The sequence below is a fragment of the Anomaloglossus baeobatrachus genome, chromosome 2 (genome assembly GCF_048569485.1).
Source record: "Anomaloglossus baeobatrachus isolate aAnoBae1 chromosome 2, aAnoBae1.hap1, whole genome shotgun sequence".
Taxonomy (NCBI): domain Eukaryota; kingdom Metazoa; phylum Chordata; class Amphibia; order Anura; family Aromobatidae; genus Anomaloglossus; species Anomaloglossus baeobatrachus.
Window position 1 is genome coordinate 384309754 of NC_134354.1, and position 144179 is coordinate 384453932.

A 144179-nucleotide genomic window follows, 5' to 3' on the forward strand; every position below is an offset into this window, starting at 1 on the left:
CTGCAACTTTTTGCTCATCCAGAATCTGGTTGAGAAAAAAACTGACCATCTGCTCTTCCTCATTGACGAACATTGGTCCGAGTGCCATCCACAGAGTTAAACATTGTGATGAATTTGTATTCCCAGACAATTCCCTGACACAGGACTTAATCTCTCAGAAGGATTTATGACTCATTACAAAATCTGAGAGGTCAGCTTCAGAGACTAGGAGGGCACCAGACCTCTGATCCTACATAGATATTGGGACAATAAAACTCACACCACTAATCAAAGCTAATTAAGGATTCACTTTCCAAGCTCAGTGTTCATTTATTTAAATGTCCTTTTACTATGTATCCCTTTGCCCTGTTTTGTGTATCTATTTTGTTTCTTCAGATATTTTGTCATACCATGCCTGAGGAAAAGACCTGAGATGTCTCGAACGCTTGCTTTATAACATCATATTTTATTTTTATTTTAGTTAGCTATTAAAAGGTATCACAACTACAAAATTTTAATTTTGTTTCTCTCACTGAGAGCAAGCAATCAATCATTTTTAGACTGGCTAACACGGTACCAAAACCTTTTTCTTTTAACTAAAAATGAGCAATCATATTGAAATGGAAGGAGTATCATACCACTGCAAGATGCGTCTATCCAAACTTTCATTTCAAACAAAGAGAAGACTGATCAGGGATGTAGCCAAGAGGTCCATGATCACTCTGGATGAACTGCAGAGATCTACAGCTGAGATGGGAGAGTTTGTCCATAGGACAACAATCAGTTGTGCACTGCACAAATCTGGCCTTTTTGGATAGTGGCTAGGAGAAAGCCATTCCTCAAAGATATTCATAAAAAGTGTTGTTTAAAGTTTGCCACAAGCCACCTGGGAGACACACCAAACATGTGGAAGAAGGTGCTCTGGTCAGATGAAACCAAAATCGAACTTTTTGTGCACAATGCCCAACGATAAGTTTGGCGTAAAAGCAACACAGCTCATAACCCTGAACACACCATCCCCACTGTCAAACATGGTGGTGGCAGCATCATGGTTTGGGCCTGCTTTTCTTCACCATGGACAGGGAAGATGGATAAAATTGATGGGAAGATAGATGAAGCCAAATACAGGACCATTCTTGAAGAAAACCTGTTGGAGTCTGCAAAAGACCTGAGACTGGGGCGGAGATTTGTCTTCCAACAAGACAATGCTCCAAAACATAAAGCAAAATCTACAATAGAATGGTTCACAAATACACGTATCCAGGTGTTAGGCGGGCTTTACATGCTGCGACATCGCTAGCATCGGCTAGCAATGTTGAGCGCGATAGCACCCGCCCCCGTCGTAAGGCCGATATGTGGTGATTGCTGCCGTAGCGAACATTATCGCTACGGCAGCGTCACATGCACATACCTGCTCTGCGACGTTGCTGCGACTGGTGAACATCCTCCTTTCTAAGGCGGCGGTTCGTTCAGCGTCACAGCAACGTCATAGCAGCGTCACTGAACCGCCGTCCAATAGAAAAAAAGGGGCGGAAATGAGCGGCCAGAACATCCCGTCCTCCTCCTTCCTTCCTCCTTTCCGGTGGACGCAGGTAAGGAGATGTTTGTCGTTCCAGCGGTGTCACACATGGCGATGTGTGCTCCCGCAGGAACGACAAACAATGTACCGCCCCGTGCTCAGCTGCAGCCGAGCCGCTCGTATCCGGGCTCGCTGGTGGTTGGCTCGAGCGTCTCCGGACCCGGGGGCCCTGTGGTCACTCCGATCTGAAAGGAGCTGGCGGTTTAGGGAACGTAGGTGTACGACGGAGCCGTGTTAAGTTCGTGACGCCACCCACGGGTTGTGGTGAAGGTGGACACCACCGCTGCAGTTTACGGGGCACCCGGGGGAGATGTTGCGCAGCAAGTTGTTAACCCCTCCGAGGGTAGGGATGGTGGCCCCGGGACCCATTGGGAATAGTAGTTGGGCGGTGCAGGGAGATGGGCGGCCGGAGGGCACTGATGTACTCACGATTAGTAACACACTCAAGTCTCTGGTAAACCAAGGTGATGGTGGTCGGTGCCCGCAGCCGGCCGCAGTCTGGTCCCCCACTTGGTTGGTGGTCTCTGCCTTTCTCCTGCACCTGTTTGTGTGATGGTGGACTGCCTGAACTTGCAATACAGGAGTCCGCTCCCCGGTTTCTGATTGTCGGAGGAGCCCTTTACCAGCAGACGCTGGCCCGTGGGATCTCTCTGCCGTGGCAGTGGCTTTCTATCCCCCTCTTTGGGCGGTTGTCTTCAGTCGGGACTTTGGGTGGGAAAGAACCTATAGTCCTGGCCACAATCAATTAAGTAGCTAGCCCCCAGTAGCTTCTGGACCTAGCTTCAGGGTCTGAGTACCCCCCTTTGTGCTCCGGTTTCTAGTCGGTTCCCCGGGTCGGTACCGGCGGGCCACTACTCTGTCCCGGTCCACCACGGTTCCACCGAGCCGTATTCCCGGCTCCTGCAGGCAGAGGCCTCCGTATGCCTCCTAGCCAAAGGTGCCCAGGCTCCAACCCTGACACCTGTCAGTTAGTTGCAGACCTGATACACAGGCCTGCTTCCTCTCAACTCTCAAACTCAACTCCTCGACTCGACTGCTCTGTGTTTTCCTGCCTCAGGCTCTCTGAACTCCTCGGTGGGCGTGTCCAACCACCTGGCTCCGTCCCCTGGTGTGTCCATCAAGCACTGAGTGAGGTGACTAGGGTGTTATGTGGTTGGCTGGTGTTACCTAGTGAGGGGACTGGTGTTATGCAGGGGCTCTATCTGTGACTACCTGGCTTGTCCAGGGCATCACACTCCCCCTTGGTTAACAACAGACCGTCCGCGGGCTGTCCGACCACCACCGTTTATTTTTTTTCTTTGAACTGTAAAAGATAAAAGGAACATTTACAAGTATAATAACAGTATTTACAATCAAGCATATTTTTGTTCTCTTCCCTTGCGGGGGGCATATTACTTGAACGTTGCAAAGATTTTTATTAAACGGGAACGGGACGGGACCGGGTCCTTTCCATTTTGCCCACCCAAGCAAACCTAAACTTTGATGCTGCCTCTAAAAACAGGTCAGCACCCCTTTTACCCAGTTCAGGAATCGGGTGTTGCCCACACGAGCCGGGTACAAAGTTCCATACCCGGCAGTCTCCCAGAGCCCCAAAGTCCAGGGGACCCCTGACCCGGAGGGTTGTCACCGGTCTGCATGGTGACGGGACCTCGGCCTACTCCGCCGCAGGTCCTTCCTCCAACCAGCCTCTCTGGAGGCTGCAGGACAATGAAAAGGTGGTCCAGGGATTATTTACAAGGCTCAATAATGTTTTTTGGTGGCCTGCAAGTTCTCAACCTTGTCTCTATTTTTAACTCCTTACAACGGGAACTTTAACTTAGTCCCAACGGGGATGGGCAGTATGGTAGCCGGGAACCGCTACTTTTTTCAACATTTTTAATCTAGTGAGAATTCGAGTACTTGGCATTCATTCAAACAATCAACATATAACACCCCAAGATTGCGGTCTCCCTGTATCTGAGTGGGAGCTGACTGAAATTAGGGCGTGTGGACCTTCTGACCCCACTACTCTCATGTGGAACAGGTGGAGGAGAGGGGATGGCCGGTCCATCTTCCTGAGTGTCAGGTATGGCTGGCAGAGACCTGCAGGTGGTGTAGGTGCGTCCCTGGGCACTCGCTCTGGTGTTTCGCTGATGGACCTTTCCGGCTCTATTTCTTCCACTGGTTGTGGGAACATTATAACGGGAACAATCACCGCGCCATTCTGCATAGGCCTATCAGCTGGAAAATCACCCATCACTGTGTGGATCACCTCTTTCTTCTTCTCCACGCTCGGCGTGGGAACAGGAACCTCGTGCATCAGCTTCAGGGGTCCTGGGCATCTCTTCAGGTGGTCCCTGGAAACAGTGGCCGTGGTCTTTCCCTGGTCACGACTAATCATATAGGTCTTCTCGTCCTCCCATCCGGTTGGCTGTATGACGTAGGGGGTCCTCTCCCACTGATCTTCCACCTTGTGCGTCCTCCGTTTACGCTTCAGCACCACATCTCCGGGTCCAAAAGGGGCAGCCTGAGCCCGTTTGTTGAAGTGTTGTTCCTGCCTCTCTCGGCTTTGACGCAGATTCTTCTCCACATACTCCTGGATCTGTAGGTACTGCTTCTGTCGTTTAGCATCCCAGTTGGCAGTGGGAGGAAGAGTTTCGGGCACTTCTATGTCCAAGTCTAGGTCCACTGGCAGCCGTCCCGGCCGGGCTCTCATCAAGTGCGCAGGGGTACACTTGGTGGAGCTGCAAGGGATGTTATTATACATGTCCACCAAGTCGGGCAACTTTTCGGGCCACAAATTCCACTCTTCCAGGGGAAATGTCTTGAGGAGATTAAGGACCAGATGGTTCATTTTCTCGCACATCCCATTAGTTTGGGCATGGTAAGGCGTGGTCCGGATCTTCTTGCACCCGTACAAGTGGCAGAACTCCTGGAGCAACTCCGCTTCGAAGGCCGGGCCCTGATCCATGAGCACCTTTTCCGGGTAGCCATGTGGCCGGGAAAAGTAGGCTTGGAAGGCTCTGGCTGCAGTGCGGCCGGTTAAATCTTTAACGGGGACGACCACCATGAATCTTGAGTAGTGGTCCACAATGGTTAGGGCGTAGGTGTACCCGCTCCGACTGGGCGTGAGCTTGACATGGTCCAAAGTGACTAACTCTAGCGGATGGTGGGTGACAATCGGCTGTAGCGTGGCCTTCTGACTGGCTTCGTCCCGCCTTCTCAGCATACAGGGACCCCACTCCCAGCACCAGGCCTCCACAGACTCCCGTATTCCAATCCAGTAGAAGCGTTCCCTCAACAGCATCTCCAGCTTCTTCCAGCCGAAGTGCCCTGCACCGTCATGGTAGGCCTGCAGGACCTTGGGCACACATGCCGGAGGTACCACCAGCTGGCGAACTTTTTTCATGCGTTTTCGGGTTAATCAACCCCCTATACAGCTTGCCTTGATGCAGATAGAGGTGGTCCCTCTCTTTCCACAACCGCTGAGCCTCTGAGAGGGAGCGATAGGGTGCAGCCTGGATGCACCTTGGGTAATCATCATTTTGACGAGCTGGACTGCGGGCTCTTGATCCTGGGCTTCCTGCTACCCCCGGCTGGGCATTGGGTCGAGGTTCGCTTGCTGCTGGCCAACACAGGGTTTTTCGTACTTTGGCTGATGAAACGCGGGCAGCTCGATCTCCTCCAGACCATCTTCCCCTTTCTCAGGTAGGTGTGGCATTCGAGACAGGGCGTCTGCGTTGATATTCTTTCGGCCAGCCCTGTACTTAATGGTGAAGTCGTAGTTGGATAGGCGAGCCACCCACCGCTGCTCAAGGGCGCCTAGCTTGGCTGGCCGTGTCCAAATGTGTCAACGGGTTGATGTCCGTGTAAGCAGTGAACTTCGCCGCCGCTAGGTAATGTTTAAACCTCTCGGTTATTGCCCACGCGAGGGCCAGGAACTCCAGCTTGAAGGAGCTGTAATTCTCGGGGTTCCTTTCCGTCGGCCGAAGCTTTCTGCTGGCATAGGCGATTACCTTCTCCCTTCCATCTTGTACCTGGGACAGAACTGCACCCAGGCCCACATTGCTGGCATTAGTGTAAAGGATGAACGGGAGGACGTAGTCAGGATAAGCCAAGATTTCTTCTCCCGTCAGGGCCGACTTCAGCTGTTTGAAGAACACCTCGTGCTTCTCACCCCAGACAAACGGGGATCTGGGAGATCTACCATTCTTGGTCTGTCCCACAAGGAGGTCTTGCATGGGCGTGGCCATCTTTGTGTAGCTCTTGATAAAACGGCGGTAGTAGCCCACCAGGCCCAGGAACTGTCTCACCTCCTTTACCGTGGTCGGCTGCGGCCAGCTCTGGATATCGGTAGTCTTCTCGGGATCTGGGGCTACGCCCTCCGCACTCACCACATGCCCGTGGTACTGCACTTTGGGTTTCAACAGGTGGCACTTAGAGGGTTTTAATTTCCCCCCATACTTGGAGAGGGCCACGAACACTTCTGCCAGGTGCTCCAGGTGGGCTTCATACGTCTTGGAATACACAATCACGTTGTTCAGAAACAGCAGGACAGTCTCGAAGTTGAGATGTCCCAGACAGCATTCAATGAGCCTCTGGAAGGTCCCTGGGGCATTGCACAGCCAGAACAGTATACTGTTGAACTCGCAGAGTCCCATGGGAGTAGCGGACGCAGTCTTCTCGCGCTCTTCTTTTGCAACCGCCACCTGCCAGTAGCCACTAGTAAGGTCAAGGGTAGAGAAATAGTTAGCAGTCTTCAAGCACAGCCAGTGACTCTTCGATGCAGGGGAGAGGGTATACATCTTTATGCGTTATCTGAATGAGCTTCCGGTAATCCATGCACATTCGCATGGTACCATCTTTCTTCTTCACTAGAGATGAGCGATGTTCGAGGTTCGAGGATCGCCAATTTCATATTCAAGTGATTTTGGGGGGGTGCTCGAGATCGAACTCGAACGCGAGCTTTTTGCTAAAAGCTCGACAGCTCGAGTTACGTTTGAGAACGGTTCGATCAGCAAAAAGCCTAGCTAGTTACTAGCTGGCTTTTCACTGTAATAATGTGAGTCACTGTGATTCACACTATTATCAAATTTCAGCGTATATTGTGCGGGGGGGGGACGCGGTTTAGATCTGTGGTGCTGAGAGAATGCTGATCGCCATTTTTTTTTTCCCCTAAGCATGCGTGCAGTGGGGCGGGCTAGGATGTCAGCCAATCACAGACACACACACAGCTAAGTGGATTTTTGCCAGACTAGCAAGGGCATGTGTCATAGGCTGTGAATGTTACATGTCCTTGCCTTATAAATACGGCCATTTTCCCTCTCGCCGCCATTTTCTGCGTGTGGGTGACAGTCACCGCTCACGCTGCTGCTGCTGCCGATCCTGCTGTGTGCGCTATAGACATAGTGCAAGCTACACAGCGTTGTAGGGATTAGGGACTGCTGGCTATTTCAGCCTTTTTCAGGGCTGATTTCCAGGCGTTCATAGCCATAGCTGCTAGGCAGGTCCGTGCAAACGCAGTGTACAGCTTTAGATAACAGCATCTGTGTACCTCAGCTCAGGGAATTCCTTGCTGCATTTCATCATTAGGAGGGATAGAAAGTGAGGCTTCCTTTCCTGTCCTGGTGCCTACAGAACCCAGGCACTGTACCCACCTGCACACTTTTGCCATGCTATTTGATTTGCCCAAAGAGCTGATACTTTTTCTGCCATCCTAAAAGTGTCTGGAATACTAAGTTTTCCTTTCCTGCCCTGGTACCCACAGAACCCGGGCACTGTACCCACTGCCCAGTTTTGCCACGCTATTTTATTTGCCCAAAGACCTGACACTTTTTGAGCCATCCTAAAAGTGTCTGGAATACTAACTTAGTTTTCCTTTCCTGTCCTGATACCCACAGAACCCGGGCACTGTACCCACCTGCACACTTTTGCCACGCTATTTTATTTGCCCAAAGAGCTGACACTTTTTCTGCCATCCTAAAAGTGTCTGTAATACTAACTTAGTTTTCCTTTCCTGTCCTGGTACCCACAGAACTCGGGCACTGTACCCACCAGCACACTTTTGCCATGCTATTTTATTTGCCCAAAGAGCTGACACTTTTTCTGCCATCCTAAAAGTGTCTGGAATACTAAGTTAGTGTTCCTTTCCTGTCCACTGACCCACAGAACCCGGGCACTCTACCCAACTGCCTATTATTGCCATGCTATTTTTATAGCAAACAGTGCTGAAACTTAGTGGCATCCAAAAAGTGTCTCCTATACTAACTTAGTGTCCCACTGGTGCCAAGCAAGTTCCACCACCTCTGCATTCTACCCTCCTGCCCATTTTTGCTACGCTATTTTTATAGCAAACAATGCTGCCAGTTTTAGGGCCATAGTTGCATTGTCAGGGATAGTCAGTGTTGGTTCTTCAGCTGTCAATAAAGCTAGACCACCTCTGAAATCTACACCACCTCTCAATTTTTGCTACCACATATTAAGTGTCCAATCTTTTCGCTAACAAAATGAGTGGCAAAAGGACAGATGCTGGTGGAAAGGGGAACAGGTGTGTTGATAAAGGAAAAAAAGTTTGTGTTCGTGGGGAAGGTGGGAAAGCTACATTAACATCTGCTGAAGATAGGCCATCTTCCAGCAAAAGTAAGATGTCTACTACTTTCCGTGGACAATCCGATGTGCTCCCATTTTTACGGAAACAACCAACTGTAACAAAGGTAGATGATGCACAAAAAAAGCACATGCTTGAATGGATCTCAAGTGCTCCAACAAGTGGCCTCTCCTCCACCTCAACTTCAACATGCAAAAAACAACAGTCCTCTGAGTTGTCATCCCAATCGCACTTGCTTTTTCCCAGCTCTCAAGTCTCCACCCGCCCTGCATGGTTGCTCTGCATGGTGTAACAGAGATGGCTGAGTCTGCAGAGCTGTTCAGTCACACTATACCCTGGGAATCAGAGGTCTGCTCCCAAGCTACAGTGAGTACAGACCAGGAAATGGTCTGCAGTGATGCCCAGAAGCTTTGTGAGTCAGATTCAGGCCCTGATGACCAAGTTTCGGAGCATAATGTAGACCCTCATTCCCAAACTGTAACACCTGTTGGTGGAGACAATGAGGAACATACTGATGACGATGAGACGCAGATACCAGATTGGGATGACAACTTAACTATTCAGTCAGGGCAGGAAAAGGTTAGGTCTGAGGGCGAGGAGAATGCAAACACAATGCTTGATGATGAAGTTCTAGATCCCACTTACTGTCAACTAGAGATGAGCGAACCGGTCGCGGTTCGGCTCGAGGTTGGTTCGCCGAACGGACCTCCCGTTCGAGTTCGGTTCGTCGAACGTTCGACGAACCGAACTCGAACTGCATAGGAAACAATGGCAGGCAATCACAAACACAGAAAAACACCTAGAAAACACCCTCAAAGGTGTCCAAAAGGTCACAAACAACTCACAACACATGGGAAAGTGACAAGGACATATACTCATGCGAAAACAAAAGAGCTGGACAAGGAAAAAGAGGAGGACACACAGATATATGAGTATATGCAAGGAAACATCGATTCCATTAATGTGCAACTTGAGCCCTGCTCATTCTTGGCTTCCAATCTTGATAAATTGCCTGAGCTCGCCACGTACGTCTTGGGGATCTTGTCGTGTCCTGCAGCCAGCGTTCTCTCGGAACCTGTCTTCAGTGCTGCTGTGGGTCTGCTGGCAGATAAGCACACGTGTCTGTCCACTGACAATGTGGACATGGCTCTCAGAGGACTTTTCTTCCCCTGGGTCAGCCAGGGGACGGGAAAGGCACGCGTATTTTTGAGAGTGCTTCATGCAAAGCATCTTTTTCTTTTTCAAAAGGGAGCTCAACCGATGCCAGTCAAGTGGGGTGTGTGTGGCCCAGTGAGTGGCAACCAGGGAGACTGTGGTTGGAGTCCCCTCGCTGTGTCTCTAAAAGAACCAAGATGAACAAGTCATGGCTCTCAGAGGACTTTTCTTCCCCTGGGTCAGCCAGGGGACGGGAAAGGCACGCGTATTTTTGAGAGTGCTTCATGCAAAGCATCTTTTTCTTTTTCAAAAGGGGGCTCAACCGATGCCAGTCAAGTGGGGTGTGTGTGGCCCAGTTAGTGGAAACGAGGGAGACTGTGGTTGGAGTCCCCTCGCTGTGTCTCTAAAAGAACCAAGATGAACAAGTCATGGCTCTCAGAGGACTTTTCTTCCCCTGGGTCAGCCAGGGGACGGGAAAGGCACGCGTATTTTTGAGAGTGCTTCATGCAAAGCATCTTTTTCTTTTTCAAAAGGGAGCTCAACCGATGCCAGTCAAGTGGGGTGTGTGTGGCCCAGTGAGTGGAAACGAGGGAGACTGTGGTTGGAGTCCCCTCGCTGTGTCTCTAAAAGAACCAAGATGAACAAGTCATGGCTCTCAGAGGACTTTTCTTCCCCTGGGTCAGCCAGGGGACGGGAAAGGCACGCGTATTTTTGAGAGTGCTTCATGCAAAGCATCTTTTTCTTTTTCAAAAGGGAGCTCAACCGATGCCAGTCAAGTGGGGTGTGTGTGGCCCAGTGAGTGGCAACGAAGGAGACTGTGGTTGGAGTCCCCTCGCTGTGTTTCTAAAAGACCCAAAATGAACAAATCATGGCTCTCAGAGGACTTTTCTTCCCCTGGGTCAGCCAGGGGACGGGAAAGGCACGCGTATTTTTGAGAGTGCTTCATGCAAAGCATCTTTTTCTTTTTCAAAAGGGGGCTCAACCGATGCCAGTCAAGTGGGGTGTGTGTGGCCCAGTTAGTGGAAACGAGGGAGACTGTGGTTGGAGTCCCCTCGCTGTGTCTCTAAAAGAACCAAGATGAACAAGTCATGGCTCTCAGAGGACTTTTCTTCCCCTGGGTCAGCCAGGGGACGGGAAAGGCACGCGTATTTTTGAGAGTGCTTCATGCAAAGCATCTTTTTCTTTTTCAAAAGGGAGCTCAACCGATGCCAGTCAAGTGGGGTGTGTGTGGCCCAGTGAGTGGCAACCAGGGAGACTGTGGTTGGAGTCCCCTCGCTGTGTCTCTAAAAGAACCAAGATGAACAAGTCATGGCTCTCAGAGGACTTTTCTTCCCCTGGGTCAGCCAGGGGACGGGAAAGGCACGCGTATTTTTGAGAGTGCTTCATGCAAAGCATCTTTTTCTTTTTCAAAAGGGAGCTCAACCGATGCCAGTCAAGTGGGGTGTGTGTGGCCCAGTGAGTGGCAACCAGGGAGACTGGTTGGAGTCCCCTCGCTGTGTCTCTAAAAGAACCAAGATGAACAAGTCATGGCTCTCAGAGGACTTTTCTTCCCCTGGGTCAGCCAGGGGACGGGAAAGGCACGCGTATTTTTGAGAGTGCTTCATGCAAAGCATCTTTTTCTTTTTCAAAAGGGAGCTCAACCGATGCCAGTCAAGTGGGGTGTGTGTGGCCCAGTGAGTGGAAACGAGGGAGACTGTGGTTGGAGTCCCCTCGCTGTGTTATACATGCTTTTAGAAGGGCATGACATGGCTTGGAGGTTGACTTTCATAAAATGCAAACTGTTGGCTACCAAAATGCTGCCTTTCCAACAACTGTGGTTATAGGCAATGAGGAACATACTGATGAAGATGAGACGCAGATACCCGATTGGGATGACAACTTAAATATTCGGTCAGGGCAAGAAGAGGCTCGGTCTGAGGGGGAGGGGAGTGCAAACACAACAATTGATGATGAAGTTCTAGATCCCACCTACTGTCAACCCCCAGTCAGGCACTCGAGGAGGTCAACAGAGGCGGTGGAGGAGGATGCAACCGACGACGAAATTACCTTGCGCCTTCCTGGACAGAGTCGGAGCACTGGTAGCACGTCTACAACTGCATCCTCAGCCACCACTCTGCCTATGAGCATTATTCGGGGTGCATCAACAGGTCGCATGGCCTCTAAGCCTTGCCTAGCCTGTTCCTTTTTTGACATAGAAAAAGATCGCCCAAATCATGTGATATGTAAAATTTGTCATGATTCTCTTAGTAGAGGTCAAAACCTCAGCAGTTTGACAACTTCTTCCATGAATCGTCACATGAATAAATATCATAGGTCCCGGTGGGAAGCTCACTGTGCTGCAATGCGGCCTAGCGGAGCGAACCATCCACCGCCCGCCCCTTCCAGTGCATCCGCGCGCTCTTCATCTTCTAGGACTGTGGGGACAGCTGTCACACCTGTTTTTCCACGCAAAACTTCCACCACTGTAACCGCAACAGGCAGTTTGCTTGGTAGGTCGTCAGTTGGTTTGGAAGGGGAAACAAGTGAGTGTGTACAGCTCTCTCAGACATCGATAGCACCTACGTTGGATGAAGGCAACATCATGTCTCCGCCTGCACTTTCCTCACAAACCTGCATTTTTCCAGGGACACCCTACTCAACACCGTCTACAGACAGCAGCCAGATCTCTTTCCCTCAGATGTGGTCAAATAAAAGGCCACTTACTGCGACCCATGACAAAGCTAAGTGGTTGACTCTATCCCTCTGTAAGCTGTTGGCTACCGAAATGCTGCCTTTCCGCGTAGTGGACACACAGGATTTTACAGACCTTATGTCTGTCGCTGTGCCCCAGTACCACATGCCCAATCACCACTGCTTCTCCAAGAAAAGCATGCCCGCGCTACACCAGCATGTCGCACACAACATCACCACTTCCTTGAGAAAATCTGTGTGCGACAGGGTGCATTTCAACACAGATACTTGGACCAGTAAGCATAGACAGGGTCATTACATGTCACTGACTGGGCACTGGCAAACTATGGTGAGAGATGGAGAAGGGTCTGCTGTACAAGTCTTGCCGTCCCCACGAGTTGTTTCAATCCTTGTTCTGTATGTAGAAGTTAATACACTGCTTCTGCCTCTTCAACCTCGTGTGGGTCCTCTACCTTGGCGCAAACCCTGTGTGGTCAGGCCACCCTTCCTTGCAACTGCGCACAAGGACTACCACACACCTCCTTACTATGCTGGCAGCAGAGCTCAATGCCATCAGGCGGTCAAAGCTTTACTTTGAAATGTATGGGAAATGTGAGTCACACCGCTATTACAGAGAATAGTAGTCAGGCAGGGTCAAAACATTAATTGAGGAACAGGAACAGAATGGGACGGCCAGGAAAGAATCAGAAAACAAGCAGAGTTGAAATGCGTATCGGCCAACAAGGTACATAAACAGCAAGCAGGAAAAGTAGTCAGGTAACAAGCACACAAAATCATAAAACTGAACTGGGGGTAAAATTAACCAGAGGTTCATAGCTATGTCTGGCAGTGGTCTGCAGACAGGATGGGCATAAAAAAGGGTGTGGTGTCTTCCCATTGGTTGTAGCTGAATGATGGTATTTCATCTGTGAGATACCCACCAGCTACATTCAGCCAGAGATTCTGCATCTGTCAAGGTAATGCAGCCCAGTGGGTGAGCATAACCTGCGTCCACCTGCGCCGCTGGCATCGACTACTCTCACATCATCAGCACTATTCATGAAAGGAACACGTTGTCACCTGGCAACCGGAGTACAAATTGACGGAGCGGACTACGTTGGTGACTTAACAGCCGTGTGCGGCAATGATGCAAACCTGGCTGCGGGCCATCCTCAGGGCAATGTGACACACGTGCCTTTTAGGGCTCACGTGTTGAACCGAATTCGCCAGCAATTTTTAAAACACCATCACGGCCTACATGGCCTTGTGCAGTGGGCACGCTCGCTATGTGCTCACTTCCATCGTGCGCACACAGCAGCTCAACAACTTTCATCACTCCGGAAGTCTTAGGGTCTGGCAGTTAAACGCCGTAAATGCGATGTTTCGACACGCAGGAATTGGAATCTGCACATGTTGCAGCGTGTGTGGCAGCACCGCAGAGCCCTGCTGAAATACGGTAAGACATATAGCCTGGGATAACTTGATCCAGAGGTGGTGCAGATCACGCTGCTGGAGTGGTGTCAGATCAAGGACCTATGCACCCTGCTACACAGTTTTGAAATGTCGACGAAGATGTTTAGCACTGGCAATGTCATTCTCAGCGTGACAATTCTGGTCATCTACATGATGGAGCACACTGTAATTATTATTCTGAGTCAGGTGTTGGGACAAGAGGAAGGGGAGGAAGTACAGGAGGAGTCATATGCGGAAGGGATAACAAGATCTACGAGGTCCAGATGGTCAGCGGCACCTATGCGGCATTCATGGTGAGGGAGAGGGATTAACAAGGGCGCATAGTATCAGCAAAAAGTGTTGATGAAAGTGCAGGAGCCCATGAAGAAATGGAGGACGAACTGGCGATGGGCATGGAAGACTCAGCAGATGAGTGAGAGCTTGCTCACATTTCGGTTGTGCGAGGTTGTGGGTAGAGGGCAGAGGAAGGATGCACGATTCTCACCTCTCTGCCACCAACACACCAAGGACTTGGTCCTCCTGGATGCACAAGACACATGAGCGCCTTCTTGCTGCACTACCTACATGACCCTCGGATTGTATGAATTTGAACTAATCCTGAATACTGGGTTGCCACACTGTTAGATCCCCGGTACAAGACAAAATTTGGCGAACTAATTCCTGCCATAGAAATAGACGCACGTATACAGGAGTATCTGCAGAATGTGGTACGCAATCTTAGATCTACTTGTCCACTAAACACCAGTGCTGCACAGAGTGAATCTCAACGCTTTGTCATGGATAGGAGGAAATGGTCTTTTACTTGTCCACATCGGAGGGACCGAGGGATGGCTGCTGTGCTGAGATGGCGTTGAGTACGGTGTCCCTGCACAGTTGCACTTTTGGTCATATCCCAAAATGAGTTGAAAAAGGACAGATGCTGTTGGAAAGGGGAACAGGTGTGTTGGAAAGGGGAAAAAAGTTTTGGTCCGTGGATTTGGTGGTTAAGCAACTGTAACATTTGCTGAAGAAACAACATCTGTTACAGTGGGACTGGCAGATTTGGATAAAGTGGTATATAATCTGTGACCGCTATATAACGAAAATTAATAAGAAAAGAAAGAGAAAGGTATATATCCCCATCAGCAGTCAGTGTCCACCGTGCTCCCAGTTGGAAAAGGAGAGGTTGGCAACTTGAAGGTTTGGTGGAGGATACAGAGCTGTGTGGCTATGAAACTAATAGTAGCCTGAACCGAGTTAGACGCCATTCGGATCTGGAGACTGTGAGCCCTGTTAGCGTCACAGGGTCCACATGCCCACCCAGCCCAGGAACTCCCTGTTAACAACACAGGGGCCATTGAGTACGCTGACCGTGTGCGTAGGGGCCACACCTGTGGACAGCAGGCGCATCAGCAGCAGCAGGCCTGTTAATGCCACTGGGCTGCACAAGCAGGACTGTTAGGACAGGAGCTGGTCTTAACCGTTCTGCGTTACCAACTGTGGTGGTGGCCTGCATCCACCACCCGATCCCTGCCTACCTCTGGCCTAAAGCCGCAATGGGTTCAACACATGGAGGTGTGCTCTTTCGGAGCATAATAGAAGACTGCGCACCTCCTTGTTGGCTCCAGCCCCTTTTATAACCTGGGTCCGCCCCAAACCAGGGTGAACCACAATGCACCTCCTGGAGACAAAAGTAGAGTGACACGTCATGAGTGGCATAACTAGCGTCCTATTTGGAAACGCAACTTCAATGATGACCTCATGGCTGCCATGACCCAAACACCTCACCAGTCATCGTCTGAGCATCAATAATGCGGTGACAAGTCATAGGTGTGGGCCTCTGCAAGCCATTTGGGAGGACACCTGATGCCCTGTGGTCTATATGGGACCCCCACATCAGGGCCAGGGCCAAAGAGTTCATTACCGGACCTAGTCTCTGATGCAGGAAGTGCCTGAGCATGCTCAGTAGCATGAAATACAGTCTCTGAAAAAAGACTATCAGCTTTAGCATGGTGTCTATGCCCAAAACAGGACTTAGACCCGGCACGGAATGCAAGCACCTGTGCAAAGAGGCTTTTCACACTTAGTGTGGGAGCATGCGCTGTATCCCGAAATGAAAACTTAGCGTCAGGAATGGCACAGTCAGGCTGAGCATACTCACTAGGCGAAACACTGTAATTATGCTGCAGCTGGGGTACATCGGCACACGCATGCGCACTAGCTGCCTCTCCACACTTAGACGTGGAGGGGAAATTTGTCTTGGAGATGCTGTCTATGAACAGAAGGAAAAGCTAAAGGAAGCCTGACTTTCTATCCCTCCGAATTATGAAATGCAGCAATGAATTCCATGAGTTTGCTATAACATTAGCGTAGCAAAATGTGCATGAGGGTGTGATGTAGAGGTGCTAGAAATAGCTTGTCACCAGTGGGGCACTAATGGAATACAACAGCCAGTTCTATGATGCCACAAAATGGCAGTATTTTGTGCTATCATTATAGCTTATTAAAAACAGAGCACGAGGTTGTCATGCAGAGGTGCTGCACATAGATTTGCAGTAGTGTGAATTGACAAAAGTACAATAGCCACGTTTAGGATACAACTAGGTACAGTGAGTGTTTGCTAGTAAAATTGCTTAGTTTAAAAAAGTTGTAGTGTGCAATGCAGGCAGACGTGCTATGCAAATGTCTTTGCACTAGTGGGACTATAGCAAAGTCCAATAGCCACGTATAGGATGCCACTAGGTACACTGAGTGTGTGCTAGTATAATGGCTTCGTTATAATTTGTTGGAGTGTGCAACGCAGGCAGATGCGCTCTGCAAATGTCTTGGCACTAGTGGGACTATAGCAAAGTCCAATAGCCACGTATAGGATGCCACTAGGTACACTGACTGTTTGCTAGTATAATGGCTGAGTTTAAAAAAGTTAGAGTGTGCAATGCAGGCAGACGTGCTGCAAATAACGTTCCAATACTGTGAATTGACAAAAGTACAATAGCCACGTATAGGATGCCACTAGGTACACTGACTGTTTGCTAGTATAATGGCTGAGTTTAAAAAAGTTAGAGTGTGCAATGCAGGCAGACGTGCTGCAAATAACGTTCCAATACTGTGAATTGACAAAAGTACAATAGCCACGTATAGGATGCCACTAGGTACACTGACTGTTTGCTAGTATAATGGCTGAGTTTAAAAAAGTTAGAGTGTGCAATGCAGGCAGACGTGCTGCAAATAACGTTCCAATACTGTGAATTGACAAAAGTACAATAGCCACGTTTAGGATGCCACTAGGTACACTGACTGTTTGGTAGTATAATGGCTGAGTTTAAAAAAGTTAGAGTGTGCAATGCAGGCAGACGTGCTGCAAATAACGTTCCAATACTGTGAATTGACAAAAGTACAATAGCCACGTTTAGGATGCCACTAGGTACACTGACTGTTTGGTAGTATAATGGCTGAGTTTAAAAAAGTTAGAGTGTGCAATGCAGGCAGACGTGCTGCAAATAACGTTCCAATACTGTGAATTGACAAAAGTACAATAGCCACGTTTAGGATACAACTAGGTACAGTGAGTGTTTGCTAGTATAATGGCTGAGTTTAAAAAAGTTAGAGTGTGCAATGCAGGCAGACGTGCTGCAAATAACGTTCCAATACTGTGAATTGACAAAAGTACAATAGCCACGTTTAGGATACAACTAGGTACAGTGAGTGTTTGCTAGTATAATGGCTGAGTTTAAAAAAGTTAGAGTGTGCAATGCAGGCAGACGTGCTGCAAATAACGTTCCAATACTGTGAATTGACAAAAGTACAATAGCCACGTTTAGGATGCCACTAGGTACACTGACTGTTTGCTAGTATAATGGCTGAGTTTAAAAAAGTTAGAGTGTGCAATGCAGGCAGACGTGCTGCAAATAACGTTCCAATACTGTGAATTGACAAAAGTACAATAGCCACGTTTAGGATGCCACTAGGTACACTGACTGTTTGCTAGTATAATGGCTGAGTTTAAAAAACTTGGAGTGTGCAATGCAGGCAGATGTGCTCTGCAAATGTCTTAGCACTAGTGGGACTATAGCAAAGTCCAATAGCCACGTATAGGATGCCACTAGGTACACTGAGTGTGTGCTAGTATAATGGCTTCGTTATAATTAGTTGGAGTGTGCAACGCAGGCAGATGCGCTCTGCAAATGTCTTGGCACTAGTGGGACTATAGCAAAGTCCAATAGCCACGTATAGGATGCCACTAGGTACACTGAGTGTTTGCTAGTATAATGGCTTCGTTATAATTAGTTGGAGTGTGCAACGCAGGCAGATGCGCTCTGCAAATGTCTTGGCCCTAGTGGGACTATAGCAAAGTCCAATAGCCACGTATAGGATGCCACTAGGTACACTGAGTGTTTGCTAGTATAATGGCTTAGTTATAATGAGTTGGAGTGTGCAACGCAGGCAGATGCGCTCTGCAAATGTCTTGGCACTAGTGGGACTATAGCAAAGTCCAATAGCCACGTATAGGATGCCACTAGGTACACTGAGTGTTTGCTAGTATAATGGCTTAGTTATAATGAGTTGGAGTGTGCAACGCAGGCAGATGCGCTCTGCAAATGTCTTGGCACTAGTGGGACTATAGCAAAGTCCAATAGCCACGTATAGGATGCCACTAGGTACACTGAGTGTTTGCTAGTATAATGGCTTCGTTATAATTTGTTGGAGTGTGCAACGCAGGCAGATGCGCTCTGCAAATGTCTTGGCACTAGTGGGACTATAGCAAAGTCCAATAGCCACGTATAGGATGCCACTAGGTACACTGAGTGTTTGCTAGTATAATGGCTTCGTTATAATTAGTTGGAGTGTGCAACGCAGGCAGATGCGCTCTGCAAATGTCTTGGCACTAGTGGGACTATAGCAAAGTCCAATAGCCACGTATAGGATGCCACTAGGTACACTGAGTGTTTGCTAGTATAATGGCTTCGTTATAATTAGTTGGAGTGTGCAACGCAGGCAGATGCGCTCTGCAAATGTCTTGGCCCTAGTGGGACTATAGCAAAGTCCAATAGCCACGTATAGTATGCCACTAGGTACACTGAGTGTTTGCTAGTATAATGGCTTAGTTATAATGAGTTGGAGTGTGCAACGCAGGCAGATGCGCTCTGCAAATGTCTTGGCACTAGTGGGACTATAGCAAAGTCCAATAGCCACGTATAGGATGCCACTAGGTACACTGAGTGTTTGCTAGTATAATGGCTTAGTTATAATGAGTTGGAGTGTGCAACGCAGGCAGATGCGCTCTGCAAATGTCTTGGCACTAGTGGGACTATAGCAAAGTCCAATAGCCACGTATAGGATGCCACTAGGTACACTGAGTGTTTGCTAGTATAATGGCTTCGTTATAATTTGTTGGAGTGTGCAACGCAGGCAGATGCGCTCTGCAAATGTCTTGGCACTAGTGGGACTATAGCAAAGTCCAATAGCCACGTATAGGATGCCACTAGGTACACTGAGTGTTTGCTAGTATAATGGCTTCGTTATAATTAGTTGGAGTGTGCAACGCAGGCAGATGCGCTCTGCAAATGTCTTGGCACTAGTGGGACTATAGCAAAGTCCAATAGCCACGTATAGGATGCCACTAGGTACACTGAGTGTTTGCTAGTATAATGGCTTCGTTATAATTTGTTGGAGTGTGCAACGCAGGCAGATGCGCTCTGCAAATGTCTTGGCACTAGTGGGACTATAGCAAAGTCCAATAGCCACGTATAGGATGCCACTAGGTACACTGAGTGTTTGCTAGTATAATGGCTTCGTTATAATTTGTTGGAGTGTGCAACGCAGGCAGATGCGCTCTGCAAATGTCTTGGCACTAGTGGGACTATAGCAAAGTCCAATAGCCACGTATAGGATGCCACTAGGTACACTGAGTGTTTGCTAGTATAATGGCTGAGTTTAAAAAACTTGGAGTGTGCAATGCAGGCAGATGTGCTCTGCTAATGTCTTTGCACTAGTGGGACTATAGCAAAGTCCAATAGCCACGTATAGGATGCCACTAGGTACACTGAGTGTGTGCTAGTATAATGGCTTAGTTATAATTCGTTGGAGTGTGCAACGCAGGCAGACGTGCTGCAAATGTCTTGGCACTAGTGGGACTATAGCAAAGTCCAATAGCCACGTATAGGATGCCACTAGGTACACTGAGTGTTTGCTAGTATAATGGCTTCGTTATAATTTGTTGGAGTGTGCAACGCAGGCAGATGCGCTCTGCAAATGTCTTGGCCCTAGTGGGACTATAGCAAAGTCCAATAGCCACGTATAGGATGCCACTAGGTACACTGAGTGTTTGCTAGTATAATGGCTGAGTTTAAAAAACTTGGAGTGTGCAATGCAGGCAGATGTGCTCTGCTAATGTCTTTGCACTAGTGGGACTATAGCAAAGTCCAATAGCCACGTATAGGATGCCACTAGGTACACTGAGTGTTTGCTAGTAAAATTGCTTAGTTTAAAAAACTTGGAGTGTGCAATGCAGGCAGACGTGCTCTGCAAATGTCTTTGCACTAGTGGGACTATAGCAAAGTCCAATAGCCACAGATAGGATGCCACTAGGTACACTGAGTGTTTGCTAGTATAATGGCTTACTTAGAATGAGTTGGAGTGTGCAGAGGACAAGAGGGTACAGTGGCAGGATTGTGGTGCTCTGGGTAGAGGAATGGAAGCCTGCCTTTCTATTCCCTCCTAATGGTGAAATGCAGGGAGGAAATCCCTGACCTGGGCTACACAGACGCTGTTGCTGTTTGCAGGACCTGTCACCTATGGCTCTCTGACCCTGCCGGTACGAGCCCTTAAAAGGACTGCTAGAATGTGCTCTCCCTAAGCTGTCTAACGCTGTGTATGCAGCGCATACAGCTGTATCGGCGATAGGACAAAGGACGGAACTGCGACAGTGATGTCTGACACCAAAGACGCAGAAGGCAGATAATGGCGATCGTGAAGAAAATGTCCGGTTTTATAATGCAGGGACATGTGACATGCAGATCCTATCACACATGCCGTTGCTTCTCTGCCTCAAAGTCCACTTAGGTGTGTGTGTGTCTGTGATTGGCTGACATGCTGGCCAGCCCCACAAGACGCGCGCGCTTAGGGAAGGAAGACAAGAAAAAAAAAAAAAATGGCGATCGCCATTATAGAAACAGCAGTGATCTGAAGGCGCTGTTCACGCACACTATACACTGAAATGTGATAATAGTTTGATTCACAGAGTGACTTACACTATTACAGCAGAAACCAAGCTAAGATTTAGCTGTTTTTTGGCTGCTAGAACCTTTCTCGAACGTTTCTAGAACTATCGAGCTTTTGCAAAAAGCTCGAGTTCTAGTTCGATCTAGAACATGCCCCAAAATCACTCGAGCCTAGAACTGGAGAACCACGAACCACGAACCGCGCTCAACTCTACTGTCAACCCACAGTCAGGCACTCGAGGAGGTCACCAGAGGCGGTGGAGGAGGATGCAACTGACGACGAAGTTACCTTGCGCCTTTCTGGACAGAGTCGGAGTACAGGAAGCATGTCAACAAGTGCATCCTCAGCTACCACTCTGCCTCTGAGCACAAGTCGGGGTGGCTCTGCAAGTCACATGTCCTCTAAGCCTTGCCTAGCCTGGTCCTTTTTTGACCTTGCAAAGGATCTCCCAAATCATGTGATCTGTAAAATTTGTCAGCAATCTATAAGTAGAGGTCTAAACCTCACCAGTTTGACAACTTCTTCCATGAATCGTCACATGAATAACAAGCATAAGTCCCAGTGGGAAGCTCACTGTGCTGCAATGCGGCTTAGCGGAGTGGGCCAACCACCGCCTGCCCCTTCCAGTGCATCCGCGCGCTCTTCATCTTCTATGACTGTGGGGACAGCTGTCAGACCTGTTCTTCCATGCAGACCTTCCACCACTTTAACCGCAACAGGCAGTTTGCATGGTAGGTCGTCAGTTGGTTTGGAAGGGGAAACAAGTGCTGGTGTACAGCTCTCTCAGACATTGAGAGCACCAACTTTGGATGAAGGCAACATTATATCTCCACCTGCACTTTCCTCACAGACATGCAGTTTTCCAGGGACTCACCACCGTCTCCACACAGCAGCCAGATCTCGGTCCCTCAGATGTGGACAAATAAAAGCCATGTCCTCCGAGCCATGACAAAGCTAAGAGGTTGACTTTATCCCTCTGTAAGCTCTTGGCTACCGAAATGCTGCCTTTCTGTCTGGTGGACACAGAGGATTTTTGAGACCTTATGTCCATCGCAATGCCCCAGTACCAGATGCCTAGTCGCCACTACTTCTCCAAGAAAGGTGTGCCTGCAATACACCAGCATGTCGCACACAACACCAACGTTTCCTTGAGAAACTCTGTGTGTGACCGGGTGTATTTCACCACCGATTCTTGGACCAGTAAGCATGGATAGGGGCGTTACATGTCGCTGACTGGGCACTGGGTAACTATGGTGATAGATGGAGAAGGGACTGCTGCACAAGTCTTGCCGTCCCCACGACTTGTGCGTCAATCCTCTGTATGTCGAAGTTCCTCCACTGCTTCTGCCTCCTCAACCTCACCTAGGTCCTCCACCTCTGCCCAAGCCTGCCTGGTCAGGCCACCCGTGTTGCAACTGTGCACGAGGAATCCCGCACACCTCCTTACCATGCTGGCAGCAGAGCTCAACGGCATCAGGCGGTCTTTAGCTTGAAATGTCTTGGAAATAAGAGTCACACAGCGGAGGAGTTGTGGTCAGCTCTGCGGTCCGAGTTTCGTAAATGGTTGTCTCCACTCAACCTGCAGCCAGGGAAGGCTGTCTGCGACAATTCTGCAAACCTGGGTGCGGCCCTTCGCCTGGGCAAGGTGACACACGTGCCTTGTATGGCTCATGTGTTGAACCTTGTTGTCCAGCAATTTTTAACCCACTATCCCGTTCTAGATGGCCTTCTGCACAGGGCACGGTCACTCTCTGCTCACTTCCGCCATTCAAGCGCCGCAGCTGACAGGTTTGCATCGCTCCAGCAGTCTTTCAGCCTGCCGGTTCATCGCCTGAAATGCGATGTGCCGACACGCTGGAATTCGACTCTCCACATGTTACAGCGACTGTGGCAGCACCGGCGAGCCCTGGTGCAATACGTTATGACGTATAGCCTGGGCCAACGAGATGCAGAGGTGGGGCAGATCACGCTGATGGAGTGGTCTCAGATCAAGGACCTATGCACCCTTCTGCACAGTTTCGACATGGCGATGAATATGTTTAGCGCTGACAATGCCATTATCAGCATGACAATTCCAGTCATTTACATGCTGGAGCACACGCTAAACACTATTCGGAGTCAGGGGGTTGGACAAGAGGAAGGGGAGGAAGTATGCGCAAGGTATACCAACATTTACAAGGTCCAGACGTTCAGCATCACCAAGGCGGCAGGCATGGGACGGTGGGGGAGAGGGATTAACAAGGGCGCATGGTAGCAGCCAAAATGTTGAGGAAAGTGCAGGAGACCATGAAGAAATGGAGGACGAACTCTCGATGGACAGGGAAGACTCAGCAGATGAGGGAGACCTTGGTTAAATTTCGGTTGAACGAGGTTGGGGGGAGATGTCAGAGGAAGAAAGCACGGTTAGGACCTCTACGCCACAAACACAGCGAGGACTTGGTCCGCGTGGATGCGCAAGACACATGAGCGCCTTCTCGCTTCACTACCTACAACATGACCCTCGGATTGTCAAAATTAGAAGTAATGATGACTACTGGGTTGCCACACTATTAGATCCCCGGTAAAAGTCCAAATTTTGTGAAATAATTCCAGCCATAGAAAGTAACGCATGTATGCAGGAGTATCAGCAGAAGCTGTTACTCACTCTTAGCTCGGCTTTTCCACCAAACACCAGTGGTGCACAGAGTGAATCTCCCAGTTGTAACTTGACAAACATTGGACTGTCTCGTCATCAACAGTCAAACCGTACCAGCAGCACTGTATCTGTTGCTGATAACAGCAATTTTTTTGAATCGTTTCATAATTTTTTTAGACCATCCTTTGCAAGGCCACCAGAGACAACAAGTCTGACACATAGTCAACGGCTGCAGAGGATGATACAGGAGTATCTCCAATGGAACATCGATGCCATGACTTTGACACTGGAGCCTTGCTCCTTTTGGGCTTCAAATCTTGAAAAATGGCCTGAGCTCGCCACTTACGCCTTGGAAATCTTGTCATGTCCCACTGCTAGCGTTGTCTCTGAACATGTCTTCAGTGCTGCTGGGTGTGTACTGACAGATAAGCGCACGCGTCTGTCCAGTGACAATGTGGACAGACTAACGTTCATCAAATTGAACAAGTCATGGATCCACAAGGAATTTACTACCCCTGTGTCATCCTGGGGAGAGTAAATGCTTGTGGATATGGAATGTGCTTGATGCAAATCAAAACATCCTGTTTGCAACTAGGGCACAAGTGCTGCCACTGAAGGGGTATCTGTGGGGCCCAATTTTTGGAAAAAAGGGAGACTCTGCTTGGAGTCCCCTTGCTGTGTTTTTAAAAATGAGCCAAGATGACCAAGTCTTGGTTCAGCAAGGACTTTGTTACCTACCCCGGTGTCATCCTGGGGACAATTAAGGCTGATGTATTTTTGAATGTGCTTGATGCTAATCTACCTATCAAGTTTTCAAATGGGGCACAAGTGATGCCACTGAAGGGGTGTCTGTATGGCCCAATTTTTGGTAAAAAGGGAGACTCTGCTTGGAGTCTCCTTGCTGTGTTTTTAAAAATGAGCCAAGAAGAAAAAGTCATGGTTCTGCAAAGACTTTGCTACCTACCCCGGTGTCATTCTGGGGACAGTTAAGGCTGGCGTATTTTTGAATGTGCTTGATGCTAATCAACATGTCTAGTTTGCAACTGGGGCACAAGTGATGCCACTGAAGGGGTGTCTGTGTCAGAGTTCCGGGTTTTCCAGTTTTCTTTTGAAAGAGCTTGCCCTTTGTTAACATGGAGTTTTCTGTTCTGTTGCCCTATTTCCTGTCCATCTGCTTAAAAGCCGCCCCTAAAGCTTAGTCCAGTGCCTGAGTATACTGTTTCCTGTGTGCTCCTGCCCTGCTGCTCTTGGTGCCTGATTGTTATTTGGATCCCCTTGAAAAACAACCGACACCGACTCTGGACTTTATCTGGTCTCATCTAGCTGTGCCCGGACTCCGTTTGCCGTCTTTGGTCGGTACTTCTGCCTGGTTCCTTCCGTTTCTTAACCGCTCTGGACTCATACTGTACGGACATTTTTGGACTTACCTATTGCCCTTTTGTGTCCCGGCTGCTGCGCATTTAGGCGTTCTGGGGTGATTGCCGGACAGTCTCTGTATAGGGGTTCGCTCTTGGTGGTCTCCCTGGGGGAGTCCGGTGCGCGGTCCCGGGAATTCCCTTTCGCTCCGACCCTGGAAGGTATTTCCTGTGTGTATGTTCTACTGTGTTTTTGTTCTGTTTATGTACATATTGCTGGTTGCATATTATAAACATCTTGCACCAAGAACTCGTCTCTGGTTGTCATTGCCCTAACGCAATCGAAATCCTCAGTACATACAATAGTATTACATTATACTCAGGCCAATAAAAGGATTTCGCTGGGGCAATGACTGAGACACGAGTAGATCAGCTCTTCTCCATGATTAACTCATTGCAGCAGGAGATGGAGGCGGTGCAAACTAAGCTTAGAGATGTGGAGGTACAGCTGGGCCATGATCACCAGGTACTGGGTCCGGCTATTCAGGATTTGCAAACCCGAGTGGAGGCTCAGGAAGCTGCCCCCACTACGTCCGTATCAGCGGCCGGTATGCCTAGGTTACCCCCATTTCGTTTCAGTGGTGATCGTAGTCAGTTTCGTGGATTTGTTAACCAGTGTATACTGTTTTTTGATGTACATGCTGATTATTACCATTCTGACCGGTCAAAAGTGTTATGTATAATCATGTTGTTAACCTCCCGAGCACTGGCTTGGGCTAATCCTATGATAGAGAATCATGATATCCGTTTAAATCACCTGGATGACTTTTTAACAGCAATGGCGCAAATGTTTGATGATCCTAATCGCCGTGCTACCGCCGAATCAGCTCTCCTTTCCTTACGTCAGGGAAAGCGGTCTGTCGTCGAATACGCCACTGAGTTCAAAAGGTTAGTGGTAGACACCGACTGGGGAAACAATGCGTTATTGTCAGTTTTCAGAAAGGGTTTGTCCGGTACCATCAAGGACGAGTTAGTTCGTTCCGAATCTCCACGGGATTTTGAACTGTTTCTCCAACACTGTGTGCGTATCGATACCCGCTTGACGGAACGTAGACAGGAAAAATGGGCAGCTGTAAACCGGGTAACCAACTTTGCGTTTCCTTCTAGAGAACCCGCTCTCAAGACGCCACGGGAGGCCGAGGATGTTCCTATGCAAGTGGACTCTCTACAAAAGCGAGAGACCAACGAACGTCGTGAACACCGGCTCCGTGAGCGTTTGTGTTTCTATTGTGGTCAATCGGACCATTTTCTGATTGACTGCCCAAAACGTCCAAATCGCCCAAATAAGGTACTGGCAGCCATGGCAGAGTGTGACAACACGGACGCAGAGTCCGATATCTCCGAGGCAAGTGGACACCTGGATGCGGTATTTCCCTTGACTGTAATGTCTACTTCACCTAAGGACTCAGAAGGGAAATACACCCATTGCTTGCTTCCCTTTCAGATCCGGTGGGAGGGACAGTTAATTCCTACATCTGCTATGATAGACTCTGGGGCACGGGGAAATTTCATGGACTCTTCTTTTGCCAGGAAACACGGTATCCAGACTCAACGAAGATCCTCACCGGTTACCATGGAGACGGTAGACGGTTCTCCATTAGTTTCTGGACCAGTTGATCGGGAGACAGTACCCCTAGAATGTGTGATGAAACCAGGTCAGCAGGAGACCCTTGTTTTCATGTTAATTTCTTCTCCCCATTTTCCTATAATTTTAGGAATTCCTTGGCTGCGGTCTACAAATCCAGTCATCGATTGGGAGACTAAAGAAATATCCTTCCCACCGCAGAGTGGTCCGACCATTAGTCCAACTGTACCGGTTCCAGTAACACCGAATGCGGAGGGCACTGTACAGGTACCTGTTCTAGCCCCGGTTTATCATGACTTCGCTGATATATGCGACAAAAGAAAAGCAGATCGGCTTCCCCCGCATAGACCGTATGATTGTCCCATAGACTTACTCCCAGGGGCAGAGATCCCGTTTGGTCATGTCTACCCGTTGGCGGCACCTGAGTTACAAGCACTAAAATATTACATCGATGAAAGCCTAGCCAAGGGATTTATTCGCCCTTCTACCTCACCAGCAGGGGCACCCATCTTTTTTGTGAAAAAGAAAGAGGGGACTCTGAGACCTTGTATCGACTACCAGGAACTAAATAAGATAACCATCCGGAACCGGTATCCGTTACCATTGATTCCCGAACTATTGGAGAGAGTACAACAGGCAAAGATATTCACTAAATTGGATCTCCGTGGGGCATATAATCTACTCCGCATACGTCCCGGGGACGAGTGGAAAACAGCCTTCAGATGTCGGTATGGACATTATGAGTATCTAGTGATGCCCTTCGGACTCTGTAACGCTCCTGCGGCTTTCCAACACCTAGTCAACGATATTTTTAGGGATATAATGGACCAATTCATGGTGATTTACCTGGATGATATCTTGATCTTTTCTGATTCCCTACAGGAACACCAGGAGCACGTCAAGACAGTACTTACCCTTCTGAGGGATAACCACCTGTATATTAAACTGGAGAAGTGCGAATTCCATTGCTCACAAATACAATTTTTAGGATATGTCATCTCTCCTCAGGGACTGAACATGGAGTCTGGCAAGATACAAGCAATTCTAGACTGGCCGGAACCGGGAAACATCAAGGAGGTACAACGCTTTGTCGGTTTTGCCAACTTTTACAGACGCTTTATCCGTAACTTTTCAGAGATCGTCCGTCCTATCACTCTGTTAACCAAGAAAGGACAGAAGTTTGTGTGGTCTGCCCAGGCCCAGGAAGCTTTCAATTGTCTCAAGGTTTGTTTTACCTCAGCGCCAATACTATTACACCCGAATCCCGCACTCCCCTTTATTGTGGAAGTCGACGATTCCGATTATGCATTAGGGGCTATCCTTTCCCAAAGGACTGGGGACAAGAGTCTCTTGCATCCGTGTGCTTTCTTTTCTCGCCGGTTGTCCCCTGCAGAAAAGAACTATGACATTGCGGACAAGGAATTGTTGGCGATTATTTCAGCTTTTAAGGAATGGAGACACCACTTACAGGGAGCTGCGCAGCAAGTGATAGTTCTCACAGATCATCGTAACCTGGAATTTCTTAAGTCTGCCAGGTGCCTGTCTCCACGGCAAGCCCGTTGGAGCTTATTCCTTAACCAGTTCAATTTTATCGTTACATACCGTCCAGGTTCACGTAATGGGAAAGCTGATGCCTTGTCCCGAATCCACGCCATGGACTCCGTGCCTGGAACCCCGTCTCAGACCGTGTTATCAGATGCCAATTTCGTTGGAGTAATCCAGGACCAGGACTTGTGGAAGGACATCAAGCTGGCCTATGATGGTGACGTATTTCTTGCTGCCCCCCCCGAATGATGTGACTCTTGTCCTTCGGAATGGTGTGTGGTTGAGAGAGCGACGTATTTATGTCCCGGAGGCCGTAAGACTTCGGGTTCTCAAGTTGGTCCATGACTCCGTGTTGGCAGGTCATAGGGGAGTACAGAAGACGCAGGAATTTCTGAGTCGTTTTTTCTGGTGGCCAACCTGTTTAAAGGATGTGAAAGACTATGTCCACTCATGTGTGGTTTGTGCCCGGTGCAAGGTCCCGCGTGTGGCTCCTACGGGACTCCTTCAACCGTTACCCGTTCCATCTCGCCCTTGGGGATCCATCTCAATGGATTTTATTGTGGAGTTGCCAGTCTCAGGCGGTCACAATACCATTTTAGTGGTGGTGGATCGGTTGACAAAAGCTGCTCACTTTATTCCGTGTATCGGTCTTCCCTCAGCCGCAGAGACAGTGGATTTGGTTATCCAGAATATATTCCGATTGCATGGGGTACCAGATGAGATCATCTCTGACCGGGGCGTGCAGTTCACGTCTAAGTTCTGGAAGGGGTTTTGTTCGGCACTCCAGATTAATGTCTGTTTGTCTTCTGCATACCATCCTCAGACAAATGGGCAAACCGAACGGACTAATCAAACCCTGGAGCAGTACCTACGATGTTATGTCAGCCATCTGCAGGACGATTGGTTGAAGCTGCTTCCTTTGGCGGAGTTCTCGTATAACAACACTCAGAGCAGCTCCACTAAGGTAACGCCCTTTTTCGCTAACTTGGGTTACCATCCGAATGTTTTGCCTAGGTCACCGGTGGCGGTTTCGGTGCCAGCGGTGGAGGACAGATTGACGGAGCTACGACAGAATCTGGAGGTTTTAAAGGACACTATGGCTTCGGCTCAGGAGCGTTACAAGAAGTCGGCAGACACTCACCGGAAACAGGCACCCATGTATAAGGTAGGGGACTCGGTGTGGTTATCCACCAAAAACCTGAGATTGGGTGTTCCTTCACAGAAGCTGGGGCAGAAATTCATCGGTCCGTTTAAGATCACCGGAATCGTGAGCCCTGTGGCCTGTCGGCTGAGGTTGCCGCACCATTTAAAGGTACACCCGGTCTTTCATGTTTCTCTACTCAAACCCGTTTCCCCTAAAACGTTTCATGGTCGTATCGTGCCTCCTCCTCCGCCTGTGATGGTTGACGGCGAGGAGCAGTTCGTGGTTGAGGAGATTATTGACTCCCGGCTCCATCAGCATCGGCTTCAGTATCTGGTACGTTGGCAGGGGTACTCCCCCGAGGACGATTCCTGGGAACCTGTGGGTAACATTCGAGCGCCCCGGAAGGTTGCTCAGTTTCATCGGCGGTACCCAGACAAGCCGGGCCCTGATCCGTCCTGAAGCCGTTTCTTGGGGGGGGAGTACTGTCAGAGTTCCGGGTTTTCCAGTTTTCTTTTGAAAGAGCTTGCCCTTTGTTAACATGGAGTTTTCTGTTCTGTTGCCCTACTTCCTGTCCATCTGCTTAAAAGCCGCCCCTAAAGCTTAGTCAAGTGCCTGAGTATACTGTTTCCTGTGTGCTCCTGCCCTGCTGCTCTTGGTGCCTGATTGTTATTTGGATCCCCTTAAAAAACAACCGACACCGACTCTGGACTTCATCTGGTCTCATCTAGCTGTGCCCGGACTCTGTTTGCCGTCTTTGGTCGGTACTCGCCGAACCGAACTCGAACGCGGCCTTTGTTCGACGAACCAAACCAAACTCGAGCCTCTAGAGGCTCGCTCATCTCTGTTCTTCACCAGCACCAAGGGAGCTGGCCAGGGACTACAACTATCCCGGATGACCCCTGCCTCCTTTATGTTCCTCAACATGTCTTTGGCGCACTGGTAGTGTGCAGGTGGGATCAGCCTGTACCTTTCTTTAATGGGTGGATGTGTTCCCATGGGTATATGGGGCTGAACCCCTTTAACTCTCCCAGTTGCTTGGGAGAAAACAGTTGCTTTCTGAAAACCTGCTCATACTCCTGCACTACCCGGTATACCCCTTCCTTGTGGTGCATGGGTGTGGACTTGGTGCCGACATGCAACTCCCGGCACCACGCCTCTAACTGTTTGGGTGGAGATTCGCTGCCGAATATGATGTGGTGGTTGTGGGGGTTGTTTCGTGGATAGCGTGTGCGTCTGCAGTGAACAATTTGGCTATGGTGGCGTAGCGGGGTAGCCTGATCGCAATTCAGCACTCTCACAGGCACTCTCCCCTTTTTGACATCAATCACCCCTCTGGCTCCATTACTGTGGGCTAATGCTCTGAAGGCAAGGGCTCCACCATTGCCGGGTAATCCTGTCCCTGGGGACCTACTGCTGCCCTACACCAAATCATCATCTCACTCCGCAGCGGCACCACCAAAGGCGCTGCGTCCATCACTCGCACACGACCGATCTCTCCACCTGTCGTATTCACCTGTTGCCACTGCAGGAGAGCCCGGATTTCGCATTGCAGAGCCCTCTGCCGGCAGACTCCCGCAGTGGCAGACAATTGTTGCAACAGGCTCAACACCTCCTCCATGCAGTTTTCAATCACATTGGTCCCTAGGACCACTTTTGGGTTACGGTCACTGGAATCATTCAGTACCACAATCATCCCCTGATGTTTCAGCACTGTTCACCCTACGGTCAAAGTCACTTCCTTGAACCGCACTTGGGTCATAGGGAGTCCATTGGCCGCAATGATGGTTAGACTATCGTCCGGGGGGCAAGTTTGCTATCAGACCAATACCATTGGTACAACGTATAGGGTATACAGTAGGCGTTACCTGCTACCCGTTGTTGAGAAAAGCCATAGTCGGGACACCGTCCACTGCCAGGGAGATGATGGGGCGACCTCCAACGTATCAGTCCCACCAGTCAGCTGGGCCTTGAGAATCTACTCCTGAGGATTGGCCCTTGGTCTCAGGGGTTGCTCGTTTAACGGACACCGTCTGGAGTAGTGCCCGGTCTTGTTACACTTGTAGCAAACAGGTGGTCCATACCGGGGTCATTATTCCTCCTCCGCTGCCTCCAGGGGACGTCTTCCGGGCTGTCGGCGAGCTGTATCTTCTCTGCTGGCTTGATTTTCGCCGGTAGCTGCAGGGCGGCAAGGATCCTGATGACGTCCTAATTGAGGCGGCAAACTTGCGATGACAGATCTTCCAGAACTCCGGTGGCTGCAGCGGGGGCCGGCAGGGCCAACAAGGGGGGTACTACCGAGACGGGAGCAATGTCAGCCGGCCAAGTTGGCGGATCCGGGGCACCAACATCCGGTGCCTGCAGGGCTTTGATGGCCCGCTCTTTTAGTACTGCAAAGTCCAGATCGGCATGCTCTAGTGACCACAGCCGCAGTTGTTTGCGATCTTTGGCAGACCCCAGTCCCTGCAGGAACTGTTCTACCAGCATTTTGTTACTGTCAGTCTCGTTGATAGGGTCCACCCGCCTCAGTGTGCGCAAGGCCATCTGCAGCCGCAAGGCATAGTCTCGGATACTGTCCTTCGGTCGCTGTCGACAATGATAAAACTGCATCTGTAACTCCGCTTTAGTACGGGTTTCAAAGGCGACCTGTAGTTTATCGAAAATGGCGGTTACTGTGGCCCGGTCTGTGTCTGCCCAGGACTCCACCTCCTGCTCGGCGGCACCGGTCAGCTGCCCAAGTACTACCGCTGCATGCTACTTGCCAGTCATGGCATACAAGTCAAGGATTGTGCATATTTTCTTCCGGAACACCAGCAGCGCATCAGGCTTCCCATCGTACTGGGGTAGCCAAGCAGCACCGGGCACATAGGGCAAGGAGATTGGCATTACCTGGGCGACCACCGGCACCACGGCCTCCCCCGCTCCTGCGACCGGAGCGAGCGCCGCCACGTTCCCGTTGTCAGGCGCACCTCCGGGCGCCGCCGCTCCAGCGGCCGGCGCCGCTCCGCCATCTGGGTTAGGCATGGACATCTTCCCGCTTCTCCCCCTTGGTCTTTTCGAGGCCTTCCTCTCTCCGGCCGGTAAGTTTTGTTTTTCGACTTCCGGCCTTGCTTTACGGCCGTGTTCCTAGGGGAAGAAGACTCTGGTGGGAATCTTCGCGCCAAGAAATGGCAGCAAGATGGCGGACTTTGAAAATTTTGCAACGGATTACTGCTGACGGTCCATACAAGGCACACTTCACTAGGTAAGTGAATGGGTAAGTATCCGGTTTGTGACACCAGAAGAGTTGATGTGTACCACCCCGTGCTCGGCTGCAGCCGAGCCACTCGGATCCGGGCTCGCTGGTGGGTGGCTTGAGCGTCTCCGGACCCGGGGGCCCTGTGGTCACTCCGATCTGAAAGGGGCTTGCGGTTTAGGGGACGTAGGTGTACGGCCGGAGCCGTGTTAAGTTCGTGACGCCACCCACGGGTTGTGGTGAAGGTGGACACCACCGCTGCGGTTTATGGGGCACCCGAGGGAGATGTTGTGCAGCAAGTTGTTAACCCCTCTGTGGGTAAGGATGGTGGCCCCGGGACCTGTTGGGGAGAGTAGTTGGGCAGTGCAGGGAGATGGGTGGCCGGAGGGCACTGATGTACTCACGATTAGTAACACACTCAAGTCTCTGGTAAACCAAGGTGATGGTGGTCGGTGCCCGCAGCTGTCCGCGGCCTGGTCCCCCACCCGGTTGGTGGTATCTGCCTTTCTCCGGCACATGTTTGTGTGATGGTGGACTGCCTGAACTTGCAATACAGGAGTCCACTTGTTGTGATTGTTGGAGGTGCCCTTGTGCCCGCAGACGCTGGCCCGTGGGATCACTCCGCCGTGGCTTTTGCTTTCTATCCTCCTCGTTGGGCTGTTGTCTTCAGTCGGGACTTTGGGTGGGAAAGGACCTATAGTCCTGGCCACAATCAGTTAATTAGCTAGCCCCCAGTAGCTTCTGGACCTAGCTTCAGGGTCTGAGTACCCTTCTTTGTGCTCCGGTTTCCATTCGGTTCCCCGGGACGGTACCGGCAGGCCACTACTCTGTCCCGGTCCACCTCGGTTCCACCGAGCCATCTTCCCGGCTCCTTCAGGCAGAGGCCTTCGTACGCCTCCTAGCCAAAGGTGCCCGGGCTCCAACCCTGGCACCTGTCAGTTAGTTGCAGACCTTACACACAGGCCTGCTTCCGCTCAACTCTCAAACTCAACTCCTCGACTCGACTGCTCTGTGTTTTCCTGCCTCAGGCTCTCTGAACTCCTCGGTGGGTGTGTCCAACTGCCTGGCTCCGCCCCCTGGTGTGTCCATCAAGCACTGAGCGAGGTGACTAGGGTGTTATGTGGTTGGCTGGTGTTACCTAGTGAGGGGACTGGTGTTATGCAGGGGCTCTATCTGTGACTACCTGGCTTGTCCAGGGCATCACAAACAACATCGTACCTGCAGCAGCATCGATATTATGGAAATGAACGACGTGTCAACGAGTAACGATTTTGCACGTTTTTGCGCTCGTTCATCGTCGCACCTAGGATTTACACATTGCGTTGTCCCTACCGGTGCCAGATGTGCGTCACTTACGACGTGACCCCGACGATATATCGGTAGCGATGTCGCAGCGTGTAAAGTACCCCTTAGAATAGCCAAGTCAAAGTCCACACCTGAATCCAATTGAGAATCTGTGGAAAGAGCTGAAAACTGCTGTTCACAAACGCTCTCCATCCAACCTCACTCAGCTCCAGCTGTTTGCAATGGAAGAATGGGCAAGAATTTCAGTCTCTCGACACATACCCCAAACGACTTGCAGCTGTAATCACAGCAAATGGTGGTGTTACAAAGTATTAACCTAAAGGGGCAAATAATATTGCACTCTCCAATTTTCAGTTTTTTATTTTTTACAAAAATTTAAAATAAGCAATAAATTTCATTCACCTTCACAATTGTGTCCCACTTGTTGTTGATTCTTCACCATGACTTAAATTTTTTATCTTTATATTTGAACCCTGAAATGTGAGAAAAGGTTGAAAAAGGTTGAAAAATTCAATTGGGCCGAATACTTTCGCAAGGCACTTTATATGTCCCTGCTATGTACTGTGTAATGGCCGTGTCTGACTGTACAGAGACATTGTCTGATCAGACCACAGCTCCTGGGCTGAGGAGGAAGCAAAATACTATACAGACATTACAGGATGGAATCACAGATAATGTTTTGTGAGGTAAAACATTTCCCTGATTATTTTTAAAAAATGTTTAAAGTAAAAAAAAAAAAGAATTATTTGCAATCCTGTGCTATAACGTCTAAATACTCTTTTATGTCCTCCCAGGCCTAGGAGATGTGGTATTGTCGCGGGCGGAGGAGGGGACGCCGCGCCCTCCCTACTGCTCGGGTCCGGCTGCTGCGGCCCGCTGCTGCCGCTGCTCGGTGGCTCGAGCGATGGGCCGGATCCCGGGGGCTCGAGCGGCGTTCCTCGCCCGTGAGTGAAAGGGGAATTGGTGTTTTGGGATAGTTTATTGTCCGTGACGCCACCCACGGTTGTGGTGATTTGTTGACACCACCGCTGCTCTGTATGGGGATCCCGGGAGTGGTGGTATGGAGCAGCTAGATGTGAGTCGTCCCCTCCGTGGGTAGGGGGGTTGGTTGTCCCGGGGCCCAGTGATGAGGTGGGTGATGCAGGGCTTGGTGGGGTGCAGGGACGCGGGGGCAGCTCTGTGTCTTGCGGCACTGTGGTACTCACTCAGCCTGAGACGATGACACAGTTCTCGGTAAAACACACGGCTGGAAAGACGGTTCCCACGGACGGCTGCACTTGCTTTCCCCAGTAGGTGACGGTGACGGTCCCTTTTCCCTGCACCTAAGATGATGATGGTTGCGATGGGTTCCCACCGGTAACCTGCTCCCCGGCTTGGATATGGGCCGGAGGAGCCCTACTTTGCCCGCAGGCGCTGGCCCTGAGAAACTGGTGCCCTGGCGGTGGCGGTGTCTCTCCGTTACGGTTGGACTGTTGCCTTCAATCGGGACTTGGTTGTTAGGAGACAGACGTCCCCTTAACTGACGGATTTGGCAAATTATGGCGACTCCTAGCCTTGCCGGGATCCGAAAGGCCCCTGCCCTGGTGCTGACTGTTCTTCGTATACTGCTCCAGACCGCCGGGTCACCACCCGTCCGCGGTCCTTCCAGCAACCTCCAAGCAGTCACCCCTGCGGACTATCACCGCCGTCTGCTGACCTTGCTGTCACTGTCCGGGGCACACACCCGGAACAACTTCAGGCTTTACTACTCTCGCTTTTTATGTCACTTCAGCTTTTCTCCTTAGCTCCACTACTACTTCCTTCTACTTCACTCCCCTAGCTTGAACTCCTCCACAGACTCTAGTCTGGCTTCAACTGCCTGGTTTTCCCGCCTCCAGGGCTGTGAACTCCTCGGTGGGCGGAGCCAACCGCCTGGCCCACCCCCTGGTGTGGACATCAGCCCCTGGAGGAAGGCAACAAGGATTTTAGGTTAGCCTTGGTGTTCCTAACTGGGGTGTAGGGTGTGGTGGTGTTATGACCTGTGACCCCTGGCTTGCCCAGGGCGTCACATTATGATCAGACCATGTCTCTGTACGGTCAGACACAGCCATTACACAGTACATACCAAGGACACATATATTAGATTATCTCAATACAGGAACATTTTTTTTTATACATCCAATTGTGAAACTTATTTCTATTCCAATATATTTTGATTAAAATAAATTTTGTTTATTGGAGAACCCCTTTACACATTAAAGGAGTATTCTCATCTCCAAGATCCTATCCCAATATGTAGAAGGTGTAATGATAATAATTGTTCTGTCCGTTCAGGTTTGGAAGTAAATATAAAGTTCATAATTGCCACACATAATATCCAATAGTCTTTGTAGTGATGTTAAAAGTTGTTAAAGTACCATCTGGTGGTGGTTATCTGCAGTATTTATTATTTTCTCTGTCAGATGTGCATTGTGGCCGATACCTAGGCATTATGGGTAGTAGCAGCCATTTTAGGACAGTGTTCAGTTGCAGCACATGTATAATCGTGTTCTCTTCCATTGTTTCTTTGAACTCCATTATCCTTGTTTAAGCATATCTGGTAAGAGAAATACTTCTGTTTGTGACATCATAATGTTCAGAACTGTTATTAAGTTGCATAGCAGCCATTACATAGGGAGATTGTGTCTGTTAGGAACTCATGTGCTCATATGTATGTAGTGCCCCTGAATACATCAGGGTGCTACAGGAAACTGCCTTCTCTCCCCAGAGTGCAGGGCCTACCCCCCATGGTTCCAGGTACCTATGAAAACCGGTGTCACCTCCATCAGCACCACAAATCCCAATCAACACCTCACATCATGACCTGTCAGACACACCAGTGGGTTAATCTAGCTGGAACAGGGCCACCCACCTTGGGGTCAGGCAGACTGGTGGGAGGGAGGAAGTGAGAGTTCAGTGAGAGCCCTCAAAGTGTGAGGACCTGGAGTGGTATCTCCCGGGGAGCTAGAGAGGCGACAGGTTGGGTCGCAGACAGTGGTCCGGGACCAGAGGAGTTGGGGACCGGTTGCAGAGGCGTTGCACAGGGGTGTGATGGACGTAGTCTTGGAGGGACTGTCGGCACCAAGAAGGCCCAACAGAATGGACTGGTACCGAGCACGACGGGGTACGGGACCCTAAGTCTGGAGCCGATTAAACGTCCTGACAAATAACCTGCAGAGGGAGAGGATCTTCAGGACCTTCCCTGAGAGCTCAGAGATTGAGGGCATCAGCAGATTGAGGGCATCAGCATAACGTGAGGGACAGGGTTTTCCAAACAAAGCAACCCACTGAAGTGCCAGCCCTCAAGAGCACATCTACACTACACATAGTGAGCGAGGCCCCCCTACAGCTTCAAGCCAGGGGGACCACCAACAAACAACAAACTGTGCATTGAGGCAGGCTCCGGATCACTAAATGACACTGGTGGGACTGGGTACTTGGACAAGCTTCCCGCAGCGGCAGCGGCACTCAGAGACTTTGGTTTACCTACAACTTTATAAACCTACTTTATAAACCTCATCCAACACCACGACTACTGGCAGTAAGTACCCTGTCCTCCCAAAGCTGTCCTCCCAAATCATCTACCAAACCCCAGAGTCCAGGGCCTTCCCTACCTGCGGAGGGACTGTCACCTTGCTGCTCCACACCATCTGCCCCGGTACTCCCTCCAGCAGCAGCGGTACTCCCATTACCGCAACCCACAGGTGGTGTCACGAACTTCTCTCCTGTAAATAACCCCTTCTCAGGTTTTGAGTGCTCGCCGAGCCCAGGTCCGGACCCCTCGAGCTACGACCACCACGGTCGTCATCGGGGCGACACACCTCAATTCTTTCTGGCGTCACGAATAGGATAAGGACTGCACCCATTAACCCGTGTGACGTGCGCCTTACAGAACTGTCTAAATCTGAACTGTGACTGTTTATTTGCCTTGCCACCATTTTGCCCGCCATTTTTGGCGCCTACTGTAACAACAAGAATTGCACCATCATCCCTTTAAAAGAGCGCAAAGCCGTAGCTCCGCCCCCTGGGAGTAACAGGATGTGAGGGCGGAGATTGGCGCAGGGATACCAGGACTCTACACAAAAGTTCCTGGCTAACAAAGCAGCAACATGTCAGAGCCGAGAGACTGGTCACCTGTGTGTTCCATTCCCGGAACGGCTACCTGGATCGAGGAGGAGACAGAGCTGCTCTGCAGGAGGATGCAGACGCAGTTCCTGCTCATGTTGGACGACTGGAGGATCGAGATGAGGAATGCGGCCGAGGTGATGCGGGCCTTTGAAGTGGAAGCCCTGCGTGTGGAGCGGGTAAGCAGAAACCTAGTTGCGGTTGATACGGCCTACCCGGCCATGGAACCCGGTCTGTTCCCGGCCACCGCGACAGCCATGCCACCTGCTGCACCCTCGGCTGAAGCTATGGCCTAGCCACTGCCCCTGACACCGGCAGTGGAGCCTCCTGCCCCTGTGAAAGATGAGCAGGCCGCAACATCTCCGGCCCTACCACCGGCCAGACCAGACAAGGCCGCAACGCCTTCGGTGCCATCCCTGGCCAGACCAGGCCAGGCCGCGTCACCGGATCTGTACTCCGATATAGAGCACCCGGCCACATCTACCTCGGCTGTAGAACAGCCGATGCATCTTGTTGCTGCTGCAGGGGAGGAGCCCGACGAAATGCCGGTTCCACTCCATCGCGGCCTCCTGGTAGCTGCCGGGGCCGCAGAAATCCGAATGCATCCGGTTCCCTTGGAAGAGGCGGAACCTGAGGTCCGTGCCCCATACTGGGAAAGACACCAGCAGCAGCTGCTCACAGAGATGTCCACTAGAGATCAGCGTCGGATGGAGGTCACCGCCCGTACTCATCGTGAAAAGGAGCATCTGAGGAAGGCTACCTTCCGGGTCAGAGGGCCGCGGTACCGGGGCCTAGTGGAACATTTTGACCACATCAAAGGGTGGGTGTTTATTGCTGAGCCTGGCCTTGCTGCTGGGGTGTTTCCAGGAGGGATGTCGCGGAACACCTCCCAAAGGGGCACCCTGATCAGAACCTAAACCAGGGGACATGGTTTCGTATTGTCGGCATTGTGGGGAGCGGCGCTGGTATGCCTTGGAGGTTAATAAGTATGCCGTGGTGGGAGAGAAGATAATACCAGCTCCCCCAACAGCCCCAATGTGACGCCCTGGGCAATCCAGGGGTCATCACACCATCACACCACCACACCCTACACCCCAGTTAGGAACACCAAGGCTACCAAAATCCTTGTTGCCTTCCTCCAGGGGCTGATGTTCACACCAGGGGGTGGGCCAGGCGGTTGGCTCCACCCACCGAGGAGTTCACAGCCCTGGAGGTGGGAAGAACCAGGCGGTTAGAGTTTGGAGGGAGAAGTGGAAAGAACAGAGTTGAGCTCAGGCAGAGCTTGAGTGAAGGAGTAAAAGAACAGTTAAGGAAGTGAAAGTAGAAGGAAGTAGTAGTGGAGCTAAAGAGAAAAGCTGAAGTGACAGAAAAAGTGAGAGTAGTAAAGCCTGAAGTTGTTCCGGGTGTGTAACCCGGACAGTGTCAGCAAGGTCAGCAGACGGCGGTGATAGTCTGCAGGGGGACTGCTCGGAGGTTGCTGGAAGGACCGCGGACGGGTGGTGATCCGGCGGTCTGGAGCAGTATACGAAGAACAGTCAGCACCAGGGCAGGGACCTTTCGGATCCCGGCAAGGCTAGGAGTCGCCATAATTTGCCAAATCCGTCAGTGAAGGGGACGTCTGTCTCCCAACAACCAAGTCCCGATTGAAGGCAACAGTCCAACCGAAACGGAGAGACACCGCCACCGCCAGGGCACCAGTTTCTCAGGGCCAGCGCCTGCGGACAAAGTAGGGCTCCTCCGGCCCATATCCAAGCCGGGGAGCGGGTTACCGGTGGGAACCCATCGCAACCATTATCATCATAGGTGCAGGACAGAGGGACCGTCACCTACTGGGGAAAGCAAGTGCAGCCGTCCGTGGGAACCGTCTTTCCAGCCGTGTGTTTTACCGAGAACTGTGTCATCGTCTCAGGCTGAGTGAGTACCACAGTGCCGCAAGGCACAGCGCTGCCCCCGCGTCCCTGCGCCCACCAAGCCCTGCATCTCCCACTTCATCACTGGGCCCCAGGATCACCAACCCCTAACCACGGAGGGGCAACACAACAACTGGCTGCTCCGTACCATCACTCCCGGGCTCCCCAGACAGAGCAGCGGTGGTGTTCACTTAATCACCACAACCGTGGGTAGCGTCACGGACAATAAACAATCCCCACACCCAAAAACCCCCTTTCACTCACGGGCGAGGAGCGCCGCTCGAGTCCCCAGGATCCGGCCCATCGCTCGAGCCACCGAGCAGCGGCAGGCCGCAGCAGCCGCGGCAGCCGGACCCGAGCAGTAGGGAGGGCGCGGCGTCCCCTCCTCCGCCCGCGACAACTTGGCGTCACGAACAGGATCTTACCGCTCTGCCGTTGGGTAGAGGTGCGCCTTGTGACCGCCGGAGGTATCCGGCTGAAAAATTTCGGAAGTCGCCATCTTTGGCGCGAAAAGTTCCCGCTCAAGCGTCTTCTCGAGTAGCAGAGGCGCGAAGGCCAAAACCCCGCCCCAATAGAGGAGGGGCCGGAAAAGAAGCTAAGGGGGACGCGATGGCGGCTGGCTGCATGTGAACGCAGCTATAAAAGCAGGGACACCAGGACTCTGCAGACATCTTGTTCCTGGGAAAAGCCGCCAGCAGCATGTGGATGCCGTCCCGCGACACCGTAGCCCCCGCGCCTGGAACCGCGGCGTGGGTGGAGATCCGGACCGCGCAGCTCTACCAACGACTGCAGGTCAGGATGCAGCTCCTCATGGAGGAGTGGGAGACCGACATGGCGGACGTTATAGCAGCCATGCGGAGACGCGAGGAGGCGGAGGAAGGGAGGGTGAGTGACCCACGCCCCGATGCCCTTGAAGGGCCGGTCATCGCGGCTGCGGGACCCGGTCCAAGCCCTCTCCCCCCGCTGCCTCCCTCGCCACCCGTCTCGGAGGCCGTGACCCCGCCACTAGGCCCGCTACCACCACAACCGGTAGCAATACCCAGCATCCCCGCCCAGGCGGGCCGACCTGTAGCCGGAGCCCGTAGTCGACCGGAGGTGTTGCCCTGGAAGGCTCCGAAAACCGCACCGGAGGCGTCTCCAGAGAAAGTCCCCGAGCCGGAGCTGATGAACCGTTCCGAGCCGGAGGCCCCGCTGCGGAAAGCCCCTGTGCCCATCCCCCACACCTCGGCTGAGGTAGCGCCGGGTTGTCGCTGCAAGGTGGCGCCCAAGGCCAAGACGCCGCGGGACTTGCCGCCCAGATCCCTGACAGTGGGCAACGTTCAAAATGTCCCGCGGGGCCCGACCCGTGCGCCGGAGCTCGCAGCAGCGCCGTATTGGGACAGGGAGCCGGTACCGCTGGGCCTGGAGATCAGTGAGAGAGAGAGGAAGAAGGCGGAGCTGGTGGCCCGAGCAATTAGAGAGAAAAAGAGCATCCGTCAAGCAACGTTCCGTGTTCGGGGCCCGCTGTACGAAGGGCAGGTGAGGCGGTTTGATGTCCGCCGGGGCTATGGGTTTATATATGAACCGGGCCTGGAGGCCGAAGTGTTTGTAGCCCGGCGGGATGTGAATGCCCACCTGCCTGAGGAGCATCCCGGCCGTAACCTAATGCCGGGCGACATTGTGCAGTACACCCGGCACTGTGGGGAGAGGGGGTGGTTTGCGCTGGACGCTAAGCTAAGGGGCAGCCAGGAGTCCCGAGTGAGCGCCGCGTCCCCTCCCTCACGTGATGTTGAGGACTCGGAGTAAGGGCAGCGGATGCCCGCTGCAGCAGTCCCCGTTGGGACCACCACTGAGTTGTGTTTGAAAGTTTAAAAATGAGAATGATTACCGAAGCTTCATCTGATTCTACCGTGATTGTGAGAAAACCGGCCGTTGCCGGCACCGTTGTCCCCGTGGGGACCGTTTAAAAAAAGTTGCATGGAGGACTTTCCATGGACAAGCCCGTGAACTTGCAGGGCAACCACAAACGTTAAGTGGCTTGTAAATAAGTTGTTTTACCGTTACCGTTTCCGCATTACCGCCTCCGGAGAGGCAGGTTGGAGGGAGGGCCCTCAGCAGAGCAGGCTGGGGCCCAGCCATCACAGGAACCGGTGGCTACCCTCTGGAGGGGAAGGACAGATCCCGCTCGGGTAGCTTGTGCTGGACTTGGGTCAAGGGGTGCTGCCTGGGTTTTAGGGGCAGCATCAGGGCCAGGTTGCTTGGGTGGGAGAGAGCGGAGACCGTAACCGTAAACCGTTTGCAACGTTTAAAAAATGTGCCTCCCGATGTGGGATGATGTCATGAATTGTTATGTTACCGTTTTACCTTTTTTATATATTTTTCAGAAAATAAAACCGGTGTTGGACGGGCAGCCCGCGGATGGTCTGCATTTTGCTAAGGGGGAATGTGACGCCCTGGGCAAGCCAGGGGTCACAGGTCATCACACCACCACACCCTACACTCCAGTTAGGAACACCAAGGCTACCAAAATCCTTGTTGCCTTCCTCCAGGGGCTGATGTTCACACCAGGGGGTGGGCCAGGCGGTTGGCTCCGCCCACCGAGGAGTTCACAGCCCTGGAGGCGGGAAGAACCAGGCGGTTAGAGTTTGGAGGGAGAAGTGGAAAGAACAGAGTTGAGCTCAGGCAGAGCTTGAGTGAAGGAGTAAAAGAACAGTTAAGGAAGTGAAAGTAGAAGGAAGTAGTAGTGGAGCTAAAGAGAAAAGCTGAAGTGACAGAAAAAGTGAGAGTAGTAAAGCCTGAAGTTGTTCCGGGTGTGTGCCCCGGACAGTGTCAGCAAGGTCAGCAGACGGCGGTGATAGTCTGCAGGGGGACTGCTCGGAGGTTGCTGGAAGGACCGCGGACGGGTGGTGACCCGGCGGTCTTGAGCAGTATACGAAGAACAGTCAGCACCAGGGCAGGGGCCTTTCGGATCCCGGCAAGGCTAGGAGTCGCCATAATTTGCCAAATCCGTCAGTGAAGGGGACGTCTGTCTCCCAACAACCAAGTCCCGATTGAAGGCAACAGTCCAACCGCAACGGAGAGACACCGCCACCGCCAGGGCACCAGTTTCTCAGGGCCAGTGCCTGCGGGCAAAGTAGGGCTCCTCCGGCCCATATCCAAGCCGGGGAGCGGGTTACCGGTGGGAACCCATCGCAACCATTATCATCATAGGTGCAGGACAGAGGGACCGTCACCGTCACCTACTGGGGAAAGCAAGTGCAGCCGTCCGTGGGAACCGTCTTTCCAGCCGTGTGTTTTACCGAGAACTGTGTCATCGTCTCAGGCTGAGTGAGTACCACAGTGCCGCAAGGCACAGTGCTGCCCCCGCGTCCCTGCGCCCACCAAGCCCTGCATCTCCCACTTCATCACTGGGCCCCGGGATCACCAACCCCTACCCACGGAGGGGCAACACAACAACTGGCTGCTCCGTACCATCACTCCCGGGCTCCCCAGACAGAGCAGCGGTGGTGTTCACTTAATCACCACAACCGTGGGTAGCGTCACGGACAATAAACAATCCCCACACCCAAAAACCCCCTTTCACTCACGGGCGAGGAGCGCCGCTCGAGTCCCCGGGATCCGGCCCATCGCTCGAGCCACCGAGCAGCGGCAGGCCGCAGCAGCCGCGGCAGCCGGACCCGAGCAGTAGGGAGGGCGCGGCGTCCCCTCCTCCACCCGCGACACCAGCTTACCCATTAGAGTAATGGTAGTGGAACCCGGCTACCCCAGTAGTTGCTGTTGTTTTAAGTTTGTGTTTGTTATTTTTCTTGAAAAGTCTGCATAATTGAAAATGTTGATTGAATAAGCTGCTAAAGAATAATCTTTGAATAAATAACCTGATTTTGAAAAGTTTTACAATTTTTGCACCCAGTGCTTGTACCCTGTTTATTTCCCTAATATTAATTATGGACCATGGCTGCAGGACTGGCAGCAGCCAGCACGAACTTGTGCTCTTTCTAAATAGTTTCACCTAGTGTGCCTACCAGAGTCGTCCCTTGAACCATCAGGGCTTCAATACTGTCACCACGGACACAGCAAGGAACTCAGAGTGGTGCAACACCATAACTAAAGGTGGCTCTAGGGGTTCAGGTGTTTTGGGTGGCGGGTTGAAAGGAGAGGGACAATGGGAATGGACTGTCGCAGGAAGGGGCTGCAGTGGAGTAGGCTGAGTCTCCGACTACCACTACAACTGGTAGTGTTCCCAGATATTCTAGTGTTGGACTCTATGAGTTTGTAACGTTCACGTGTATTGCCTCCCCTGCGTGGGAAGAATATTTAATATTTAATGTCATTTTTTTATTTCTAGTTACAATAAAACTCTGTGTGCACTGTAGCTCGCGGACAAGCTAGGTTTAACCAAGGTGGAATGTAGCACCCCTGAATACATCAGGGTGCTACAGGGAACTGCATTCTCTCCCCAGAGTGCAGGGCCTACTCCCCATGGTTCCAGGTACCTATGAAAACTGGTGTCACCTCCATCAGCACCACAAATCCCAATCAACACCTCACATCATGACCTGTCAGACACACCAGTGGGTTGGTCTAGCTGGAACAGGGCCACCCACCTAGGGGTCAGGCAGACTGGTGGGAGGGAGGACGTGAGAGTTCAGTGAGAGTCCTCAAAGTGTGAGGAGCTGGAGTGGTATCTCCCGGGGAGCTAGAGAGGTGACAGGTTGGGTCGCAGACAGTGGTCCAGGACCAGAGGAGTCGAGGACCGGTTGCAGAGACATTGGACAGGGGTGGGACGGATGTAGTCTTGGAGGGACTGTCGCCACCAAGAAGGCCCAACAGAACGGACCGGTACTGAACACGACGGGGTACAGGACCCTAGGTCAGGAGCCAATTCAACGTCCTGACAATTAACCTGCAGAGGGAAAGAATCTTCAGGACCTTCACTGAGAGCTTAGAGATAGAGGGCATCAGCATAACGCGGGGACAGGGTTTTCCAAACAAAGCAACCCACTGAAGTCCCAAGTGCCAGCCCTCAATAGCACAGCTACACTACACATGAGGCCCCCCTACAGCTTAAAGCTACAGAGACCACCAACAAACAACAAACTGTGCACGCAGACAGGCTCCGGATCACTAAGTGAAACTGGTGGGACTGGGTACTTGGACGGGATTCTCCCAGCGGCAGCGGCACTCAGAGACTTTGGTTTACCTACAGTGTGTATGTCTACTTTATAAACCTCATCCAACACCACGACTACTGGCAGTAAGTACCCTGTTCTCCCAAAGCTGTCCTCCCAAATCATCTACCAAACCCCAGAGTCTGAGGCCTTCCCTACCTGCGGAGGGACTGACACCTTGCTGCTCCACACCATCTGCCCCGGTACTCCCTCCAGCAGCGGCAGTATTCCCATTACCGCAACCCGCAGATTGCGTCAAAAACTTCTCCCCTGTAAATAACCCCTTCTCAAGTTTTGAGTGCTCACTGAACCTGGGTCCGGACCTCTCGAGCCATGACCACTTCAGATCCGAGCACCCCGGTCGTCACCAGGACGGCACACCTCCAGTCTCCATTTTGTAGTGCACTTTCTCTAGTAATGTAAATTGTCATAGATGTGTACATTATGTGTTCAATACTTATCTGTGGTATTTTTATTCTTATAATTTTACCACATACTCACGCGATATTAAACAAGTTAGACTATAGAGAAAACAGTTTACTTATTTGGAAGACAGTGGAAGGCATAAGGACCCATTACACGAAACGACGTATCTAACGATATATCGCCGGGGTCACGGATTCCGTGACGCACATCCGGCATCGTTAGCGATGTCATTGCGTGTGAAACCAACGACTGTCCGTTAACGATCAAAAATACTCACCTTATCGTTGATCGTTGACACATCATTCATTTTCATAAAATCATTGATTGTTGAGGACGCAGGTTGTTCGTTGTTCCCAAGGCAGCACACATCGCTATGTGTGACACCCCTTGGAACGACGAACTGCAGCTTACCTGCGGCCACCGGCATTAAGGAAGGAAGGAGGTGGGCGGGCTGTTACGGCCGCTCATCTCCGCCCCTCCGCTTCTATTGGGCGGCCGCATAGTGACACCGCTGTGACGCCGCACGAACCGCCCCCTTAGAAAGGAGGCAGTTCGCCGGCAACAGCGACGTCGCTAGGCAGGTAAGTCCCTGTGACGGCTCCTAACGATATTGTGCGCCATGGGCAGCGATTTGCCTGTGACGCACAAACGACGGAGGCGGGTGCTTTCACCAGGGATATTGCTAGCGATATCGCTGCATGTAAAGCCCCCTTTAGGCCGGGGCGTCACGGGGACTAATGCGATCCTCGCATGACACTCAGCTCGCGCTGGCAGCACAGCAGGAGTCGAGTGTCATGCGAGTGTCACTGCGACTGAGGTCCGATCATGCGATTGGACCTTAGCTGCGGGGTGTGAGCTGGCACTCAGGAGGGGCGGGCCAGCGCTAAGGAGGGGCAGGCTCCGCTTGTATTGGCCGGCTGCTGCATGACGTCGCTGTGACGCCAAACATCCCTCCCACTCCAGGAAGTGGATGTTCGCCACCCACATCGAGGTCGCATGGAAGGGTAAGTGCGTGTGACGGAATTAATCGTTTGTGCGACACGTTCAACAAATTGAATGTGCCACACATATGATGGGGGCATGTCATATCGCATACGATATCGTATGCACAATCGTAAGGTGTAAAGCAGGCTTAACTGTTTCTCTTTCTCTCTCAGTCTCTGTCTGTGTGTCGCTGTCTGTCTCTTTCCTTGTCTGTCTGTTTCTGTCTCTCTGTCTGTGTTTGCATCAGTCTATCTGTCTCAATCTCTGTATCTGTCTGTCTCTCTCTCTCTGTTTCTTTGCCGTCTGTCTCTTTGTCTGGCTGTCTTTTTGGCCAGCTGTCTTTTTGCCCGGCTGTCTCTTTGCCCAGCTTTCTGTTTCTAGGTCTGTCTCTTTCCTGGTCTGTCTCCTTCCTAGTCTGTCTCCTTCCTGGTCTGTCTCTTTCCCAGTCTGTCTCTTTCCAGGTCTGTCTCTTTCCAAGTCTGTCTCTTTTCAGGTCTGTCTCTTTTCAAGTTTGTTTCTTTCCAAGTCTTTCTCTTTGCCGGGCTGTCTCTTTTCCGGACTGTCTCTTTGCTTGGCTGTCTCTTTGCCGGGCTGTCTCTTTGCCAGGCTGTCTCTTTACTTGGCTGCCTCTTTGCCGGGCTGTCTCTTTCTGGGGCTGTCTCTTTGCCGGGCTGTCTCTTTGCTGGGCTGTCTCTTTCTAGGGCTGTCTCTTAGCTCATCTGTCTCTTTGCCCATCTGTCTCTTTGCAGGGCTGTCTTTCCAGGGCTGTCTCTTTCCAGGGCTGTCTCTTTCCCGCTCTGCCTCTTTACCGCTCTGTCTCTTTCCTGGACTGTCTCTTTCCCGCTCTGTCTCTTTCCCGGTCTGTCTCTTTCCTGGACTGTCTCTTTCCAGGTCTGTCTCTTTGCTAGTCTGTCTCTTTCCAGGGCTGTCTCTTTCTAGGGCTTTCTCTTTCCAGGACTGTCTCTTTCCAGGTCTGTCTCTCTTTGCCCGCCTGTCTCTTTCCAGGGCTGTCTCTTTCCAGGGCTGTCTCTTTCCCGCGCTGTCTCTTTCCCGAACTGTCTCTTTCCCGCTCTGTCTCTTTCCCGGTCTGTCTCTTTCCAGGTCTGTCTCTTTGGGCGGCTGTCTCTTTGCCCTTCTGTCTCTTTGCCCATATGTCTCTTTGCCCGTCTGTCTCTTTCCCCATCTGTCTCTTTCCCCATCTGTCTCTTTCCCCGTCTGTCTCTGTCTTTCTCTATCCGTCTCACCACCGACATCTTTTTACCTCACACATAAGCTTTGTATACTAACAGTGTATTTTGTTTCTATAGCAACCACTGACTATTGCTATTTATAGGATGGAGCTCCCAGCTCCATTCAGTTTAATGGCTGCAGGATTTTTGTAGAGTAACTGGAAAGGACGGGGTTGCATTTTCCTGCCCAAACATAGTCTATGACGTTCCCTGAGTCACATGGAGTGTCTGTGCAAAATTTCGTGATTGTACATGCGACGGTGCGGATTCCTTTAGCGGATACACACACACACACACACACACACACACACACACGCAAACACGCAAACACACACGCACACACACACATACACTGAGCTTTATATATTAGATTTCATATTGGGATAGGATCTTGGAGATGGGAAAAGCCCTTTATTGCATCGGATTGACAGACTATGGGTCACTTTGGGCCATTTGCTGTCATTAATTCCCTTCTACCTATTGGTTAAGTTCATCTCTGAGTGAAAAATTTTCTTTATTACATATTGAACATATTGGATTGAATGAAAACACAAAACATATTATTGCAATGATATTTGTTATATGCTAGAAAGCTATACATTGGTTAATAAAATAAAACTATATATATAATTACATTGTATGCATAGCACACATATGTATTAGAGAATAAATATCACAGACACAGGCCATTCTTACTAGATCAAGCTCACACTGATTCCCGGCATTGTACAGAAGTCATAATACTGGATGGGGACAGGGCCAAAGTGCAATATACTGAAAGAGTAATCACACAAGTCTCATTAGTGAGGAGGGGGCTGCTTAGTATTACACACCGTCACACCCTCGTCCCCCAAATCAGAACCTCATGGTTATCATCATGAAAAATAATAACCATGATGTATTAGTGATATTGTGGCCATAATACCCGTCCGGCATCAGCTGCGGTCTCTTTTTGTGATCTTTTATTGATTTGATTCCATTTTCTGTTACTTAGACATTTTCTGTTACTTAGACATTTGTGCCCTATTTTTGTATGCTTTAATAATTTAGCAATATTTAAGAATAGAAACTAAGCAAAGTTCATAAGATCATGATCTATCCATGTGGAAAGCAGATTTATCGTGTCTTCCGGCTTTAGAGATGTGACGGGAAATTCCTTACATAAACTTTGCAATCAGCAGTGAGATGAGTGATACCAAGGTCCATGACGTGGAGAAACCTATGGGAAACATAAAGAGCAGTTTGTTAGTATCCATGACTATGTAGGATCTGCTTACGTCTAAAAAGACCGACATATTCTACAGTCAGGTTATAGAAAGACCAAAGACTACAAAGATATTTAGTCAGAATTTATTTATAGAGGATCTTTACTTATGTTTCTGCAGATTTTTTTCCCCAAAGTTTTTCAAATTAATTTATCTTGATAAATATGTGGAATTCCTCAGACTGCAAAAATTAAGTACTACAAATTCTTAAAAAAACTTCAAGGGGTCGTTTTTCACATAGCATTTATTTATTTTTTTTATAAAATTTTGTGCGTTTTGTAGTATTTTCCTGAATTTTTTTTTTAAAAATACCGTAGCTATTTTTAAAGTGCAGCATGCTTTTGGTGTGTTTTTTTTTGTTCAGTGAGTTCTTATATGCTTTCATATAGTAAAAAAAAGTGTTATCTGAATTAAGAAAAAGAAAAACAAAAACATGCGAAACGAAAATACTAACATTAGGGAAAAAAAAGGAAAAAAGTAGTTGGAAAAGTAAAATCAAAACAGCTGCAAAGATTATACAATAACTCTTTTTTTAGTTTTTTAAAAATAAAGAGTAACTATTATGTTATTATGTTTCATAAATTAATAGTACACATGAAATAAGAAATGTTGTAATACATCTTATTGGAAAAGTCAGCTTCTTTTTCCTTCTGAACAGATTATTTATTGTCAAAATTCTCAGTTCACAAGTAAAATATGATTTCAGTAAATATAGACTTTCCCATTGCTGGTATATCCTATATTTAACAGTTGGTGCTTATAAAGTTACATGGATCGCTATAAGGCTATGTGCGCACGTTGCGTACTAGCCCTGCAGAAATTTCTGCAGCGATCTGAAGAGCACATGTGCGCTTTAGATCGCTGCAGAAATGTCCGTAGTGAGCGCCGATTCCATGCGCTCTGCCTGCAGCTCCTGCCATAGACAGAGCAGGAGCTGCCGGCAAAGCGCAGGAAAGAAGTGACATGTCACTTCTTTTTACGCAGCGCTTCGGCAGTAGCCGAAGCGCTGCGCTCTTAAACGCCAAGTGCGCACGGCCCCTGCACAATCTCCATAGACTGTGCAGGGGACGCAGGACGCATGCAGTTACGCTGCGCTACAAAGCGCAGCGTAACTGCATGTATTTACGCAACGTGCGCACATAGCCTAACTGTCATTTAACTCCTTAAGGACTGCTACATTCTAAGCCATATAGTTGTAATCACCTGCAGCTGCTGCAGGCAGCCGCCAGTGATTCCTGCACATGTCTGCTGATTTGAACAGCTTTCAAGTGTGCCTCGCAGGCGCAGGTGGATTCACAATCCACTTGCATCTGTTAACTCAGTAAATTGTGCTGTCAAAAAGTGACAGCGCAATTTAAATGCCCGCCGCAGTAAACGTTCACTTAACGACTCCATCGATGGCGGAGTGATGTGATCACTGTGAGCTGATGGTTGTCATGGTAGCAGAGGGTCATGTGATGATTTTTGTAGCTCACATGACTCACTTCCTGTTTCAATCAGCTGAGTAAGGCCTGCTTCAATACACGAGCATTTCAGCTGATCTCAGCTGTGTAGCTGTGATCAACAGAAATGAATGAGCGATCAGACTGCTGATACTTATAGTCCCATATGGGGACTAGTAAAATAAAAATAATAAAAAAAAAGTTTTAAAAGGATTAAAAAAATAAAAAAACCTAAAGGGCTAAAAAAAAAAAAAAATATACACACATTTAGTATTGCCACATTCAAAAATGCCTGAACTTTCAAAATATAAAATTAATTGATCTGATTGATAAATGGCGTAGTGGCAAAAAAAATTCAAACGGCAAAATTAAATTTTTTGAACAAAATGTAATAACAGGTAATCAAAATATAGCATCTGCGTAAAAATGGTACCATTAAAAATATCAGCTCAAGACACAAAACATAAGCCATCAATTAGCTTTAGATCCCCCAAAATGAGAATGATATGGGTCTCAGAAAATGGCGCAAAAAGGCAACAGTTTTTTTGGACAAAATTCAGATTTTTTTTATTCCCTAAAATAAAAGTAAACCTATACATGTTTTTTGTCTATGAACTTGTATTAATTTTAGGCATCACACTGACATATCAATTTTAACATATAGGGAACACAGTGAATAAAATATTTCCAAAACAATTGTGCAATCACACTTTTTTTGCAATTTTTCTTCAGGTAGACTTTTTTTTGCCATTTTCCAGTATACTATATGGTAAAACTTATGATTTTATTTAAAAGTGCACTTTATCTCGCAAAAAACAAGCCCTAATATGGCAAGATTGATGGAAAAATACAAAAGTTACAGCTCTCGGAAGAACGGAAGCAAAACAAAAACAAAAAACCCCCGAAAAATCGGCTGGGGTGAAGGCGTTAAGGAGAACTTGCAGCAGAATGTCAATGTCTTTTTTTTGCCCCACCCTCATAAAATGACAGTTTCTAATTAGTATGAATAAAAAATAATTTTACTTTTTGTAATGTGATTCAGAAAAACTAAAGTAATTTCATAAATAGATAACAAAACAAAATTGGAGGTTAAAGGGAACCAACCAACAGGATTTTCATATATAAGTAAAGCCAGTAATATATCGGTGCTAGGTTGCTGAATCCAGGCATTCCTTTTGTTCTGAGATTGGATGTTTTATTTCAGAAACATGTGCAAGTAAAGTTCCAGTAATGCACTGCTATTGGATTGACAAGTGCATCAGGAAGTGAATATGTGGGTCTGGTCTGGCCGTGCTAGCTATTCCCACACCTGTCTGCCTGCCTGTCTTTTCTCCCCCTGTCACTGTCATAGACGTTAATTCCGGTACAGGCACACAGACAGGGGCGGGAATAGATAGCTTGACCCGGCCCACATATTCCCTTCCTCTTGCACCTGTCAAGCAAATAGCAGTGCATTCCTGGAACTGAACTGAAATAAAACATCCAATCGCAGAACAAAAGGAATGCCTGGATTCAGCATCCTAGCACCAGTATAGCACTGGCTTTACTTCATATATGAAAATCCTGCTGTTTGGTTCCTTTTAAGGCCTCATTACAAATTTTTACCAATATATAAAATGAAACTACACATAAGTAAAGTTACATTTTATTCATGTTCTTGTAAAATCACATTAGATATAAATAAATACTTACGGCCAGAAGCACCAGAGGTAGGATCACTTTCTGTAAAAAGGAAACAGAACAAGGTTAGTAAGGAGCAATCATCACAAACTAACACGGCCAATATTACACATAGAAAATAATAACGAGGAGACACATTAGAAAGACAAAGCTAAGTAATAAGAGAGCAAAACAAACCTAATGGGTCTATACATATATATATATATATATATATATATCCATCAGGTGTCTATACACTATATATTGGGTGTCTATACACTGTATATATTGGGTGTCTATACACTGTATATATTGGGTTCCTATACATTGTATATATTGGGTGTCTATACACTGTATTAATTGGGAATTGGGTGTCTATACACTATATATATATATATATATATATATATATATAGGGTGTCTATACACTGTATATATTGGGTGTCTATATATATTGGGTGTCTATATACTGTATATATTGGGTGTCTATATGCTGTATATATTCGGTGCCTATACATTGTATATATTGGGTGGCTATACACTGTATATATGAGATGCATCCAGGAACATAAGAGATTCATTAGAAAGTAAATTTATGATGTTTGTATCCTTGGAAAAAGTACACAATGCAAGTCTAAACACCTATGAATAGTGGGGATAGTACTAAAGGCCCCGTCACACTAAGCAACATCGCTAGCAACATCGCTGCTAACGAACAACTTTTGTGACGTTGCTAGCGATGTTGCTTAGTGTGACATCCAGCAACAACCTGGCCCCTGCTGTGAGGTCGTTGGTTGTTGCTGAATGTCCTGGGCCATTTTTTAGTTGTTGCTGTCCTGCTGTGAAGCACAGATCGCTGTGTGTGACAGCGAGACAGCAACAACTAAATGTGCAGGCAGCAGGAGCCGGCTTCTGCGGAGGCTGGTAACCAATGTAAACATCGGGTAACCAAGAAGCCCTGTCCTTGGTTACCCGATATTTACCTTTGATACCATCCTCCGCAGCTCTCACTGTCAGTGCCGGCTCCTGCTCTGTGCACATTTAGCTGCAGCACACATCAGGTAATTAACCCGATGTGTGCTGTAACTAGGAGAGCAAGGAGCCAGCACTAAGCATTGTGCGCTGCTCCCTGCTCTGTGCACATTTAGCTGCAGCACACATCGGGTAATTAACCCGATGTGTGCTGTAGCTAGGAGAGCAAGGAGGTAAGCATTGTGCGCTGCTCCCTGCTCTGTGCACATGTAGCTGCAGCACACATCGGGTAATTAACCCGATGTGTGCTGTAACTAGGAGAGCAGGGAGCCAGCGCTCAGTGTGCGCTGCTCCCTGCTCTCTGCACGTGTAGCTGCGTGCGCTGGTAACCAAGGTAAATATCGGGTTGGTTACCCGATATTTACCTTAGTTACCAAGCGCAGCATCTTCCACACGGCGCTGGGGGCTGGTCACTGGTTGCTGGTGAGCTCACCAGCAACTCGTGTAGCCACGCTCCAGCGATCCCTGCCAGGTCAGGTTGCTGGTGCGGCCAGACCCAAATATCAGCAGAAGATAACCCAAGTTAGAGATCTAAAGTGTTTCTTCCCTTGGGTGGATTCATGGGTACCTCTATTAGAGGACATTGATAATATGTCCTGCAGTGATAACAAGGTTTACTATGAGACGGAAGGTCGGTGCTCAGGATTTCTCTGCTTGGCCCAAGAAACCCCAGTCTGACACTGATATATAATGTGTTAGCCCAGCACAGTGTGTGAGTACAAAGTACTAAGGTCAAATAAGGAGGCTTTTCTTACCAGCCACGAGCTCCACGTTTACGCTTGCCACGTTTTCTGGTGTATATGATTTTCCACTTTTTTGGTTGCAGTTCTGCACAATGTAGAAAAAAATATATTGCTTTATTGAGAATTTTTTCCCAGATAAAGAATTGGTGTATTAAGCTAAAAATTACATGGAGACTATTATAGTTACATATGTGATATTGTCAAAATTAATCCTTTATTGCAACAGCCAAATAATTTGTTATGTTTCTTATTCTCTTTCACAGTAATCTATTTATTTATAGCACTGCTTTATACTTTTATCTTTAACCCCTTCAGCCCCGGGGCACTTTCGGTTTTTGCGTTTTTGTTTTTTGCTCCCCTTCTTCCAAGAGCCGTACCTTTTTTATTTTCCCGTCAATCTTGCCAAAAGAAAGCTTGTTTTTTGCAGGACAAGTTGTACTTTTAAATTAAACCATATGTTTTACCATATGGTGTACTGGAAAACAGCAAAAAAATTCCAAGTGTGGAAAAACTGCAAAAAAAGTGTGATGGCACAATAGTTTTTGGGATGTTTAATTCATGGTGTTCACTATATGGTAAAACTGATGTGTGGGTATGATGCCTGAGGTCGATGCGAGTTTGTAGACACCAAACATGCATAGGTTTACTTGTATCTAAGGGGTTAAAATAATTCACAAGGTTGTCCAATAAAAGTGGCGTATGTTTTGCGCCATTTTCCGAAACCCGTAGAGTTCTCATTTTTTGGGATCTATGGCTCAGTGATGGCTTATTGTTTGAGCCTTGAGCTGACATTTTTAATGGTACCATTTTTGCGCAGATGCTACGTTTTGATCGCCTGTTATTGCATTTTGCATAAAACTTGCGACGACCAAAAAATGTAATTTTGGCGTTTGGAATTTTTTTGACACTACACCGTTTACCAATCAGATTAATTGATTTTATATTTTGATAGATCGGGCATTTCTGAACGCGGCGATACCAAATATGTGTATATTTATTTATTTTTTAACCCTTTAATTTTCAATGGGGGGAAAGTGGGGTGATTTGAACCTTTAGGTTTTTTGTTTTTTTTTATTTTTTAAAACTTTTTTTTTACTTTTTTTTTTAATTTTACTAGTCCCCCAAGGGGGCTATAGCGATCAGCAATCCGATCGCTCTTATCTATCTGCTGATCACAGCTATACAGCTGTAAACAGCAGATACAGTCACTTCCTGTTTCCCTCTACTCCGGGCCGAGGGAAAACGAGAAGTGAAACGTCATAGCTCCAGGCGTCATCACATGACCCTGTACTACGATGGCAACCACCGAAAGTCACGTGATCACTCACGTGACTTCCGGTGGGGGCGGCGGTAAGTGAAAATCTTCACTGCGCGTATATACATCTCGCTGCCAGACTTTGGCAGCGAGATGTAAGGGGTTAATGTTACGGGTGGAATGCGATTCCACTAGTAACATGCAGGCACACATGTCAGCTGTTAAAAACAGCTGATATGTGTCGATCAACGCCGCCTGCCCGCGGCAGGGGGCGGGGCTTAACGGGACACGCTCCATGACGGATATATCCGTCCATGGTCGTGAAGGGGTTAATTTATGGCTTTGCCTTAACAGAACATAGTATCCAGGAATAATAGATAACATTTTCTTACCACTGCACAGGTAGTGTTACAGATTGTGACATCTGCGTACAGATTGACATAGTCTTGGTTGGTGATCTTGAAGATGTTCATGGAAAATCTTGCTTCAGTGCCATTACCATTATTTATGACAAAAATGAGGCCAACACCATATGTACGGTCTGGGCACCTAAACAAAATGGAAGTAGATGAAGCAATTACAGAGCTCTACAATTTTTACTCATATTTGTGTTACTCATGTTTGATGGGTGCTGTCATTATCCTATAATTAGAGATCATTTCATATTTAACTTGCTTAACTGTTTACAATAACAGTAATTTTGACCAGGGGTCCCCAAACGTTTGTATGCCACTGTCCAAGGGATGGAACAGATAATTGTTTGTTTCATGAAGACTGTGCCATCAGGGTTGGATTTCCCATAAGGCCAACCTAGGCCATGGCAGTCAGGGGGTATATATATATATATATATATATATATATATATATATATATATATATATATGTGTGACGCCCTGGACTAGCCAGGTAGTCACAGGTAGACCCCCTGCATAAACACCAGCCCCTAATAAGATAAGGTGACATCAGCCAACCTACAAAACCCTTGTCACCTCTCTCAGTGTTCAATGGTCACACCAAGGGGCTGGAGCCAGGCGGTTGGCCACGCCCACCGAGGAGTCCAGAGGGCCTGAGACAACAAACAGTCAGTGCAGTCAGTCAGTGAGTGGAAGTTAGTTAGTAGTTTGAAGTACAGTGGAGTGGAGTGAAGTTCAAGTGCAGCAGACCTGTGGCGACAGGTCTGCAGCAACTACACTGACCGGTGCCGGGGTCGTAACCCTGGTACTGTGGCAAGGAGGCAGACGGTGGTTGCCACCTGCAGGAGCCGGGAAGATGGCTGGTGGAACCGTAAGGGACCGGGACAGGGTTGTGGCCCACCGGAACCGAACCGGGGAGCCAACTGGAAACCAGAGCACCAGGAGGGGTACTCAGACTCAGAACGAGGTCCAGAAGCCACTGGACCACGTCTAATTCACTGATTGAGGTCTGGACCTTAGGTCCTTTCCCGTCCCAAGACCCAAAAGACGGCAACAGCCCACCGAGGGGGATAGAAATCCACCGCACAGGCAGAGAGATCCCATGGGCCAGCGCCTGCGGGCAAACGGGTTCCCCGACACACATCAAGCCGGGGAGCGGACTACCGTTGCTGAAGCATAGGCAGTCAAGTTCTACAAAGAGGTGCAGGAGAAAGGTGGGAGCCACCAACCTGAGAAAGGGGCAAAGCGCAGCCGGCTGCGGGCACCGACTACCATCCTTTTTGGTTTACCAGAGACTCCGGTGTATCTGTCATAGTGAGTACAACAGTGCCCTCGGGCCGCGCACCGCACCACACCATCTTGCCCGCACCTCACAACCACCGGGCCCCGGGACCATCACTCTCTGCCCACTCCCTGCCCACGGAGGGGTCAACACCAGGCTGCATAACATCGTCCCCGGGAGCCTAGTTAACGGCAGAGGTGGTGTCCACATTCACCACAACCCGTGGGTGGTGTCACGAACTTACACCTTTAAACTCCACGGCCTCGGCCGTGAACCTTCCCCACCAAAATCCCTACACGTAGCGCCAACGCGACGTGACCCCCGGGTCCGGGAGGAGCTCGAGCCACCCACCGACGAGCATGGAGCCGAGCGCTCGGCAGCCGGTTGTGCCTCGGGGCGGTACATATATATATATATATATATATACATAATATATATATATATATATATATATATATATATATATATATATATATATAACAACCAAATATTTACAGATATTTCAGTATAATTTTGAAAAAGCTATAAGAAAGTTTGTTTTTTCAAATATTCACCCATATACATTCAATAAATTGAGCAGTACATTTACGTTGCCCATCGCTATAGCTTGCACTGTCCTGTTCAGTCATAGGGGGCAGCTATGCAGTTACTTACTACAGTTTTTTCCTGCATCTCTGCCTCTTCTGAAAATGCCCTTGATACTGGGTGATAGACACTATGGGAGTGGGAGAGTGGAGTGTAGCACTGGCTTTCTGCTTCTATCTCCACCATCACTTGAGCTTCTGACTGTGACAGAAAGCACCGTACGAGGGCAAAGGTAATAGCAGTGAGAGACACCAACACCAGGGGGAGGAGGAACAGAATTACGTGCTTAGCCAAGCGCATAGAAATGTGCTAATTTGGCTCTGAGTTTCCATAATACAAAAATGCTCATACGGTAAGCAATATTAGCTGAAGTAACCTCGTTATGTTGTCTTATTTTTAGGGATGGGTTAGCATGCTCGCCGGTACTCGATGCTCGCTCAAGCATCTCAGTACTTGAGATACTCGGCGAGTGCCGAGTACCGGTGAGATGCTCGGGCACATGCTCGGCTCCCCCTCCCTGCATGTTGGCGCTTTTTACACAGTCAGCCCTCATGCAGGGATTGGCTGTCACACACTGTAATGCCACAGCTATGTTGGTTGGTGCATTACAGTGATTGGCTGGCTGCACAACCTTATCAGGTCTATATAAGACCTGATGGCGCTGTGCTCATCACTCTGATCCACAGTCAGCTAGTGTAGGGAGAGGTGCTGCTGAGCTAGGGACAGATTTAGTGTATCAGAAGCACGTGGGGAGGAAGAACGCTTCTTCTCCCTGTACTTTCTAATCACTCAATGAGGGAGCAGATACTGCAGGTTGGTAAGCAATGACGTCACTGCTGCCAACCTTTGCCATAGTAATCTAACGAGCGGGTTACTATAGCAACGGTGATCTCCGATCACCTGATTACTGACGCCGCTTTTCACCGGCTCATGCAGGAGCCAGTGAATATCGGCGCCGGGAATCAGGTGATCGGAGATCACCGTTGCTATAGTAACCCACTCATTAGGTTACTATGGCAACAGTGATGTCACCGCTTACCAACTCGCAGTCTCTGCTCACTCATTGAGTGATTAGACAGCACGAGTAGCAGAAGCGTTTTCCTCTCCCTGTGCTTTCTGATATAGTAGAGCTGTATCAGTTGAAGAAGACAAAAGAAAGAAAACAGAAGACCAGGATCATGGAGGGGTGAGAGTGAGTAATAAAGATGAAGCCCCTAAGTGTGTCTGTGTATTTATTTCTAATAAAATATTTTTTCTCTGTGTGGTGTCTTTTTTTTAACTCTTCATTGGAGATTCGTAATGACCGGGTCAAACTTGGCCTGACATTAAGAATCTCAGGCTTAATACCGGCTGGTAAAATAAAGCTGGTATCACTGGAAGAGTTGGATGCAGCACCAGAAGATGGCGCTTCTATGAAAGCGCCATTTTTGGGGCTTGCTGCGGACTGCAATTCGCAGTGGGGTGGAGGGGTAGAAAGCTTGGGCCACCCTGCGCTGAAGATTCTATTCACCAGCTGCCTAGTCGTTTTTTTTTTTTAATTATTTCATGAAATTCATTAAATAATTAAAAAAAGGGGTTTTCCAATATTTTTGGTTCCCAGCCGGGTACAAATAGGCAGCTGGGGTTGGAGGCAGCCTGTACCTGCCTGATGTACCTGGCTAGCATACAAAAATATGGCGAAGCTCACGCCATTTTTGTTTTTTGGCAAAATTTTCCTTTGCCAGTGAAGGTAACACCAAGCAGTTGGGGTTAGCAGCCAGTAACTGCTTGGGTTACCCATAGCTAGCAATAGAAAATACAGCGGTAGCCCATGCATTGTTTTATTTTTACTTCTTTTTACTTCTTATGTGTTTGTGTTTTTTCTTAATTTTTTTTAATGAATATTTTAAAAAAAAAATTGACATGGGATTCGCCATATTTTTGTATGCAAGTCAAGTACAGCAGGCAGGTACGGGCTGCCCCCAACCCCCAGCTGCCTATTTGTACCCAATTGGGAACCAAAAATATAGGGAAGACCTTTTTTTTAATTATTTCATGAAATAATTAAAAAAAAGAAGACGTGGGCTTTGGCCAATTTTTGTGTTCAGCCAGGTACTACTAGGCAGCTGGGGACTGGAATCCACAGTACATGGTGGCCAAAGATTTCTGGGGCCCCCCGCTGCGAATTGCAGTCCGCAGCTGCCACAGAAAATGGCGCGTTCCAGTATCCAACTTTTTCCAGTGGCCCTGGTACCGGGTGGCTAGCTGGGTAATAATGGGATTAGGGCCAGCTGTGTATTATCAGCTGGCCCTAATCCCGAAATTCATGGTGTCACACCAATATTAGACATGGTCACCATGAATTTCTGGTAAAGATAGAAAAGAAACACAACACAGAGAAAAATATTTTTATTAGAAATAAATCACAACACAATTAGTGACTCCATCTTTATTGAACTAAAAGAACCCCCCCTCTGCCGTAGTCCTGGGTTGAGGGTCCAGCGATGTCCAATCCGGATCCAATATCATCTGATCAGTTTGCCAGAAGGCAAACTGATCAGATGTTTTGTCAGGTTCAAGGACCTAAATCAGATGACACATTAGCTGATTGTTTAAAAGCCGTTTAAACAATCAGCTGATGCATCAGTAGGAAAAAAAACTATACTCACCTCTCTACAGACTCCCGGGACACGTCCGATCGGCTCGAGGACCCGCCGGTAAGCCACATGACACCATCATCTGATCGTTTAAACCGGTAAAAGGCCGACCAGATTTTATAAACGCTCAGCTGATTCATCATCTGATTATTTGAAAGCCTGGTAGTAAAAAGCCGGCCGACTTTTCACCGCTGGACTTAAACGATCAGATGATGCTGTCAGGTGACAACATCAGCTTATTCTCGGGAGGTCCTGGAGCCGATCGGACATGTCCCGGGAGTCTGCAGAGAGATAAGGATGCTATATTTTTTTTTTTTTACTGTTCACTTTTGATTTCGCTTAGCAGTGAATGTACAGGCAGAGAGAAGCTGCCGCACATACACTACATGGCATGGTGTTGCATGTGTGGCATGTGACACTAGACAGGGCATGTACACTAACTCACACATGTCACACAGGAGGAGGAACACAGGATTCTTCCTCCCTCAGTACTCAGACAATATTGGTCACAACAGTAACCTGGGAGTCAGAAATGCTTACAGGGGTCTTCCACATGCTGTTCCCATGTCATTTGAGCACTGTTCTTATACAGTTGTTATTTTTAGGCTTTCTGCAGACCGCCAGGGGTGCCATCGGAAAAATGCTCGAGTCTCCCATAGGTTAACATTGGGCTCGGTGCTCGGGTCGAGCACCCAAGCATTTCAATATGCTCGATCCGAGCATCGAGCACTCCATCATTTTACTGTTCGCTCATCCCTACTTATTTTCTAAAAAACTAAGCTTCTACTAATTGAGCAATATGTAATGAGGCTTTATGAGTAAAGTAAATCTATAATCATCAATAATAAGGGTACAAGACTCCCTGAGGCATTAATGTCTTCATCAATGTTCTATACATAAGAATACACTGCACACGTTCAGCTTGTGTTAGATCCATTGACCAGTGTATATTTCTGTTAGGATTGGACTTTTTGCTAAACCTTGACATAATTTAGCTTACAAGAGAGATTTTATACACTGTCACTCAAAGTATTGAAGCCAGGTTAAGCCCCAAATGCTCCTTCATATTCTTCTACCTGCCCTAATACATGAAATGTTTTAAGAAACATTTGGTTTTAGCATGTTTCCATACAACTCTATAGCAGTGGGAATGACTGAGAAGGTTTTGTGCCTGATTCGTGACATAGTAGGGAAGACTTACCCATCTAACCCACTTGTTAGATTATATAACAGTCCCGCTCCTGGATCGGTGGCACCTGGGGTGGCATATAGTCTTATCACTTTTACGCTAAATTGGTTTGCTTCCAATTCTGGCATCAATATTTGAATATAAACTGTTTGTTCCACAGTTAGCGTTGTGCTGTCAGTAACTGGTTGGGTAAACTGATCATCTATAAACACTGTCATAACTACATTCATTACTCCAGTTACTCCTGGTACTGATATGTCTGTACTCCTGAAAAACATATATAACACAATTAATGTTAGAAATACATATATCTATGTATATATGTAAATAAATTTGTATATTTATATCTGTGTGTGTATATATAGAGAAATTAGTGTATTATTGCAGCAACATTGACTTGTATTAGTAATATAAATATAATCCAATGATTAGCATGGCAGATGTTATGTCCTTTACATACTGGAAGACATACAGCGAAGGAGAACTTACCCTGTTATTGGTTTTAATGTAATGTTAAGTGCAGTATGATATATGAGTGGATAGATACAGCTGAGGTTTTCATTGAAGTTTTTTTTAGCTGTGACATTGTTTTGGACAGCAGCATAAATATGCAGGATATTGGAATAAACGGCATGAGTTGCATTTACCTGAGAAGAAATAAAAAATTGGCTATGACATACTGTACATTTTATTTGTGGGTGACAAAGAAATATTAAAATGACGCATACTAACTACTACAGTTTTAGATCAAAAGTAAGAGAATTTGTCACTTCATGAAAAGGAAGATTTGCCATTAAGAACACAGTTGTATAGCAAGAACAAAGCTTAATTATAAAATGGCTTTTATTAGTTGGTAACTCCTGCAAGAAGGAAGCAGAATGCAGAAGAATCATCCTGTATAAAAATGGAAGACCTCTATATACAAAAAGGAACCTGAGTAATCTGGTTACAAGCAAGCTCAGCAGCAGTGTCTACATCAGGTAGGAGCTGCTAAAGCAATAATGATTTTTGGGGTATATATAAACAAGGTTAAAAGCCAGATTCTAAGACGGTGCTAGATCCATATGCCCCTCCATGAAGACACGGGTCGATGTTAAACTAGAATATTATGAATTGTTTTCCTGAATGCAATGTGTTTAAGGATAATGTGTAAATGTGGCTATCTAGTGTCCGATTTAGGTTCTGCTCCATGGAAAAGGAAGAGAGTCAAGGAGACCGTTAAGATCTGTGGATTCAACCCATAGTGGGAGGAGCCAGTGGGAGGAAAAACATGACTTACTGAAGGACTTGTGGGTCCTGTGCTTTGTAACAATTTAAAGGATTGTGCTCAGGGAAAGGACTCGTGTTCGAGCCCCTGTAGACTCTGGGCTCTTGTCAGCCTATGGGCCCTGTGTGTTCTGCAGGCCTAAGGGCCATAAGAACTGAAGTCTTTGTTTCTGGGGTCCTGGGAAGATTAAGGTCATAATGACCCGCTTCAGAGACTAAATTACCTGATGGCGGGACAAGAATAATGTGAGTGCTAAAAACGGTATATATGGTATTGCTTTTTTGTGTCTTACAGGGTGTCTGGTTGGGGCCAACGAGTGATAAAGAGGGGAGGAGCGTAAGAGAGTGCCAGGCCCATATGACCCAGCCTGAAGACACCGGTCAATGTTAAACTATAATATTATGAATTGTACTGTATGCAATATATTTTTGGATAATCTGTTAATATAGATATTTACTGGCTGGTTTAGGTACTGCTCCCTTGAAAAGGAAGACACACAGGGAAACAGTTAAGCTCTGTTGGTTCAGCACACAGTGGGAGGAGACAACTGCAGGATATAGATTGACTCCATCTTAGTTTTAGTCAATTGAGTACGTAGAGTAATAAAGCTGTGTCTGTTGGAGGTATAGCAAGAAGGAGAAGTGTGCAAGCCAGCTAGATATCTGAGGCTAAAGAAACTGAGTGTCTGTGACAAAGTAAACTTCACCAGGCCCTCAGTGTTACCCAAGGGAATCCGGAGCACTCAGGAAGGACTCTAACATAGATGGATGGACGGTACTGCCCTCGCTCGCAACTGTGAGTAGTATATCCGAAATCCACAGATGATTACTAGACTGTGACTGGCTCCAATTGTGCTAGACCATATGGTAACATTTGGCATAGACTTGGTTAAACAGGTCAGCACGGAATGACTGGTAGACGACCTTCATCTGATGGCTGCTGATCAACATTAAACAGAACAGGTCCCTGTAGGTGGAACAAGACCAGGAGTCCCTCGAGACTTAATGACTTTATCGTGTGAGACTGTGGTGTCAGACAATGAAGAGAAGGATGTGCATACAACAGTAAAAGTGCCAGAAACTATGGAGCAGCCTGCAGTAAAATTGTGTCTTGAATTAAATTGTACCGTACCAATAAAGTTTAAGTTTTGTGCTCACAGTGATGATATTACAAAACTACTATGAAAAACTGTTAGTAAAAGAAGTTTAAAAAGAAATAAGAATCTGTGTCTATGATTCCCTGGCACGAAAATCCTGGTCTGCATGATGGTCTAAGCTTGGTTATGGCTTGCACATACAAAGACCACACACAACACCAGGAATACTGCCAACAACCCTTTCCCCTTGCTCTGTTGAGGTGGCTGGGGTGTGGATCACTTAAGGAGAACTGCTAAACAGAAGCAGAGGAACCCCATTGCATGCCCCTACAGCACCGTGCCATCCCCCAACAAATGATCCAAATATAATGTTACCCCTCTGTAAAGTTCTTTTTAGATCACATAATGAATATTGTTTTTTTTGGGCTTTACATCATAAAAAAGTTTATCAAAGAACATGAGGAGGTTACAAATATAAAGCTAGAAATGTTGAGTTTGTTTAGAAAAATTTGCATTAATGTTGATCTTATTAACATTTATAATCAATCACCAATAATTATGCGGTCAATATAGAGAATTGGCACATGGTTCATTCATTACAGAACTGTATAGTGGAGCGGAGTCATTCATTTCTGTGATGATTAGGTGATTAATACAGCCATAAAAAGGAAATATTTGTATAGTTACAGTATTCACATTATGGAATTACCACAAATTAGTAACTAGAGATACAATGTGAACACTGATAACAAGGCTAGATTCTTATCTAGTGATAAATGGCATTGAGTGCTATAATTTAGCTTGGTGACGTGCCTTTTTCATCATACATTGAAGTATGTATTACTTGTACTCACATGTAAAGTGTTTCCGCACTTTGTGGAGGTCATTGGGTTGTGGAAGCCTACTTGAACCTCTCCATCTACCAAGTAATCTGTACTTGTACAATCAGGATCAGTATTATTAAGCAGTGCCAAGTTAGAGGTGTTGAACAGACTTTTTTCCAGTTGGCATTTAGAAATATAAATGGTCATCACTCCATTTGAGCAATTAATATTTGGACTTGGTGGTGTATCTAAATTGTGGAAATAAGGGTTAAACTTGTTTGCGCCCATTAAAAGTGCACACAAAAAAACATTCTGAGACAAAGACTAGGAGGATCATAAATATATTACATGTGTATCAAAGATTACTTGTGTTGTAATCATCGTATCTCTGAAATTCACCAATTGTAACTTCATTTGTGAGCATTTTCTTTTTGGTAACATTAATTATTTAATAGTTAAGCCTCTGACATGTGTAGGAAACTGGACTGTGGCACAAAGGTAACATGGAGCAAAAGTGACTCTGTATGTGTTATGCGCTATAAAGAGATAAGGTGGACCAGAACTTGTAGACTGGCTCTCTGGCTAGGGGCCCTTAGCTGTCTATTATCCCAGAGGTACTTCTGTTGGTGAACAGGTCTGGACCACCAGCTATGTTCAAGGCTAGCCCTGCTCTAATACCCCCTCGGGGAGGGGTCATGACAGGAGAGATTAATCCAATATGGGAAACCAAAGCTCTGTCACACAGTAAGCAAACAAAGAGGAATAGGCAATACTCAGGTGGAAGTAAAGAACAGGGAAAAAATAAACAGACAACGAGAATATTTCCACATGACACCAAGTAATGCAAAGAATATCTCCAGAAACTGGAAAACCACAACACAAGGACTGATGTTACAAAAGCTATGATTGGTGTGCGAGGATCAAATCCACCATCTTAAAAAGGGCAGGGAGTAGCTGTGATAGGTCTCTCATAACATGTGACCCCAGAGACAATCACCAGGCTAGCAGAACTTAACTCCTGCAAGTCTGAATCAAAGAGAACACAGCTTGCTTGATGCCCGAGACTGTCAGAGAATCTCAGAGGTCTAACAAGAGACAGAGTGTCAGACACTATTGTGTGAGCAGGGTCAGATGCCGCCTTGACCCTTTTGAGCTATACCCTGTGTGAAGTGTGGTACTCTATGTCATTCTGTGTGGTGGAGTGTTTCAGAGATATTCTTCCTTTAGAAATAATGCTGTAATGTGGCAATTACTGATCTCTTACGGTTTGTATACATTACCTGTTGAATTGTATTTACTGAGGTCACAGGTACAATTTACAGATCCACCACAAGGGTCAGTTGTAGCATGCACTACTTGAACAGAGAAGAATAATAACCATGGTTAGATATTACAGGTTTATTAAAACAAATTTACCCAGTATTAATTCTTAAATAAAGAAAACCTTTACTTGTAATTTATTTTATTATCTGGAATACATATTTTCTTACCTGATAATAGAGTGCATAGAGCCAGAAGTAATGCCAGTAAAATCTTCATTGTGCCTAGAATGTACAGAGAGATGAGCGGTTAATAATTACGATATATTTATAGCATTAGTCCCATTAGTTCCATTTTCTATTAATATGATGTTTCCTTCCAGTCTCTTCTTCTTCTGTCAAAGTATTGTAAGATCAGGATATGGTTAACTTTGAAAACCATACTAAAAACTTTATCTCACAGGAAAGAATGGAAGGCCACATCTGTAGTTGCCTAATTTTTCTTGGGGATCATGTAGATACTACAGAGTGTAAGATGAAGAAAATTGAGGCTTTTAAGACATAATAAAGTGTCTCATGCATCAGCATATGAATTAGTCTTTCCTTGTAGGTTCAATCCATAATATTGGGCCATACAGTAAACCTGCCCTATGCAGTTTGATGGACTTCTATGCACTCATAAATAATGGGACTATAAAAACTGTTCAAAAGGCGTTTGGGGTTTGTTTTCATTTAGGCCCCTATGGATATGAAGGATTTAATTTTTTAAATGATCCAAACATATTTTGATGCATCCCAATGACTTTATAAAATTTTATCAAAAGTTCTATCAGAAAATTAAAGCATCATTCCAGCATTTATTTTTTTTATTTCAGCACTAGAGTGGTGCTCTAAATATAAGTTTCATGACTTGTCTTATACTCCTTTTCTGCCATCTTCATCTGTTCCCTCTGCCTTTCCTGTTGATCTCTGTTGATGTGTGAACTGCCGACAGCTCCAGGTTTTCATGGAGTGCTCTGAAGATCACAACACAATGCATCTCTATGAGAGCCTTGTTCTGTCCTCTTTCTGCCTCTCATAGAGATATATTGAAACCTTGTAAAGTAACTTCTTACTTCCAGACAGTCAGAAGTTAAAGTTACAAGATAGCGCTGTGAGACTGCAGTGGTGCTGAAAAATGGAGTAAATGCTGGAGGGTAAGTATAACACTATGGGCAAGGAATTTACATTTAAATCAACCACTCTAGTATTTAAAAAAAAGCCCTGCTTTAGTGGTGTTTTATGAAAAATATAAGCAATATGGATTTTTTTTTTGTTTACATGTGACTAGTTCACTGCAATAATTTCCAATGTAAGTACTAGAAACCATCTTTGTTGAGACCAGTGATTGTCTGCAGTAATTAACTAAACGATTGATGGGACATCATCACTGCAAGACTAGAGGGGACCATTGAGGGTCAGCACCTGAGCCTCCGTGGATCCACCAAGTTTGTAATGTCCTAAGTTTATTTTATAAAATTCCCTGCTCTTGGACAAATTTCCCAAAATCTCAGAAAAAAAACACATTCTCTAAATGTTATTTTAAAGTACTGTGCTAAATGAGAGAACACATCCTTTTACTACTTTATTTTCTTTGCTTAGAATCTTACATAATAAAAAAAGCCCACAAAATTATATATACAAAAATGCAAATGTTGAACAAAGAAAATAAGATTTACACATGAAATATTTTATAATATTTTACATTATGTTTTTGTATTTGGTATGTGTAGGAAAATCCAATTATTTAATATTTTTCATCTAGAAATTATTTAGAAAATTCTATGTGCACCTTATTAATTCAATTATTCTTGTTAGATAATGTTTGATAAGTCTATAATAATAAAAATAAAATATTTATATTGATATATAAGAAGCAACCTACAATCCTTACAGAAACCAGTCTGGAATAAGCAAGTATAAGTCTAGTGTGTTACCTTGATGAGCAGGTTAGGTGAAGTCGGTAGGTATCTAGGGCTTGGACTGGTCGGAGCTGCTTATATACTGCTTGTCCTTATGCCTCAGGTCCAGGCAGAGGATGTAAGGTGACAGGGTGTGTACTGTATGTGGTGACAAAAGTGTCTATGACAGTGCCAATCCCATGCAAACACTAATATTCTAGCTATTTTAGCTTCAGGTGAATTGTTTTCTTCAATAGCAAGCAAAACTCAAGTTCAGTTTTCATGTTCATGACAACAGCTGCTAAGAATATTGCTGTTCTGTAGATAATCACAATAAATTCGGAGGTACACAGACCCTCCCCAAGGTACAATGTACATATAAGTATATACACTTCTGCATTACATGCTAAGTGTGCCTTTTAAGTAAGTGTAACACCATGGAAAACCAGGTAGAAGTGCATATAGGCCCCCGCATAACACCTACCCCCACAAAGGGTTAAATCAGCCGACTTGAAACCCTAGTCACCCCCCTCAGGGAAGGACAGACACACCAGTGGGCGGGACCAGCCAGTTAGGAAATGCCCACCTAGGGGTCTGGAGATCCCAGGGCGGGAAAACAGTCGGAATTAGATTAGGTTCAAGTTTGGAGTGGAGGTGAAGTCTGACAGGTGCCATGGTCGGAGCCCTGACACCTTGCCTAGGTGGCAGACGGTAGCAAGAGTCTGCAGGAGACGGGAAGACAGCTGCAGACATCCGAGGTGGACTGGGACAGGGTTGGAGCCCGCCGGTACTGACACCAGAGAACTGACCCGGAAACCGTGCGCACAGAGGGGGTACTTGGACCCTGAAGCCAGGACCGGCAACGACGGGCTAGCTAATTAACCAATTGAGGGCAGGATTTTAAGTCCTGTCCTAACCTAAGTCCCGAAAAGTAGACAATCACCCACTGTGGGGGATAGGGCAACTGCCAGGGCCCGTAGATCCCAAGGGTCAGCGTCAGATGGGCATGGCTCCCAACCAAAGGACCGGGAGCAGACTCCCGTGTTTGAAACCGGGAAGTCCTACCTACAACACACTGAGTGCAGAGGAGAGAGACTTTGACAACCAACCCGGGAGTGGGATCAGGTACACCCATCTGCGGCAGCCGGCCACCATCACCTTGGTTTACCACAGGACTTGTGTGCTTTATTCGACCGTGAGTAACATCCCCGGCCTGGCCTGGTGCGCCAGCCCCTGCAATCACCCTCCTCAGCATAGAGACACTGGGCCCCGAGACATCCATCCCTACCCATGGAGGGGTTAACATCCAGCTGCCAGCCTAACGTCCCCAGGAGCCCCGCAACGGCAGCGGTGGTGCTACATCTCATCACACACCGTGGGTGGCATCACAGACATTTTACAACCAATCCCGTATAAATACGTCCCCTTTTATTCGAAGTGTCCACGCGACCCCCGGGTCCGGAGAACCCCTTGAGCCGTACCGTAGATCCGGATCCGAGCAGCACCGGCTGCTGGCATGGGGGCGGCACATAAGTCTACATTCTTGTGTCACTAATTAAAATTATGTTTATGTGCCGCCCCCGTGCTAGCAGCTGCTGCTGTTCGGATCCGGTCCTTCGGTGGGTGGCTCGAGGGTCTCCGGACCCGGGGGTCTCGCTGACATGCTAAATAAAAAGGGGGGGCGTAGATGTACAGGCTAGGCCGTATTAAGTTTGTGACGCCACCCACGGTGTGTGGTGAAGTGGGACACCACCGCTGCTGTTGTGGGGCACCCGGAGGAGATGTAGTAGCAGCTAAATGTTAACCCCATCGTGGGTAGGGATGGTTGCCCTGGGACCCACTGTCTTTGTGCAGGGCATAGCGATGGCAAGGGCCGGTGCGCCCGGACGTGCGAGGGGATGTTTGGTTACTCACAGTAAATGAATCACACAAGTATTTTGGTATACCAAGGTGCTGGTGGCCGGCTGCCGTGGCTGGTTGCATTCATGTCCCCCACCCGGGCTGGTGGTCACTGTCCTTTCCTCTGCAATTGCTTTGTGTATCATGGACTGCCTGGTGTGGAACTCAGGAGTTCACTCCCAGCTGACTGTGGCCTAAGGAGTCATGCCCCCAGACGCTGGCCCGTGGGATCTATGGGCCCTGGCGGTGGCCTTATCCCTATCGGTGGGCTTTTTTCTTCTTTAGGGTCTTTGGGTTGGACAGGACCTATAATCCTGACCTCAATCTAGCTAGGCCGCTGGTTTCAGTCCTGGCTTCAGGGTCCGAGTATCCCCTCTGTGCTATGGTTTCCGGGTCAGTTCTCCGTGTCAGTACCGGCGGGCTACAACCCTGTCCTGGCCCATCTCGGATCTGCCGAGCCGTCTTCCCGTCTCCTGCCGATGGAGGCCACCATCTGCCACCTAGCCAAAGGCACCAGAGCTCCAACCCTGGCACCGTTCAACTTGAACTTCCTCTGCTGGAGCTACACCTAGCTCCAGCCCACACTCCTCTCCACTTGAACTCCAAACTTGAACTAATGCTTCACTCTGCTTGTTTTCCCACCCCGGGCTGTATAGACCCCTAGGTGGGTGTTCCCAAATGCCGATCCCGCCCACTGGTGTGTCTATCTTTCCCTAAGGGGGGGTGACTAGGGCTTCAGGTCGACTGTGTGTCACCTAAGTGAGGGATGGTGTTATGTGGGGGCCTATGTGTGACTACCTGGTTTTTCCAGGCGTCACATTCCCCCTTGGTTTAATACAGACCGTCCGCGGGCTGTCCGACCACAAACATTTATTGAACAGGAACTGAAAAAGGTAAAAACACAATTACAAGTATAGTAACATATTTACATCAAAATATATTTTAACTCTTCCCTTACGGGAGGCACTTTTCTTAAACATTGCACATGTAAAACCGGGACGGGACGGACCGGGTCCTTCTCACCTCACCCACCCAAAACAACCTAGCCCTGGTGCCACCTCTAAAACACTGGTTGGCACCCCTTCCCCAAGTCCAGGTTAGGTCCAAATGGGCCGGGTAAAAAGTTCCTTACCCGGCAGTCTTTTTTCAAGGGCCCCACATCCAGGGGACCCCTGACCCGGAGGGTAGCCACCGGTTTTGGTGGTGACTGGGCCTCGGCCGACTCTACCGCAGGCCCTTCATCCAATCAGCCTCTCGAGAGACTGCTGCAGGGTGAGAAGGTTGGTCAGGGACTATTTACAAGACCCAATAGTTTTTGGGTTGGCTTTCCAGTCCAAAGCCATGGTCCATGAACTATAAAATGGAAAACCACCCCCTCTCTACGCAATGCCGGGTGTACGAGACCATGTCTTCGGGCTCCAGGTCTTGGTCTGGGTGGCCAACGGGCAGATGAGAAGCCACATCTCTCCGGGATACGAAAATCTCGGCCTCCAGGCCCGGCCTGTAAATAAAGCCCCAACCTTTCTGGGCATTGAATTGCCGGACCTGGCCTTGATATGTCAGGCTCCGCACCCGGAAGGTGGCGTTCCTGAGATGGTCCTTTTCGCTGTAGCTCCGGGACAGGACCTCCGCCTTCCTCTTCTCCTGGGCCACAATTTCTTTGCTCAGCTGGCGCTAATACGGAGCACTTGCTTCATGCTCGGTTTCCACCTGCGAGGGGGCTGGGCCCAGCCGGAGTCCCTCCGTGCCGGCTACGACCAGCACTACTGGCAATGGAGGGCCCCGCTGTGTCATGGCCCGCTCTGCTGCCCCGCAGGTGCATCCCCGCTGTGCCTCAGCCAAGACCGGGAGCTTGGGAGCAGTCAGCGTCTCTGGCAGTGCTGACTTCCGGTTGGTGACTGCCTCCGCTGCGGCCGGGCGGACTGCCAGGGCCGTCATCATCACGGGCGCTGCTTTCTCCAGGACCGGGATCGATGTCATCAGGGTTGCGGTCTGGCTCGGGACCGGACGGGACATCTGCCGGGACGCGATCTGGCTTGGAGCTGATGCGGGTGCTGGATTGGTGGCGTGCACGTGGCCTGAGGATTCGCTGGCGGTCCTCGCAGGCAGATGGGACAGGTATTGCTGCAGTTGCCAGTGGCAACGGACCAAGAGGGGTGTCAGCAACAGGTGCGGGCGGTGAGGGAGGCAGCGTGGCGGATGGGGGCAGACCGGGCTGCTCAGCCTGGTGGATTGGTCCTGATGGGACATAGGGGCATGGGTCGCTTACCCGCTCCTCCGAAGATGCCTCCACTTCACGGGCCCGAACGGATGCAGCTAGCTCTGCAATCTCGGCCATCCATCGTCTTAGCAACACATTGGCCTGAGCCTGTATTCGGTGGCACATCCGCGCTGTCTGGGCTTCCACCCAGTTGGCTGTTCCGCACAAAGTGCTCCATGACGGGCTTGCCAGATTGTTCGGCCATCTTCCTCTTTCGGGGTCCAGGAACAAAAGGGTGGCAGAGTCCTGGTGTCTCTGCCCTTTATCTGCATGGGTGACAAGCTGCAGACTCTTCGCCCGCTTCCCCCTGGTCTTTTGCAAGCACTCTCTTTTTTGGCTCGTTAGTATCGTTTTACTTTTTTTTTAATCCAATTAGTTTTTATTGAAAACACGGCAGATACAAAATCATACATGGTAAATGAAGATAACATTTGTCAAACTGCCCGCACATGAGGGCTCCATACATTAGTATACTCCAAGACAATCCGGTTACAATTCCTCTGCCTTACACTTTAACCACACAACAACATGGGGAGGGAGGAGGGGGGAGGAAAGATAGGGACTTCATTCAAGTAAAGGGGAACAAGAACAAAGATGGAGGGGAAGAAGGTAGGGTTGGGGGAAGTGGGAGGGGGGGTTAGTAAGGGTAGAGGGTTAGATGCCTGCCTGGATTACCTCCGAGATTTCTCTCATAAACTGCTGCCTCAGTCAGGGTCTCAATGCTTTAGCCCCCTGGCTAGCCGAACCAGGGCTATAATTCCATTGGCTCTATCTCAATTAGGTGCTCTTTGCTCGGGGAATAGTTGTGTAATAGGTGTTGCATGGCTGGATGACAGCCAGGGTTCCCATATTGTAAGAATTCTAGATTTTTGTTTTAGGGAGTGGGCAAGGCAGTATTCATATTGGCATTGTTGGTCGATCCTACTATATAACTCCGTTCCAGAGGGAGCTTCAGTGGCCTTCCACGAATGGCTCAGACACTGTCTGGCAGCTATTAGAAATTCAGAACTGCCAGCCCTGGGTTGGGGTTGGTGTGCACACCTGTCATTTTGTTAATGAGTCTGAAAACTGCTATCCAAAAAGGTTGGATTCTCAGACAGTGCAACCAACAGTGTCCCAGTGATCCCCTCTGGAGGCAGGCCTTCCAACAGAGCGGTGAGTAGTTGGGGATGTAATGCACCAATTTTTCCAGTGTAAGGTACCAACGTAGATGCACCTTTTTGAGCTGGTTAGTTTCGTTTTACAACCTTGGGGTTCACCTTCCGGCCGTGTTCCCAAGGGGCGGGGCTTCAGCTTCGTGCCCTTTTCTCGGGAAAGAAGACGCTGGGCTGCAGTTTTCGCGCCTAAAAATGGCGGCAAAAATGGCGACTTCCGAAAATTTCTCAACGGATCACCGCTGACTGTCCAATTCATGGCGCACTTCCACCAGGTAGGTGGATGGGTTTGTATCCTGTTCGTGACGCCAAGTTTCAGGGTGTGCCGCCCCCATGCCAGCAACCACCGCTGCATGGATCCGGTCCTTCGGTGGGTGGCTCGAGGGTCTCCGGACCCGAGGGTCTCGCGGACACGCCAAATAAAAAGGGGGGACGTAGATGTACGGGCTAGGCCGTATTAAGTTAGTGACGCCACCCACGGTGTGTGGCGAAGTGGGACACCACCGCTGATGTTGTGGGTCACCCGGGGGAGATGTAGTGGCAGCTGGATGTTAACCCCTTCATGGGTAGGGATGGTTGCCCCGGGACCCAGTGTCTTTGTGCAGGGTATAGCGATGGCAAGGGCCGGTGCGCCTGGACGTGCGAGGGGATGTTTGGTTATTCACATTAAATGAATCACACGAGTCTTTTGGTAAACCAAGGTGCTGGTGGCCGGCCGCCGCGGCCGGTTGCATTCAGGTCCCCCACCCGGGCTGGTGGTCACTGTCCTTTCCTCTGCACTTGTTTTGTGTATCGTGGACTGCCTGGTGTGGAACTCAGGAGTCCGCTCCCGGCTGGCTGTGGCCCAAGGAGCCGTGCCCTCAGGCGCTGGCCCGTGGGTCTTATCCCTATCAGTGGGCTGTTGCCTTCTTTAGGGTCTTTGGGTGGGACAGGACCTATAATCCTGACCTCAATCGGTTAATTAGCTAGGCCGCTGGTTTCGGTCCTGGCTTCAGTGTCCGAGTACACCCTCTGTGCTACGGTTTCTGGGTCAGTTCTCCATGTCAGTACCGGTGGGCTACAACCCTGTCCTGGTCCACTTTGGATCTGCCGAGCCGTCTTCCCGTCTCCTGCCGACGAAGGTCACCATCTGCCACCTTGCCAAAGGCACCAGGGCTCCAACCCTGGCACCGTTCAACTTGAACTTCCTCTGCTGGAGCTACACCTAGCTCTAGCCCACACTCCTCTCCACTTGAACTCCAAACTTGAACTAAAGCTTCACTCTGCTTGTTTTCCCGCCCTGGGCTGTCTAGTCCCCTAGGTGGGCGTTCCCAACTGCCTGGTCCCGCCCACTGGTGTGTCTATCTTTCCCTAAGGGAGGGGTGACTAGGTTTTCAGGTCGACTGTGTGTCACCTAAGTGAGGGATGGTGTTATGCAGGGGCCTATCTGTGACTTCCTGGTTTTGCCAGGGTGTCACATTTATATCAAATAAAATTAAGAGAGCTCTGAGGTTTGATAACTTAAAATGCTCACAAGAACAAAAAGGTTCCTTAGGCATTACAGCCAGTCAAAATGTTATCATACACAGTGGATGCCAGTGTTATAGAGCCCAATGGTCACTTTTTATTCAAGCGCTGACTGTAAAACCTCAATAACTCGGCAGTAGAGTTGTGCCAGGGAAGGGTTACCTTATTCTGCACATGAGGGGAAGTCTATAGATCTGATGGTTTAGATGGTATTTATAGTACACGTTCTTCGTGATTTCATGGTGGTTTTGTTGGTATGTTTTCCATTTCTTTTTTGACATTTTATTTCACTATAAACTGCTGCATTAAGATGTTACTTTAAACGCCAAACTTAAATACTATAAATTCTATATAAACAGCATTTTGTTTCTTGACCCTTTTGTAGTTATTTTGGGGGTCGATTTGGATTAGAAGTATAATAATACAGTATATTTGGCTTTTTACAATCTGTGTAGGGTCTGAATTTTGGCATTATAATTAATGATGGGTGAGCATGTCTGGCACTCGTTATTTGATCAAGCATTGGGGTATTCGAGACGCTCGATACTCAATTGACTATTCTGGTGTCATGCTCGAGTTCCTGCCTTGTATTTCTCATGGCTTTTTTTAGCCACTAAGCACATGCAAATTACCTATCACAGTAAAAAAAATACCGTAGCTATGTTGGCTTCAGGCACTACTGTGATTGGAATGCGGCATCAGGTCTATAGAGGACCCGGTGACGCTATGCTCAGCATTCTGTACCCAGATAGAATGTAGGGAGAGTTTCTGCTGGAAAAGTGACAGTGTGGCACAGTGTTAAGGTGGTGTCACACATAGCGACAATGACAACGACGTTGCTGCTAAGTCACCATTTTCTGTGACGTAGCAGCGACGTCCCGTCGCTGTCGCTGTGTGTGACATCCAGCAATGACCTGGCCCCTGCTGTGAGGTCGCTGGTTGTTGCTGAATGTCCTGCTTCATTTTTTGGACGTTGCTCCCCTCCTGTGAAGCACACATCGCTGTGTGTGACAACGAAAGAGCGACAAACTGAAGCGAGCAGAGAGCAGGGAGCTGGCGTCTGGCAGCCTGCGGTAAGCTGTAACCACGGTAAACATCAGGTAACCAAGAAGCCCTTTCTTTGGTTACCCGATATTTACCTTAGTTACTAGCGTCCGTCGCTCTCACGCTGCCAGTGCCGGCTCCCTGCTCCCTGCACACGTAGCTGGAGTACACATCGGGTAATTAACCCGATGTGTACTTTGGCTAGGAGTGCAGGGAGCCAGTGCTAAGCGGTGTGCTTTCACGCTGCCATTGCCGGCTCCCTGCTCCCTGCATACGTAGCTGGAGTACACATCGGGTAATTAACCCGATGTGTACTCTGGCTAGGAGTGCAGGGAACAGGGAGCCGGCACTGGCAGCGTGAAAGCGGCGGACGCTAGTAACTAAGGTAAATATTGGGTAACCAAGAGAAGTGCTCTCCTTGGTTACCCGATATTTAGCTTAGTTAGACTTCCACGCGTCGCTGCTGGCTGGGGGCTGGTCACTAGTCACTGGTGAGATCTGCCTGTTTGACAGCTCACCAGCGACCATGTAACGACGCAGCAGCGATCCTGATAAGGTCAGATCGCTGGTCGTGATCGCTGCTGCGTCGCTATGTGTGACACCATCTTCACTCTGCTTGCTGGTGTAACATTAAACCAAAAGTCTTTTCCTGGGCTAATTCAAATACATTCTATTCTCTAACAATACGGCTCTTAGTCTGCAATTGGTGTGGGGTAAGCTCCTGAAATAGGGATAGTGTATTAAAGTGAACCTGTCATCAGAAATGTAGCTATAAACCTAAAAGTTCCCCCCTCTGCAGCTCCTGGGCTGCATTCTAGGAAGCTTCCTATAGTTTTTGTGGCCCCTTTTATTCCAAAATAAATACTTTACAAACTTGTACCTTTTTGTATGCAAATTTCTTAAATCTTCCATGGGGGCGGGCTGCCTGATGTACATTGCTGTCCTCCTGCCGATTTACGCCGCCCTCGAATGCTGAATTTCAAACCTCAGGACGCCGCCCCTGGGCGCCCGTGGTCCCGCGCATGCGCTGTGCTACTGTAGCGGTGCCGTGCACTGCGTGCACGTGTGACCGCTGGTGACGCTTTTGCGCGGGCACCGACTGCTCCGTCCGTTTCTCCCATCTATTTCCTGCTGCTGAGCAGGATGGGAAGGAGGTGACGTCCGGTCATCTGGCCAGCGAGCGTTTGCGCAGAACGCTGGAAGAAGAGGGGAAAGTGCGGTCACGAGGTTATGGGCGGCACTTGCTGATGACACTCACAGCGCCGCCCATAACCTCGTGCCCGCGCAGTGTCACTAGCGGTCACACGTGCACACAGTGCACGGCACCGCTACAGTAGCACAGCGCATGCGCGGGACCACGGGCGCCCAGGGGCGGCGTCCTGAGGTTTGGAATTCAGCGTTCGGGGGCGCGTAAATCGGCAGGAGGACAGCAACGTACATCAGGCAGCCCGCCCCCATGGAAGATTTAAGAAGTTTGCATACGAAAAGGTACAAGTTTGTAAAGTATTTATTTTGGAATAAAAGGGGCCACAAAAACTATAGGAAGCTTCCTAGAATGCAGCCCAGGAGATGCAGAGGGGGAAACTTTTAGCTTTATAGCTAAATTTCTGATGACAGGTTCCCTTTAAAGGCATTTAAGCAGAGTTCATTCCATTACAGTCCTTTGTGCTGTCATGTACAACGAAAAGTCCTTTTCACAGCTAATGTAAATACATTTGTTCTAAAAAGATCACTGTTAGTCTGCAATTGGTGTAGGTTGAGCTTCTGAAGTAGGGATAGTGTATTAAGCCAGCTTTACACCTTACAATTAGGTATGCGATCTCGTATGCGATGTGACACGTCCAGGTCGCATATGCGATCTAATGAGATTGCACGTAGGTCGTTCATTTGCTGTCACACGTGCGTTAGTAGCCTATGTTAAATTGGTCAATTTTGTGTGCGATCCTTTAGATCATGTGTTCTGTGACGTATGCATTGGGCACCCTTTTTTTTTTATTTATTGTCTTGACAAGCGTGTGTAATGTGTAGGGATGCGTTTTTACTATGTCATCTGCCATTCAGCTCTGCTACATGGCCGCTAACAGCAGACACAGACAGCCATGTAGCAGAGCTGAATGGCAGATGACAGCAGACACAGACAGAGCCGCACTGTCAGAATGAACTCGGGTGAACTTCACCCGACTTCATTGTCATGCTGCGGCTCTGTCTGTGTCGCATCCTGATTAGCGGTCACCAGTGAAGACTCACCGGTGACCACTAATCCCCTGAGTAACTGAATTGAGCAGCCCTCTCTCATACTCACCGATCCCCGATCCCCGGCGCTGCACGGCATTCACACTGCTCCGGCGGCTTTTACTGTTTTGAAAAAGCCGGCCGCCCATTAAACAATCTCGTATTCCCTGCTTACCCCGCCCACCGGCGCCTATGATTGGTTACAGTGAGACACGCCCCCCACGCTGAGTGACAGGTGTCACACTGCACCCAATCACAGCAGCCGGTGGGCGTGTCTATACTGTGTAGTGAAATAAATAATTAAATAATTAAAAAAAACGGCGTGCGGTCCCCCCAATTTTAAAACCAGCCAGATAAAGCCATACGGCTGAAGGCTGGTATTCTCAGGATGGGGAGCTCCACGTTATGGGGAGCCCCCCACCCTAACAATATCAGCCAACAGCTGCCCAGAATTGCCGCATACATTATATGCGACAGTTCTGGGACAGTACCCGGCTCTTCCCGATTTACCCTGGTGCGTTGGCAAATCGGGGTAATAAGGAGTTATTTGGCAGCCCATAGCTGCCAATAAGTCCTAGATTAATCATGTCAGGCGTCTATGAGACACCCTCCATGATTAATCTGTAAATTACAGTAAATAAACACACGCCCGAAAAAATCCTTTATTGGAAATAAAAAACACACACATATTCCCTGGTTCACCACTTTAATCAGCCCCAAAAAGCCCTCCATGTCCGGCGTAATCCAGGATGATCCAGCGTCGCATCCAGCGCTGCTGCATGGAGGTGACCGGAGCTGCAGCAGACACAGCCGCTCCGGTCACCTCCACACAGCAAATGAAGACAGCCGGCGATCAGCTGAGCTGTCAGTGAGGTTACCCGCTGTCACTGGATCCAGCGGTGGATGCAGCGGTGGCCGCGGGTAACCTCAGTGACAGCTCAGCTGATCGCGCTACTCACCTCAGTTGCTGCGTGGAGGTGAGAGGAGCGGCGGTGAGTAGCGCGATCAGCTGAGCTGTCACTGAGGTTACCCGCGGCCACCGCTGCATCCACCGCTGCATCCAGTGACAGCGGGTAACCTCAGTGACAGCTCAGCTGATCGCCGGCTGTCTTCATTAGCTGTGTGGAGGTGACCGGAGCGGCTGTGTCTGCTGCAGCTCCGGTCACCTCCATGCAGCAGCGCTGGATGCGACGCTGGACCATCCTGGAGTACGCCGGACATGGAGGGCTTTTTGGGGCTGATTAAAGTGGTGAACCAGGGAATGTGTGTGTGTTTTTTATTTCCAATAAAGGATTTTTTCGGGCGTGTGTTTATTTACTGTTATTTACAGATTAATCATGGAGGTGTCTCATAGACGCCTGACATGATTAATCTAGGATTTAGTGGCAGCTATGGGCTGCCAATAACTTCTTATTACCCCGATTTGCCAACGCACCAGGGTAAATCGGGAAGAGCCGGGTACTGTCCCAGAACTGTCGCATATAATGTATGCGGCAATTATGGGCGGCTGCTGACTGATATTGTTAGGGTGGGGGGCTCCCCATAACGTGGAGCTCCCCATCCTGAGAATACCAGCCTTCAGCCGTATGGCTGTATCTGGCTGGTTTTAAAATTGGGGGGAACCGCACGCCGTTTTTTTAAATTATTTAATTATTTATTTCACTACACAGTATAGACACGCCCACCGGCTGCTGTGATTGGGTGCAGTGTGACACCTGTCACTCAGCGTGGGGGGCGTGTCTCACTGTAACCAATCATAGGCGCCGGTGGGCGGGGTAAGCAGGGAATACGAGATTGTTTAATGGGCGGCCGGCTTTTTCAAAACAGTAAAAGCCGCCGGAGCAGTGTGAATGCCGTGCAGCGCCGGGGATCGGGGATCAGTGAGTATATGAGAGAGGGCTGCTCAATTCAGTTACTCAGGAGTTTAGCGGTCACCGGTGAATCCTTCACTGGTGACCGCTAATCAGGGCGTGACACAGACAGAGCCGCAGCATGACAATGAAGTCGGGTGAGGTTCTCCCGAGTTCATTCTGACAGTGCGGCTCTGTCTGTGTCTGCTGTCATCTGCCATTCAGCTCTGCTACATGGCTGTCTGTGTCTGCTGTCAGCGGCCATGTAGCAGAGCTGAATGGCAGATGACATAGTAAAAACGCATCCCTACACATTACACACGCTTGTCAAGTCAATAAATAAAAAAAAAAAGGGTGCCCAATGCATACGTCACAGAACACATGATCTAAAGGATCGCACACAAAATTGACCAATTTAACATAGGCTACTAACGCACGTGTGACAGCAAATGAAAGACCTACGTGCAATCTCATTGGATCGCATATGCGACCTGGGCGTGTCACATTGCATACGAGATCGCATACCTAATTGTAAGGTGTAAAGCTGGCTTTAGGGGTACTTTGCACACTATGACATCGCAAGCCGATGTTGCGATGCTGAGCACGATAGTCCCCGCCCCCATTGCAGCTGCGATATCAATTGTGATAGCTGCCGTAGCGAATATTATCGCTACGGCAGCTTCACATGCACTCACCTGCCGTGTGACATCGCTCTGGCCGGCGAACCGCCTCTTTATTAAGGGGGCAGGTCATGTGGTGTCACTACGACGTCACACGGCAGGCAGCCAATAGGAGCGGAGGGGTGGAGATGAGCGGGATGTAAACATCCCGCCCACCTCCTTCCTTCCGCATAGCCGACGGGAGCTGCGGTGATGCAGGTAGGAGATGTTCCTCGCTCCTACGACTTCACACACAGCGATGTGTGCTGCCGCAGGAGCGAGGAATAACATCGGACTGTCGCGTCAGCGTAATTATGGAATTTGCCGACGCTACAACGATGATACGATTACGACGATTTTGCGCTCATTAATCGTATCATCTAGGATTTACACACTACGATGTCGAGAGTGATGCAGGAAGTGCATCACTTTTGGCATGACCCCACCGACATCGCACCTGCGATGTTGTAGTGTGCAAAGTACCCCTAACTCCTGTATTGTAGAGGAAGAGAAAAAGAGATTTTTTTTTTCTTCTAATAAAATTTACTAACAATAATAAAAAGTTTCGAATAATATAATTTTGATTGCTCTTTTCTTGTAAAGTAATTAACATCACAAATCATCAAATAACATGGACATTTGGTGTCCCTGTAATTATAACAACCTGAACAACACAGCAATCAGATTATTTATTGGGATTGGTAAATGGAGTAAAACAAAAAAGGCACAATTGATTATTTTTTTCTATTAAACCTATAAAAAATGTAATAAAAATGTATTGCTGAGGCCACGTTCACAGTAGCATAAATGCTGCTTTTTTTCTGCAGATGTTTGCACCACAAAACGCAATACCAATCTTCTCTTACTGCGTGTTTGCTGTGTTTTTTATGCATTGTCCCCTATATTTGATACATGTTTGACGCAGATGTGAATCCTGAAGCATATAAAGAAACAAACCCCTCAATTCCGCAGAGTTCAGCAGCGCCTTTAGACGCTCAGCGGGCGGAGATTTCATGACGTCTCATCCACTTTGCTTGGACATTCAGTCCGTGTTCACATGTAGCATAAATGCCGGGTTTTTCTGCTGCTTTTTTTGCACACAAATTCTGCTGTGTGTAAATGTTCAAGCAAAGTGGAAGTGATTTCATGAAAGATGTCTCGTAACTCTGTGGTTTTAGTGCTTTATTTTCCTATACAGGTTACTATGTGGAACTTAAAAAAAATGCAGAGAAAAACTGCAGATCCTTTTATAGGAGCAGAATCCAAGCTTCTCTGTACCATACAAAAACACTTAAAAACGCAGATTTAGATCTGAACCAAAAATGCTTTAAATAATGGAGAAAAGGGATAAAAAATGGAGCAAAAATAGAATATCCAGAGAAGATTGTAAGGCTATGTGTCCACGTTGCTTTTTACCTGCTTTTTCAACTGCAGCGTTTAATGCCAAAATGGATGTGTTCTGCTCTTCAAGCTTAGTCTGTGGGAATTTGGGTTGGGTTGCCCAAAATTTCTGCCACAAAAAGGCTGCAGTTTGAACTGCATAGGGGGGTTTAGAAACCCAAATTCCCGCAGACTAAGCTTGAAGAGCAGAACACATCCATTTTGGCATTAAACAGCGCAGAAGAAAAAGCAGCAAAAAAGCAGGTAAAAAGCAGGTAAAAAGCAACGTGCGCACATACCCTAAACGCTGCAGTTGAAAAAGCAGCAAAAAAGCAGGTAAAAAGCAACGTGGACACATAGCCTTATTGTGTAATTTGGTCCAGACAGCGTCAAAAACAAAAAACACCTGATTTATGCAATGTGTGAACATGGACTTATAGGCACAAATATGCAACATTTATAAAGTGATATTTATAAAAATATAAGAAAATTCTGGTTGCTATAACTATGAATGAACAGTCCAGGGAATCTGCTGAATGACCCTTACTGCCAAATGGGTGTGGTTAGGGGTGTGGCTAAAGATGTGGTCAATATATGCCTGCCGCAGAGTTTATCCCTCTTTCTGTTCTGCGAAAGTTGGCAGGTATGTGTTAACTATCGTCATCAATATGGTTTTAACAGTACTGCTGCACTAAAGAGGGAAAATGTGATCCACACCTGTTCTTCTTGTGTGAAAAGGAAGGAAAAAAGGTCAGTTTGAATCACCAGCAGTGTGGTTGCTTGAACGAATACGCCTGAACAGTGAGTCCAAAGACTGTATACAGATTTGCAATATTGCAATACCTATATATTGTATGTTCCAGAAGATGGAAGCTGCCACATCAGATGGCAGGAATATAGAGTCTCCTGATACCACTACCCCTGCATTTATGCCATTTACCATGTCGTATTATTTGGGAGTACCATGGTTGCCACAAGCAGCAAGAACTAGCCTTTTCCCATAGTGATGCTGCCGTTAAAAATACTTCAATGGAGCAAGTGGAGCAAGCACCAGCTTCTACTCCAAATGCCATAGTTGAACTGCAGAATCACATGGCAGAATTAGCTAGTGGTCTAGCCAAAGTCTGCAGAAAAACAGAAACTTTAGAGCTTCCGCCACCAGGATCCGCTTCTGTAACTCCACTAGGACTCCCCGCTGATAGCATCAACCAAGAGTATCAAACCCCATCAGGGAAATGACCTTCTGACCGCTATGACAGCCAGCGTAGGCTTATATGCAGACACTGTCAATGAGCTGGACATGTTGAATGCCAATCTTGGTGTTTAAAAGAGCAACCTCCAAGGCAGAGGACTGCCCTGCAGGAGGAAAAATGGAAAGTCCTGAAAGTCATCGATGGTTCTCTAAATATGTTGGCCCTTATCCTGAAGTAACGATCTGCATAAATGGAGTTCCATTTGTCACACCCTGGCAAAGCCAGGTAGTCACAGATAGGCCCCCACATAACATCTTCCCTCACTTAGGAAACACACAGCAAACCTAAAACCCTAGTCACCCCCCCTTAGGGAAAGACAGACACACTAGTGGGCGGGACCAAGTGGATGGACATGCCCACCCAGGAGTCTAGACAGCACGGGGTGGGAAAACAAGCAGATTAAGTTTGTAGTTCGAGTTGAGAGGAGTGTGGGCTGGAGCTAGGTGTAGCTTCAGCAGAGGAAGTTGGAGCCCTGGTGCCTTGGCTAGGAGGCAGACGGTGGTCTCCATCAGCAGGAGACGGGAAGACGGCTCGGCAGAACCGAGGTGGACCGGGGCAGGGTTGTAGTCCGCCGGTACCGACATGGGGAACCGACCCGGAAACCGTAGCACAAAGGGGGGTACTCAGACCGGAAACCAGCGGCCTGGATAATTAACCGAATGAGGCAAGGATTATAGGTCCTGTCCCACCCAAAGTCCCTCATAGAAGACAACAGCCCACCTATAGGGATAGGAGGCCACCGCCAGGGCCCATAGATCCCACGGGCCTGCGTCTGCGGGCACGGCTCCTTAGGCCACATCCAGCTGGGAGCGGACTCCTGAGTTCCAGACCAGGCAGTCCACCATACACAAAGTCAGTGCAGAGGAAAGGACAGAGACCACCAGCCCGGGTGGGGAACCCGAATGCCACCGTACACCAGCACCTTGGTTTACCAAAAGACTTGTGTGGTTTATTGACTGTGAGTAATGAAACATCCCCTTGCTGTCGCTATACCCTGCACGAAGACACCGGGTCCTGGGGCAACCATCCCTACCAACGGAGGGGTTAACATCTAGCTGCCACTACACATCCCTGGGTGCCCACAACAGCAGCGGTGGTGTCCCACTTCACCACACACCGTGGGTGGCATCATGAACTTAATACGGCCTAGCCCGTTCATCTACGTCTCCTTTTTTTTTAGCGTGTCCGCGAGACCCCCGGGTCCGGAGACCCTCGAGCCACCATCCTAGAAGGCCTGGAGCCGAGCAGCGGTGACTGCTGGCACGGGGGAGGCACATATTCCCTGGTTTACTAGACACTGGATCACAAGTCACCACCATAGCAAAAAGTCTATTTGAGAGACATTGGGACAATAATATTTGGATGAAGCCTCCATACCATTGGCTAGACATCAGAGCTTCAAATGGACAGTCTATACCCATTGCAGGATACTGGGAACTCACTATTTATGCCAGAGAAACTCAGCTGATGCAACAAGATGTACTAGTTGTGAATGTTCCAGAAAGTCAAAGCACTGCTGTAATCCTTTGTAATGTTTTGTGTAACTGCCACAGTGAAATGTTGAATGCTCTGCATAGGTTCGTGCCAACAGCTTTACAAGAACAGCAGAAAGTGTTGAAGTGTACCATTAAAGTGTTGTCAGCCCAGCAACAATTCACTAATACCCGAGGTGAGATCTGTCGTGCCTGTATTAGTGATGTCCAGCCTGTTGTATTGCAACCTCGCACAGAAACAATGCTATGGTGTCAAGCCAGAATAGGGACAGAATCCAAGGACAGGATTATCAAGTCTTAGTAGAACCTCTACGTCTAGAAGAACACCCTATGCTCAGAGGTTCGAGAAGTATTGTTACAGTATCTGCAGGAAAAGTACCAATTCGTTTGATGAATATAAGTGACACAGCAGTGGAACTAAGAAAATTTTACCTTGTTGCTCAACTATCTCTTATTTCCTACCTGAATGTGTGGCGCCCAGGACAAGCCAGGTCGTTACAGAACAACACCAACACACCCCGGTTAAGCACACCAAAGCCAAACACAAAATCCTTGTTGCCTTCCTCCAGGGGCTGATGTCCACACCAGGGGGTGGGCCAGGCGATTGGTCCCGCCCACCGAGGAGTACACAGTCCTGAAGGCGGGAAAAGGAAGGGCAGTTTTCAGTTCAGTTTTGGAGAGGAGTGGAGGAGGAGTGAAGTGAAGTGGTAGTGGAGCAGTCTGAAGGTGGTCCGGGTGTGTGGCCCGGACGGTACAGCAAGGTTGGCAGACGGTGGTGACCGTCTGCAGGAGAGGCCGATTAGAGTGAGCCGTAAGGACCGTGGACGGGCGGTGGCTCGGCGGTACCGGACCGGTGAACAAAGAGAAGCCAGCACCATCCCGCAGGGCTTACCGACCCCGACAAGGCTAGGAGTCGCCGTTGAAATTGTCAAATCCGTTAGAGAAGGGAACCTCCGAGGTTTCCCAGCAGTCAAGACCCGATTGAAGGCGACAGCTCAAACCGTAAAGGGAAATACAGTCACCGCCAAGGGTACAGTTCCCAGGGCCAGAGCCTGCGGGCAAAAGGGGCTCCTTCAGCACCCATCTAAGCTGGGGAGCGGGTTACCAGTGGGAACCCATTGGAACCGTACACACTACACAGGTGCAGGGAAAGGCAGTCACCATCAACCTGCCGGGAGGAGAAACACCGCAGCCGTCTGTGGGACCCGTCCATCCAGCTGTTTGTTTTACCAGAGACTTTGGCTGAGTGAGTACCACCGTGCCATGCGGCACAGCGCTGCTCCCGCGACCCTGCACCTCGCCAGGCCCCGTAACCCGCCTGCCAACCGTCCCTACCCCTCACCGGGCCCCGGGACAACCAACCCCCCTACCCATGGAGGGAAGAACCAACATCCAAGCTGCTCCCTGTCATCGCTCCCGGGATCCCCGTCCAGAGCAGCGGTGGTGTCACAACCTCACCACAACCGTGGGTGGCCTCACGGACAATATCCCTGAACCCAAACCACCCCCTTTCACTCACGGGCGAGGATCGCCACTCGAGTCCCCGGGATCTGACCCACCGCTCAAGCCACCACCAAGCAGCAGCAGAGCAGCCGGACTCGAGCAGTGGGTGAGCGCAGCGTCCCCTCCCCGCCCGCGACAAATGTAGTAAGCCCAACTGTTAATGAAGTATACCAGTCATCCAAAGCGCAAGAGGAAAGCAATGAAATGTCAGCAGCTCAATGGTGGTCTATCATTCAGATAGGAGAAGCAACCACATCAGCTATGCAGATTGAGGGAGTACTGAAACCTGTCTGAGACTTTCATTAAGTGTTTAGTAAATATACTATGTATCATAGAAAAGCACGGATATCAAACATACGATCCCAACCGGTTTAATCCTCCCATTAAAGAGCAGTACCGCCACATTCCACCAATAGGTACATAGTTACATAGGTTGAAAAAAGACATAGATCCATCTAGTTCAACCTTCCTCAAGATGATGAACTACCTTGTCAAGAAAATGATTGGAGAAATGAAAGATGCTGGAGTCATCAGAGAATGCTACAGTCCGTGGACCTCCCCTTTGGTCCTAGTATAAAAGAAAGACAGAAATATCCATTTTTGCATGGATTATCAAAACCTCAGCAGCATCACCCATAAGGATGCCTACCCTCTGTCACACATTGAGGAAACTGACTGCATTACAATCTGCAACATACTGCTCTACTCTAGATCTAACTAGTGGGTACTGGCAAGTGCCTTGTCAGAGGAAGACTGTGAGAAGACCGCATTTGCTTCTCTATGGGCTTGTTTGAGTTCAATGATATGTCATTTGGACTCTGCAACACTCCAGGAACCTTCCAAAGGTTAATGGAAAATTGTCTAGGCCACAAAAACTTTGAAACTGTTTTACTGTACCTGGATGATGCGATAATGAATGCAAAGTCTTATGAAGAACACCTACAGCATTTGACAAACGTTTTCCAGATTCTCTTCAAACACAGCCTCAAAGTAAAGCCTTCAAAATGTCATCTACTAAAGACTCAAGTACACTACCTGGGACATGTTGTCAGCACCAGAGGAGTCAGGACTGACCCAGAGAAAACTACCGTAGTTAAGAATTGGTCTACACCTACCTCTTTGAAAGAAGTTAGAAGTTTCCTAGAATTCGCAGGTTATTATAGGCGTTTTATAACTTTGCCCAGATTGTGGCGCTACACCAAGAACTCCTGAGTGGACATCCAAAAGAACAAGGAATGAGACCAATCTCCATTAACTGGACTGAGGAACAAGAAGCTGCTTTTCATCAACTCAAAACGAAATTGACCACATCACCTATCTTAGGCTATCCTGACTACAATAAACCTTTCTGTCTCTACATTTTTGCCCGCCTAAAAGGCCTATGAGCAGTCCTAAGCCAGAAACAAGACGAAAAAGAATGTTATCGCTTTCGATAGCCAATCCCTTAAAGGAGCAGAATGCAACGATCAGAACTATAGTTCTTTTAAACCTGAATTTCTCGCACTCGTGTGGGCTGTTACTGAAAGGTTTAAAGATTATCTAGCTGCTACTCCATTTACTGTTTACATGGATATCAACCCTCTTTCTCATCTAACCACAGCCAAACTGGACACCTTGGCGCAAACATGGGCCTCCAGACTCGCTAGCTATGACTTTGTAGTGAAGTATCTTGGTGGGAAGAAGAACGTAAATGCTGATGCACTATCTCGTCTACCAACAGGAGTAGATCACTTGCTAGTGCCAGATATATGGGAAGAAATGGAAATGCCAAATATTTATTCTAGATTCACCACCAGCGCAGGTATACAAATAAATCCTACCTCACAGTTTCAAGGAAATATTACAGAAACTTCCATAGAGGAAGGGGGATGGTTACAAATTCAAAATGAGAGTCAAGTCATTGAATAACACCAAGATTTTCTTATCAATGGGAAAATTCCAGGGAGAATTTGCAGAAATAATGCTGATCCTCAACAAACTCATCTGTGGAGACAATGAAAAAAGCTCTTCTTGAGGAAGGAGCTGATGTTCCGCAATAGTTTAGATCCCTGCACAGATAGCTTTCTCCATCAAATTGTGATCACAAGAGGAGATGCAAGCATCATCCTCACAGCTTACCATGATCAGTCTGGACTAGGGATGATTGAATACCACAAATATTCGGCTTCGCGAATATTCGCCGAATAGGTCGCCGTTATTCGACTATTCGCAAATACTCGATACGCAATGTAAGTCTATGGTAAACATGAATAACACCCGAATAAAACCTATTCGGGCTTCCCATAGACTTACATTGCGCATCGAATATTCGCATAGCGGCGACCTATTCGTCTCCCATTGCTACTGTGTCACGAACTTCAAGGTCAGTGAGGTCCTTGATGGTCCCCTGACTGTGCAGATTTTATCAGGTCTGCCTGGAGTGTTTGCCTGACCTAAGATTCTGTACCTCGTTGGTGCGTGGTTCCAGGATCACTCCACCGGCAACCAGCCGTCTGGGCCCTCAGGTCACTGTTTCACTCCTGTCAGTGTGTCTGCTTGCTTTCTCTCTCTGTCACCGACTTCTGCCGACTACTGTCTCTGATTGCCCACTGTTTGCCCTTCCCACCTGGTCGTCTAGTGGACTGGATTGGCTCCACCTCTAAGCGGCCATCCATTGGTCTAAACCTAGCCTGGTACCATTATATGGGGAAATTGGGGAAAAACAGGGATCTCTGTAATGTTTGGTTGTTACCGACACTGGTCTTCTGGGTCCCTAGGGGGTTGGCCCTGCATCCTGGTGGGGATGCAGTACCTTGTAGCTCCTTGATGGCTTCAGGGGTGCTACACTATCCTCTTTTCGGAACACTTTTATATATTTCCTGGGTGCCTTGGGAAGAGAAAAAAAAAATGTTCCTGGTCTGTATGCACTAACCTGCACTTAGGGACCGTAAAACACTTGCACAAACACATTTTACATTGTGATTTTAGGCTGTCATCCACATTCGCAAGCAGTAAAATTTAAGAGCCAGCAATTCTAACTTCTGAGAGGCTAATGTTTGCTTCCACGCGTTGCTAATTATTTGCATGTTGTTTGAAATGATCAAGAATTACTACCTTCATGAAATGGAAGATGGAATTAACTAAATTATTGTGGACTGAAATGTTTTTCATCCATTTGCTGCTATGATTAGAGATGAGCGAACCGGTCGTGGTTCGGCTCGAGTTTGGTTCGCCGAACCGAGGTGTGGTTCGCGTTCGGTTCGTCGAACCACTCAAACCGCATAGGAAACAATGGGAGGCAATAACAAACACATAAAAACACCTAGAAAACACCCTCAAAGGTGTCCAAAATGTGACAAACAACTCACAACACAAACACATGGGAAAGTGACAAGGACATATACTCATGCGAAAACAAAAGAGCTGGACAATGAAAAAGAGGAGGAGACACAGATATAGGCATGGCATGCCCTTCTAAAATGATGTAAAACACCGCAAGGTGACTCAAAGCGGAGTCTCCCTTTTTTCCAAAAATTGGGCCACACAGACACCCACCCCTTCAGTGGCAGCACTTGTGCCCCAGTTGTACCCTTCACAGGTAGATTTGCATCAAGCACATTCAAAAATACGCCATCCTTAACTGTCCCCAGGATGACACCGGGGTAGGTAGCAAAGTCTTTACAGATCCCAGATCTGTTCATCTTGGATCATTTTTAGAAACACAGCAAGCAAGGGTTACTCCAAGCGGAGTCTCCCTTTTTTCCAAAAATTGGGCCACACAGACACCCACCCCTTCAGTGGCAGCACTTGTGCCCCAGTTGTACACTTCACAGGTAGATTTGCATCAAGCACATTCAAAATACACAAGCATTTACTCTCCCAAGGATGACACAGGGGTAGTAAATTCCTTGTGCATCCATGACTTGTTCATTTTGATGAACGTTAGTCTGTCCACATTGTCACTGGACAGACGCGTGTGCTTATCTGTCAGCACACATCCAGCACCACTGAAGACACGTTCAAAGACAAGGCAGGCAACTTGACACGACAAGATCTCCAAGGCGTTAAGTGGAGAGCTCTGGCCATTTTTCAAGATTTGAAGCCCAAAATGAGCAAGGCTCCAGTTGCAAAGTCATAGCATCGATGTTCATTTGGAGATACTCCTGTATCATCCTCTCCAGCCGTTGACTATGTGTCAGACTTGTTGTCTCTGGTGGCCTTGCAAAGGATGGTCTAAAAAAATTATGAAAAGATTCAATAAAATTGCTGTTACCAGCACCAGTTACGGTGCTGCTGGTATGGTTAGACTGTTGAAGATGACAAGACCGTCCCATGTTTGTCGAGTTACAACTGGGAGATTCACTCCGTGCACCACGGTTGTTTGGTGGAAAAGCCGAGTTAAGATCGAGTAACAGCTTTTGCTGATAATCCTGCATACGTGCGTCCCTTTCTATGGCTGGAATTATGTCACAAAATTTGGACTTGTACTGGGGATCTAATAGTGTGGCAAGCCAGTACTCATCATCACTTCTAATTTTGACAATACGAGGGTCATGTTGGAGGTAGTGCAGCAAGAAGGCGCTCATGTGTCTGGCGCAGCCATGCGGACCAAGTCCATGCTGTGTTTGTGGCATAGAGGTGTTAACTGTTCTTTCTTCCTCTGACATCTCCCCCCAACCTCTTTCAACTGAAATTTGACCAAGGTCTCCCTCATCCGCTGAGTCTTCCATGTCCATGGACAGTTTGTCCTCCATTTCTTCATGTTCTCCTGCACCTTCCTCCACATTTCGCCTGCTACCATGCGCCCTTGTTGATCCCTGTCCTCCATGGTCCCATGCCTGCCACCTTGGTGATGATGAACGTCTGGACCTTTGTGATGTTGTTGTCTCTTGCGCATATGAATCCTCCTGTAGTTCCTCCCCTTCCTGTTGTCCCACCTCCTGAGTCCGAATAGTGTTTAGAGTGTGCTCCAGCATGTAAATGACTGGAATTGTCATGCTGATATAGGCATTGTCAGCGCTAAACATATTCGTCGCCATGTCGAAACTGTGCAGAAGGGTGCATAGGTCCTTGATCTGAGACCAATCCATCAGGGTGATCTTCCCCACCTCTGCATCTCGTTGGCCCAGGCTATACGTCATGACGTATTGCACCAGGGCTCGGCGGTGCTGCCACAGTCGCTGTAACATGTGGAGAGTTGAATTCCAGCGTTTCGGCACATCGCATTTCAGGCGATGAACCGGCAGGCCGAAAGACTTCTGGAGTGATGCAAGTCACTCAGCTGCGGCGGTTGAACGGCGGAAGTGAGCAGACAGTTTTCGTGCCCTGTTCAGAAGGCCATCTAGGCCGGGATAGTGTGTTAAAAATTGCTGGACAACAAGGTTCAACACGTGAGCCATACAAGGCACGTGTGTCACCTTGCCCAGGCGAAGGGCCGCACCCAGGTTTGCAGCATTGCCGCACACGGTTTTACCAGGCTGCAGGTTGAGTTGAGACAACCATTTACCAAACTCAGTCTCCAGAGCTGCCCACAACTCAGCTGCTGTGTGACTCTTAGTTCCAAGACATTTCAAGACAAAGACCACCTAATGCCGTTGCGCTCTGCTGCCAGCATAGTAATGAGGGGTGCGTGATTCCTTCTGCGCAGTTACAATGCTGGTGGCCTGACCAGGCAGGCTTGGGGCGGAGGTGGAGGACCCAGACGAGGTTGAGGAGGCAGAAGCAGTGGAGGAACTTGGACAGACAGAGGATTGACACACAAGTTGTGGGGATGGCAAGACTTGTGCAGCAGACCCTTCATCATCTATCACCATAGTTACCCAGTGCCCAGTCAGCGACATGTAACTTCCCTGTCCATGCTTACTGGTCCAAGTATCGGTGGTGAAATGCACCCGTTCACACACAGAGTTTCTCATGGAAGCAATGATGTTGTGTGCGATATGCTGGTGTAGCGCAGGCACACCTTTCTTAGAGAAGTAGTGGCGACTGGGCATCTGGTACGGGGGCACAGCGACAGACATAAGTTCTCTAAAATCCTGTGTGTCCACCAGGCGGAAAGGCAGCATTTTGGTAGCCAAGAGTTTACAGAGGGATAAAGTCAACCTCTTAGCTTTGGCATGGGTCGCAGGAAATGGCCTTTTATTTGTCCACATCTGAGGGACAGAGATTTGGTTGCTGTGTGTAGACGGTGGTGAGTAGGGTGTCCCTGAAAAAATGCAGGTTTGTGAGGAAAGTGCAGGCGTAGACATGATGTTGCCTTCATCCAAAGTTGGTGTTATCGATGTCTGAGAGAGCTGTACACACGCACTTGTTTCCCCTTCCAAACCAACTGACAACCTATCAAGCAAACTGCCTGTTGCGGTTACAGTGGTGGAAGTTGTGCATGGAAAACCAGGTGTGATAGCTGTCCCCACAGTCCTAGAAGATGAAGAGCGCACGGATGCACTGGAAGGGGCAGGCGGTGGATGGTCCGCTCCGCTAGGCCGCATTGCAGCACGGTGAGCTTCCCACTGGGACATATGATATTTATTCATGTGACAATTCATGGAAGAAGTTGTCAAACTGCTGAGGTTTTGCCCTCTACTAACAGAATCCCGACAAATTTTACATATCACATGATTTGGGCGATCTTTTGCTATGTCAAAAAAGGACCAGGCTAGGCAAGGCTTAGAGGGCATGTGACTAGTGCTCAGAGGCAGAGTGGTGGCTGAGGATGCAGTTGTAGACGTGCTACCAGTACTCCTCCTCTGTCCAGGAAGGCACAAGGTAACTTCGTCGTCAGTAGCATCCTCCTCCACCGCCTCTGTTGACCTCCTCGAGTGCCTGACTGTGGGTTGACAGTAGGTGGGATCTAAAAGTTCCTCATCAAGCGTTGTGTTTGCACTCCCCTCCCCCTCAGACCGAGCCTCTTCCTGCCCTGAACGAATATTTAAGTTGTCATCCCAATCTGGTATCAGCGTCTCATTGTCATCAGTATGTTCCTCATTGTCTATTACAACAGGTGTTTCAGTTTGTGAATAAGGGTCATTATTATGCTCAGAAACTTGGTCATCACGGCCTGTATCTGAGTCACAAACGTACTGGGCATCACTGCAGACCATTTCCTGGTCTGTACTCACTGTAGCTTGAGAGCAGACCTCTGATTTCCAGGCTATAGTGTGACTGAACAGCTCTGCAGACTCAGCCATCTCTGTTCCACCATACTGTGCAGGGGACGGATGGAGACTTGAGAACTGGGAGAAAGCAAGTGTGATTGGGATGACAACTCAGAGGACTGGTGTTTTTTGGATGCGGTAGTTGAGGTGGAGGAGAGGGCACTTGTTGGACCACTTGAGATCCATTAAAGCATTTTCTTTTTTTGGGCAACATCTACCTTTGTTCCAGTTGTCCGTGTTCGTAAAAAAGGGAGCACTTCCGATTGTCCACGGAAAGTAGTAGACACATCTTACTTTTGCTGGAAGATGGCCTATCTTCAGCAGATGTTAATGGAGCTTTGCCACCTTCCCCACGAACACAAACTTTTTTCCTTTTCCAACACGCCTGTTCCCCTTTCCACCAGCATCTGTCATTTTGCCACTCATTTTGCTAGCGACAAGATTGTCCACTTAAAATGTTGTAGTAAAAATTGAGAGGTGGTGTAGATTGCAGCGGTGGTATACCTTTATTGACAGCAGAATAAACAACATAACTATCCCGGACAATGAAACTATGGCCCTTAAAATGGAAGCACAGTTTGCTAGTATAATAGCTTAGTAAAAATGAGTTTGGGTGTGCAATGAAGAGGTGCTGCAAATATCTTTGCACTAGTGGGACACTAATGAAGTCCAACAGCCACTTTTAGGATGCCACTAGGTTTCCTCAGTGTTTGGTATTATAATGGCTTTGTAACAATGAGCTTGAGTGTGCAATGCAGAGGTGCTGCAAATATCTTTGCACTAGTGGGACACTAATGAAGTCCAACAGCCACTTTTAGGATGCCACTAAGTTTCCTCAGTGTTTGGTATTATAATGGCTTTGTAACAATGAGCTTCAGTGTGCAATGCAGAGGTGCTGCAAATAGATTTGCACCAGGGGGACACTAATGAAGTCCAATAGCCACTTTTAGGACGCCACTAAGTTTCCTCAGTGTTTGCTATTATAATGGCTTTGTAACAATGAGCTTGAGTGTGCAATGCAGAGGTGCTGCAAATATCTTTGCACTAGTGGGACACTAATGAAGTCCAACAGCCACTTTTAGGATGCCACTAAAGGCTGCTTTACACGGTACGACCGATTGTGCAATTTCACAATCGATCGTACCCGCCCCCGTCCTTTTTGCGTCACGGGCAAATCGCTGCCCGTGTCGCACAAAGTCAGTAACCCCCGTCACACATACTTACCTCTTGTGCGACCTCGCTGTGGGCGGCGAACGTCCACTTCCTGAAGTGGGAGGGACGTTCGGCGTCACAGGAACGTCATACGGCCGCCGGCCAATAGAAGCGGAGGGGCGGAGATGAGCAGGATGTAAACATCCCGCCCACCTCCTTCCTTCCACATAGAGCCGGCGGCGGCCGCGGGAGGCAGGTGAGCTGCTCATCGTTCCCGTGGTGTCACACGGAGCGGCGTGTGCTACCACGGAAACGATGATCAACTAAATTAAACAATATTATGGAACCTAGCGAGCAGTACACGACTCACGATTTGTGAGCGATACTGCGTCGCTAGGAGGTGTCACACAGGCCGGCATCGCCAGCGATGCCGGATGTGCGTCACAAAAACCGTGACCCCGACGATCTATCGCACGATAGATTATCTGGTGTAAAGCAGCCTAAGTTTCTACAGTGTTTGGTATTATAATGGCTTTGTAACAATGAGCTTGAATGTGCAATGCAGAGGTGCTGCAAATAGATTTGCACCAGTGGGACACTAATGAAGTCCAACAGCCACTTTTAGGATGCCCCTAAGTTTCCTCAGTGTTTGCTAGTATAATGGCTTAGTAACAATGAGCTTGAGTGTGCAAAGGGCAGGAGGGTACAGTGGCTGGGTTGTGGGTTAGTGTAGAGGAAAGGAAGCCTCACTTTCTATCCCTCCTAATGGGGAAATGCAGCAAGGAACTCCCTGACCTTAGCTACACAGACACTCTTATCTGTAGCTGTTAAACAACGGTTTCCACGGACCTGACTGTCACTTATGGCTCTGAGCCTGCTGTAATTAGCCCTTACAAGGGCTGAAAGAAACTTCTATCCCTATTCTGTATAGCGCTGTGTGTAGAGCGTACACAGCAGTATCGGCGACAGGAGCTGCGTCAGAGGTGACTGACACCCAGACGCAGAAGGCAGATAATGCCGTGGTGGAACAAAATGTCCGTTTTTATAATGCAGGGACATGTGACATGGACATCCTATCACACATGCCGTTGCTTCTCTGGCTAAAAGTCCACTTAGCTGTGTGTGTGTCTGGGATTGGCTGACATGCTGGCCCGCCCCACTACATGCGCGCTTAGGGAGGGAAGGAAGAACAGAAAAAAAAAAATGGTGATCGCCATTATCTCAGCAGCAGTGATCTGAACGCGCTGTTCCCGCACACTATACGCTGAAATTTCATAATAGTGTGAGTCACAGAGAGACTTACACTATTACAGCAGAAAGTTAGCTAGTATATAGCTTGGCTTTTTGCTGCTAGAATCGTTCTCGAACGTAACTATAACTATCGAGCTTTTAGCAAAAAGCTCGAGTTCTAGTTCGATCTAGAACAGCCCCCAAAATCCCTCGAACCGCGAACTGGAGAACAACGAACCAGGAACAGCGCTCAACTCTAGCTATGATTTCCCTATGATTGCAGTATCTCTTTAAAGTTCCTTGTAGAGCCAAGCCGATACCAAAAGTTTGATTTTCTGAGCTCTTACTTAGTGTTCATTGTGTTTCACATGGCCCTAACACCTACCCGTGTTTATTATAGTCGTGGGATTTTCTACCAAATATACTTACAGGTCTGTTATTCAAGTTTTGACGGCCTTAGCTAAAAGCTAAATACTCAGATGTTATCTTAGGGGTTAAATATTGTGTGGGCTTCATAGATCTACTGTAGACACAGGATTAAACCCTGACTGCATCCTACTGTAACTGACAGGTTGCTTAGTAATTAGCCTATACATCACAGATGGGAATTGTGGACTTTGGTGTCGCACCCCGCTGCAAGGAATTGCAACTAGGGTAAGAGCACTTATAAAACTTATTTGACCTGTACAGTTGATGTGAAAAGAAATTATCAGTAGATATACAGTATATGGTGCAAACACCGGTAACGGCTCTGTTCAAACTAAAGGGGTATGTAGTTATCCAGAGAAGACACTACTAGAATGTCCCCTGATGGGCCATGTGTTTCTGTATAATATTGGACATTATCTGTGCCTTCTGAAACCTTGCTCTGAGAGTTGTAGCATCTACACTGACCTCTGCTGGACTTTCTCAAAACTACATTTGCCTTATATTGTAAAGGAAGTGAAGCAGCAATGAGGACATTTCCAGGTCTTTTTCTGACAGGAAAGAAAGAAAGATGTCTTTGGCTGAGGATTAGACTTCGAGTTCTGAGGCCCTGCATTCCTACTGGATGATGCGGCACTATGAGAAAGAAGGAGTAGTAGTATCTTATATTGGCTGAGAATGCCAGCTTTCAAAACACCATAAATGTATTTAGCAAATGTGGGGTTTTCAAATGAACAAAGTTAATTTTAAAGTTAATTTGAATCAATAGATCTTGGAATAATAATAAGTTCCCCAATTATATGTGATTTAAAAAAATATTCCCATGTTGAGATAATCTTATAAATGTGTCCTGCTATGTACTGTGTAATGGCCGTGTCTGACTGTACAGAGACATGGTCTGATCATACCACAGCTCTTGGGTCGAGGAGGAAGCAGGAGAGTGTAAAGACATTACAGTGCAGAATCATAGCTCATTCTTTTTGTGAAGTAAAACATTATGCGGCTTGTTTTTGAAAAATGTTTTAAGTCAAAGAAGGAATTATTTGCAATCCCATGGTGTCCTGTCTGTGCACTTTATTACACCCTCTCCTGTGCACAAGGTTTGATATGATCAGTCCATGTTCCTGCACGGTCAGACACAGCCATTACACAGCACATAGCAGGAACTCAAATATTAGATTATCTCAGCACAGGAAAAAATGTTTAATCACATACAATTGTGAAACTTTTTATGCCAAGATCTTTTTATTAAAATGAACTTTGTTGGTTGGACAACACTGATAATCATGAAAGCATCGGATTGACAGACTGTGGGTCACTTTGGGCCATTTGCTGTCAGTGATTTCCCTATACCTAATGGTTATGTTCATCTCTGAGTGAAATATTTTCTTTATTACATATTGAACATATTGGATCGAATGAAAACACAAAACATATTATTGCAATGATATTTATTATATGCTAGAAAGCTATACATTGATTAATAAAATAAAATATATATATGTATATACTGTATTTATATTGCTGCAGGTAAAGGTGCACAAAGTGTTCTACAGGCGATACTGTAACAACACACGGAGAGCGTTTAGAGTGCAAAAGAGCTTAGTATTAGTCAGATGCTGTAAAAATGTCCCAATCCAAGTAGCTCATAGCCAAACATTTCCATAGTCCATAATTAAAAATGGCACACAAGTCCTGGCCACATCCTGATAGATCATCCACACATAGGATTTTGAACAACTTTCAGAGTAGAAGCGATGTGTACTGTTATGGGGGATATTACATGTCATCATATCTTCTCTAGTTACATTGTATGCATAGCACACATATGTATTAGACGTGATTAGAGAATAAATATCACAGACACAGGCCATTCTTACTAGATCAAGCTCACACTGATTCTCCGCAGCGTACAGAAGCCATAATGCTGGATGGGGTCGGGGCCTAAGTGCAATATACTGAAAGAGTAATCACACAAGTCTCATTAGTGAGGAGGGGGCTGTTTAGTATTACACACCATCACACACCGTCCCCCAAATCAGAACTTCATGGATATCATCATGAAAAATAATAAACATAATGTATTAGTGATATCTTAGCCATAATACCCTTGCGGCATCAGCTGCTCCTCAGCACATTACACCTCTGCCCGCTCCATATACTACTGTGGCGTCTGTTTGCCTCTGGCCATTGGTGTATGTGCTCCTATTATGTCTGGTCTCTTTCTGTGATCTTTTATAGATTTGATTCCATTTTCTGTTACTTAGACAGTTTTTATTTGTGCCCTATTTTTGGATGCTTTAATAATTTAAGAATAATAAAGAATAGAAACTAAGCAAAGTTCATAAGATCATGATCTATCCATGTGGAAAGCAGATTTATCGTGTCTTCCGGCTTTAGAGATGTGACGGGAAATTCCTTACATAAACTTTGCAATCAGCAGTGAGATGAGTGATACCAAGGTCCATGACGTGGAGAAACCTATGGAAATCATAAAGAGCAGTTTGTTAGTGTCCATGACTATGTAGGATCTGCTTACTTCTAAAAAGACCAAAATATTCTACAGTCAGGTTATAGAAAGACCAAAGACTACAAACATATTTAGTCCAAATTTACATACAAAGATTTCACAAAGAGTTTTATTTATTTTTCTGCATGATTTTTTCCTCCCCCACTCCTAAAGTTTTTGTAATGAATTTACCGTATTTTTCAGACTGTAAGACGCACTTTTTTCCCCCAAATGTTGGGGGAAAGTGGGGGTGCATCTTATGGTCTGAATGTAGGGCATGGCTGCGGGGAATGAGGGTGCTGCGATGGAGCGGGTCATCGGGGGCACGAGCAGGCTACAGCAGTACCTGCCGTGACCACGTGGGCCTGCTCATTACATATGCACGCCCATCCTCCCACCCATCTCTCAGCGCTGAAGGCAGCGCTGACAGGTGGGCGGGATGATTGGGTTAGGGACGCGCGCATAGTAAACAGCCAGCCCGCATGATCACCCCTGGCAACTACAGCCTGGAGTGATCATGTGCGGCTGTATTCACTGCTGTGAATCAGTGTACTCACCATTCCCCTGCAGCACCGCGATGTCCTCCTGTCTGTGCCAGCAGCGCTGTGGGAGCCGGCCACGATCCCTGCAGCACTGTGATCTCCACCTGTCTGTGCCAGCCGCGCTGTGTGGAGACTAACGGTGCTCACAGCGATGACGTCATCGCTGTGCACACGTGTCCACACACAACCACGCCGGCACAGACAGGAGGACATCACGATGCTGCAGGGATCGTGGCTGTCTCCCACAGCGCTGCCGGCACAGACAGGAGGAGGAGCGATGCTGCGTGGAGCAAGGAAAGGTGAGTATAAACGTTTATTTATTTTTTTCTGTGTGCCACAGGATGCAGGACATATAGCAGGATGATGGGGGTATATGAGCAGGATGATGAGGGTATATAAGAAGGATGATGGGGGTATATGAGCAGGATGATGGGGGTATATGAGCAGGAAGATGGGGTATATGAGCAGGATGATGGGGGTATATGAGCAGCATGATGGGGTATATGAGCAGCATGATGGGGGTATATGAGCAGCATGATGGGGGTATATGAGCAGCATGATGGGGGTATATGAGCAGTATGATGGGGGTATATTAGCAGGATGATGGCGTATATAGCAGGATGATGGCGTATATAGCAGGATGATGGCATATATAGCAGGATGGGAGCACATACCAGGAAGGGGGTATATAGCAGGATGGGAGCATATACCACGATGGTAGTATATAGCAAGATGGGGCTATACCAGGATGAGGGACATATATATACACAAGGTAGAGGGATCATTACCAGGATGGGGTACCTTAGTAGAGGATTTGGGGACATTACCCCCATAACAGTGTCAGCAGCAGATACTCGCCCCATAACAACGTGTCATGACCACATTTGTTGCTTAAAATTTTATTTTCCTATTTTCCTTTTCTAAAACCAGGGTGCGTCTTATGGTCCGGTGTGTCTTATAGTCCGAAAAATACAGTATCTTGATAAATATGTGAAAATCCTCAGATTGCAAAAATTGAGTATTACATATTCTGAAAAAACATCAAACGGTGGTTTTACACATAGCATTTATTTTTTATAAAACTTTTTGTTTTGTAGTATTTTCCTAAAAAAAAAATTAAAATATACCATAGCCGATTTGAATCAAAAAGTCAATAAAGAATTATTAAAAGCACTTTAGCATGTTTTTCATGTTTCTTGAATTTTTCTGTTATTTTTAAAACCCAGTACGCTTTTGGTGTGTTTTTTTTGTTTAATGTGTTTCTATATGCTTTTATATAGGAGCAACAACATAAAAGTGATATCTGAATAACAAAAAAGTAATAAAAAAATTAAGCATAAAGATGAATAGAAAATGATAAAAAATGATGGGAAAAAATGATTGGAAGGATTAGTGGTATAATCAAAACAGCCTCAAGGATTGTACGAGTCCTCTTTTTTTTTTTTTTAGTTTTTGAGAAATAAAGAGTAACTGTTGTTTTTTTCATAAGTCAATGAACATAAGAAACTTATGCTTATTACTATAATATTTCTTATTAGAAAAGTTAGCTTCTTTTTCCTTCTGAACTGATTATTTATTCTCAAAGTTTTGAATTCACAAGTAAAATATGTTTTCAGTTAATATAGATGTTCCCATTACTAAGAAAGATGAGGGTTGGTGCTCATAAAGTTCTATGGTGGACTATAACTGTCCTTTAAGGAGAACTTGCAGCATAATGCCTGTGCCCATTTCTAGCTCCACCCTCATAAAATGACGGTTACTCTTTAGTGGGGATAGAAACATCAGAATCAATAAAAAATTATTTTACTTTTATTATGTGATTCAGAAAAATTAAGGCCATTTATTAAATGATAGAAAGCAAAATGAAGTTGTAGATTAAGGCCTCATTGCAAATTTATACCAATATAGAAAGTTAAATTTCACATAATTAAAGTTACATTTTATTCATGTTCTTGTAAAATCACATCAAATATAAATAAATACTTACGGCCAGTGGCACCAGAGGTAGGATCACTTTCTGTAAAAAGGAAACAGAACAAGGTTAGTAAGGAGCAATCATCACAAACTAACACGGCCAATATTACACATAGAAAATAATAATAATAAGAGGAGACACCTTAGAAAGACAAAGCTAAGCAATAAGATAACAAAAGAAACATAATGTGTCTGTACACTGTATATATTCGATGTCTATACACTGTATGTGTTGGGTGTCTATACACTGTATATATTGGGTGTCCATACACTGTATATATTGGGTGTCTATATGCTGTATTTATTCAGTGCCTATACACTGTATATATTGGGTGTATATATACTGTATATATTGGGTGTATATACACTGTATATATTGGGTGTATATACACTGCATATATTGGGTGTCTATACACTGTGTATATTGAGTGTCTATATACTGTATATTTTGGGTGTTTATACATTGTATATATTGTGTATATACACTGTATATATTGGCTGTGTATTCACTGTATATATTGGGTGTCTATGCAATGTATATATTTGGTGTCTATACACTGTATATATTGGGTGTGTATACACTACATACTGTATATATGGGATACATCTAGGAAAATAAGAGATTCATGAGAAAGTAAAGCAATGATCTATGACATTTCCATCCGTACACAAAGTACACAATGTAAGTCTAAACATCCATGAATAGTGGGGATAGAACTTAGTGCAGCCAAACCCAAATATCAGTGAAAATAACCCAAATTAGAGATCTAAAGTGTTTCTCCCCTTGGATAGATTCATGGGTACCTCTATTAGAGGTCATTGATAATATGTCCTGCAGTGATAACAAGGTTTACTATGAGATTAAAAGTGGAGATATTCTGTATAAATGGAGGGTCGGTGCTCAGGATTGCTCTGTTTGGCCCAAGAAACTCCAGTCTGACACTGATATATAATGTGTTAGCCCAGCACAGTGTGTGAGTACAAAGTACTAACGCCAAATATGGAGGATTTTCTTACCAGCCACAAGCGCCACGTTTACAGTTGCTACGCTTTCTGGTGTATATGATTTTCCGATTTTTTGGTTGCAGTTCTGCACAATGTAGAAAAAAAAGATTATTTTATTGAGGATATTTTTCCAGAAAAATAATTGGTGTATGTAAAATGTACATTGAAGCTATTATATTTACATATATGATATTATTAATTCTTTATTGCATCAGCAAAATAATGTGTTATGTCCCTTGTTCTCTTTCACAGTTATTTATATAATGATAGCACTTCTTTAATGTACCGTCACATAGAGTGACGCTCCAGCGATCCCACTAGCGATCTGACCTGGCAGAGATCGCTGGAGCGTCGCTACATGGTCGCTGGTGAGCTGTCAAACAGGCAGATCTCCACAGCGATCAGAGATCAGCCTCCAGCCACCAGCGACCCGTGTGACGTGTTACTAAGCAAAGCGCTTCGCTTATAGTTACCCGATGTGTTCCTTGGGTACGTGTGCAGGGAGCAGGGAGCCGGCTTCAAGAATCTGCTGACGCTGGTAACGAAGGTAAATATCGGGTAACCAAGCAAAGCCTTTGCTTGGTTACCCGATATTTACCTTGGTTACCAGCGTCCGCAGAAGCCGGCTCCCTGCTCCATGCACATTCAGTTTGTTGCTCTCTCGCTGTCACACAGCGATGTGTACTTCACAGAGGGAGAGCAACGACCAAAAAATGGTCCAGGACATTCAGCAACAACCGGCAATCTCACAGCAGGGGCCAGGTTGTTGCTGAATGTCACACACAGCAACATCGCTAGCAAGGTCGCTGCTACGTCACAGAAAATGGCGAATTAGCAGCGACGTCGTCGTCGCTGTTGTTGTGTGTGACATGACCATTAGACTTTAATCTATGGCTTTACTTTAACAGAACATAGTATAAAAGAATAATAGATAAAGCATTCTTACCACTGCACAGGTAGTGTTGCAGATCGTGATATCCGAGTACAGATTGAGAAAGATTTGGTTAGTGATCTGGAAGACGCTCATGGAATATCTTGCTGAACTGCCATTACCATTATTTATGACAGAAATGAGGCCAACACCATATGTAGGGTCTGGGCACCTAAACATAATGGAAGTAGATGAAGCAAATACAGAGTTCTACACTTTCTACTCATATTTGTGTCACTCGTGTGTTAAGTGCTGCTCATTATCCTTGTAACATGTCCTCTGTAGAAGTGATATAGATTTATATTTTTGGAATCAGAAAAGCTACAAGTGACAAAAGAAACAATTTTTTATGGACCGGATTTCCTTCAAGACCAACCTAGGTAATGGCTTAGTACGCAGAAGTCTGGGGCTATATGTTGAAAAAATAACCAAATATTTGTACATTTTTCAGTATCATTTTGAAACCCCCCCCCACAAAAAATGATGCATTTGAAATTTACATCCATATACTGTACATACAATAAATTGAGCGGTACATTTATGTTGTCCATCTCTACATTTTGCGCTGTCTTGTTCAGTCAAAGGGGGCAGCTCTGTAGTTACCTACTACAGTTTCCTGCATTGCTGCCCCCACTGAAGGCATTGTAGATACTGGGTGATAGACACTAAGGGAGTGGGAGATGTGAGTGCAGCGCTGGCTCTCTGCTTCTATCTCCAGCACCACCTTAGCTTATGACTGTAATGGAAAATGTCGTAGGAGGTCAGAGTTAGAAGCCGTGAGTGACACTAATGCCAGGGAGAGGAAGCACAGAATTATGTGCTTTGGCTAAAGGTGTAGAAATGTGATAATCTGGCTCTGGGTTACATAATACAGAAATTGATATCCTCATATGGCAAGTAATGTCAGCTGAAATAACCCCATTATGTTGTCTCATTTTTTAAAAAAAATAAGCTTCTTTATTTGAGCAATATTTAATTGAGGAAATCTATAAGTGTTGATAACAAGGTTATTAGTGTCTTCAGTAATGTTCTATACATAAGAGTACACTGCACATGTGCAGCTTGTGTTAGATCGAGGATCCATTGATCAGGGTATATTTCTGTTAGGACTGGATTTTATACTACAAATATATAATTTTATCCACAAGAGAGATTTTATACAGTTGCGTTCAAAATAAATAATCCAGGTTAAGCCCCAAATGTTTCCTGATATTCTCCTACGTGCCGTAATATATGAAAGGTTTTAAGAAACATTTGCTCTTAGCATGTTTACACACAATTCTATAGCATTGGGAATGACTGAGATGGTTTTGTGCCTGATAGCTCACACATCATAGAGGACATATAACAGATCATATCTTCTTGACAAGCTGAAGTTAGAAAAGTAGGGAAGGCTTACCCGTCTGGTCCACTTGTTAGATTATATACCTGTCCCGCTCCTGGATCGGTGGCACCTGGGGTGGCATATATTCTTAGCACTTTTATGTTAAACTGGTTTGCATCCAATTCTGGCATCACTACTTCAATATAAACTGTTTGTTCCACAGTTAGAGTTGTGCTGTCAGTAACTGGTTGGGAAAATTGAGCATCTGTATACACTGTCATATATACAGTCAATGTTCCAGTTACTCCTGGTACTGATATGTCCGTATTCCTGAAAAACATATATAACACATAATTAGTGTTGGAAATACATATATTTGTGTATATCTAAAATGTATATATTTATATGAGTGTGTATATAGTGAAATCATATTGAAGCACATTAGCTTGTATTAGTAATATAAATATAATCCTAGGATTAGCATGGCAGATGTTATGTCCTTTACATACTGGAGAAGATATAAAGAAGGAAAACTTACCCTGATACTGGTTTTAACGTAATGTTAAGTGCAGTATGATATGTGAGGGGGTAGATACAGGTGAGGTTGGCGGTGGCGTTATTTCTAGTCATCACGGGGTGTTGCTCAGGATAAATATGCAGGATATTGGTATAAATGGCATAAGTTGCATTTACCTGAGAAGAAATAAAAAATGGCTATGACATACTGTACATTTTATCTGTGGGTCATAGAAATATTTGAATGGCACTTAGCTCAGTGTTGGTCTATTTGTTGTGTCTCGATCTGACGTTTTGTAATAGTACTATTTTTGCGCAGATGCTACATTTTGATCGTCTGTTATTGCATTTTGCGCAAAATTTGTGGCGACCAAAAAATGTAATTTTAACGTTTGGAATTTTTTTGCCACCACGCTGTTTGCCGATCAGATTAATTGATTTTATATTTTGATAGATTGGGCATTTCTGAACTTGGTGAATACAAATCTGTGCATATTTTATATTATTTTAACCCTTTAATTTTCAATAGGGCGAATGGAGGGTGATTTGAACTTTTAGGTTTTTAGGTTTTAGGTATTTTTTTAATTTTTCAACACTTTTTTAACTTTTTTTTTATTTTACTAGTCCCCATAGGAGACTATAAGGATCAGCAGTCTGATCGTTTGTGCACTTATGTTGATCACAGCTACACCACTGTGAACACCAGAAGTGATCATCCTCTGTCTCACACAGCTCGCGGCCGGGTGAAACAGGAGTCATGTGAGCTACAGGAGTCATCACATGGTCCTTGTCTAGGTCCTTCACAGAGGGATATCTGGCTATTTTCTGTGTCGAGCCTCCTAACAGAGGCTCCACGGACCTGTTTTGATTTGCATACTTCCCAGGGGGCAATGCACCTAGGATTCACTGTGTTGAGCGCCTTTGCTGGCAGCCAGCAGTGTTTTCTTTGGATGGTCTCCCTGAGATCAGTGATTGTTTTGTCTTGCTGGTCTATTAGGCATTGCTCCCACCTAGCCAGAATCCTACTCCACACTGATGAGGGGCAACACCCTGAAACAGCTGTCTGTGGATGGATACCTGTCCTTGGAATTTCCCTCGTCATATCTTTAAACCCGTCAAAGAGTTGGATATTGACTACATGGGCACTTAATATGGTGGTTATGTTGGTCTCCTTAAAAAGAGCCACTCCTTGGCTAGGTCCTTCCTGGAGGGTTATCTGGCTATTTTCTGTGTCGAGATTCCTAACAGAAGCTCCATGGACCTTTTTTGATAGCTGTACAAATCAGCTGACATGTGCACGGATCCCCAGTGACTGCAAACGGCAGCCATGTGGTATTAACACTATGACCGCTGGGATATCATTTTAAAGGGTTAATGTTGATCTTATTAACATGTATATACAATCATAAATCTGTGGTCAATGTAGAGAATTGACACATGATTCATTCATTACAGAATTGTACAGTGGACTGGGGGCCATCCGTTACAGAACTGTATAACGGTCCGGGGGTTATTCATTATAAATCTGTACAGTGGTCCGGGGGTCATTTATTATTGAACTGTGCAGTAGTTCAGGGGTTATTCATTAAGAACTGTACAGTGGAGCATGGACCATTTATTACAGAATTGTACAGTGGAGCAGGGGTCATTTATTGCAGAATGGTACAGTGGTCTGGGGGGGTGATTCATTCTAGAACTATACAGTGGTCCGGGGGTCATTCATTACAGGATGGTACAGTGGTCCGGGGGTTCATTCATTACAGAACTATACAGTGGTCCGGGGATCATTCTCTACAGAACTGTACAGTGGTCCGGAGGTCATTCATTACAGGTCTGTACAGTGTAGCAGGGGTCATTCAGTGCAGGATTGTACAGTGGTCCGTGAAAGAGTCATTTGAGTGAGGAATAGATGATTTATGAAAAGATAATTCAACATCCATAATAAGAAAGGCTTTTTATAGTTACAGTCGTCACATTATGGAATTACCACAGATTGGTATGTAGAGATACAATGTGAACATTGATAACAAGGCTAGATTCTTATCTAGTGATAAATGGCATTGAGAATTAAAATGGAGCTTTTTCATCATACATTGAGGTATGTATTACTTTTACTCACTTGTAATCTGTTTCCGCACTTTGTGGAGCTCATTGGGTTGTGGAAGCCTACTTGAACCTCTCCATCTACCAAGTAATCTGTACTTGTACAATCAGGATCAGTATTATTAAGCAGTGCCAAGTTAGATGTGTTGAACAGGCTCTTTTCCAGTTGGCATTTAGAAATGTAAACGGTCATCACTCCATTTGTGCAATTAATAGTTGGACTTGGTGGTTTCACTAAATTCGGGAAAGAAAGGTTAAAGTTGCTTTACATCCATTAGAAATGCACACAGAGAACCATTCTAAGACAAAGACTAGGAGGATCATAAATAGATTACATGTGTATTGAATATTACTTGTGTTGTGACCATCCAATCTCTGGAATTAACCAATTATAACTTCATTTGTGAACATTTTTTTATAACATTAATGATATAATAGTTAAGCCTCTGACATGTGTAGAAGACTGGACTATAGCACAAAGGTAACATGGAGCCAAAGGGACTCTGTGTGGTGCTCTATGACATTCTGTGTGGTGCTCTATGACATTCTGTGTGGTGCTCTATGGCACTCTGTGTGGTGCTCTATGGCATTCTGTGTGGTGTTCTATGGCATTCTGTGTGGTGCTCTATGACATTCTGTGTGGTGCTCTATAGCATTGTGTGGTGCTCTATGACATTCTGTGTGGTGCTCTATGACATTCTGTGTGGTGCTCTATGACATTCTGTGTGGTGCTCTATGGCACTCTGTGTGGTGCTCTATGGCATTCTGTGTGGTGTTCTATGGCATTCTGTGTGGTGCTCTATGACATTCTGTGTGGTGCTCTATAGCATTGTGTGGTGCTCTATGACATTCTGTGTGGTGCTCTATGGCATTCTGTGTGGTGTTCTATGGCATTCTGTATGGTGCTCTATGGCATTCTGTGTGGTGCTATATGGCATTCTGCGTGGTGCTCTATGGCATTCTGTGTGGTGCTCTATGACATTCTGTGTGGTGCTCTATGACATTCTGTGTGATGCTCTATGGCACTCTGTGTGGTGCTCTATGGCATTCTGTGTGGTGTTCTATGGCATTCTGTGTGGTGCTCTATGACATTCTGTGTGGTGCTCTATAGCATTGTGTGGTGCTCTATGACATTCTGTGTAGTGTTCTATGGCATTCTGTATGGTGCTCTATGGCATTCTGTGTGGTGCTATATGGCAGTCTGCGTGGTGCTCTATGGCATTCTGTGTGGTGCTCTATGGCATTCTGTGTGGTGCTCTATGACATTCTGTGTGGTGCTCTATGGCATTCTGTGTGGTACTCTATGGTATTCTGTGTGGTGCTCTATGGCATTTTGTGTGGTGCTCTATGGCATTTTGGGGGGGCTCTATGGCATTCTGTGTGGTGCTTTATGGCATTCTGTGTGGTTCTCTATGGCATTCTGTGTGGTGCTCACTGGCATTTTGTGTGGTGCTCTATGGCATTCTGTGTGGTGCTCTATGGCATTCTGTGTGGTGCTCTATGGCATTCTGTGTGGTTCTCTATGGCATTCTATGTGGTGCTCACTGGCATTTTGTGTGGTGCTCTATGGCATTCTGTGTGGTACTCTACGGCATTCTGTGTGGTGTTATATGGCATTCTGTATGGTGCTCTATGGCATTCTGTGTGGTGCTCTATGGCATTGTGTGGTGCTCTATGGCATTCTGTGGGGTGCTCTATGGCATTCTGTGTGGTGCTATATGGCATTCTGTGTGGTGCGCTATGACATTCTGTGTGGTGCTATATGGCATTCTCTGTGGTGCGCTATGGTATTCTGTGTGGTGCTATATGGCATTCTGTGTGGTGCTTTATGTCACTCTGTGTGATGCTCTATGGCATTCTGTGTGGTGCTCTATGGCATTGTGTGGTGCTATATGGCATTTTGTGTGGTGCTATATGGCATTTTGTGTGGTGCTATATGGCATTCTGTGTGGTGCTCTATGGCATTCTGTGTGGTGCTCTATGGCATTCTGTGTGGTGCTATATGGCATTCTGTGTGGTGCTCTATGGCATTCTGTGTGGTGCTCTATGGCATTCTGTGTGGTGCTCTATGGCATTATGTGTGGTGCTCTATGGCATTCTGTGTGGTGCTATATGGCATTCTGTGAGGTGCTCTATGGCATTCTATGTGGTGCTATATGGCATTATGTGTGGTGCTATATGGCATTCTGTGTGGTGCTATATGACATTCTGTGTGGTGCTATATGACATTCTGTGTGGTACTCTATGGCATTCTGTGTGGTGCTCTCTGGCATTCTATGTGGTGCTCTATGGCATTCTGTGTGGTGCTGCATAGCATTCTGTGTGGTACTATATGACATTCTGTGTGATGCTATATGGCATTCTGTGTGCTACTATATGGCATTCTGTGTGGTGTTATATGACATTCTGTGTGGTGCTCTATGGCATTCTGTGTGCTACTATATGGCATTCTGTGTGGTGCTCTATGGCATTCTGTGTGGTGCTCTATGACATTCTGTGTGGTGCTCTATGACATTCTGTGTGGTGCTCTATGACATTCTGTGTGATGCTCTATAGCATTCTGTGTGGTGCTCTATGGCATTCTGTGTGGTGCTCTATGGAATTCTGTGTGGTGCTCTATGGCATTCTGTGTGGTTCTCTATGTCATTCTGTGTGGTGCCCAATGTCATTCTGTGTGGTGCTATATGGCATTCTGTGTGGTTCTCTATGGCACTCTGTGTGGTGCTATATGGCATTCTGTGTGGTTCTCTATTGCATTCTGTGTGGTGCCCAATGTCATTCTGTGTGGTGCTATATGGCATTCTGTGTGGTTCTCTATGGCATTATGTGTGGTGCTCTATGTCATTCTGTGTGGTGCTATATGGCATTCTGTGTGGTTCTCTATGGCATTCTGTGTGGTGCTCTATGGCATTCTGTATGGTGCTCTATGGCATTCTGTGTGGTGCTATATGGCATTCTGTGTGGTGCTCTATGGCATTCTGCGTGGTGCTCTATGGCATTCTGTGTGGTGCTCTATGGCATTCTGTGTGGTGCTCTATGGCATTCTGTGTGGTGCTCTATGGCATTCTTTGTGGTTCTCTATGGCATTCTGTGTGGTGCTCTATGGCATTCTGTATGCTGCTCTATGGCATTCTGTGTGGTTCTCTATGGCATTCTGTGTGGTGCTCTATGGCATTGTGTGGTGCTCTATGGTATTCTGTATGCTGCTCTATGGCATTCTGTGTGGTGCTCTATGGCATTCTGTATGCTGCTCTATGGCATTCTGTGTGGTTCTCTATGGCATTCTGTGTGGTGCTCTATGGCATTGTGTGGTGCTCTATGGTATTCTGTATGCTGCTCTATGGCATTCTGTGTGGTGCTCTATGGCATTCTGTGTGGTGCTCTATGGCATTCTGTGTGGTGCTCTATGGCATTCTGTGTGGTGCTCTATGGCATTCTGTGTGGTGCTCTATGGCATTGTGTGGTGCTCTATGGTATTCTGTATGCTGCTCTATGGCATTCTGTGTGGTGCTCTATGGCATTCTGTATGCTGCTCTATGGCATTCTGTGTGGTTCTCTATGGCATTCTGTGTGGTACTCTATGGCATTCTGTGTTGTGCTATATGGCATTCTGTGTGGTGTTCTATGGCATTCTGTGTGGTGCTATATGGCATTCTGTGTGGTACTCTATGGCATTCTGTGTGGTGCTATATGGCATTCTGTATGCTGCTCTATGGCATTCTGTGTGGTTCTCTATGGAATTCTGTGTGGTGCTCTATGGCATTCTGTGTGGTGCTCTATGGCATTCTGTGTGGTGCTCTATGGCATTCTGTGTGGTGCTCTAATGCATTCTGTGTGGTGCTCTATGGCATTCTGTGTGGTGCTCTATGGCATTTTGTATGCTGCTCTATGGCATTCTGTGTGGTGCTATATGGCATTCTGTGTGGTTCTCTATGGAATTCTGTGTTGTGCTATATGGCATTCTGTGTGGTGCTCTATGGTATTCTGTGTGGTGCTCTATGGAATTCTGTGTGGTGCTCTATGGCATTCTATGTGGTGCTCTATGGCATTCTGTGTAGTGCTCTATGGCATTCTGTGTGGTGCTCTATGTCATTCTGTGTGGTGGAGTGCTGCAGAGATATTCTTCCTTTAGAAATAATGCTGTAATGTGGCAATTACTGATCTCTTGCGATTTGCATACATTACCTGATGAATTGTATTTACTGAGGTCACAGGTACAATTTACAGATCCACCACAAGTTTGGGTTGTAGCATGCACTACATGAACAAAGAAGAATATTTATTGTTAGATATTACAGGTTTATTAAGACAAATTTACCTACTAATACATTATAAATTGATTAAACCTTTACTTGTAATTTATTTTATTATCTGGAATAAGTCTTTTCTTACCTGATAATAGAGTGCATAGAGCCAGAAGTAATGTCTGTAATATCTTCATTGTGCCTAGAATGTACAGAGAGATGAGCAGAAAATGATTACGATATATTTATAGCATTTGTCCCTTTAGTTCCACTTTCCATTAATATGATGTTTCCTTCCATTCTTTTCTTCTTCTCTTAAAATATACTAAGATCATTGGCAGGATATAGTTAACTTTGGAAACCATTCTAAATACTTTTCATTATATATCTTACACACTTTTCTTTTCAAAGCTCGTCATTTTGCTCCAATAATAGCAGGAGATCAAGCCAAAAGTAAAGGTTGGAAGCCCACACCTGTAGTTGCCCAATTCTTCTTGGGCATCACATAGATACTATGATGAAGATGAAGAAAACTGAGGCTTTTTACAGATAATAAAGTGCCTCTTGCATCAGCATATGAATTAGTTTTTTCAAGAAGGCTCGTTCCTTTATATCAGGCCATACAGCAAACCTGTATTCTATGCATCTTTATCGACTTCCACACACTTAAAATTGCTGGGACTATAAAAGCTGTTCAAAATGCAGAAGGCATTTGTTTTTCGTTTTTTTTTTTAATTTTGGCCCCTATAGATATAGAGGATTACATTTTTTAAATCATTCAAACAAATTTTGATGGATTCCAGTGACTTTATAATATTATAACTAAATTTCTACCTTACAAATAAAGTGCAGCTCCACTGAAGTGGTGAATTAAGAAAAATAGGAGATAAGGATTTTTGTTTTTACATGTGACTAGTTCACTGCAATGATTTCCAAAGTAAGTACTAGAAACCATCTTTGTTGAGACCAGTGATTGCCTTCAGCAATTAAGTAAATGATTGATGGGACATCATCACTGCAAGACCAGAAGGGAGCATTGAGGGAAGCACCTGAGGCTCTGTGGATTCACCAGATATGTATTGGCATTACTCGATTTTTATCAAATTCCCTGCTCTGACAAATTCTTAAAATCTCAGAAGAAAATTTCTAAAAAACATTCAGAGAATGCATTTGATTTTGCTCTATGCTTAATGAGAGAACACATCATTTTACTAATATATTTTCTTAATTTAAAATGTTATATTAAAAAAAGATGAAAAAAATGTACAAAAAAGGAGTTGTGGAACAATGAAGATAAAAAAATACTTATGAAATAGTTTAGAATATTTTACATTATGTTTTTGTATTTGGTATGTGCAAGAAAATCCAATTATTTAATGTAATTCATCGAGAAGTTATTTACAAAAGTCTATGTGCACCTTATTAATTCAATTATTATTGTCAGATAATGTTTGATAAATCTATAATAATAATAATAATAATAATATAAGAACCAATTTACAATCCTTACTGAAGCTAGTCTGGAATAAGCAAGTATACGCCTGGTGTGTTACCTTGATGCGCAGGTCAGGTGAAGCCGGTAGGTGTCTAGGACTTGGTCTGGTCGGAGCTGCTTATATACTGCTTGTCCTTATGCCTCAGGTCCAGGCAGAGGACGTAAGATGACAGGGTGTGTATGTGGTGACAGAAGTGTCTACGACAGTGCCAATCCCTAGCAAACACTAATATTACAGCTATTTTAGCTCCAGGTGATTTGTTTTTTGCAATAGCAAGCAAAACTCAAGTTCAGTTTGAATGTTTATGACAATTGATAAGAATGTTGCTGTTCTGTACATTATCAAATAAATTTGGAGATATACTGCCCCTCCCCAAGGTACAATGTGCATAGAAGTATGTACACTTCTAAATTAAGTATGCCTTATAAGTAAGTCTACATTCTTGGGATATCATTGATTAAAATGATGTTTACATCAAATAAGGTTAGGAGAGCTCTGAGGTTTGCCAACTTGAAATACACAAAGAAAAGGTTCATGGGCATTGCAGCCAGTCAAAACTTCTACCATAGAGAGGATGCCAGTGTTGTAGACCTCACCGGTTAATCACTTTTTATTCAAGCACTGATTGTATAACCTCAATAACCTGGCAGTAAAGTTTGTGCCAGGGAAGGGTTAATTTGTTCTGCACATATGTGGCTAAGTCTATAGATCAGATGGATCAGATAGTATATGGTATTTAGTACACAGAGTGAGTGGTTTTGGCTGGATTTACATGCAGTGGGGTTTTTTTGAGATTTCATGGTGGTTTCGTTGGTATATTTTCCATTTCTAATTTGGCATTTTGCTTTACTATAAACTACTGCAGTAAGATGTTACTTTAAAGTCCATAGTTAACCACTGTAAATGTTACATAAACAGCATTTTTGTTTTTTTGTCCCTTTTGTAGTGATTTTGGGGTCAGTGATGTTTTTTCAATATAGTTCATGTTTAGTGTGGGGTAATCTTTCTGGCATTTCCCATAAAGTTGATCATAGGAAAATGCAGATTAACATGTTAAGTAAAATACACAGTACAGTGTTTCCTACAAAATAGACCTACCACAAATATAAGCCCCAGCTGGATTTTTTAACCTTTTCGGAGTATACTTAAAATATAAGCATTACTCCAAAAATAAGCTGCAGTTATGTTTGATCATAATACTAATAATAGTATCCTGAAATAGGATAAATATACATAACTGCTATGAAAAACATGTAACCTATCAGCCCATAAAATTGTAGGTTTGTTAACCCAAAGAGAGGCATTAGTTTGACAGGGACCCAATATGTAGCAGAGCTGAATGGCAGATGACATAGTAAAAACGGATCCCCTATGCATTACACACGCATTACACATGCTTGGCAAGTCAATAAATAAAAAAAAAAAGGGTGCCCAATGCATATGTTACAGAACACATGATCTAAAGAATCGCACACAATATTGATCAATTTAACATAGACTACTAACGCACGTGTGACAGCAAATGGACGACCTACGTGCGATCTCATTAGATCACATATGCGATCTGGGCGTGTCACATCGCAAACGTGATTGCACAACAAATTGCAACATGTAAAGCAGGCTTTAAATAATTAAACAACAAATATAAAAACACATATATATGGCACACAGATGAATGGCAAATGGCAGTTATTTGAACTTACACATTCCGAGAGAACGCTGGCTGCAGGACACGACAAGATCTCCAAGGCATAAGTGGTGAGCTCAGGTCATTTTTACAGATTGGAATCCCAAAATGAGCAAGGCTCCAGTTGCAGAGTCATGGCATCGATATTCACTTGGAGATACTCCTGTATCATCCTCTCCAGGCGTTGACTATAGGGTGCTTTACACACTGAGACATCGCTAGCGATTGCTAGCAATGTCGTGCACGATAGCACCCAGCCCCGTCGTTGGTGCGACATTTTGTGATCACTGCCATAGCAAACATTATCTACGGCGACTGTGACCACCGAACAATCACTCCCTCAAGGGGGAGGTGCGTTCGGCGTCATAGCGACATCACTGTGGAGTCACTAAGCGGCTGGCCAATAGAAGCGGAGGGGCGGAGATGAGTGGGACGTAACATCCCGCCCACCTCCTTCCTTCCGCATTGCCGGTGGACGCAGGTAAGGAGATGTTCCTCGTTCCTGCAGTGTCACACATAGAGATGTGTGATGCCACAGAAACGAGGAACAACCTGCGGCATACCCACCACCGATAATGAATAAAGGAGCGACGTGTCAAAAAGCACAGATTTTTGCCGTTTTTATGATCGCTGAATGTCGCTGCTAGCTGTCACACGCTGCGATGTCGCTAACGACGCTGGATGTGTGTCACAATCACCGTGATCCCGACGATATATCATTAGCGATGTTGCAGAGTGTAAAGCACCCTTATGTGTCAGACTTCTTGTGTCTTGTGGCCTTGCAAAAGATGGTCTAAAAAATTCATGAAACGATTCCATAAAATTCATGTTCCAACCAGATACGGTGTTGCTGGTATGGTTTGACTGATGATGACTTGACAGTCCCATGGTTGGCAAGTTACAACTGTGAGATTCACTCTATGCACCACTGGTGTTTAGTGGAAAAGCCGAGCTAAGATTGCGTAACAGCTTCTGCTGATACTCCTGTACACGTGCGTCCCTTTCTATGGCTGGAATTATTTCCCCAAATTTTGACTTGTATTGGGGATCTAAGAGTGTGGCAACCCAGTAGTCAGCATTACTTCTAATTCTGACAAAATTCCGAGGGTCATTTTGCAGGTAGTGCAGCAAGAAGGCGCTCATGTGTAGAGATGAGCGAACCGGTCGCGGTCCGGCTCGAGTTCGGTTCGCCGAACGGAGGAATCGTTCGAGTTTGGTTTGGCGAACCAGTTCGGCCAACCACTCGAACCACATAGGAAACAATGGGAGGCAATCACAAACACATAAAAACACCTAGAAAACACCCCCAAAGGTGTCCAAAAGGTGACAAACAACTCACAACACAACACAAGCACATGGGAAAGTGACAAGGACATATACTCATGCAAAAACAAAAGAGCTGGACAAGAAAAAAGAGGAGACACAGATATATGAGTATATGCAAGGAAACATCGATGCCATTACTGTGCAACTTGAGCCCTGCTCATTTTAGGCTTCCAATCTGGATAAATTGCCTGAGCTTGCCACGTACGCCTTGGGAATCTTGTTGTGTCCTGCAGCCAGCGTTCTCTCAGAACCTGTCTTCAGTGCTGCTGGAGGTCTGTTGGCAGATAAGCACACGCGTCTGTCCACTGACAATGTGGACATGGCTCTCAGAGGACTTTTCTTCCCCTGGGTCAGCCAGGGGACGCGAAAGGCACGCGTATGTTTGAGAGTGCTTCATGCAAAGCATCTTTTTCATTTTGCAAAGGGGGATCAACTGATGCCAGTCAAGTGGGGTGTGTGTGGCCCAATTAGTGGAAACGAGGGAGACTGTGGTTGGAGTTCCCTTGCTGTGTTTCTAAAAAAACCAAGATGAACAAGTCATGGCTCTCAGAGGACTTTTCTTCCCCTGGGTCAGCCAGGGGACGCGAAAGGCATGCGTATTTTTGAGAGTGCTTCATGCAAAGCATCTTTTTCATTTTGAAAAGGGGGATCAACTGATGCCAGTCAAGTGGGGTGTGTGTGGCCCAATTACTGGAAACGAGGGAGACTGTGGTTGGAGTCCCCTCGCTGTGTTTCTAAAAAAACCAAGATGAACAAGTCATGGCTCTCAGAGGACTTTTCTTCCCCTGGGTCAGCCAGGGGACGCAAAAGGCACGCGTATTTTTGAGAGTGCTTCATGCAAAGCATCTTTTTCATTTTGAAAAGGGGGATCAACTGATGCCAGTCAAGTGGGGTGTGTGTGGCCCAATTAGTGGAAACGAGGGAGACTGTGGTTGGAGTCCCCTCACTGTGTTTCTAAAAGAACCAAGATGAACAAGTTATTGCTCTCAGAGGACTTTTCTTTCCCTGGGTCAGCCAGGGGATGCGAAAGGCACGTGTACTTTTGAGAGTGCTTCATGCAAAGCATCTTTTTCATTTTGAAAAGGGGGATCAACTGATGCCAGTCAAGTGGGGTGTGTGGGGCCCAATTAGTGGAAATGAGGGAGACTGTGGTTGGAGTCCCCTCGCTGTTTTTTACATGATTTTCAAAGTGCATGACATGCCTAAGAGGTTTAGTTTCGGCATCTCAAACTTGTTAGCTACAGAAAGGCTGCCTTTACACCCTTTTGTCACCGAGAATTTTCGAGACCTTATGTCCATTGCAGTGCCCGAAGAGCTGATGGCCATTTGCCACTCCTTCTCCAAGAAAGGGGTGCCCGCGCTAACACAGCAGGTCACACACAACATCACCGCTTCCTTGAGAAACTCTGTGTGTGACAGGGTGCATTTCACCACAGATACTTGGAACAGTAAGCATGGACAGGGGCGTTACATGTCACTGACTGGGCACTGGGTAACTATGGTGATAGATGGAGAAGTGTCTGCTGTACAAGTCTATCCGTTCCCACGAGTTGTGTGTTTAAATCCTTCCTCTGTATGTACAAGTTCCTCCACTGCTTCTGCCTCATCAACCTCGTGTTGTTCCTGCACCTCAGCCCAAACCCTGTGTGGTCAGGCCACCCTTCCTTGTAACTACGCCCAAGGAATCCCACACACCTCCTTACTATGTTGGCAGCAGAGCTTAAGGCCATCAGGCGGTCAAATGTTTACTTTGAAATGTAGGGGAAATGTGAAACACCGCTGAGGAATTGTGGACGGTTAGCTCTGTAGAGTGAGACCGAGTTTCATCAATGGTTCTGTCCACTCAATCAGCAGCCAGGGAATGCCGGGTGCGACAATGATGCTAAACAGTCTGCGGCCCTTCTTCAGGGCATTGTTACACACGTGCCTTGTATGGCTCAAGTGTTAAATCCGAATCTCCAGCAATTTTTAAAACACTATCCCGGCCTACATGTTCTTCTGTCGAGGGCACGGTGTAACGCCTGCCTGGATTGACACACTCAGACGGGCTGTAAAGGATAGGCTAGAGGGAACCCACTCACCAAGCTGGACCCCAGAACCCTGAAACCCTTTAATCCCTATACAGTGATGTTGAATGACACAGGGCCCAAGTTGATCAATACCTGTGGAAGGCTGCAGTTCCAGAGAATAGTAGTCATGCAGGGTCAAAACATTAATTGAGGAAGAGGAACAGAATGGGAGGGACAGGACTTAATCAGAAAACAAGCAGAGGTGAAATGCAAATCGGCCAACGAGGTACCTAAACAGCAAGCAGGAAAAGTAGTCAGGTAACAAGCACACAAACTCATAAAACTAAACTGGGGGTGACAGTAACCAGAGGTTCATAGCTATGTCTGGCAGTGGTCTTCAGAGAGGAGGGGCCTAAAAAAGGGTGTTGTGTCTTCCCCTTGGTTGTAGCTGAATGATGGTACTTCATCTGTGAGATACCAACCACCTGCATTCAGCCTGTGGTTCTGCATCTGTCAAGGTAACGCATCCCAGTGGGTGAGCATAACCTGTGTCCACCTGCGCCGCTGGCGTCGACTCTTCTCCCATCATCAGCACTATGCACGAAAGGAACACGTTGTCACCTTGCGACAGGAGTACAAATTGACGTAGCGGACTACGGTGGTGACTTAACAGCTGTTTGCGGCAATGATGCAAACATGGCAGCGTGCCTTCGTCAGGCCCATGTGACACACGTAACTTGTATGGATCACGTGTTTAATCTGATTCTCCAGCAATTTTTAAAACAACATCCTGGCCTACATGGCCTTGTGCAGCGGGCACGCTCACTATGTGCTCACTTCCATCGTTCGCACCCAGTAGCTCAACAACTTTTATCACTCCTGAAGTCTTAAGGTCTGGCGGTTAAACGTCAGAAATGCGATGTTCCGACACGCAGGAATTTTAATCTGCACATGTTGCAGCGTCTGTGGCAGCACCGCAGAGCCCAGCTGAAATGCGTTATTATGACGTATACCCTGGGCTAACTTGATCAAGAGGTGGTGCAGATCCCGCTGCTGGAGTGGTGTCAGATCAAGGACATATGCACCGTTCTACACAGTTTACAAATGTCGACGCAGATGTTTAACACTGGCGATGACATTCTCAGCGTGACAATTTTGGTCATCTACATGATGGAACACACTGTAAGTATTATTCGGAGTCAGGTGTTGGTCCAAGAGGAAGGGAGGAAGTACTGGAGGAGTCATATGCGGAAGGGATAACAAGATCTACAAGGTCCAGACGGTCAGCGGCACCTTGGCGGCAGTCATGGTACGGTGGGGGAGAAGGATTATCAAGGGAGCAAAGTATCAGCAAAACAGTTGAGGAAGGTGCAGGAGCCCAGGAAGAAATGGAGGACGAACTGGCGATGGGCATGGAAACTCAGCAGATTAGTGAGAGCTTGCTCACATTTTGGTTGTGCGAGGTTGTGGGGAGAGGGCAGAGGAAGGAGGCACGATTCTCACCTCTCCGCCACCAACACACCAAGGACTTTGTCCTCCTGGATGCACAAGACACATGAGCGCCTTCTTGCTGCACTACCTACAACATGACCCTCGGATTGTACGAATTACAAGTCATGCTGACTACTGGGTTGCCACACTGTTAGATCCCCGGTACAACACAAAATTTTGCAAAATAACTCCTGCCATAGAAAGGGACGCACGTATGCAGGAGTATCAGCAGAAGGTGGTACGCAATCTTACATCTGCTTTTCCACTAAACACCAGTGGTGCACAGAGTGAATCTCAACGCTTTTTCATCGATAGGAGGAAATGGTCTTACTTGTCCACATCTGAGGGACCGAGGGCTGGCTGCTGTGCTGAGATGGCATTAAGTACGGTGTCTCTGCAGAGTTGCATTTTTGGTCATATACAAACTGAGTTGAAAAAGGACAGATGCTGGTGGAAAGGGGAACAGGTGTGTTGGAAAGGGTAAAAAAGTTTGTGTCCGTGGGTTTGGTGGTTAAGCAACATTAACATTTGCTGAAGAAACAACATCTGGTATGGTGGGACTGGCAGATTTGGATAAGGTGGTATATACTATGTTACCGCTATATCAAAAATATTAAGAAGAAAAGAAAGAGAAAGGTAGATATCCCAATCGCCATTCGGTGTCCACCGTGCTCACAGATGGAAAAGGAGAGGTTGGCAACTGGAAGGTTAGGTGGAGGATACAGAGCAGGTTGACTCTCAAACAAATAGTAGCCTGAATCGAGTTAGACGCAACTCGGATCTGGAGACTTGGAGCCCTGTTAGCGTGACAGGGTCCACACGACCACCCAGCCCCGGAACTCCCTGTTAACAACACAGGGGCCATTGGTTACGCTGTCCGTGTGCATAGAGAACACACCTGTGGACAGCAGGCGCATCAGCAGCAGCAGGCCTGTTTATGCCACTGGGCTGCACTAGCAGGACTGGTAGGACAGGCGCTGTTCTTAAACTTTCTGCGTTACCAACTGTGGTGGCGGCCTGCATCGATGACCTATCCCTGCCTACCTCTGGCCTAAAACCGCAATGGGTTAAACACATGGAGGTGTGCTCTTTCGGAGCATAATAGAAGACTGGGCACCTTCTTCTTGGCTCCAGCCCCTTTTATAACCTGGGTCCGTCCCAAACCAGGGTGGACCACAATGCACCTCCTGGAGACAAAAGCAGAGTGACACGTCATGGGTGGCATGACTAGCGTCCTATTTTGAACTGCCACTTGAATGATGACCTCATGGCTGCCACAACCAAAACACCTCAACAGTCATTGTCTGACCAACAACAATGAGGTGACAAGTCATAGGGGTGGCCCTCTGCAAGCCTGTTGGGAGTAGCCTGGCCAAATTGTCAGTACACCTGATGCCCTGTGGTCTATATGGGCTCCCCACATCAGGGGCAGGGCCAAAGAGTTCATTACCCGACCTAGCCTCTGATGCAGTAAGTGCCTGAGCATGCTCAGTAGCATGAAATACAGTTTCTGAAAAAAAGACTATCCGCTTCAGCATGCTGTCTAGGCACAACACAGGACTTAGACCCAGCACGGAGTGCAAGTACCTGTGCAAAGAGGCCTTTCTCAGTCAGTGTGAAGCACCACAGGTGTTGAGTTGGTGCATTACCTACAGGGACTCCACGTGGAGGAAGAGTCTGGTCACACTTAGGTTGCTTCTTTATATGTATTTTCGTGATGCCACTCTCAGTATTGCGGTCAGTGGGGACCGCCACTGCAGTGTAAGGGGACACCTGGGGCTGATGTTGGGTGCAGTTAGTTTTAGTGGCCTCCCGAGAGTGAGTCAAGCACCAGGGCCCTGTGTAAGTGTGTTGAGCCGCAGGTCGCAGAATGACTCAGGCACAGTCCAAACGAGCATGCGCTGTAGCCCAAAATTAAGACTTTGCCTCAGGAATGACACAGTCAGGCAGAGCATGCTCAGTTGGCGAAACACTGGAGTTAGGCTGCGGCTAGGGTAAATCGGCACACAGGAAGGAGCAACTGTGGAAACACTTCGTTCAATTGTGAGGGGAGTCATTTTGGAGTTTGGTGAGGAGTACTGTAACGCCAGTGAGCAGCATCCTGTGCCACAGACCAACATTCTTCCGGTGCTTTCTATACTGTTAACCATGATAGGAGCGTAAAGTCTGTATTTATGGCAACTGGACATCACATTACCCGGGTACGGTAGGCTGTGCCCAGACAGTAATGCGTGCACGCAACACTTTGTTTTATTATGAAAACACATATCTGTTCTGGGTAGGACAACTATATAGACATTCACACTTGCTGCCTCTGCACTGTCAAATTGTCATGTACAGTTTAAATCATAGAGGGACAGCGACACATGTTTGCATTGAATGTTGCTTTTCAATATTTACATGACTTTGTTGCAAAGCTGTGTGGTTTGCATTCACACTGTTATCATCTGCCTTATCTGTGAGGCTTCAGCTAACAAGGATATTTAGGGTGGGTGATGTGTTTTGTCTATGTTTAGGTAGATAACTGGGAAGCTCTTGTGATGCGCCACTAGTAAGTTGTCTTCGCACACACACACACACACACACACACACACAAACACACACAAACACAATTACTGCTGCTACGCAGAGGGCTTAGCAAGCAGTAGGCAACTGAATAGATTGTTCTATTATTTCAATTTAATGCATGGTTCTTATTGTTTGTTTTGGGAAAGTGAAAGAATCATTTATGAACCCAACTGCAAACAGTGCTTTTCATGTTGCGTGGTTTTGCTGCATACTGTGGATCCCACCAAATACAAGACTTAAAATGAAGCATAAGTCGCAAAGGGAATTTCACTGTGCCACAATGCGGCCTAGCGGGGCTGTGCAACCACCGCCTGCCCCATCACGTACATCTGCGTGCTCTTCATCCTCTGTGACTGTGGGGACAGCAGTCACACATATTTTTCACACTGAACTTCCACCCCGTTACCCGTAAGCGGGAGTGTGATTGGCAGGTCGTCACTTGTTTTTTAAGTGCAAACAGATGGTATTGTTGATCTGTCAGACATCGAGAGAACCACCATTGGATGAAGTTAACATTATATCCACGCCTGCACCTTCGTGAAAGATTGGCTGGACTACCTGCAGTTAATAATTGCGTTCCAGAAATGGAAAGGAGTGTAGAATGCACATGTGTTGTACCTTGCTTGCAGCAAAGGAACAATATCTTAGTATTCCAGACAATTTTAGGATGGCAGAAAAAGTGTCAGCTCTTTGGGCAAATTAAATAGCGTGGCAAAAGTGGGCAGGTGAGTACAGTGGCCGTGTTCTGTGTGTACCAGGACAGTAAAGAAAGCCTCACTTTCTATCCCTCCTAATGATGAAATGCAGTAAGGAATTCCCTGAGTTTGCTATAAAAATAGCATTGCAAAATGTGCCTGAGGGTGTCATGCAGAGGTGCTAGAAATAGCTTGGCACCAGTGGGGCACAAATGGAAATCCAACAGCCACTTTTAGGATGCCACTAACTGGCAGCATTTGTTGCTATTATTATAGCTTATTAAAAACAGAGCAGGAGGGTGTAATGCAGAGGTGCTAGAAATAGCTTGGCACCATTGGGGCACAAATGGAGTACAACAGCCACTTCTTGTATGCCACTAAGTTTACTCAGTGTTTGCTAGTATAATGGCTTAGTAACAATGAGTTTGCGTGTGCAATGCAGAGGTGCTGCAAATAGATTTGCACCAGTGGGACAGTAATGGAAGTCCAACAGCCACTCTTAGGATGCCACTAAGTTTACTCAGTGTTTGCTAGTATAATGGCTTAGTAACAATGAGCTTGAGTGTGCAAAAGGGCAGGAGGGTACAGTGGCAGGGTTGTGGGTCTGGGAAGAGGAAAGGAAGCCTCACTTTCTATCCCTCCTAATGGGGAAATGCAGCGAGGAAATCCTTGACCTTAGCTACACAGATGCTGTTATCTTGTGTAGCTGTTAAAATCTGTTTTCACGGACCTGACTGTCACATATGGCTCTGACCCTGCTGGTATTAGGCCTTACAAGGACTAATAGAAACTTCTATCCCTATTCTGTATAGCGTTGTGTGTAGAGTGTACACAGCAGTATCGGAGACAGGAGCTACGCCAGCGGTGACTGACACCCAGATGCAGAAGGCAGATAATGGCGTCCAGACGGGCAGATGCCCGTATTTATAATGCAGGGACATGTGACATGGACATCATATCACACATGCCGTTGCTTCTCTGGCTAAAAGTCCACTTAGCTGTGTGTGTGTCTGGGATTGGTTGACATGCTGGCCCGCCCCACTACACGCGCGCGCTTAGGGAAGGAAGACAAGGAAAAAAAAAAAAATGGCGATCGCCATTATCCCAACAGCAGTGATCTGAATGCGCTGTTCCCGCACACTATACTCTGAAATTTCATAATAGTGTGAGTTACAGAGTGACTTACACTATTACAGCGGAAGGCCAGCTAGTAATTAGCTTGGCTTTTTGCTGCTAGAACCGTTCTTGAACGTAACTAGAGCTATCGAGCTTTAGCAAAAAGCTCAAGTTCTAGTTCGATCTAGAACAGCCCCCAAAATCACTCGAACCGCGAACTGGAGAACCACGAACTGCGCTCAACTCTACTCATGTGTCTTGCGCATCCAGGAGGACGAAGCCCTTGCTGTGTTGGTGGCGGCGAGGTGAGAATCATGCTTCCTTCCTCTGACCTCTCCCCCCAACCTCGAACAACAGAAATGTGATCAAGGTCTCCCTCATCTGCTGAGTCTTCCATGCCCATCGCCAGTTCATCCTCCATTTCATCCTGGGCTCTTGCACCTTCCTCAACAGTTTGGCTGCTACCATGCAGCCTTGTAAATCCCTCTCCCCCACCATCCCATGCCTGCCGCCTTGGTGATGCTGAACGTCTGGACCTTGTAGATCTTGGTATCCTTTCCGCATATGAATACTCCTATACTTCCTCCCCTTCCTCTTGTTCGACCACCTGACTCCAAATACTGTTTATAGTGTGCTCCAGCATGTAAATGACTGGAATTGTCATGCTGATAATGGCATTGTCAGCGCTAAACATCTTCGTCACCATGTCGAAACTGTGCAGAAGGGTGCATAGGTCCTTGATCTGAGACCACTCCAGCAGCGTGATCTGCCCCACCTCTGCATCTCGTTGGCCCAGGCTATATGTCATAACGTATTGCACCAGGACTCTGCGGTGCTGCCACAGTTGCTGCAACATGTGGAGAGTCGAATTCCAGCGTGTCAACACATCACATTTCAGGCGATGAACCGGCAGGCCCAAAGACTTCTGGAGCGATGCAAGTCGTTCAGCTGCGCCATGTGAACGGCGGAAGTGAGCACATAGTGACCGTGCCCTGTGCAGAAGGCCATCTAGGCCAAAATAGTGAGTTAAAAACTGCTGGACAACAAGGTTCAACACGTGAGCCATACAAAGCACGTGTGTCACCTTGCCCAGGCGAAGGGACGCACCCAGTTTTGCAGCATTGTTGCATACGGCCTTCCCTAGCTGCAGGTTGAGTGGAGACAACCATTGATGAAACTCAGTCTCCATAGCTGACCCCAACTGGGCAGCTGTGTGACTCACATTTCCCAGACATTTCAACGTAAAGACCGCCTGATGCCGTTGAGCTCTGCTGCCAGCATAGTAAGAGGGTGTGCAGGATTCCTTGTGCGCAGTTACAGCACGGGTGGCCTGAGCAGGCAGACTTTGGGTGGAAGTGAAGGACTCAGACGAGGAGCAAGAGGAAGAAGCAGTTGAGGAACTTCTACATACAGAGGATCTATGCACAGCTCATGGGGATGGCAAGACTTGTACAGCAGACCCTTTGTAACGCCCCTGTCCATGCTTACTGGCCCAAGTATCTGTGGTGAAATGCATCCTGTCACACACAGAGTTTCTCAAGGAAGCGGTGATGTTGTGTGCGACTTGTTGGTGTAGCGCAGGCACACCTTTCTTGAAGAAGTAGTAGCGACTGGGCATCTGGTACTGGGGCACTGCGACGGACATAAGGTCTCGAAAATCCTCTGTGTCCACTAGGCGGAAAGGCAGCATTTTTGTAGCCAACAGCTTGCAGATGGTGAAAGTCAACCTCTTAGCTTTGTCATGGCTAGGAGGAAATTGTCTTTTTTTTTGTCCACATCTGAGGGACCGAGGGCTGGCTGCTGTGCTGAGACGGCATTGAGTAGGGTGTCCCTGGAAAACTGCTGGTCTGTGAGGAAAGTGCAGGCGGAGACATAATGTTTCCTTCATCCAAAGGTGGTGCTCTCGATGTCTGAGAGAGCTCAACACCAGCAGCTCTTTCCACTTCCAAAACAACTGTTGAGCTGGCTATCACAATGCAGGTTGCGGTTAAAGAGGTGGAAGGTCTGCGTTGAAAAGCATGTGTGACTGCTGTACCCACAGTCATAGAGGATGAAGAGCGCGGGGATGCACTTAAAGGGGCAGACGGTGGTTGGCCCGCTCTGCTAGGCTGCATTGTAGCACAGTAAGCTTTCCACTGCGACTTATGCTTCATATCCATGTGATGGTTCATGGACGAAGTAGTCAAACTATTGAAGTTTTGGCCTCTACTTAGAGATTGGCGACAAATCTAACAGATGACATTAGTTAGGAGATCCTTTGCGATGTCAAAGAAAGGCCAGGCTAGGCAAGGCTTAGAGCCCATGCGCCCTGCAGAGCCACTCCGACTTCTGCTCAGAGGCAGAGTTGTGGCTGAGGATGCAGTTGTTGTCGTGCTTCCAGTACTCCATCTGTGTCCAGTAAGGGGCAAGCTAACCTCGTCGTAAGTCGCATCCTCGTCCACTGCCTCTGCTGACCTCACTGAGTGCCTGATTGTGGGTTGAAAGTAAGTGGGATCTACAACCTCATCATCACCCTGTGTGTTTGCACCCGCCTCGTCCTCAGAGCCAACCTCTTCCTGCCCTGACCGAATAGTTAAGTTGTCATTCCAATCAGGTATCTGAGTCTCATCATCATCAGCATGTTCCTCATTGTCTCCAACAAGAGGAGTTACAGTTTGGGAATGAGGGTCTACATTATGCTCAGAAACGTCTTCATCTGGGCCTTAATCTGACTCACAAAGCTTCTGGGCATCACTGAAGATCATTTCCTTGTCTGGACCCACTGTAGCTTTGGAGCAGACCTCTTATTTCCAGGCTATAGTGTGACTGTACAGCTCTGCAGACTCAACTATCTCTGTTACTCCATACTCTGCAGGGCGGGTGGAGACTTTAGAGCTGGTAGAAAGCAAGTGTGATTGGGGTGTCAACTCAGAGGACTGGAGTCTTGGGATGTTGAAGTAGAGGTGGTGGAGAGGCTACTTGATGGAGCACTTGACATCCATTCAAGCACCTGCTCTTTTTGTGCCTCATCGACTTTTGGTACCAATGGTCATTTCTGGAACAAAGGGATTATATCAGATTGTACAAAGAAAGTAGTAGACATCTTACTTTTGCTGGAAGATGGCCTTTCTTCAGCAGATGTTACTGTTACTTTACCACCTACCCCACGGACAGAAACATGTTTTACCTTTCCAACACGCCTGTTCCCCTTTCCACCAGCATCTGGCCTCTTGCCACTCATTTTGCTTGTGAACAATTTGGACGCTGTTTGTTGCACTTAAAATGGCGTAGCAAGAATGGAGAGGTGGTGTACAATGCAGAGCTGGTGTAGCTTTCTTGTCAGCAGAGGAACCCTTACTTACTTTCCCAGACAATGAAACTATGCTCCAAGGAACTGCCTACACTTTTTGCACTTAAAATTGCGTAGCAAAAATGGAGAGGTGGTGTAGCTTTCTTGTCAGCAGAGGAACCCTCACTTACTACCCCAGACAATGAAACTATGCCCCTAAAACTGCCTGCATTTTTTGCACTTAAAATGGCGTAGCAAAAATGGAGAGGTGGTGTACAATGCAGAGGTGGTGTAGCTTTCTTATCAGCAGAGGAACCCTCACTTACTATCCTCATGCAATGAAACTATGCCCTTAAAACTGCCTGTACGTTTTGCACTTAAAATGGCGTAGCAAAAATGGAGAGGTGGTGTACAATGCAGAGCTGGTGTAGCTTTCTTGTCAGCAGAGGAACCCTCACTTAGTATCCCAGACAATAAAACTATGCCCCAAGGAACTGCCTGTACGTTTTGCACTTAAAATGGCGTAGCAAAAATGGAGAGGTGGTGTACAATGCAGAGGTGGTGTAGCTTTCTTGTCAGCAGAGGTACCCTCACTTACTATCCCAGACAATGAAACTATACCCCAAGGTCCTCAACAACACACCCCACACCCCGGTTAGGCACATCAGCCGCACACACAAATCCTTGTTGCCTCCCTCCAGGGGCTGATGTCCACACCAGGTGGGGCGGAGCCAGGCAGTTGGCCCCGCCCATCGAGGAGTTCACAGTCCTGGAGGCGGGAAAGGAAAACAGTTTCAGTTTGAGTGGAGAGTCAGAGGAGAGCAGTTTTGGAGTTGAAGGAAGTGGTAGTAGAGGAGCAGACTGACCGTGTCCGGGTACGTGGCCCGGGCACATACAGCAAGGTTGGCAGACGGTGGTGGCCGTCTGCAGGAGAGGCCTATCGACGCGGAACCGTAGAACCGGGGTTGGGCGGTGGCCCACCGGTATTGAACCGGGGAGCGAAGAGAAGCCAGCACACACCGGCAGGGCCTGCGGACCCCGACCAGGCTGGGAGTCGCCGTTAAACCGGTCAAATCCGTTAGCGACGGGAACCTCCGGGGTTTCCTAGCAGCAAAGACCCGAAAGAAGGCAACCGTCCAAACCGAGAAGGGAAATACAGTCACCGCCAAGGCTAGAATTCCCAGGGCCAGAGCCTGCGGGCAAAAGGGGCTCCTCCAGCCCATATCCAAGCTGGGGAGCGGGTCACCGGTGGGAAGCCATCGGGACCGAAGACACACACCAGGTGCAGGGAAAGGCAGCAACCACCAACCGTCCGGGAGTGACCACCGCAGCCGGCTGCGGGCCCCGTCCATCCAGCCATTTGTTTTACCGGAGACTACGTATATGTTATTGGCTGAGTGAGTACCACTGTGCCGTCTGGCACCGCGCTGCCCCCGCGACCCTGCACCTCACCTGCCCTGCATTCCTCCCTTCACCCCTTACCGGGCCCCGGGACCACCAACCCCTACCCACGGAGGGGAAAACATCCCAGCTGCTCCCTAACAACGCTCCCGGGATCCCCGTCACCAGCAGCGGTGGTGCCCCAACCTCACCACGACCCGTGGGTGGCGTCACGAACCAAATCCCCAAACCACACCAACCCCTTTCACTCACGGGCGAGGAGCGTCGCTCGAGTCCCCGGATCCGGCCCACCGCTCGAGCCACCGAGCAGCAGCAGCAGCCGGACCTGAGCCACTGGCGCGATCGAGCAGCGCACCCCCCGCCCGCGACACCTACACTTTTTGCACTTAAAATGGCGTAGCAAAAATAGAGAGGTGGTTTACAATTCAGAGGTGGTGTAGCTTTCTTGTCACCAGAGAAACCCTCAATGACTATCCCAGACAATGAAACTATGCCCTTAAAACTGCCTGCACTTTTTGCACTTAAAATGGCATAGCAAAAATGGAGAGGTGGTGTACAATGCAAAGGTGGTGTAGCTTTCTTGTCAGCAGAGGAACCCTCATTTACTATCCCCATGCAATGAAACTATGCCCTTAAAACTGCCTGCAGTTTTTGCACTTAAAATTGCATAGCAAAAATGGAGAGGTGGTGTACAATGCATAGGTGGTGTAGCTTTCTTGTCAGCAGAGGAACCCTCACTTACTATCCCAGACAATGAAACTATACCCCAAGGAACTGCCTGCACTCTTTGCACTTAAAATTAAGTAGCAAAAATGGAGAGGTGGTGTACAATGCATAGGTGGTGTAGCTTTCTTGTCAGCAGAGGAACCCTCACTTACTATCCCAGACAATGAAACTATGCCCCAAGGAACTGCCTGCACTTTTTGCACTTAAAATTGCGTAGCAAAAATGGAGAGGTGGTGTACAATGCAGAGGTGGTGTAGCTTTCTTGTCAGCAGAGGAACCCTCACTTACTATCCCAGACAATGAAACTATGCCCCAAGAAACTGCCTGTGTGGCGCCCTGGGCAAGCCAGGACGTCACGAGCACTACACCAACACACCACACACTCCCGGTCAGGCACACCAAAGTCAGACAAAAACCCTTGTTGCCTTCCTCCAGGGGCTGACGTTCACACCAGGGGGTGGGCCAGGCGGTTGGTCCCACCCACCGAGGAGTTCACAGTCCTGGAGGCGGGGAAAAGCAGGCAGATTAGAGTTGGAAGTAAAAGTGGAAGGAGGGAAGTGGCAGTAGAGAAGCCTGAAGTTGGTCCGGGTGTGTGGCCCGGACGAATCAGCAAGGTTGGCAGACGGTGGGGACCATCTGCAGGAGTGGCCTATTGGAGCTAACTGTAAGGACCGTGGACGGGCGGTTGCCCGGCAGTACCGGACCGGTACGCAAAGAGAAGCCAGCACCATCCGGCAGGGGCTTACAGACCCCGACAAGGCTAGGAGTCGCCGTGAATTTGTCAAATCCGTTAGCGAAGGCAACCTCCTGGTTTTCCCAGCAGCCAAGTCCCGACAGAAGGCAACAGTCCAACCGAGAGGGGGAAACACAGTCACCGCCAAGGCTAAAGTTCCCAGGGCCAGAGCCTGCGGGCAAAAGGGGCTCCTTCAGCACCCATCCAAGCTGGAGAGCGGGTTATCGGTGGGAACCCATTGGAACCGTACACGTTACACAGGTGCAGGGAAAGGCAGTCACCATCAACCTGCCGGGAGGAGAAACACCGCAGCCGTCTGTGGGACCCGTCCATCCAGCCGTTTGTTTTACCGGAGACTCTGTGTACATCATTGTCTGAGTGAGTACCACCGTGCCGTGCGGCACAGCGCTGCCCCCGCGACCCTGCACGTCACCAGGCCCCGTAACCCGCCTGCCATCCATCCCTACCCCCATCACCGGGCCCCGGGACAACCAACCCCCTACCCACGGAGAGGAGAACTAACATCCAGGCTGCTCCCTGTCATCGCTCCCGGGATCCCCCGTCCAGACCAATCTCACCACAACCGTGGGTGGCGTCACGGACAATCTCAAATCCCCACAATCAATCCCCACCCTTTTCACTCACGGGCGAGGAATGCCGCTCTAGTCCCCGGGATCCGGCCCACCGCTCGAGCCACCACCGAGCAGCAGCAGCAGCAGCCGGACCCAAGCAGTGGGAGAGCGCAGCGTCCCCTCCTCCGCCCGCGACACCTGCACTTTTTGCACTTAAAATGGGGTAGCAAAAATGGAGAGGTGGTGTACAATGCAGAGCTGGTGTTGCTTTCTTGTCAGCAAAGGAACCCTCACTTTCTATCTCAGACAATGAAACTATGCCCCAAGGAACTGCCTGCACTTTTTGCACTTAAAATGGCGTAGCAAAAATGGAGAGGAGGTATACAATGCAGAGGTGGTGTCGCTTTCTTGTCAGCAGAGGAACCCCCACTAATTATCCCTGACAATGAAACTATGCCCCAAGGAATTGCCTGAGCTTATTTAGACAGACACTGTGATAAACTCTTGCACAGCGCTGGCACAGACCTGCCTAGCAAAAATAGCTATGAACTGCTGTAATGTAGCCCTGAAAAGGGCTGAAATTACAAGTAGTCCCTAATCCCTAAACCGATGTGTAGATTGCACTGCATAAGTCTATAACGCACACAGCAGCAGCAGCGGGAGCGGTGACTGTCACACACTCACAGCAGAGAGATAATAGTAGCGTTGGGGAAAATGGCCGGGTCTTATAGGGCAAGGACATGTGACATTCACAGCCAATGACACATGTCCTTGCTTGTCTGCAAAAAAAAAAAAAAATGGCGATTACCATTCTTTCAGCACCCAGCGGCACTGGTCTAAACCCTGTCCCCCTACCGCACACTATATGCTGAATTTTGATAATATCATTATTAACAGTGACTGACAGTATTACAATGAAAAGCCAGCTAGTAACTAGCTACGCTTTTGGTGATCGAACCTTTATCGAACGGTAACTCGAACGGCCGAACTTGAAGTAAATCGTTCAAGTCCGTCGAACGACTCGAACACCGCCCAAAATCACTCAAATTTGAAATTGGCGAACGGTTCGATTCGAACATCGCTCATCTCTAGACACCATCTCTATACGCTACTATCCACATCTAGGTTTATTCAATCGTGCACTTATTTAATTTTGCATTCGACGGTGAATTAATGTAGCTTTCTATTTATGTACTGGTATTAAGAGGTAAACTGTAAACACAATCTTTATTTTAGCCATTAAGCGGGCTTTACACACTACAATATATCTAACGATGTGTCAGCGGGGTCACGTCGTAAGTGACGCACATCCGGCATCGTTCGTGATATTGTAGCATGTGAAACCTACTTGCGATTGCGATTGAACGAAAAACTGTTGATCGCATACACGTCGTTTAATTACTAAAAACTGAACGTCCGTTTGTTCAATGTTCCCGAGGCAGCACACATCGTTGTGTGTGACACCCTGGTAACGATAAACTCAGCTTACCTGCATCCTGTGGATCCCGCTGGCAATGCTGAAGGAAGGAGGTGGGCGGGATGTTTACGTCCCGCTCATCTCCACCCCTCCGCTTCTACTGGCCGGCTGTCGTGTGACGTCGCTGTGACGGCGAACGTCCCTCCCACTCCAGGAAGTGGATGTTCGCCGCCCACATAAAGGTCGTATGGAAGATAAGTACGTGTGACGGGATTTAATCGTTTGTGCGACACGGGCAACAAATTGAATGTGTCGCACATACGATGGGGGCGTGTCACATTGCATATGAGATCGTATGTGTAATTGTAAGGTGTAAAGCAGCCTTTAATCACACAACTTTTAATGCAGCTAATCTTGTACTAGTATAATTCATCTTTATTGAACAATATTGTCGCTCCCCTCTGTGCTGTTTATTTTTTTGCATATTACTTCAAAATCACAGCACCACATGCTAATATAGCTGTCCAATAAGAGGCTTATATACTCCTGCCTTGGAGTTTGAATGAAGCCACCCTTTCCTGTGCTGGTAACAGGTCAGCTGTGTTTACTATCGCCCGGCTATTTGTGTAGCTGATGTTCTACACTTTGAGTATTTTTCCATCTAACATAGATCGACTATCACATTAGTGGTAAATTATCTACAAATTATTAGCCTCAGAGGACAATTATCTTTGTACGTTTCTGATTTAATAATGTCAAGGATTGAACAATGTTATTTAGGGTTCGAGAAGTCTTTTGTATTAAGAGATAAGCACATACAGTTTTGCTCAAAAGTTGACATACCCCTGTAGATTTTTTGCTTTCTTGACCTTTTTTCAGAGAATATGAATGATAACACAAAATCTTTTTTTCCACTCATGGATAGTGGTTGGGTGAAGCCATTTATTGTCAAACTACTGTGTTTTCTCTTTTAAAATCATAATGACAACCAAAAACATCCAATGACCATGATCAAAATTTCACATACCACAGTTCTTAATACCGTGTAATGCCTCCTCTAACATCAATGACAGCTTGAAGTCTTTTGTGGTAGTTGTGGATGAGGCTCTTTTTTTCTCAGATGGTAAAGCTGCCCCTTCTTCTTGGCAAAAAGCCTCCAGTTTCTGTAAATTCCTGGGCTTTCTAGCATGAACTGCGCACTTGAGTTCTCCCCAGAGTGGCTCAATGATATTGAGGTCAGGAGACTGAGATGGCCACTCTAGATCCTTCACTTTGTTTTGCTGTTGCCAATGACAGGTCAACTCGGCCTTGTGTTGTGGATCATTGTCATCGTGGAACGTCCCATGTGCAGCTTCCAGGCTGATGAGTGCAAATTTGCCTTCAGTATTTGCTGATAACGTGCTGCATTCATCTTTCCTTCAACTTTGACAAAGTTTCCTGTGCCTTTGTAGCTCACACATCCTCACATCATCAGTGATCCACCTCTGTGCTTTACAGTAGTAATGGTGTTCCTTTCATCATAGGCCTTTCTGACGCCTTTTCAAATGTAAGATTTATGGACAAAAAGTAAGATTTTGTTTTGGTCTTAACACTCCAAATTACCTTGTTCCATAGATTTGGAGACTTGCCTCTGTGCTGTTTGGTGTATTGTAGGCAAGATACTTTGTGGCATTTGCACAGTAATGGCTTTCTTTTGGCGACTTGACCTGCAGCCCATTTTTCTTCAAGTGTCTACTTATTGTGCATCTTGAAACAGCCCCACCGCTATTTTTCAGTGAGTCCTGTATTTCAGCTGATATTATATGTGAGTTTTTCTTTGCATTGGAACAATTTTCTTTGCAGTTGTGGCTGAAATGTCTGTTGGTCTACATGATCGTGGTTTGATTTTACAGAGCCCCTGATTTTCCATTTGTTAATCACAGTTTGAACACTGTTGACTGGCATATGCATATTCCATTTTCATGTTTTTCACTTTTTCAGATAGTTCATTGTATTTTTCAGTCTAGTATTCCCATAGCAGTTTTGATTTTCATCATTCCCATATACTTTGTGAATTGTGTGCAACTCTTTACCCTATTGTTTAGTTATGTTTTTGAGTCTTGCACCATGTTCACACCATTGGTGTTCCAGACATACATTCTTCAGTTATAAAGAGACAGACAGACAGACATAAGCACAGACAGAGACTGACAGACAGGGAAAGAGACAGAGAGAGACAGAGAGAGACAGTCAAAGAGACAGACAGAGGCAGGCAGACCAGGAAAGTGACAGACAGAGGGGGAAAGAGACAGAGGGGGAAAGAGACAGACAGACACAGTGATAGAGAGACTGATACAGAGACAGACAAAGATATAGACACATAGCAGAGAGAGGTAGTAGAACGGGGCTTTAAAGAACCGCGCCAAGGATCCCAGATGTAATCTTGAATTAATGTAAACTTTTTATTTTGCACAGGTCTACGCGTTTCAGGAGGCTCAGCTCCCTTCCTCAGGACCAGCAGGCACAAGATACATCAAATCTCAAGAGATTTGATGTATCTTGTGCCTGCTGGTCCTGAGGAAGGGAGCTGAGCCTCCTGAAACGCGTAGACCTGTGCAAACTTTTTATTTTGCACAGGTCTACGCATTTCAGGAGGCTCAGCTCCCTTCCTCAGGACCAGCAGGCACAAGATACATCAAATCTCAAGAGATTTGATGTATCTTGTGCCTGCTGGTCCTGAGGAAGGGAGCTGAGCCTCCTGAAACGCGTAGACCTGTGCCAAAATAAAAAGTTTACATTAATTCAAGATTACATCTGGGATCCTTGGCGCGGTTCTTTAAAGCCCCGTTCTACTACCTCTCTCTGCTATCAGCCGCTTGGGGTACTGCTGCCTTGATCCATACACATGCTGCTACAGGAGTTGTGCCTGTCACAACCCTGATTGGTGAGTAGGATTACTCTTCTTTCACCCCCTGTTTGTCAGGGTAAGACCCTATTGCGCTTTCATTTCCACAGGTTCTTTTTTTGCTTCAAAGATATAGACACAAACAGACAGACAGACATGGATAGAGACTGACACACAGACAGACAGGGAAAGAGACTGACAGACAGGGCCACACACACAGAGACAGACACACAGACAGAAAGAAATAGACAGACAGACTGGGAGAGAGACAAAGAGACAGTTACTATCCCGGGCAATGCCGGGGTACTACAGCTAGTAATATATAAAGTAAAAAATTGTTATACATCTATGATAAATGAAGTTATGTAATAGATGTGTAATATGCATATATCATAACAGATATTTACTATTACAAATATAAAGTACAAAAAAGGCCAGATAGGGAGTGTAAATACACCCACCATGATATAACCTTCCAATGTATACTAGGGAGAAAATATTGGCTCAGAACGATAGATATATGTCAGTATGAGTTTCATATATCTAATAAATGATGGACTGATGGAGTGATATTTCTGAATTGAAATGAGGTTTATTGTACTAACAGAAAATGTGCAATCTGCATTTAAACTAAATTTGACAGGTGCATAAGTATGGGCACCTCAACATAAAAGTGACATTAATATTTTGTAGATCCTCCTTTTGCAAAAATCACAGCCTCTAGTCGCTTTCTGTAGCTTTTAATGAATTCCTGGATCCTGGATGAAGGTATTTTTGACCATTCCTGTTTACAAAACCATTCCAGTTCAGTTAATTTTGATGGTCGCCGAGCATGGACAGCCCGCTTCAAATCATCCCGCAGATGTTCAATGATGTTCAGGTCTGGGGACTGGGATGGCCATTCCAGAACATTTTAATTGTTCCTCTGCATGAATGCCTGAGTAGATTTGGAGCTTTGTTTTGGATCATTGTCTTGCTGGAATATCCATCCCCTGCGTAACTTCAACTTCGTCACTGATTCTTACACATTATTGTCAAGAATCTGCTGATACTGAGTTGAATCCATGCAACCCTCAACTTTAACAAGATTCCCGGTCCCGGCATTGGCCACACAGCCCCAAAGCATGATGGAACCTCCACCAAATTTTACTGTGGGTAGCAAGTGCTTTCTTGGAATGCCGTGTTTTTTTTGCCTCCATGCATAATGTCTTTTTGTATGACCAAACAACTCAATCTTTGTTTCATCAGTCCACAGGACCTTCGTCCAAAATTCCAAAATGTAACTGGCTTGTCCAAATGTGCTTTTGCATATCTCAGGCGACTCTGTTTGTGAACACCTAAAGCAAAAAACTCCTAAAATGCAATACTTTATTATTAATAAGTCTTAAAAGGGAGAATTCCCAACATTTACATCAAATAACGATAAAATATGAATATCTAAGAGTACAAGGGAGGGGCCTGGCCCTTATATCGCCCTGGACTCACCTCTTCCTTGCCGCGGACGTTGGCACCCTAAAAGCCTGCGCAATTTGGCGCCCCCGCTCAACGAAGACTATCCTTTTGGGCCCTAGGTTGACCCTAACAGTTGTGAGGTAATAGTACTACAAGGAATAAATTTCAAATATTGAACCAACAATCAATTCTCAAATATATGATCCAAATACACTATGGCCAATATGATTAGATTGGAGGCATAGTAGGGTACAATCACCCAGACAAAAACCACTCAATAATGACCTAGTGGTTCCAAACAGAAACCACCCAACTTGTTTCCCCTCATCTATTTGAGGTTCTTCAGGAGTGGACAAGTTAGTAGTTAGTTTAAAAAAACAATAAATATGTGATAAATGCTGGTGGTCCCACGTAACACTGAGAGTAAGTAATCCCCCAACATACATCCAGTCCCACAGGAGAAGGCTATATTCCGCACCTAGACGGCCTCAAGATAAAGGACCAAGTCTCTAACACCCATCAGGGTAACAACAATCAGCCAGGGTGTCTATCCAGATATAGGGACAATCTCAAGGGGATAATAAACAGCAATTATTAAGAATAAAAGGCATTAGCTACTTATCTTAAGCCTCAGTGTACGAATGCTGGTAATCCCACGTAACGCTGAGAGTAAAGGCCCCTTTACACACTGAGACTTTCTAGCGATCCCACCAGCGATCCCAACCTGGCCGGGATCGCTACAAAGTCTCTGGTGAGTCGCTGGTAAGCTGTCAAACAGGCAAACCTGGAAAACGACGCAACAGCGATCCGGACCTGCAGAACGACCTAGCTAGTCATTGGGGACGTTGTAAAGCAGCTTTTTGAAAGGGAAGTCGCTAACGAAGTCGCTGTAAAGGCCCTTTTACTCACTGAGACTTTCTAGTAAGCATGCTGCACAGCGGGAAACAAAGGACCAAAGAATGGTCCTGAGAGATGTGTAGTGATCAGCAACCTCACAGCAGGGGCCAGGTCGCTGATGTGTTTCACACACTGCAATGTCGCTGGGGAGGTCGCTATTACGTCACAAAACCGGTGACGTTACAGCGATGTCGTTTGCGATGTTGCAGTGTGTAAAGGGGCCTTAAGTAATCCCCCCACACATGTGTCCAGTCCCAACAAAAGAAGGCTATGGTCAGCACCTAGATGGCCCCAGGATGAAGGACCAAGTCTCTAACACCCATCAGGGTAACAAAATTCAACCTGGGTGTCTATCCAGATATAGGGACAAACTCAAGGGGATAAATAACAGCAGTTGTTCAGAATAACAGGCATTAGCTACTTATCTTAAGCCTCAGTGTACGAAAGATAGGGACATTCTTCACAGGACTCCCTGGGTATGGAACGAGTCCAGTGTCCCCAACACCATTTTTGTGTCCATCTCCAATAAAGGGTTAAAAAAAGACACCACACCGAGAAAAAATACTTTAATAGAAATAAATACACAGACACACTTAGAAGACCATGGATCGTGGAGGGCTGACAGGGAGTAATAAACATGGAGTCTCTAAGTGTGTCTGTGTATTTATTTCTATTAAAGTATTTTTTCTCGGTGTGGTGTCTTTTTAACCCTTTATTGCAGATTCTTAATGGCCAGGTCAAACTTGCCTGACATTAAGAATCTCTGCCTGAAGACAGAGACTCCATGTTTATTACTCCCTGTCAGCCCTCCACGATCCATGGTCTTCTGTCTTCTTTCTCCTTCAACCCATGCAGCTTTTCTGCATCAGCAGCACTGCATTGGAGGAGACGCTGCTGTTCCCCGTGCAGTCTTTTCACTCCGTGAGTGACCAGAAGCTGCTGGCTGTTAGCGGTGATGTCACCACTGACAGGCGCGTTGCTATAGCAATGGTGATCTCCGTTATTGACCGGCTGTGGCAGCCGGTGAATAACGGAACAGGGAAGCAGAATGGTGAGTCGACCATATGCCAGAGCATGTCGCCGGTACACGGAGATACACAAAGGATCACCGCGTACTGGAGAGATGCAATGACAGGACCTAGCATGATGTCAAAGCCATGTGACCAGTCTATAGCCAATGAGATAATAGACACATGACTGGTCACATGCTATTTTGACGTCACGATAGGTCCTATCATCAGTGCTGGTTACCAGGAGGATGCAGCGATTATCGGAAGGAAAAGCGGCGGGAGACAGAGTGCAGGACACATCGCGGGGACAGATAAGTGTTATGGCAATGTTTATTAACTGTATGTGTACATTTATAATGTGTTTTTATGTGTTTGTGTTTGCCTGCCATTGGTTTCAATGGGGCTCGAGAGGTTCGTCGAACGGCTCGCCGAACCGAACTCGAACGCTGCCTCCGTTCTAGAGGCTCGCTCATCTCTACTTACTGAACATTAAAAGTGGATGAAACTCATATAAAACCCTGAAGTACAAAATATGGCTTTATTGTGTAATTTAATATGACTTTAGTGTGACATTCAGATGGTCTCATAATGAATTTGTGTAGGAGAAAGTACAATACAGAGTTTTATTGTGAATTGGGGTCGGAGAGGTAGGACATTCCAGGATCTTATAATGAACTGGGCATCAGAGAGAGGACAATACAGATCCATATATTGAATGAGGGGCGGGATAGAGGATAAAACAGGGTCTTACAATGAGTTGGGGGAGAAATAAATAGAAGATAATACAATGTCTTAGGCCAGTTTCAGACGTCCGTGTGTCAGGTACGTGTGACATCTGTTTTTAACACGGATGCCACACATACTCATGTTATTCTATGCTGTTACTCATGTTTTCACATGGACCGTGTGACCCCTCGTGGACCCACACAAAGAGACATGTCCATTTTTTCTCCGGCAGCATGGGTGTCACACGGATCACACACTGATCAGCATGACACGTACCAGAGAAAACATGGGTTTTTGAAATAAAAAGATTTTCAATATTCACCTGTTTTCAGCGCTGTTTTCTCCGGCTCTGCTGCCTCCTGCTTCTGACCGCCATTCATTATATTCATTGATTTTTCACTGCACTGAGGAGCTGGAAGCCGGAGCATTGCCGGGGACAGTGCCGAGGACAGCATCGCGAGGACAGGTGAGTATTCACCTCCTGGATGTCACTGCACACAGACTGCTTGCTGGATACTCACCTATCACCGGCAATGCGGCGATGCTGTCCTCCGCGGTGCTGTCCACAATGCTGTCACCGCAATGCTCCGGCTTCCAGCTCCTCAGTGCAGTGAATAATCAATGAATATAATGAGCGGTGGTCAGAAGCGGGAGGCAGCAGAGTAGAAGAAAACTGCACTGGATACAGATGAATATAGAAAATCTTCTTATTGCAAAGACCCGTTCTTTCTCTGCTATGTGTCACACGTATGTAAACACAGATGTCACAGATGTGACACACGTGTGACACACATATGACACACATATGACCATAACCATGCGTGTGGCTTATACTTGATTAAACACGGACATCTGAAACCGGCCTTATAATAAATTACTGGTGGGAGAGAGATAATAAAGGGTCATATAATTAATTGGGGAGAAAAGAGGACAACATAGGGTCTTATTATAAATTGTGGGTAAATGAGAAAGAAAAATACAGTTTCTAACAATTAATTGTTTGTGGAGAGTAGACAATATATGATCTTATAGGAAATTGGGGGTGGGAGTGAGAGAATATTCCAGTGTCTTATAATGAACTGGGATTGAGATTTGATGTTCTTTTGCCTGTTTGTCCTGATGAAGGGAGACGAGTCTCCTGAAACGCGTTGACCTGAGCATGAAAATAAAGCAACATTAATCCTATATTCTTACCGTCTTTGGTCATTGGCGCGGTTTTGGAAAACCCATCTCTATTACTCTCTGTTATCAGCCAATTCGGGGACTGCAGCCTTGACCTGGAGTTGCATGCTTATATAGGAGTTGTGACTGTCACAACTTCCATAGGTGAGTTCAACCATATTATTTAACCCCTTTCCTATTGGTGTAAGACCCTATTGCGCTTCTTTTTCCACAGTCTCTTATTTAATGAACTGGGATTGAGAGCGAGGAGAATATCATGAATTGAAATGCTGGTGAGAGAAAGGACAATACCAGGTCTTATAATGAATTGGGGCTGAGAAAGAGGGGAATACAAAATCTTATATTGAATTGGGGGTGCGACAGTAGAGAATACAATGTCTTATAATGAATTGGATGAAGACATTATAATGCAGGTACTCATAATGTACAATGCATATACTTATAATGAGTTTGGGGTAGGTAAGACAATTTTGTAATAAATTTGGAGAGAGAAAAAGGACATTCACTGGATCTCATAATTCATTTTGGTGGGAGAAAGGACAACACAGTGAATTATAATGACTTAGATGTGGGAGAGATTATAATACAGGGTTTCATAATGAATTTTGGGAGAGATACGACAATGTAAGGTCTTATAGTGAATTGCTTTTTTGAAAGAGGATAATACTGCATATTATAATGAATTGGAGTAGAGGGGGAGATACATGGTCATATAATGAATTTGGGAAAGGACAATATAAGTAGAGATAAACCAAATTTTGGATTCAACTGGAGGCCAAACATAAGGTGCAGAAAACACCTTTAAGGGGGGTCAAAAAGCTGGAGGCAGCAGCAAAAATACATTTTACAGTGTGGCACTACTGTTTTGGCTTAGCCATTAGCTTCCTATGCTATTGACAAAAGAAATATAGAGGTGGATAAGAGACACGTGTAAGGTTGGTGCTCCCATACCCCTCCCAGTACAGAGAAGAGACAACTTTGAGACATATCTAGCAGTCTCAACATTGAAATTCATTTCAGGAAGACAGCAGCACAATAGCATCAATTGCCCCCATCCCCATAGGGCATTAAAAAAGCTCGGAGGCACAGTCCATGCACCACACTGTGGGTTGGCATTAATATTTGCAAACTTAAGACATGCTACAGTGACCAGTGTAGGCCTCTTGGTCCCAGAAGCTTGGCACTACCCACAAGACGGAGAGTTTCAGACCGATATTGGAGTCTTGACATTCAAAATCCTTTCAGGCAGACAGTACTACAGTAGCAACAATGGAGCCCCTCCCCATATAGCCTTAAAACAGCAGGCAGGTACAGTCCATGCAACCAGGGTCGGACTGGGGTGTCTGGGGCCCACCCCAGGGGAAATAACCCTACAGCTACATGCAAATATCTATTAGCTGCTATGCCCGTTATAATGGAGCGCTGACTGTAAAGCACAGGCGGCTCCTGCACATCTCCTGTACACACACAATAACTCTGTACAATTACAGTAGTTTGCAGTAATGGGGTCTTTGGTGACAAGTTATCACCAATCCACAGGTTAGGTACGTGATAACTTATTGACTGGTGGAACCAGACCAGTGGAAACCGCTCCGATCGGAAGAATGAGGAACTTTTATCCCCTGACAGGACACTTATATGCCCATTATACAATGCGGCGGCAGGTGGGATGTGTGACCGCAGCTAAATTCATCCTCTATGGGTGAGATGTGTGACCGCAGCTCCATTCATCCTCTGTGGGGTGGGATGTATGACTGCAGCTCCAGTCATCCTCTGTGGGGTGGGATATGTGACCGCAGCTCCAGTCATCCTCTGTGGGGTGAGATGTGTGACCGCAGCTCCAGTCATCCTCTGTGGGGTGTGATGTGTGACCGCAGCTCCATTCATCCAAATGGGGCGGTCAGATAAAAACAAGCCCAGCGCTCACAGCCACTGAGGAATGAATGGATCAGGGGTCGAGTCAGACACGAGCTCTAGTGTAATGGGGATAAAGGTTGCACATTTTGCCGATCAGTGCAGATCTCAGCAATCAGACCCCACTGATGAATAAGTTATCACATGCTTGGACCACGTTCCCACGTTCAGTATTTGGTCAGTATCTTACATTAGTATTTGTAGCCAAAATCAGTAGTGGGTGAAAAATGCAGAAGCGGTGCCTGCCTTTCTATTATACTTTTCCTCTCATTTTACAATTCCTGGTTTTGGCTTCAAATACTGAGGTAAAAAACTCACCAAATACTGTGTGCATGTGGCCTTAGTAAAAGAGATTACTTGTTTGCACTGGAGAACCTCTGTAAGTGCATATTTGCTGCAGTGCAATAGTAACAGGACAGGGAGGGGTTAAACATTCAAATATTTAAACTATTGGAAATGAAGAATCTTTCCCATATTGATATCAGAGAAAAAAAGTGACCCCCCCATACACAACACAATCCACTATACCAAGACCAATAATACCGCATACCAGGGGGAAATACTGCCACATTGTGACCAGACAACATATTACCACAACATACTGTAGTGACGGAATACAATCACATACAAGGGAGAAACATCGCCACACCATGACCTGAAAACATTACCAATACATAGTGATCAAACACAACCGCATACAAGAGAGTAATACCGCCACACCATAATTAAACCACATAATAAACAAATATTACCACATACAAGGGAGAAATACCATGACACTATGACCAGACTACCAAATAATATTACATACAAGAGCCAAATACCATCAAACCATGACAAGACCACATATTACTACTACACAGTGACGACTACTCAAGAAATGATCATGACTAAAAACCACAATAATAATATCATTAATATTACCATCAGTGCCATTATATACAGGAGTTCTGTATATAGTGTCAGTGTACAGGTAATACAGTGCTCACCGATGAATTCATAAACCGGAGATCTGTATATAGGTAAAACAGTGATCACCAGTGACATTATACACAGGAGCTCTGTATACAGTGTATAGTGTGTATACATGTAACACACTGACTTACCAGTGACGTCTCTAGCTGAGGTTATTCATCTTCGCTTTTCCTCTTCATCCGGCGCTGACCGTCATCACTTCTTCCTGCCATAATGCAACTCTACAGAAAATAACACACAGTCACCTATAGCTGATCACTCCCAGAGCACATTCCACACTTTTTCCCCCAATTTCTACACTACATCAGAATTTTATTCCCCTATGGAAGACAGTATCCTCAAAATTAACCTATAATTCATCAGTAATAATCTCCCCTAATTTGCCCCAACAGTAATTATACCCCACTTGCCACCATAAACCAATAATATATGTCCCTCATCCTGGCCCTTTTTATTTAATAACATCTGGGGGAACAAGTGGAATCAGAAGGGGTTGTTAATTGCTTCCTGCCCAAAATATCCCCTACACACTGCTCCTCTCCAAAATAAGGCCACAAAGTGCCCCTTTCCCTAATGTACCCCCCAAAACGTGCCCTTTCTATAATATCTCTCTGCATAAATTCCCCCCGCTCCTCACTATACTACGCTGCCTTTCACAATTCCCTTCATAATTGCTTCATATTGACCCTCATTTCCCCATAAAGTCCCCTCTGCCCCATAATGTCACTTGTAAGTCCCCCACCGAGGACCCCTCATCTAAAGTTAACGTATGTACTCGAGTATAAGCCGACCCAAATATAAACCGATCCCCTTAATATAACCACAAAACACTGAAAACTTATTGACTCAAGTATAGGCCTAGGGTGGGAAATGCAGCAGCTACAGGTAAATTTCAGAAATAAAAATAGACCCCAATAAAATGTAATGTGCCCCCGTTTAGTAATTTGCCCATCCTTGTGCCATGTAGCAATGGTTCCCCCATCCTTGTGCAGTGTTTGAATGGGCCCCCCCATCCTTGTGCAGTGTATGAATGGGCCCCCCCATCCTTGTGCAGTGTATGAATGGGCACCCCATCCTTATGCAGTGTGTGAATGGGCCCCCCATCCTTGTGCAGTGTTTGAATGGGCCCCCCATCCTTGTGCAGTGTTTGAATGGGATCCCCATCCTTGTGCAGTGTGTGAATGGGACCCCCATCGTTGTGCAGTGTGTGAATGGGCCCCCCATCCTTGAGCAGTGTTTGAATGGGCCCCCCATCCTTGTGCAGTGTATGAATGGGCCCCCCCATCCTTGTGCAGTGTGTAAATGGGCCCCCCATCCTTGTGCAGTGTGTGAATGGGCCCCCCCATCCTTGAGCAGTGTGTAAATGGGCCCCCCATCCTTGTGCAGTGTGTGAATGGGCCCCCCATCCTTGAGCAGTGTGTGAATGGGCCCCCCATCCTTGTGCAGTGTGTGAATGGGCCCCCCATCCTTGTGCAGTGTGTGAATGGGCCCCCCATCCTTGTGCAGTGTGTGAATGGGCTCCCTATCCTTGTGCAGTGCATGAATGGGCCCCCATCCTTGTGCAGTGTGAATGAGCCCCCCATCCTTGTGCAGTGTGTGAATGATTCCCCCATCCTTGTGTAGTGTATGAGTGGGCCCCCCATCATTGTGATGTGCGAATGGGCCCCCCATCCTTGTGCAGTGTGTGACTGGGCCCCCCATCCTTGTGCAGTGTATGAATGGGCCCCCCATCCTTGTGCAGTGTGTAAATGGGCCCCCCCATCCTTGTGCAGTGTGTAAATGCCCCCCCCATCATTGTGCAGTGTATGAATGGGCCCCCTATCCCTGTGCAGTGTGTGAATGGGCCCCCATCCTTGTGCAGTGTGTGACTTGGCCCCCCATCCTTGTGCAGTGTATGAATGGGCCCCCCATCCTTGTGCAGTGTGCAAATGGGCCCCCCATCCTTGTGCAGTGTGTGAATGCCCCCCCATCCTTGTGCAGTGTATGAATGGGCCCCCTATCCCTGTGCAGTGTGTGAATGATTCCCCCATCCTTCTTGAGTGTATGAGTGGGCCCCCCATTATTGCAATGTGTGAATGGGCCC

General features: G+C 47.1%; 2 protein-coding genes across 2 annotated transcripts; both read right to left on the bottom strand.

Annotated features, from left to right (window-relative positions):
* Positions 1-48499: 48499 nt before the first annotated feature.
* Positions 48500-65569, bottom strand: LOC142290144 (uromodulin-like). Its single transcript, XM_075334085.1, has 9 exons — positions 65521-65569; positions 65311-65382; positions 64061-64278; positions 61333-61490; positions 60856-61110; positions 55131-55287; positions 53496-53568; positions 51742-51771; positions 48500-48561 (listed from the first exon to the last, which is right to left on the bottom strand). The coding sequence occupies exons 1-9, from the start codon at positions 65567-65569 to the stop codon at positions 48500-48502; spliced, it is 1074 nt and encodes a 357-aa protein (XP_075190200.1).
* Positions 65570-97822: 32253 nt separating this feature from the next.
* LOC142290145 (pancreatic secretory granule membrane major glycoprotein GP2-like) lies at positions 97823-110748 on the bottom strand. The gene is made up of 9 exons (XM_075334086.1): positions 110700-110748; positions 110493-110564; positions 106324-106541; positions 104227-104381; positions 103764-104018; positions 102380-102536; positions 101446-101518; positions 100442-100471; positions 97823-97884 (listed from the first exon to the last, which is right to left on the bottom strand). The coding sequence occupies exons 1-9, from the start codon at positions 110746-110748 to the stop codon at positions 97823-97825; spliced, it is 1071 nt and encodes a 356-aa protein (XP_075190201.1).
* Between the last annotated feature and the right edge of the window lie 33431 nt (positions 110749-144179).

Excerpts from the sequence above, each read along its gene's own strand:
- LOC142290144 (XM_075334085.1), bottom strand. The coding sequence starts at position 65,569 with ATGAAGATTTTACTGGCATTACTTCTGGCTCTATGCACTCTATTATCA. Across the intron at positions 65,383-65,520 it reads TCTATGCACTCTATTATCAG|TGCATGCTACAACTGACCCT; the intron begins GTAAGAAAATAT and ends CTGTTCAAGTAG. Across the intron at positions 55,288-60,855 it reads CTAACAAGTGGGTTAGATGG|GTGCCCAGACCGTACATATG; the intron begins GTAAGTCTTCCC and ends CATTTTGTTTAG.
- LOC142290145 (XM_075334086.1), bottom strand. The coding sequence starts at position 110,748 with ATGAAGATATTACAGACATTACTTCTGGCTCTATGCACTCTATTATCA. Across the intron at positions 106,542-110,492 it reads CAGTAAATACAATTCATCAG|TGAAACCACCAAGTCCAACT; the intron begins GTAATGTATGCA and ends TCCCGAATTTAG. Across the intron at positions 102,537-103,763 it reads CTAACAAGTGGACCAGACGG|GTGCCCAGACCCTACATATG; the intron begins GTAAGCCTTCCC and ends CATTATGTTTAG.